At 44.1% G+C, this 144,179-nt stretch overlaps 2 protein-coding genes across 2 annotated transcripts; both read left to right on the top strand.

Moving 5' to 3' along the window:
* Positions 1-26,939: 26,939 nt before the first annotated feature.
* On the top strand, positions 26,940-72,473 carry LOC132781310 (transcription elongation factor SPT5). The gene is made up of 29 exons (XM_067461068.1): positions 26,940-27,084; positions 31,826-31,925; positions 34,571-34,730; positions 34,830-34,895; positions 40,992-41,061; positions 42,421-42,489; positions 43,351-43,416; positions 45,320-45,350; positions 45,495-45,563; positions 47,165-47,416; positions 47,652-47,741; positions 48,951-49,021; positions 50,311-50,416; positions 52,141-52,234; positions 52,592-52,728; positions 54,900-55,055; positions 57,176-57,322; positions 58,703-58,849; positions 59,501-59,626; positions 62,324-62,408; positions 62,522-62,626; positions 63,235-63,337; positions 63,615-63,742; positions 64,996-65,101; positions 65,196-65,354; positions 65,659-65,827; positions 69,019-69,222; positions 69,610-69,705; positions 72,008-72,473. Exons 2-29 carry the CDS (start codon positions 31,845-31,847, stop codon positions 72,149-72,151), a joined length of 3,237 nt encoding a protein of 1,078 aa, XP_067317169.1. The 5' UTR covers positions 26,940-27,084; positions 31,826-31,844; the 3' UTR covers positions 72,152-72,473.
* A 5,359-nt stretch (positions 72,474-77,832) lies between these two features.
* On the top strand, positions 77,833-127,751 carry LOC132781285 (mitochondrial import inner membrane translocase subunit TIM50). Its single transcript, XM_067461067.1, has 11 exons — positions 77,833-78,068; positions 81,842-81,989; positions 84,391-84,422; positions 99,657-99,678; positions 108,430-108,488; positions 111,146-111,265; positions 113,249-113,353; positions 115,044-115,142; positions 123,214-123,370; positions 123,571-123,677; positions 127,205-127,751. The coding sequence occupies exons 1-11, from the start codon at positions 77,868-77,870 to the stop codon at positions 127,304-127,306; spliced, it is 1,152 nt and encodes a 383-aa protein (XP_067317168.1). The 5' UTR covers positions 77,833-77,867; the 3' UTR covers positions 127,307-127,751.
* Positions 127,752-144,179: the final 16,428 nt, after the last annotated feature.

Here is a 144,179-nt window from a genome sequence, read left to right as displayed (position 1 = left end):
GGTTGTTGTAGGTTTTTTCGGGCTATATGGCCATGTTCTAGAGGCATTCTCTCCTGAAGTTTCGCCTGCATCTATGGCAAGCATCCTCAGAGGTAGTGAGGTCTGTTGGAAACTAGGAAAATTGGTTTATATTTCTGTGGAATGATGTCCAGGGTGGGACAAAGAACTCTTGTCTGTTGGAGCTAGATGTGAATGTTTCAACTGACCACCTTGATTAGCATTTGATGGCCTGGCAGTGCCTGGGGCAACCTTTTGTTGAGAGTGATTAGATGTCCCAGATTGTTTCCTCTCTGCTGTTTTGCTGTTGTAATTTTAGAGTTTTTTTAAAATACTGGTAGCCAGATTTTGTTCATTTTCATGGTTTCCTCCTTTCTGTTGAAATTGTCCACATGCTTGTGGATTTCAATGGCTTCTCTGTGTAGTCTGACATGGTGAGGGATTCTCTCACCTCTGCAGGAGTCTATCGTATAGGGTATTAAAAAAACTCTAAAATTACAACAGCAAAACAACAGAGGGGAAACAATCAGGGACAGCTAATCACCTCTCAACAAAAGATTGCCCCAGGCACTGCCAGCCCATCAAATGCTAATCAAGGTGGTCAGTTGTAATATTCACACCTAGCTCCAACAGACAAGGGTTCTTTGTCCCTCCCTGGTCATTCCACAGATATATAAACCCATTTCTCTAGTTCCAACAGACCTCACTACCTCTGAGGATGCTTGCCATAGATGCAGGCGAAACGTCAGGAGAGAATGCCTCTAGAACATGGCCATATAGCCCAAAAAAACCTAAAACAACCCAAATAAATATTCTGTTTTTATCTCTTGGTTGAAACTCCAAATAACTGAGGAAACAGGCCATCACATAGGGCTGTGAAAACGGGGTAGAAGTAACTTGGGGGAGCGAGGAAGCATTATAATTTTTATTATTATAATATTGTATATTATATTTCAATTCTGCTTTTATCTCTTGGCTACTAGTATTTAAAAAACTCTAAAATTACAACAGCAAAACAACAGAGAGGAAACAATCAGGGACAGCTAATCACCTCTCAACAAAAGATTGCCCCAGGCACTGCCAGCCCATCAAATGCTAATCAAGGTGGTCAGTTGAAACATTCACACCTAGCTCCAGCAGACAAGAGTCCTTTGTCCCACCCTGGTCATTCCACAGATATAGAAACCCATTTTCCTACTTCCAACAGACCTCACTACCTCTGAGGATGCTTGCCATAGATGCAGGTGAAACGTCAGGAGAGAATGCCTCTAGACCATGGCCATATAGCCCGAAAAAACCTACAACAACCCACAACACATATAGAGAGACATTCAGAGGCTATTTAACATTCTAGCTTTTTTGATGAGGGTATTCTGGCCACCAGGGGAGCTGTCACTTCACGGTCCATTTGTGACACTCATGAAGTACTTCCTCATTCTTTGCATGCTTGCTGGAGATTTTTATGGTGTCGTAAATTTAGTAAAATTAGCCTCTCCACATAAGCGGTACCTAAATTTCCTACTTGACAGATGCAACTGTCTTTCGAGTTGCAAAGGTTGACAACAAGCTACACAAATTGGTCAGAAGCTCACTCCAACCCGGGCTGTTAATTGATCTGTTAACACAGTTTTGAATTCTACTCCTTTACTACTTGTCCGCAGGAAAATAACTCTGTGGTCATTTCACAAGCAAGGACTTTGGCTTAAGAGGAGAAGGAGGCCAAGGAAAGGAGAGAGAGAAAAGGAACTTTAATATCAGGGAGGGAGGAGATCAAGCTCGAGAAAGCTTATCTTGTCTGTACAAGTTAAGACTATTTTTTATCTGGAAAGAAAACAAGCATCGGTTTTGTATTACGGATGTCGCTCCTTGCACCAACGCTGTGCTAGATGGGTATATATCATTTTTCTTGTATGTTTGGGAAGTTGGAAGAAGGAAGGCAAAAATGAATTTATTTATCGTGTCATCAGCAACCAGACTTTTGTATTACATTTTAAACAAAAACAAACAAACAGACAGACAAAACACAAAGTTTGCAAGCTTGGTAGTTGATTAAATGTCCTTTGACCAGTATCTGGCTACTTGGAGTGCCTCTGGTGTTACTATAAGAAGGTCCTCCCTTGTGCATGTGGCAGGGCTCAGGGTGCATTGCAGCAGGTGGTCAGTGGTTTGCTCCTCTCCACACTCGCATGTTGTGGACTCCACTTTGTGGCCCCATTTCTTGAGGTTGGCTCTGCATCTCGTGGTGCCAGAGCGCAGCCTGTTCAGCGCCTTCCAAGTCGCCCCGTCCTCTGCGTGCCCAGGGGGGAGTCTCTCATTTGGTGTCAGCCATTGATTGAGGTTCTGGGGTTGAGCCTGCCACTTTTGGACTCTTGCTTGCTGAAGTGTTCCAGCGAGTGTCTCTGTAGATCTTAGAAAACTATTTCTTGATTTAAGTCTTTGACGTGCTGGCTGATACCCAAACAAGGGATGAGCTGGAGATGTCTCTGCCTTGGTCCTTTCACTATTGGCTGCTACTTCCCAGCGGATGTCAGGTGGTGCGATACCGGCTAGACAGTGTAATTTCTCCAGTGGTGTTGGGCGCAGAAACCCTGTGGCATGTCTCATTCAGAGCCACATCCATCTCACATGAGTATGCTTACATGGAAGAAGAAACTTTGATCTTGTAGATTAACTGATCAAAGTCGTGAAATGTGTTCCACACTGGGCATGCATACTCAGCAGCAGAGTAGCATAGCGCAAGGGCAGATGTCTTCACTGTGTCTGGTTGTGATCCCCAGGTTGTGCCAGTCAGCTTTCGTATGATATTGTTTCTAGCACCCACTTTTTGCTTGATGTTCAGGCAGTGCTTCTTGTAGGTCAGAGCACGGTCCAGAGTGACTCCCAGGGAAGTGGGTGCGCTGCAATGCTCCAGTGGGATTCCTTCCCAGGTGATCCTCAGAGCTCGGGATGCTTGTCTGTTTTTGAGATGAAAGGCACATGTCTGTGTTCTAGATGGATTAGGGATCAGCTGGTTTTCCCTGTAATAGGCGGTAAGGGCACCTAGAGCTTTGGAGAGCTTCTGTTCAAACATCTCAAAGCTCCCTGTGTGAGCGGTAATGGCATGATCATCAGCATAGATTAAGCTCTCTGTCCCTTCTGGCAGTCTGGTCATTTGTGTAGATGTTGAACATGGGTGGAGCAAGCACGCTCCCCTGAGGCAGGCCGTTCTTCTGTTTCCGCCATCTGCTTCTCTGGCCCTGGGACTCAACAAAAAAGCTCCTGTTTTGTAGCAGGTTTCCTATGAGGCAGGTGAGGTGGTCGTCCTTTGTGATACTATACATTTTTCTCAGGAGGAGGCGGTGGCTGACATATAAGTGGCTTATGATTAATAGTTGAAACCATTGAAAATCCCACTTTGCTTGAGAAAACAGGCCGTTACCTCCTATCCCGAATGGAATTCTCCATTTCCCTTTTAACACCTGCCAAAACAAACCGTGTTGATGTGTGAACCTTCATGGGAGATCTGGCTTAGAATGGAAAGCAGATGACTGATAGAAAAGTGCATCTTTACTATAACAAGACATCCATTTTAATGTGTTGCGTCGTTTTCCTTGCGTCGGAGGAACATTCCGAGCCCTGCGCCAAACTATAAATCCCAGGATTGCATAGGACAGCGTCATGGGAGGTAAAGTGGTACCAAATCTGTGCAGACTATCCAAGGTGCGTCTGTATAATTAATGTTGTTAAAGTGGGGTCAAAACAGCATGAATTTTGCAACTTAAGAGGTGTCTTGAGTCTTTTAGGATGCGTCTACACAGGCATGGGCCAACTTGGCCCCTCCAGGTGTTTTGGACTCCAACTCCCACCATTCCTAACAGCCTCAGGCCCTTTCCTTTCCCCCCTCAGCTGTAAGATCCATGCAGATCCAAGTCAGGAGGCCTTTTGCCATTGACAGATCGTGATTTTGTCGATGTTTATTGTTTCCAAATGCCGGCTGAGATCTTTTGGCACGGCACCCAGTGTGCCCATTATGACCACTGGGACCACCTGGACTGGTTGATGCCAGAGCCATTGCCGTTCGATTTTGGGGTCCTGATAACGGCTGAGCTTTTCCACATTCCGGAGTTTCGGAATGCGGTGTTATCTCTACGCAGATGATGTCCAAATCTGACACTCCTTCCCACCTGTCACCAAGGAGGCTGTCCAAACCTTGGCCGCTGTGTCGGACTGGATGATGAGAGCTAACAAATTGAAACTGAATCCAGACAAGACAGAGGTCCTACTGGTCAGTCGTAAGGCCAAACAGGGCATAGGGTCACAGCCTGTGTTGGATGGGGTCACACTCCCCTTGAAGACGCAGGTTCGCAGCTTGGGAGTGATCCTGGACTCATCGCTGGTCTCGGCGGTGGCCGGGAGAGTTTTGCACAATTAAAACTTGTGTGCCAGCTGCGCCCGTACCTTGGGAAGTCGGATCTGAACACGGTGGTCCACGCTCTTGTTACATCCCGAATAGACTAATAATAATAATATTCATTTATTTGATCAGTCATATGACCATTTCAAAATAGAACACGAGTACCCAAATAGACTACTGCAACGCACTCTACGTGGAGTTGCCCTTGAAGACTGTTCGGAAACTTCAGTTAGTCCAACGGGCGACAGATAGATTAATCACCGGAGCGTCATACAGGGACATAGGTAGATAAAGGTAAAGGTAGTCCCCTGACATTAAGTCCAGTCATGTCTGACTCTGGGGTGTGGTGCTCATCTCCATTTCTAAGCCGAAGAGCCAGCGTTGTCCGTAGACACCTCCAAGGTCATGTGGCTGGCATGACTGCATGGAGCGCCGTTACCTTCCCACCGGAGCGGTACCTATTGATCTACTCACATTTGCATGTTTTCAAACTGCTAGGTTGGCAGAAGCTAGGGCTGACAGCAGAAGCTCACGCCGCTCCCCGGAATCGAACCTGCGACCTTTCGATCAACAAGCTCAGCAGCTCAGTGCTTTAACCCACTGCGCCACCAGGAGCTCCACAGGGAGCATACCACCCCTATTTTATGTCAGCTCCACTGGCTGCCGATCCAGTTCCGAGCACAATTCAAAGTGCTGGTTTTGACCTATAAAACCCTATACGGCTCTGACCCAGCGTACCTGTCTGAATGTATCTCCTTCTATGTCCCACCTCGGAGCTTAAGATCTTCTGGGGAGGCCCTGCTCTCAGCCCCGCCTCTATCACAAGTGAGGCTGGTGGGGACGAGGGACAGGGCCTTCCCGGTGGTGGCCCCTCGCCTGTGGAACTCACTCCCCGGGGAAATTAGGTCATCAACAACCCTCCTCTCCTTCAGAAGGAAGCTGAAAACATGGATATGGGACCAGGCTTTTGGGTAATCTGGCAGACTGACAAGGTAATGACGACCAGAATTTGGAAAGGACTATGGTAATGCTGAATGGATTTTATGGATTTTAGAACTCGGTGAACATTGGCCACTTATACAAACTGGGCTTATACAACATTATACAAACATTATACAAACTGGGCTTTTGTTTGGTTCATCTCTGCCTTTGTTAAGGCAGAGCCCTGGCATTGTGACAGGTGGGGGCAATGGGCCTGAACAGTGAGTGCAACCACACTTAAAGTCATAGAATCCTAGAATCCTAGAGTGGGAAGAGACCTCATGGGCCATCCAGTCCAACCCCATTCCGCCAAGAAGCAGGAATATTGCATTCAAATCACCCCTGACAGATGGCCATCCAGCCTCTGCTTAAAAGCTTCCAAAGAAGGAGCCTCCACCACACTCCGGGGCAGAGAGTTCCACTGCTGAACGGCTCTCACAGGCAGGAAGTTCTTCCTCATGTTCAGATGGAATCTCCTCTCTTGTAGTTTGAAGCCATTGCTTCGTGTCCTAGTCTCCAGGGAAGCAAAAAACAAGCTTGCTCCCTCCTCTCTGTGGCTTCCTCTCACATACATGGCTATCATATCTCCTCTCAGCCTTCTCTTCTTCAGGCTAAACATACCCAGCTCCTTAAGCCGCTCCTCATAGGGCTTGTTCTCCAGACCATTGATCATTTTAGTCGCCCTCCTCTGGACACATTCCAGCTTGTCAATATCTCTCTTGAATTGTGGTGCCCAGAATTGGACACAATATTCCAGGTGTGGTCTAACCAAAGCGGAATAGAGCATGGGGAGCATGACTTCCCTAGATCTAGACACTATGCTCCTCTTGATGCAGGCCAAAATCCCGTTTGCTTTTTTTGCCACCACATCACATTGTTGGCTCACGTTTAACTTGCTGTTCACGAGGACTCCAAGATCTTTTTCACATGTCCTGCTCTTGAGCCAGGCATCGTCCCCCATTCTGTATCTTTGCATTTCGTTTTTCCTGCCAAAGTGGAGTATCTTGCATTTGTTCCTGTTGAACTTCATTTTGTTAGTTTTGGCCATTCATCTCTCTAATCTGTCAAGATCATTTTAAATCCTGCTCCTGTCCTATGGAGTATTGGCTATCCCTCCCAATTTGGTGTCGTCTGCAAACGTCTGCAAAATATCACAGCAAACGAGATCTATATGCTGGATTTCGTATCACAAAATCACAAGTCGAACACTTCCCACGCGTCTAGGACTGTGTGATGTAATTTCGAATGATGCGTGCAGATCCAAGTCAGGTGGCCTTTTGCAGTTGACAGATCATGATTTCGTTGATGTTGTTATTATTATTATTATTATTATTATTATTATTATTATTAATACCCTGCTTTATCTCTCCCAAAGGATACTCAAATCAGTTTAACATAAAAGTATCAGCATACAATTCAAAATATGCAGATATACAAACATTAAAACAGGACTTAATATAAACAGTCGATGCACCCTCAGTCTGTAAAACAATATTTGCAGCCAATTAGGGGCTAGATTCCAGTCCACTGAGCATGCCTTTGCTTTGGGTAAGAATGCTCAATTGATATTAATTCATAATGAGGCCAATTTTTAAAAAACAGACACAAAATCTTCTTTTTTCCCCCCAATGGGAAGGACAGGAAAGCCTTCCTTCCTTCTGTACGCCTTGACAAAGGGGAGTGATGTCAAGTGGTGCTTAAGAGAGCTCCACATCTGTCGCCAGATGTTCCTCTGGCTGCTCTCCAAGCACGTTCGTCGTCAAACTGAAAGCCATTCAGAGCAAAAGTTACACAAAAGCCTTAAGGAGCCGTCTCCGGAGGTTTGCTCCCAGTTTGGAGTCTAAATTAAAGGTAACATCAGGACGAAGGAGTCCAAAGCGGACGGAACGAAGGCGTCGAGAGCATCTTCCTCTCCTTTCCGTAAGAGGCTGATTCCAAAGAGGAGGAATATGTATTGTCGAAGGCTTTCATGGCTGGAATCACTGGTTTGTTGTAGGCTTTTCGGGCTATATGGCCATGGTCTAGAGGCATTCTCTCCTGACATTTCGCCTGCATCTATGGCAAGCATCCTCAGAGGTAGTGAGGTCTGTTGGAACTAGGAAAAGGGGTTTATATATCTGTGGAATGACCAGGGTGGGACAAAGGACTCTTGTCTGCTGGAGCTAGGTGTGAATGTTTCCACTGACCACCTTGATTAGCATATAATGGCCTGACAGTGCCTGGGGCAAACTTTTGTTGAGAGGTAATTAGAAGGAATTTGGTTTGGTGTCACATCTAGGACACTCCAGGTGCCTTGAGACTAGTTAGAAACCGGTTCAACAATCAATGTGGTGCTTCCCAAAGCACTTCCATTTTTTGGCACATGGAAACCTGGATCATATCATTTCCAAAATTCCTTGGATGGGTGTGTGATGCTCAACCCATTTCAGGAAAAGATGAGCAAGAGGAAGGAGAGTTTAGGAAAGTGTAAGAATCAGAGCAGTATCGTTAGGAGTTATAATCATGGGATTTTGAACAAAGCTTAGAAAGTTGTAAGATTTTTGGGTGTGATCGCTGGCTATTGTCTTGCAAACTTTTGCAAACTCTTTTGGAACAGAATATGTGGTTCGGTTGGTTGATCAGCAAGGACAACGGTCTTTTGCCTCCTTTACTTTTCTTTTCCTGGCCATTTCTACTTATTTTAGGGATTTCCCGGCGCATCTAACCATGTGGCTACACATGCAGTGCTTCGCCAGCGATGCCCAACAGCGGAGAAAACCTGCGTCCTTCCAAGGGCTTCTGCAATCTCCTCTTAGCCGTCTCACTCCTGGGCATCTCGGCCACCAGCTGGACACAACGTTGTCCCACAGAGTCCATCACTCTTCTGAGAATCATCATGCAACGCCTGGTAAGTGCGCATGGCAAAGGAGATATTGTTGGAATGGAGGGGAGTCAACAGAGTGATGCGGCAGCTAAAAAGGCCAATGTGATTCTAGGCTGCATCAATAGGAATACAGAGTCCAGATCAAGGGAAGTAATAGTCCTGGTATTTTTTTGCTTTGGTCAGACTTCAACTAAAATAATATTGTGAATTTGCAGTGTGATGCTGCAGCTAAAAAGGCCAATGTGATTCTAGGCTTGTATTGTCGAAGGCTTTCATGGCTGGAATCATTGGGTTGTTGTAGGTTTTTTGGGGCTATATGGCCATGGTCTAGAGGCATTTTCTCCTGACGTTTCGCCTGCATCTCTGGCAAGCATTCTCAGAGGTAGTGAGGTCTGTTGGAAGTAGGAAAATGGGTTTATATATCTGTGGAATGACCAGGGTGGGACAAAGGACTCTTGTCTGCTGGAGCTAGGTGTGAAACAATTAGGCACATAAAATCACCTCTCAACAAAAGATTCCCCCCAGGCACTTCCAAGCCATTAAATGCTAATCAAGGTGGTGAGTTGAAACATTCACACCTAGCTCCAGCAGGCAAAAATCCTTTGTCCCACCCTGGTCACTCCATAGATATATAAACCCATTAATGAGGGTTTATTTACTTGATAGCGTAGCTTATGGCTAATAATACTGCTTTGGTCTTCAGTGCAGGGCGACTTAACCCTCATTAATAACAAGTTTATTGGAACGTAGAAGAAGTATGATGGATTCAATGTTACTTAACTCTGAGAGGCACAAATCTGCATAGGTTACATTTATAACGTGTCTTGAATAACTCTGAACAGGTTTCAAACAGTTTCTTTAAAAAGATATTTCTTTTAGGCTTGGGCAATCCATGGTTCTAAATGGTTCTAAAGTACTTACAAAACTAAAGTTCTGGTGGTGAAAATTTCAGAACTCTAACAAAACTCTCAAAATTTCATAATAAATGGCAGTTCCTAATTGGTTCTGTCATTAAAATCACCAATAATGAAATAATAATTAAATTTTGAAAGTTTTGTTAGAGTTCTGAAATTTTCACCACCAGAACTTTAGTTTTGTAAGATTTTTAGAACCATTTAGAACCATGGATTGCCCAAGCCTAGTTTCTTTCTTTTACAGATTGGTTCAGGCACACGCTTTTTCTGTGCCTGGAGCAAACTTTTGTTGAGAGGTAATTAGATAATTACCTAATTAGATAATTAGATAATTGTAGAGAAGTTTGCTCCAGGCACTGTCAGCCCATTGTATGCTAATCAAGGTGGTCAGTTGAAACATTCACACCTAGCTCCAGCAGACAAGAGTCCTTTGTCTCACCCTGGTCTTTCCACAGATATATGACCCCTTTTTCCTAGTTCCAACAGACCTCAAAACCTCTGAGGATGCTTGCCATAGATGCAGGTGAAATGTCAGGAGAGAATGCCTCTAGAACATGGCCATATAACCCGAAAAAACCTACAACAACCCAGACAAGGGTTGTTTCTCCCACTCTGGACAGATTATTATTCTATTTTCAAAAGAGTTATGGCAAAGCATACATATTTCTAAAAAACAATGATTTTTGCGATACAAGACATGATAGAATCAGCGGAAGAAAGAAGATTGGGGCGGCGGATTTGTGCTTTCCTGTTTGCCTTGACTCCCTTCCCTTCCAGAATCCCTTATGGGGCGCCCGCTGGGGTTTAGAAACACGCACTTGGCTTCTTATGTCTGTTTTTGGCACAATTAACGCCGTGTTGGAGTTGGCACGAGGAAAGTCAAACCTGTCGCCAGATCCTCCTAATTCAGATAAATTCGCCCAGAGGGACGTTTTGTATCTCAGACTCATTGGCTCAAGTCAAATTCCCAGAAAAGTTTTCAAGCATCATGCTACACCGCAGACGTAATGCAGTTTGACACCACTTTTAACTGTATAATGAGATCGTGGGAGTTGTAGTTTGGTAAGACACCAGGAAGGCTTTCCTTGGAAGGCCTAAAGTGTGTTTGTATGGACTCAAATGTAGACTTGTCTCAAGTAATCCCTTTACTCCTCTTGCCGAGTTTCCAACAGACCTCACAACCTCTGAGGATGCTTGCCATAGATGTGGGTGAAACATCAGGAGAGAATGCTTCTGGAACATGGCAATACAGCTCGGAATACTGTTGTCGAAGACTTTCATGGCCTGAATCACGGGGTTACTGTGAGTTTTCCAGGCTGTATGGCCATGTTCCGGAAGCATTCTCTCCTGACATTTCGCCCACATCTATGACAGGCATCCTCGGAGGTTGTGAAGTCTGTAGGAAACTCGGCAAGTGGAGTTTATATATTTGTGGAATAATGTCCAGGATGGGAGAAAGAACTCTTGTCTGTTGGAGGCAAATGTTGCAGTTGGCCACCTTGATTAGACCTGAATGGCCTTGCAGCTTCAATGCCTGGCTGCTTTCTGCCTGGAGTTTATATATCTGTGGAATAATGTCCAGTGTGGGAGAAAGAACACTTGTCTGTTGGAGGCAAGTGTTAATATTGCAATTGGCTACCTTAGCACTGAATGGCCTTGCAGCTTCAATGCCTGGCTGCTTTCTGCCTCTGGGAAAGCTTTGCTGGGAGGTGGGAGTTGGCCCTCATTGTTTCTGTCTGGAATCCCACAGATATATAAACTCCACTTGCCTAGTTTCCAACAGACCTCACTACCTCTGAGGATGCCTGTCACAGATGTGGGCGAAATGTCAGGAGAGAATGCTTCCGGAACATGGCCATACGGCTCGGAATACTCACATCTATGCCAGACATCCTCGGAGGTTGTGAAGTCTGTTGGAAACTCGGCAAGTGGAGTTTATATTTCTGTGGAAGAATGTCCAGGGTGGGAGAAAGAACTCTTGTCTGTTGGAGGCAAGTGTTAATGTTGCAATTGGCTACCTTGATTAGCACTGAATGGCCTTGCAGCTTCAATGCCTGGCTGCTTTCTGCCTCTGGGAATGCTTTGCTGGGAGGTGGGAGTTGGCCCTGATTGTTTCTGTCTGGAATCCCACAGATATATAAACCCCACTTGCCTAGTTTCCAACAGACCTCACAACCTCCGAGGATGCCTGCCATAGATGTGGGTGAAACGTCAGGAGAGAAAGCTTCTGGAATATGGCCATACAGCTCGGAATACTCACATCTATGACAGGCATCCTCGGAGGTTGTGAAGTCTGTTGGAAACTTGGCAAGTGGAGTTTATATATCTGTGGAAGAATGTCCAGGGTGGGAGAAAGAACACTTGTCTGTTGGAGGCAAGTGTTAATGTTGCAATTGGCCACCTTGATTAGCACTGAATGGCCTTGCAGCTTCAATGCCTGGCTGCTTTCTGCCTGGGGGAATCCGTTGCTGGGAGGTGGGAGTTGGCCATGATTGTTTCTGTCTGGAATCCCACAGATATATGGGATTCCGGGATTGTGGCGCAGCTGGCTGAATGTCAGCTGCATTAATATCACTCTGACCAAAAGGTCATGAGTTCGAAGCCAGCCCGGGTTGGAGTGGGTGTCCAACCAATTGTGTAGCCTGTTGTCGACCTTTGCAACCCGCAAGACAGTTGCATCTGTCAAGTAGGAAAATTAGGTACCACCTTAAAGTGTGGGGAGGCTAAATTAACTGATTTATGAGGCCATAAAGAAGACCCCAGCAAAGCATTCCAGCGGGGAAGCATGCGGGGAATGCGGAAGTGCTTCATCAGCGTCACAGATGGACGATGAAAGCGACAGCTCCCCTGGCGGCCAGAAAAAGTTAAATAGCCTCTGTGTATGTCTGTATATGTTTGTATGTCAAAAACTGGCATTGAATGTTTGCCATATATGTGTACACTGTAATCCGCCCTGAGTCCCCTGCGGGGTGAGAAGAAGGGCGGAATATAAAAGCTGCAAATAAAATAAATAAATAAATAAATAATTTGCATTGGCCCAAGGTTCCTTGTTTTGGGCCATAAATACTCTGGGATAATACTAATATTTTGGTATCTCCTTCCAGGGCAATTCCATTGGTGACGTGATGCTCTACTACACCCCACAAAATATCAACGTATGTATCACCTACAGCAATTATGCCCAGCGAGAAGGTCTGTTGGCAACAATATGCTTCTAAAATCGTCTCTTCAAGCTATGTTGGACTATAACTCCCAACGCTTGTGCAACGGGAACTTGTATCACAGTATCACAATTTGCAACTAGGGCTGCATCTATAAAGCAGTTTGACACGGCTTTAATTGCCATGGCTCCAAGCTTTGGCATCCTGGGATTTGTAGTTCAGCACTCTTTGGCAAAAAAAGGGCTAAAGACCTTGTAAAACCACAGCTTCCAGGATTCCTGAGCATAACCGGAGCTCAAGCAAGCAGGACTCTCAAGCAACTGGCAGTAGAGTCCAAGTTCTCAAAGCTGTTATTGAATACTTCTACCCTCACCCATAATAAAAAATTATTTATTATTTATATATTTGCAGCTTTTCTATTCCGCCCTTCTCACCCCACAGGGAACTCAAGGCGGATTACAGTGTACACATATATGGCAAACATTCAATGCCAATTTTGACATACAAACATATACAGACATACACAGAGGCTATTTAACTTTTTCTGGCTGCCAGGGGAGCTGTCGCTTTCATCGTCCATCTGTGACGCTGATGAAGCACTTCCGCATTCCCCGCTTGCTTCCCCGCTGGAATGCTTTGCTGAAGTCTTTTTATGACCTCGCAAATTAATTAAATTGGTCTCCTCACACATAGGTGGTACCTTATTTTCCTACTTGACAGATGCAACTGTCTTTCGGGTTGCAAAGGTCGACAACAGGCTACACACAATTGGTTGGAAACCCACTCCAACCCGGGCTGGCTTCGAACTCATGACCTTTTGGTCAGAGTGATCTTAATGCAGCTGACACTCAGCCAGCTGCGCCACAATCCCAAAAGGGATTCATAGTTAGGAATTTATAGTTTTCCAAGGGCAAGCCAGAAAGACACAAGTGGCATCCTATTGAAATTACCTGGATCCTGTTTCCTCCAAAAATTGCAAGCATAAAGGTTAAAGCCTGTACTGGATGGCGTTACACTCTCCTTAAAGGTGCAGGTTCGCAGTTTGGGACTCCTCCTGGACTCATCGCTGAACATGGAAACCCAGGTGTCGGCACTGACCAGGGGGATGTTCGCACAACTAAGACTTGTGCGTCAACTGCGCCTGTACCTTGGGAAGTCTGATTTGGCCACGGTAGTCCACACTCTTGTTGCTTCCCCTTTAGACTACTGCAACATGCTCTATGTTGGGTTGCCTTCAAAGACTGTTTGGAAGCTGCATCGTTACATGTAGCCCACCCATTGTTATTGTGATTGTGCTTATTGTAATTTTATATTTTTATGTATTCACACATTTTATGTAATTGTCGAAGGCATTGACATGTTGTTGTTTAGTGTTTGCATTTTCGGTTTGTGTCTTCGGTTTTACTCTATTGTAATTTGTTGTTTGGGCTTGGACTCATGTAATTGGATATTGACAAGCTGGAATGTGTCCAGAGGAGGGCGACTAAAATGATCAAGGGTCTGGAGAACAATCCCTATGAGGAGCGGCTTAAGGAGCTGGGCATGTTTAGCCTGAAGAAGAGAAGGCTGAGAGGAGATATGATAGCCATGTATAAATATGTGAGAGGAAGCCACAGGGAGGAGGGAGCAGGTTTGTTTTCTGCTTCTCTGGAGACTAGGACGCAATGGAACGATGGCTTCAAACTACAAGAGAGGAGATTCTATCTGAACATTAGGAAGAACTTCCTGACTGTGAGAGCCGTTCAGCAGTGGAACTCTCTGCCCCGGAGTGTGGTGGAGGCTCCTTCTTTGGAGGCTTTTAAACAGAGGCTGGATGGCCATCTGTCAGGGGTGATTTGAATGCAATATTCCTGCTTCTTGGCAGAATGGGGGTGGACTGGATGGCCCAGGAGGTCTCTTCCAACTCTAGGATTCTAGGATTCTATAAGCCGCTCCGAGTCCCCATCGGGGAGATGGTGGCGGGGTATAAAGAAAGATTATTATTATTATTATTATTATTATTATTATTATTATTATTATATATTAAAAGTCCAACACGTAGCAGCCATGATGTTAACTGGGGCATCACACCAAGAGCATACAACACCCCTCCTCCCCGTTGCGGCAACTTCATTGGCTGCCTATTAGCTACCAAGTACAATTCAAAGTGCTTACCTGTCCAAACGTATCTCCCTCTATGAACCAGTCCAACTTACCTATCCAAACATATCTCCCTCTATGAACCAGTCCAACTTACCTGTCCAAACGTATCTCCCTCTACAAACCAGTCCAACTTACCTGTCCAAACGTATCTCCCTCTACGAACCAGTCCAACTTACCTGTCCAAACGTATCTCCCTCTACGAACCAGTCCAACTTACCTGTCCAAACGTTTCTCCCTCTACGAACCAGTCCAACTTACCTGTCCAAACGTATCTCCCTCTACGAACCAGTCCAACTTACCTGTCCAAACGTATCTCCCTCTACAAACCAGTCCAACTTACCTGTCCAAACGTATCTCCCTCTACGAACCAGTCCAACTTACCTGTCCAAACGTATCTCCCTCTACAAACCAGTCCAACTTACCTGTCCAAACGTATCTCCCTCTACGAACCAGTCCAACTTACCTGTCCAAACGTATCTCCCTCTACAAACCAGTCCAACTTACCTGTCCAAACGTATCTCCCTCTACGAACCAGTCCAACTTACCTGTCCAAACGTATCTCCCTCTACAAACCAGTCCAACTTACCTGTCCAAACGTATCTCCCTCTATGAACCAGTCCAACTTACCTGTCCAAATGTATCTCCCTCTATGAACCAGTCCAACTTACCTGTCCAAACGTATCTCCCTCTACGAACCAGTCCAACTTACCTGTCCAAACGTATCTCCCTCTATGAACCAGTCCAACTTACCTGTCCAAACGTATCTCCCTCTATGAACCAGTCCAACTTACCTATCCAAACGTATCTCCATAAACCAGTCCAACTTACCTGTCCAAACGTATCTCCCTCTATGAACCAGAAGGTAGACTAAGATCTTCCCAGGAGGTCCTGCTCTCGACCTCACCAGCCTCACAGTTGTGGCTTGTGGGGATGATGGACAGGGCCTTCTCTGTGATGGTCCCACGGCTGTGGAACTCTTTCCCTAGTGAGATCAGGTCTGCCCACTCCCTCCTGACCTTTAGAAGTCAGCTAAAGACCTGGCTGTGGAACCAAGCATTCGGCCCAACATAGGAATATTTAAAGTTAAAGTAAAAGTTGAAAGTGCAATGACCCAGAACTGTTTACGGACAATGGCTATGTCTCTGAAAATAAATAAATAAGCAAACAAACATGTGCTATGCGAAACAGTTTGAGTTTGAATAGTCACTATTCAAAAAATCCCTTTTTAATATTAGGGTTGGAGGTAGCAGTGTTCTTTAACAGCTTTGAGAATTTTTGAGAGTTCTGGATGCTCTTGAGTTCTTGTTGACAAGAGAGCTGACTGCATTTCCCTTTTCCTTCAATCCCATAACAGGTCTGCTATGCTGAAAACCTGGGCTGCTTCGCCGAGGAATTGGAAGTGGTCCAGGAGGAGGAGGAAGACCATGCGGAGATCCTGTCCCGGCTCCTTTTGCGCCTGCGTCAGATGAAGCTGAAATGGCAACGGGAGAATGGGACCAAGCCCTCCACCAATGGGACCAACCCTCCCGACGCTTGCCCGCCTTGCCATTCCCATCCCGAAAAGCCCGTGAAGGAGTTCTTGCAGAAACTCCAGCTGTTGTTTCAGGAACAATGCAGGAATGTGGACCAACAGAGGAGAACCTATGACCTGTTCGCGGTGCCGTGAAGAGGTGGCCTGCCGGGCGTTGCAAAAGCCCTTTCTTCCTTGACTTCTTCTACGACAAAGGGACCCTTATGTCCCGCTCAGGTTGGAAATGCAAAGCCTGGGATGCCAGAAGGTGCCCTTTGCAAGATGGGCACCCTATTCCTGCACAGAGATCTACAGGGATTGGGCATAAACTAGCCACGGGCTACATACAAATGTATAGAAATGGCCAGCAAACTGGCACAGGTCTTGGAGTACAGATGATGGGCCATTTTGGATTGGAATACTACTGATTTTTTTGCATCATGATGATGGGTCTTTGCTCAGATTTCCTCAACTTGAATGGAATGTGGGCAAATGTCTCCTTGGCCTGACCAAATCCATCCATCCATCCTCTTAGCAACAACTAATTTGACGGCTCAGTAAGTACCATTCCTTTTTATCCCAATGCTTACTGTTGATATAGCAACATGGGAGAGCTACATTTATTTTGGGTTGCTGTGAGTTTTCTGGGCTGTATGGCCATGTTTCAGAAGCATTTTCTCCTGACATTTCACCCACATCTATGGTAGGCATCCTCAGAGGGTATGAGGGCTGTTGGAAACTTGGCAAGGGGGGATTATATACCTGGAATGATGTCCAGGGTGGGAGAAAGAATTCTTGTCTGTTGGAGGCAAGTGTGAATGTTGCAATTGGCCACCTTGATTAGCATTGAATGGCCTTGCAGCTTCAAAGCCTGGCTGGTTTTGAGGCTTATATATCTGTGGAATGATGTCCAGGGTTGGAGAAAGAACTCTTGTCTGTTGGAGGCAAATGTGAATGTTGCAATTGGCCACCTTGATTAGCATTGAATGGCCTTGCAGCTTCAAAGCCTGGCTGGTTTTGAGGCTTATATATCTTTGGAATGATATCCTGGGTGGAGAAAGAACTCTTGTCTGTTGGAGGCAAGTGTGAATGTTGCCATTGGCCACCTTGATGAGCACTGAATGGCCTTGCAGCTTCAAAGCCTGGCTGCTTCATGCCTGGGGGAATCCTTTGCTGGGAGGTGGGAGTTGGCCCTGATTGTTTCTGTCTGGAATTCCACAGATATATACACCCACTTGAAGGCTATTCAGTCCTAATCAAGCTGGCCAATGGCAACAATCACACTTGCTTCCAACAGACAAGAGTTCTTTCTCCCACCCAGGCTATCATTCCACAGATAAACCTCAAAACCAGCCAGGCTTTGAAGCTGCAAGGCCATTCAATGCTAATCAAGGTGGCCAATGGCAACAATCACACTTGCCTCCAACAGACGAGTGTTCTTTCTCCCACCCTGGACATCATTCCACAGATATATAAACCCCACTTTCCTAGTTTCCAACAGAAATCACAACCTCTGAGGATGCCTGCCACAGGTGTGGGTGAAATGCCAGGAGAGAATGCTGCTGGAACATGGCCATACAGCCCAAAAAGCTCACAGCAACCCAGTGATTCCGGCCATGAAAGCCTTCTACAATACATATATTTTTATTTATTTTTATTTTGTTAATTTATATCCAAAAGCAAAAAAATGAAGCATAATCCCTTAGCAATGGTCAAACAAGAGTCCATGGTAAACAGTTGAAAAAAAGGCCCAAATCCCAGACACAGGAAGCCAGAAGTGTGCTGCGAAAAGCCAAGGAAAATCTCCAGAAGTTAACATGGGAAGAGCAATGTTGGACTTCTTGTCAACTACAAGATTAAATACACTTTGTGAACATGAAAGCATTGCGTTGACCTTGGGCACCTTTGGCTTCTCGCTTGCTGGCCAAGTGAGTGCTTCTCCGAAGCCTTAATTGCAAACGAGCTTGTCTGCTCATTAATTCATTATCTGCAAGGCTATGTAATCTGGGTCAAGATGGGATGGATCCTCCACCTGGCCGTGTGGAATTTCACTCTCGCTATCAGTCTCTCTAAGTGCAGGAACATTCCTTTCCCTGGGGAACTGACTTGTTGTTTCTCCTTCAGCAGCCACACTATCAGCCCCATATGAAACAAGTACGGGAATCTGTAACCCATCAGCCTCCTTGTCATCCTGCAGGAAATCAGGCTCAGCTTCAGACTCAGACTCAGAGTCAAGCTGAGTCACAACAATAGATATGATTCACACACAGAGAGATATTTATCATAGATTTGAAAGGAACCCTTAAAGAAGGACAATGATATGTTGTATGTTCCAGGGTGGGCAACATATCATTGTCCTGACAAAGAAACAGCAAGAAATACTGTTTACCCACAAGCATAAAGAAATTACGTATATTAAAAACCAACACTTTCTCATTACTTTATTTTCCAGATCAACAGACTGGGCCACAGCAACGCATGGCTGGGGACAGCTAGTATTTCTGTAAAAGACATGTTAAAATACACTAAACAGAGATTATTTATTTATTATTTATTTCAAATATTTGTACTAAATAACAGGAGCCTCCGGTAGCGCAGTGGGTTAAACCCCTGTGCCGCCAGGACTGAAGACCGACAGGTCACAGGTTCGAATCCGGGGAGAGGCAGATGAGCTCCCTCTATCAGCTCCAGCTCCTCATGCAGGGACATGAGAGAAGCCTCCCACAAGGATGATAGAAACATCAAATCATCCGGGCGTCTCCTGGGTTGTCCTTGCAGATGGCCAATTCTGTCACACCAGAAGCGACTTGAGAAACCAACAAAACAAATTAAATAATAAATAATTAAACAAAGAACACAGCTTTCAAGCTCGTGCTTGAAAGTAGCAGAATGTGGTTGGACTGGATGTCCCTATTGGGGGGGGGGGGGTCCCTTCTTCTATGATTTATCTGGTGTTGTTTCCTTAGCATGGCATATCATTTGCACTGTCCAAATTGTGGAAAGCCAGCCTTCTTTTATTATGATTATATATTTACAGGAAACACCCCCTAAGTGACCGGTATCTTTGCATAGATCCATAGAGTTGGAAGAGACCTCATGGGCCATCTCATCATCAGACCAGATTGGATCTCCAGCTAAATGGCCAGGATTTGACATCGCCACCAAAACAGAAGGAAAAACAGGTGAATTGACATTTATTTCTGGAGTTTACAAATCCATATTTATTATTATTTATTTATTTAAAACGTTTATATTCCACCCTTCTCACCCCAAAGGGGACTCAGAGCGGAGCACAACATATACATGGCAAGGCCTGGATACAATACATAAACATTAAAAACATTTATCGAAATATTAAAATACACCATTTAAAAGATGGCCCTGTCATCTTTCCCATTGCCGCTTCATTGCCCTGTCCCGAAAGCTTGGTCCCACAGCCAAGTTTTTACCATCCTTCTAAAGGACAGGAGGGAAGGGACCGACCTGATCTCACCAGGAAGGGAGTTCCATAACCAGGGAGCAATCACCGAGAAGGCCCTGTCTCTCGTCCCCGCCAATTGCACCTGTGACAATGGTGGGATGGAAAGCAGGGCTTTCCCGGAGGATCTGAATCTCCGTGATGGTTCATAGGGAGAGATGTGTTCAGACAGGTAATTTGGGCCCGGGGCCGTTTAGCGCTTTCTAGGCCACAGCCAGTACTTTGAATTGTGCCCGGGAGCAAACAGGCAGCCAGTGGAGCTGGCGTAACATGGGAGTTGTATGCTCCCTGTATGCCACCCCAGTTATTAACCTGGCTGCCTCTCGTTGGACTATTTGAAGCTTCCGAGCAGTCTTCAAAGGCAGCCCCACGTAGAGTGCGTTGCAGTAGTCTATTCTAGATGTAACGAGAGCGTGGATCACCATGGCCAAGTTTGACTTCCCAAGGTACGGGCGCAGCAAGTTTTAATTGTGCGAATGCTCCCCTGGTCACCGCTGCAACCTGCGGTTCCAGGCTCAGTGATGAGTCCAGGAGAACTCCCAAGCTGTGAACCTGTGCCTCTTGGAGTCCTCATGGACAACAAGTTAAACATGAGCCAACAATGTGATGTGGTGGCAAAAAAAGCCAATGGGATTTTGGCCTGCATCAATAGGAGCCTAGTGCTTAGATCTAGGGAAGTCATGCTCCCCATGCTCTATTCCGCTTTGGTTAGACCACACCTGGATTATAGTGTCCAATTCTGGGCACCACAATTCAAGGGAGATATTGACAAGCTGGAATGTGTCCAGAGGAGGGTGACTCAAATGATCAAGGGTCTGGAGAACAAGTCCTATGAGGAGCGGCTTAAGGAGCTGGGCATGTTTAGACTGAAGAAGAGAAGGCTGAGAGGAGATATAGCCATGTGTAAATATGTGAGAGGAAGCCACAGGGTGGAGGGAGCAAGCTTGTTTTCTGCTTCCCTGGAGACTAGGACGCAAGGGAACAATGGCTTCAAACGACAAGAGAGGAGATTCCATCTGAACACGAGGAAGAACTTCCTGAGTGTGAGAGCTGTTCAGCAGTGGAACTCTCTGCCCCGGAGTGTGGTGGAGGCTCCTTCTTTGGAAGCTTTTAAACAGAGGCTGGATGGCCATCTGTCAGGGGTGCTTTGAATGCAATATTCCTGCTTCTTGGCAGAATGGGGTTGTACTGGATGGCCCAGGAGGTCTCTTCCAACTCTTTGATTCTGTGATTCTAAGGGGAGTGTGACCCCATCCAGCACAGGTTGCGACCCTATACCCAGTTCGGCCTTGCGACTGACCAGGAGGACCTCTGTCTTGTCTGGATTCAACTTCAATTTGCTCGCCCTCATCCAGACCATCACAGCAGCCAAGCACTGGTTCAGGACTTGGACAGCCTCCTTAGCATCTGGTGGAAATGAGTGATAGAGTTGGACGTCATCTGCGTACAGATGGCATCGAACTCCATCGAACTCAATAGCTTTGAGAGTGGGTGTATGTTGCCAGTGAGATCTTTTCTGTCATTTTCTGTCATTCCTTGGTTGCAATTTCCCAATTCCTAATTTGTTTCTGTTTGTATCGTACGGCTTGCAGAGCTGAGAGCATTCGCTTTCCATCCCCAGAGACAGCAAACTGAATTCCAAACATTTCCTTAATGGTTTTGCACAACAATGCTAGGTTTATGTTTCCTAATGGAGGCAGAATTTATCCAAGGCAGCATTGCAGTTTGCTCCCATATGGATGGCCAGATGTGCCTTCCTAAAAGCTACGGCTCTCAGCCATCCTTTAGGGATGAAAGGATTCCCTCTGGAGTTTACATAATGTTTAATACAAACTTCTCCTTAGAAAACCTAGAAAAATGAAGTCCTTTAGGGAGGGCAGATTTAAAGATGGCCACCTGCATTATCTATTGCAAGGGTGTAATGAAAAGTAATTTCAACAGAAAGGAGGAAACCATGAAAATGAACAAAATCTGGCTACCAGTATTAAAAAACTCTAAAATTACAACAGCAAAACAGCAGAGAGGAAACAACCAGGCACATCTTAACACCTCTCAACAGGAGATTTTCCCAGGCTCAGGCAGGCCTTCAAATGCTAATGAAGGTGGTCAGCTGAAACATTCACACCTAGCTCTAGCAGAGAAGAGCTCTTGGCCCCACCCCAGTCATTCCACAGATATATAAACCCATTGTCCTATTTCCAACAGACCTCACTACCTCTGAGGATGCTTGCCATAGATGCAGGCGAAACGTCAGGAGAAATACCTCTAGAACATGGCCATATAGCTTGAAAAAACCCACAAGAGCCTAGTGATTCCAGCCATGAAAGCCTTCGACAATACATTAATGCCTCCACCTTTGTAACTCCTCAACAGGCGGCAGTACTGGTATGCAGAAGGTACTGGCTTGTTCAGTAGACTCTCCTCTACAGTTCCATTTTGGCGGGAAGCCTTAGCATTGAACGGTTGTGTTGTTAAAGTGCGAAGTATGGAACCCTGCGCAGACTGTCGGTCAATGTGACTCAAGCAACGTGCAGGCATTGATTCATCGGAGAATGCAAGCTGTTTATGGTGATTGTTTTGACCCATTTAAGGTGGAATCAGGTGTCAATCAGGGATGTGTTATTGCCCCAATTTTATTTTCCATCTTCATTGCTATACTTCATGTTGTTGATGGGAGGCTTCCCACCAGAGTGGAAATTATCTATCAGACAGATGGCAAGCTATTTAACTCTCAACACAAGGTGCTTGTCTATAAAGCTATTGTCCTCCCAACCCTGCTTTACGCCTGCGAGACGTGGACTGTCTACAGACGTCACATGCAACTCCTGGAACGATTCCATCAGAGCTGCCTCCAGAAAATCCTGCAAATCTCTTGGGAAGACAGGCAGACAAATATCAGCGTGCTGGAAGAAGCAAAGACCACCAGCATTGAAGCGATGGTCCTCTGCCATCAGCTCTGCTGGACTGGCCATGTTGTCTGGATGCCTGACCACTTTCTCCCAAAGCAGTTGCTCTACTCCAAACTGAAGAATGGAAAATGGAATGTTGCCGGGCAGGAAAAGAGATTGAAAGATGGGCTCAAAGCCAACCTTGAAAACTCTGGCATAGACACTGAGAACTGGGAAGCCCTGGCCCTTGAGCGCTCCAGCTGGAGGTCAGCTGTGACCAGGAGTGCTGCAGAATTTGAAGAGGCCAATAATAATAAATAGAGTAAAATAATAATAATAATAGTAATAATAATAATAATAATAGAGTAAAATAATAAATGTAATAAAAACAATAGAGTAAAATAATAAATGTAATAACAACAATAAAGTAAAACAATAACAACAACAACAACAACAACAACGTAAAATAATAAATAACCTTGATTTGAGTATAAGCTGGGGGAGACTTTTTCAGCCTAAAAAAAGAACTGAAAAACTAGGCATATACTTGAGTATATACAGTAATTCTACATTGTGTTGCTAAAATAATCAGTCCAGGGTCTTTTACACTTTTCAGTGCTATTTCTGTATGATTACAATTATTATAAGAAATGCCATTCTTGCTTGTAACTGTCCGTATTTCTCTTTCATGTTTCTCCAGGTGAAAACAGATCCAGCAGGCTGGGGAAAAAGAAAATCTATATGTATATAAATCCTTTAGGCTGCTCATTCTTGATTCCCAGTATCTATCCCATAATGACAACGTGAAAATTACTTTATTTACGTATTGCCTTTGGTGAGAGTGACATTGTAAACAACAGAAAACAAGGAGGGTCGGTGGAGTCTAAAAATCTCGAGATTGCAGGAAACCATCACAACAATATCAGGATGTGGGAAGAGATGCGTGATCTGGAGACACAAAGAGGAAACCCAATATAATATACATATCTGGGTTGAATGACTGGAGCTCATCTACATGTTGAATTTAATGCAGTTTTGTTCTGCTTCCAATGCCATGGAACTCCTTGGAGTTGTAGCTTTACACGGCCTTCAGCCTTCTCTACTTAAGCTACAAATCCCAGGATGACGTATCATTGAGCTGTGGCGGTAAAAGTGGCGTCAAACTGCGTTAATCCAACAGTGCAGATGTAAACCTGAGCTTTGGACTGCTTCCTGCCTCTCACCTTAACTGACCTCACAAGATTGTTGTAAGAATAAAATGGAAAGGAATTGATTTGTCTCCTAGAGTTCTTTTTTGGGGGGGACGGGGAGGCTTATCCTACAACTCCCACGATCCCAAAGTATCAGGACAACCACACATTCAGAGACTGATCAATGTTACTGTTTTGGACTGCAATGCCCACAGTCCCCATAAAGTCTAACTATGCACGGCATTGACCTAGTTTGCATCTTCTTTATAGTTCTTTCTTTCCTCCATTTCCCTTATATACTTTCTCCTTTCTTTCCTTCCTTCCTTTCTTTCCTTCTTCACTTGCTTTCTCTCATCGACCCTACCCTTTCTTTCTTTCTTTCTTTCTTTCTTTCTTTCTTTCTTTCCTCTTCCCTTCTTTATCTCTCTTCCCACTCTTCCGTCACCCTTTCTTCCCTTCCTTCACTTCAGTTTCCCCCTTCCCTTTCTCTTCCTTCCTCTTCCCTTCTTTTATCTCCTTTCCCTCTTAATTGATCCCTTCTTTCTTTCCTTTCTCTTCCCTTCCTTTTCCTCATACTTTCCTCCTTTTCTTTCTCTTCCTTCCTTAATTTTCCCTTTATCTCCTTTCCGTTCCTTCCTTCTTCCCTTTTCCTTCCTTCCTCATCCCTTATCCCTTCCTTCATCCTTTCTTTCTTCCATTCTTCCCTTCCTTCCTTCCTCTTCCCTTCTTTTATCTCCTTTCCCTCTTAATTGATCCCTTCTTTCTTCCCTTCCTTTTCCGTATACTTTCCCCCTTTCCTTTCTCTTCTTTTATCTCCTTTCCTTCTTAATTGATCCGTTCTTTTTCCCCTTTCTCTTCCCCTTTTCTCATACTTCCCCTTTCTTTTCTCTGCCTTCCTTTTCCCCACTTTATCTCCTTACCCTTCCTCCTTCCCTTTTCTTTCCTTCCCCTCATACTTTCTCCCTTTCCTTTCCTTCCTCTTCCCCTATCTCATTCCCTTCCTTCATCCCTTCTCTCTTCCATTCTTCCTTCCTCTTGTACTTTCCCCCCTTTCCTTCCTCTTCCCTTCTTTTATCTCCTTTCCCTCTTAATTGATCCCTTCTTTTCCCCCTTTCTCTTCCCCCCTTTTTCTCATACTTCCCCTTTCCTTTCTCTGCCTTCCCTTTCCTTTCCTTCCTCTTCCTTTATCTGATTCCCTTCCTTCATCCCTTCAGATTCCATCTGAACATGAGGAAGAACTTCCTGACTGTGAGAGCTGTTCAGCAGTGGAACTCTCTGCCCCGGAGTGTGGTGGAGGCTTCTTTTTTGGAAGCTTTTAAACAGACGCTGGATGGCCATCTGTCAGGGGTGATTTGAATGCAATATTCCTGCTTCTTGGCAGAATGGGGTTGGACTGGATGGCCCAGGAGGTCTCTTCCAACTCTTTGATTCTATGATTCTTCCTTCATCCCTTCTTCCTTCCAGTTGTACTTTCCCCCCTTTCCTTTGTCGTCCTTCCTCTTCTTTTATCTCCTTTCCCTCCTAATTGAAACCTTCTTTTTCCCCTTTTTCTTCCCCCCTTTTTCTCATACTTCTCCTTTCCTTTCTCTGCCTTTCTTTTTACCTTCTTAATCTCCTTACCCTCTCTCCTTCCCTTGGAAACCTTCTTTTTCCCCTTTTTCTTCCCCCCTTTTTCTCATACTTTCTCCCTTTCCTTTCCTTCCTCTTCCCTTATCTCCTTCCCTTCCTTCATCCTGTCTTTCTTCCATTCTTCCTTCCCCTTGTACTTTCCCCCTTTCTTTTCTCTTCCTCTTTCCTTCTTTTATCTCCTTTCTCTCTCTTCTTTCTTCCCTTTCTCTTTCCCCCTTTTCCTCATACTTTCTCTCTTTCCTTTCTCTTCCTTTTCCTTTCTTTATCTCATTTCCCTCACCCTTCCCTTTCCTTTCTTCCCCTCATACTTCCCTCTTTCCTTCCTCTTCCCTCACCACCTTCCCTTCCTTTATCCCTTTCTTCTATTCTTCCCTTCCTTCCCCTCAAACTTTCCCCTTACCTTTCTCTTCATTCTCCTTCTCTTTTTCTCTCTCATTTCCCTCTTAATTGACCCCTTCTTTCTTCCTTTCCTTATCCTCACACTTTCGTTTTTGGACCACAACTCCCAAAATTCCCAAATAACACAGCCACATTCAGGCAGTGATCAAAAGTTCCTTTTTTGGACAATTCCTATGGTCCCTAATTAACAGGACAACCACGTTCAGAGCCTGATTTCGAAAAAATAAATCCCTTTTGGACTACAACTCCCAAAATCCCCAAGTAATAAGACAGCCACATTCATTCACTGATCAAAGTTTCTTTTTTGGACTGCAATGCCCATGGTCCCCAATTAGCAGAGCAATCATATTTAGACACTGATCAAAAAGTTCCTTTTTTGGACTACAAATCCCAAAACTCCCAAATAACAAGACAGCCACATTCAGAGCTTGATCAAAAAAGTTCTCTTTTTTTTGGACTGCAAGGAGCAGTGTAGTCACATTCAGAGCCTGATGAAAAGTTCCTTTTTTGGACTACAACTCCCAAAATCCCCAACTGCAAAGCCAGCCACATCCAGGCACTGATCAAAAGTTCCTTTTTTGGACTGTGCAATGCCCATGGTTCCCAATTAGCAGAGCAATCATATTTAGACACTGATCAAAAAGTTCCTCTTTTGGACTACAACTCCCAAAATCCCCAAGTAATAAGACAGCCACATCCAGACACTGATCAAAAGTTCCTTTTCTGGACTGCAATACCCATGGTTCCCAATTAGCAGAGCAATCATATTTAGACACTGATCAAAAAGTTCATTTTTTGGACTACAACTCCCAAAATCCCCAAGTAATAAGGCAGCCATATTCAGAGCTTGATCAAAAAGTTCCTTTTTTGGACTACAACTCCCAAAATCAGCACACCACTTCCACTGGTTGGGGATTCTGGGAGTTGTAGTTAGATACTGATCAAAAAGTTCCTTTTTTGGACTACAACCCCCAAAATCCCCACTCAGCACACCACTTCCACTGGTTGGGGATTCTGGGAGTTGTAGTTAGATACTGATCAAAAAGTTCCTTTTTTGGACTACAACCCCCAAAATCCCCACTCAGCACACCACTTCCACTGGTTGGGAATTCTGGGAGTTGTAGTTAGATACTGATCAAAAAGTTCCTTTTTTGGACTACAACTCCCAAAAACCCCACTCAGCACACCACTTCCACTGGTTGGGGATTCTGGGAGTTGTAGTCCTTGAAGAGTCAGAACTTGGGCCTTTCATCATCCCAAACCGATCAATCCGAGCAGGGCTGACGTCTCGTCTGACGTCAGAGATCCAAATCCCACTTCCTTCTCGGCTTCCGTAGCGCCGCGTCACGCGATGAGGAGAGTTGTCCAATCCTAGCTCCTTCCGGCTCGCACTTCTCGCGAGAGCGGGCGGGATTTGACCCTTCCTGAGGCGAGGAAGGAGGGATTTGTGTCTGTGTGGTGTTTTCGCCGAGTTGAAAGGCCGGGACCGGGAACAGAGGCGTTGCTTGCAGGCGGAAGGAGGAGGAGGAGGAGAAGGAGGTCGGTTGGTTTCCCCTTCAGGCCTTGTAGGCCTCCAAGCCTCGCTGGAACCTCGGGAAGGCTTTGGGGCCTAGCTAGGCTCCGTTGCGTCCTAGCCAGGCCTTCCGTATTTGGAGTTAGCATCAAGGCGATGGCGGGGCTGTGTATTATCCATTGATTTGGGGCCTTGGGTTCCTTTTGAGGCGGGGGTGGAAGTCATGAGGGTTTTCCTTGAGGCTGTGACTCGTAGAAATGTAACGATACAGAATGGGGGACAATGCTCGTGGACAACAAGTGAAACATGAGCCAACAATGTGATGTGGCGGCAAAAAAAGCCAATGGGATTTTGGCCTGCATCAATAGGAGCCTAGTGTCTAGATATAGGGAAGTAATGCTCCCCATGCTCTATTCCACTTTGGTTAGACCACACCTGGAATATTGTGTCCAATTCTGGGCACCACAATTCAAGAGAGATATTGACAAGCTGGAATGTGTCCAGAAGAGGGCGACTAAAATGATCAAGGGTCTGGAGAACAAGCCCTATGAGGAGCGGTTTAAGGAGCTGGGCATGTTTAGCCTGAAGAAGAGAAGGCTGAGAGGAGACATGATGAGAGCCGTGTATAAATATGTGAGAGGAAGCCACAGGGAGGAGGAGGGAGCAAGCTTGTTTTCTGCTTCCCTGGAGACTCAGATGCAGTGGAAGAATGGCTTCAAACTACAAGAGAGGAGATTCCATCTGAACATGAGGAAGAACTTCCTGACTGTGAGAGCCGTTCAGCAGTGGAACTCTCTGCCCCGGAGTGTGGTGGAGGCTCCTTCTTTGGAAGCTTTTAAACAGAGGCTGGATGGCCATCTGTCAGGGGTGTTTTGAATGCAATATTCTTGCTTCTTGGCAGAATGGGGTTGGACTGGATGGCCCATGAGGTCTCTTCCAACTCTTTGATTCTATGATTCTATGAACGCAGGCATGGGCCAACCTGAGACCTCCAGGTGTTTTTAAACTTCAACTCCCACAATTCCTAACACAATTTATTTACAATATTTACTTTTCTCAGCCCTCAGGCGACTCAAAGCAGTGAACAATATCGATACAAAACACCAGGAGACAAGTATAGAGCAATTAAAAACAATTGTAACATAAATCATTAAACATCCATATAACAATCATTAGCGCCTCAACAGTAAAATTAGAATCCAGTCTCATCATCCATTATTCCATATTCCTATGTTCAATTACACTGCTTAGTCAAATGCTTGTTCGAACAGCCAGGTCTTCACTTTCCTCCGAAACGCCAGCAGGGAGTGGGCTGATCTGATATCTGCAGGCAGGGCATTCCACAGCCGAGGGGCCACCACTGAGAAGACCCTGTCTCTCGTCCCCGCCAAGCGTGCCTGTGATGCAGGCAGGACAGAGAGCAGGACCTCCCCACATAATCTTAGTGTCTTATTCGGTTCATAGGAGGAGATGCATTCGGAGAGGTAAGTAGGGCCAGAACCGTTTAGGGCTTTATAGGCTAACACAAGCACTTGTAATTGTGCCCGGTAGCAAAACTGGCAGCCAGTGGAGCTGGCGCAACAGAGGAGTAGTATGCTCCCTGAGTGCCGCTCCCGTTAGCAACCTGACCATTTGAAGCTTCCGAGCAGTCTTCAAAGGCAACCCCACGTAGAGAGCGTTGCAGTAGTCTATACGGGATGTAACCAGAGCGTGGACTACCGTGGCAAAGTCAGACTTCCCAAGTTACAGGCGCAGCTGGCGCACAAGTTTTAACTGTGTGAATGCTCCCGTGGTCACCGCTGAAACCTGGGGTTCCAGGCTCAGCAACGAGTCCAAGATCACACCCAAGCTGTGAACCTGCGTCTTCAGGAGGAGTGGGTTGTTGTAGGTTTTTTCGGGCTACATAGCCATGTTCTAGAGGCATGCTCCCCTGACGTTTCGCCTGCATCTTTGGCAAGCATCCTCAGAGGTAGTGAGGTCTGTTGAAACTAGGAAAAAGGGGTTTATATATCCATGGAATGACCAGGGTGGGACAAAGAACTGTTGTCTGTTGGAGCTAGGTGTGAATGTTTCAACTGACTACCTTGATTAGCATTTGAGCCCTGCTCACGCTCCCACCTGTATCGCAAGCGCGATCGGTGGGGACGAGAGAGAGGGCCTTTTCGGTGGTGGCCCCTCAACTCTGGAACTCACTCCCTAAGGTCATCAGGCATGCCCCAACTTTAGCAGTCTTTAAGAGGAGCTTGAAGACATAGTTGTTCCAGTGTGCCTTCCCAGAATAATGATCCCATAGCACTTTGTCCTCCAAAGCACTTTATATTGTTTTTAGGTCTGCTCGTATGTTCCCACAAACCGCCACATCATTTTTGCCCATGTCCAGCATTATTTTTTAATCTTTTAAATTTTAATTACATTTGGCCTACCCATAGATTTTAAAGTGTGTTGTCCTATTGATAATGCTTATGTTACTGTTTTATTTTTTTTGTTGTTTTTAAAATGCTTGTATTGTTATTGTTATTATTTGTATTGTTTTATTTTGGGCTCGGCCTCATGTAAGCTGCACCGAGTCCCCTGGGGAAACAGTAGCAGGGTATAAATAAAGTATTATTATTATTATTGTTGTTGAGAGGTGATTAGATGTCCTTGTTTGTTTCCGCTCTGTTGTTTTGCTGTTGTAATTTTAGAGTTTTTTAAATACTGGTAGCCAGATTTTGTTCATTTTCATGGTTTCCTCCTTTCTGTTGAAGTTGTCCACATGCTTGTGGATTTCAATGGCTTCTCTGTGTAGTCTGACATGGTGGTTGTTGGTGTGGTCCATCATTTCTGTCTTCTCAAATAGTATGCTGTGTCCAGGTTGGTTCATCAGGTGCTCTGCTATGGCTAACTTCTCTGGTTGAAGTAGTCTGCGGTGTCTTTCATGTTCCTTGATTCATGTTTGGGCAATGCTGCTGCGTTTGGTGGTCCCTATGTAGACTTGTCCACAGCTGCATGGTACACGGTAGACTCCTGCAGACGTGAGAGGATCCCTCTTGTCCTTTGCTGAACGTAGCATTTGTTGGATTTTCTTGGTGGGTCTGTAGATAGTTTGTGTTTCCTCATCAGCTTCCCTGTGTGGTCAGTGGTTCCCTTGATGTATGGCAAGAACACTTTTCCTCTAGGTGGATCTTTGTCTTGACTCTCGTGGCTTGTTCTTGATCTTGCAGCTCTTCTGATGCCTGAGGTGGAGTCTCCACTGTCCTGTAGAGCCCAGTTGAGGTGGTTCAGTTCATCTTGGAGGAGGTGGGGTTCCGAGATTCTTTTTGCACGGTCTGCCAAGGCTTTCATGGTGCTTCTTTTTAGACTTGGGTGATGCTTGGAGTTTTTATGTAGATATCTGTGTGTGTGGGTTTTCTGTAAATGGTATGAACCATTTGTTGATCTGGTTTACATGATTCCGGCCATGAAAGCCTTCGGCAACACCAACCACAATTGCCCTTGCCTGGTGTTACAGCTTCCAGGGAGTTTTCAGAGGCCCTTTTCCCCTTCCAGGCCAACCATAGAATCATAGGATAATAGAGTTGGAAGAGACCTCTAAAGGCTGTCGAGTCCAGCCCCCTTCTGCCATGCAGGAAAAGCACCATCAAAGTATCCCTGGCAATAATAATAATAATACTTTATTTATTTATTTTATTTACGGCATTTATATGCTGCCCTTCTCACCCCGAAGGGGCTCAGAGCAGCATACAAGTAATATATGCCCCTGCCCTGCGTTGCTGTGGCCCAGTCTGGTGATCTGGAAAATAAAGTAATGGTTTCTAATATATGTAATTCCTTTATGCTTGTGGATAAACAGTATTTTTTGTTGTTTCTATGTCAGTGTTGATGTGGAGATTGATTGGTTTGCCTACTCTGGAACATGCGACATATAATAGTCCTTCCTTAGGGGTCCCTTTCAAATCGATGAAACTATGTCTGTGTGTGTATGTGTATGTGAATCATATATATCTATCTATATCTATGGCTGGATGGCTCTTTGTCAGGAGGGCTTTCATTACATTTTCTTGCCCTGGTGAAGGGAGTTGGACTGGATGACCTTAAGTATGGGGGTTCTGTGTGGGAGGTTTGCCCCAATTCTGTTGTTGGTGGGGTTCAGCATGTTCTTTGATTGTAGGTGAACTATAAATCCCAGAAACTACAACTGCCAAATGTCAGGGTCTATTTCCCCCCAAACTCCACCAGTATTCACATTTGGGCAAATTGAGGACCCATGCGAAGATTGTTACAGATCCTTCATTGTTTGAGTCCAAAGTGCTCTCTGGATGTAGGTGAACTACAACTCCCAAACTCATGGTCAATGCCCGCTAGACCCTTCCAGTATTTTCTGTTGGTCATGGGAGTTCTGTGTCCCAAGATTGGTTCAATTCCATCATTGGTGGAGTTCAGAATTCTCTTTGATTTTAGGTGTACTATAAATCCCAGCAACTACAACTCCCAAATGACACATTCAATTTCTTGAGTGAAGGACATACATTGGGTTGTTAGGTATCTTGTGTCCAAATTTGGTGTCAATTTGTCCAATAGTTTTTGAGTTCTGTTAATCCCACAAACAAACATTACGTTTCTATTTATATAGATACTATACTATACCATTATGCTTTAATATTATTAGTAATTGACATAAGAATGGAGAGGGTGAAGTCCTGTACCATTATTCCAAATTTATACTGAGCTGTTTAAATAATATTTGTCTTTTTTATTTTAAAAAGACTTTATTTCCTTCTCAAACAGATAGAGGAATATTGCCAAAATGTCTGACAGTGAGGACAGCAACTTCTCTGAAGATGAGAGCGAACATAGCAGTGAACCCGAAGAGGTAGAGGAGAATGAGGTGAGGCTTATTGTTATTAATTGTTATTATTATTTGTATGCTCTTTTTTCTCTTAACAGAGACTCAAAGTGGTGAACAGTGCGAAAAGCAATTACCGTATATACTTGAATATAAGCTGAGACCCCTAATTTTACCATAAAAATACTGGGAAAATGTATTGACTTGAGTATAAGCCGAGGGTGGGAAATGCAGCAGCTACTGGTCACTTTCAAAATAAACATAGATACCAATACAATTACATTAATTGAGGCATCAGCAGATTAAATGTTTTTTAATATTTACATAGAATTGTAATATAAGATAAGACTGTCCAACTCTGATTAAACCATTATTCTCACCTTCTTCAATGTAAATGTTCTTCCAGTTATAGAGTAAAATAATAAATGCAATAATAATAGAGTAAAACAAATGTAAAAGTGTAATAATAACAACAATAAAATAAATAATAATAATAAAGTAAAATGATAAATTTAGTAATAATGAATAGAGTAAAATAATAAATATAATAATAGTAGTAGTAATAATAATAATAATAACAACAACAACAGAATAAAATAATAAATAACCTTGACTCAAGTATAAGCCGAGGGGGACTTTTTCAGCCTAAAAAAGGGCTGAAAAACTAGGCTTATACTCGAGTATATACAGTAAGTATAAAACCTAAACATAAAGTGTGGATGTATAGAAAGCAAAATAACTTGCCAATCTACAACTCCCAAGATGCCGTATCATTGAGCCCAAGCAGTTACAGTGGTGTCAAATTGCATTAATGTTGTATTGTAGATGCAGCCAAAGGCTCACAACAATGGTGATTTTAAACCAAACACTATCTAACAATTAATTGATAAAATCATTAAAAACAGTGGATTATTGGTAAGTTATTCATAAATGTTTATTGGTAAGTTATTCATAAATGTTCTCCTTAAAAAAAAAGACTATCAAATAAAGAAAATTAAGTTACCGTATATACTAGAGTATAAGCCAACCCGAATATAAGCTGAGGCATCTAATTTTACCACAAAAAGCTGTGAAAACGTATTGATTCGAGTATAAGCCGAGGGTGGGAAATTCGGCAACTACTGGTAAATTTCAAAATAAAAATAGATACCAATAAAATTAGATTAATTGAGGCATCAGTAGGTTCAATGTTTTTGAAAATTTACATAAAACTGTAATTTAAGAGAAGACTGCCCAACTCTGATTAAACCATTATTCTAACCTTCTTCAATGTAAATGTGTTTATGTATTTTTCAGATAATAATAGAGTAAAATAATAAATGTAATAATAATAATAGAGTAAAATAATGGAAATGTAATTATAACAGTAATAATAGAGTAAAATAATAAATGCAATATTATTTATTTATTTGCCATATAACGCCCTTCCTATAGATATCAGATCGGCCCCATCCCTATTGGCGTTTCGGAGGAAAGTGAAGACCTGGCTGTTCGAACAAGCATTAGATTAAGCAGTGTAATGAATATAGGAACACGGATTAACGGATGATGAGATTAGATTCTGATTTTACTGATGAGACGCTAATGATTGTTATATTGATGTTTTAATTGTTGATGATGCTATTGTTTTAACTGTCCCATAATCGTTTTATAATGTTTTGCATTGAATTTTGCTGTTGTTAACCGTTTTGAGTTGCCTGGGGGCTGAGAAAAGCGGTATATAAATGAAATAAATAAATAAATAAATATTCCCCACCTTTCTCTACCCCAGCAGAGGGACTCAAGGCAGCTTACACAATGCCTCAAAACAACACATTCACATAGAAATAGTTTAAAATGCATTCTAAGTTAAAAACACGCCATCCAGAGTTCAAGGTCTAAGGCCATTCCAAGGTCAGATTGCACATAATTCTATATTCGGTATACTGCATTACCCTTATTTTCGAAAGCCTGCTCCCAAAGCCAGGTTTTGACTTTCTTCCTGAAGGCTAGTAGGGAGTGGGCTGATCTGATGTCTCTAGAGAAGGAGTTCCACAACCAAGGGGCCACTACTGAGAAGGCCCTGTCTCTCGTCCCCATTATTTATTATTATTATGACAACAATAATAAAGTAAGATAATAAATATAATTAAATCATAAAATAATAGTAACAGAGGAAAATGTAAATGTAATAATAACAACAATAATAATAGAGTAAAATTATTTATTTATTCTATTTGTATCCTGCCTTTCTCTACCCTGAAGGGGACTCAAGGCATCTTTACATATAGCAAGTATTCTATGCCTTTGAACAACAAACATTATTAAAATATACTTAAGTTAAAAAAATTAAAATTAAATGCATATTAAAACATAGAGAACATTGCATTGACTATTAAAATTAATGTAAACATAATAATAGAGTAAAATAATAAATGTAATAAAAGCAATAATAATAATAACAGAAAAATAATAAATAACTTTGACTCGAGTATAAGCCAAGAGGGGCATTTTCAGCCTAAAAAAGAGCTAAAAACTTGGCTTATATGGTAATCTTCTGAAAATGAAAATTGACTGAACTGTATGACAATGAAGCCCACCTCCCCAAAGAATTTTTTAAAATTCCATGTTCATTTATGAAAGCAAACCGGAGATACAGAGAGTGAGGTTTTTCCAAAGGCAGACAGTGTCTTTTAATAAACATGCAGGCAGAAGAAGAGCGCGCCAGTGCCGTCGGCAGCGAAAAGGAAGAAGTAGAGGAAGAGGAGGAGGAGGAAGAAGAAGAAGAATATGATGAAGAGGAGGAAGAAGATGATGACCGGCCTGCAAAGAAGCCGAGACATGGAGGCTTTATTTTGGATGAAGCTGGTAAAAAGCCCCACTTTCACCCAGCCATCCATTTTTCTCTGTCTCGTTGGGACTGGACGTTGCTTACCATGTAGGGGATTCCCTTTCTCTTTTCTCCAGATGTGGATGATGAGTATGAAGATGAAGATCAGTGGGAAGATGGCGCTGAGGACATTCTGGAGAAAGGTAAGGCAAGCTCTTCTTGTCCAACACTCTGGATGTAACGGGATGCAGGACAAGGCAAGCATTAAAGTCCCACAGAATTCTTCAGCAAAGATCCTCCTATTGATGAGGTAGACATTTTCTGGTTGGTTTTGAGTCCTCAAGTATTTGTTTTCTCCATCAAAGTTAGAGATAGCATCTCCTTTGAAGAACTTTCTATATTCAGGATAGTTCTCTCATTCCAGGTTGAAAATCAGGAAATCACTTGTCTCTTGAAGTCTATAAACTTAGGGTTGCTCTGAGTTTTCTGGGCTGCATGGCCATGTTCAAGAAGTATTCTCTCCTGTCGTTTTGCCCACATCTGTGGCAGGTATCCTTAGAGGTTGAGAGGTCTGTTGGAAACTAGGCAAGTGGAGGTTATATATCTGTGGAATTTATTTATTTTGTATCAAAAGCATTGCATAAATTAGTATAAAACTGATAAAAATAGAAGGTGTGCAGGCGGCTAAATATCTTTTGACCAACAACGGGCGACAGCAAGGCATTGTCTGTAGCCTCCAACAATTCCTCCTCTGTACATGAGGCAGGGCACAATGGACAAGCATACAGATGCAGAGTTGTCTGTTCTGCTCCACAATCACTTTCCCTTGATTTGAGTCTAGTGGGAGGAGGCTGGTAGACATATAGTGGGTGGCTTTCGCAGTGTTCAACCTTATTTCTCTCACATTTAGCAGCAACTTCCCATCGCACATCGGGGGGGGGGGGGGGGGTGCCAGCTAGCTTGTAGAGCAGTGGTTCTCAGCTTTCCTAATGCCACGACCCCTTAATACACTTCCTCGTGTTATAGTGACCCCCAACCATAACTGTCATTTTGCTGCTGTTCTGAATAGTAATGTAAATATCTAGTATGCAGGAAGTATTTCCATTCACTGGACCAAACTGGGCACAAATACCTGATACGCCCAAATTTGAATACTGGTGGGATTGGGGGGGATTGATTTTGTCCTGTGGGAGTTGTAGTTGCTGGGATTTATAGTTCAGCTACAATCAAAGAGCATTCTGAACTCCACCAATGATGGAATTGAACCAAACTTGGCACACAGAACTCCCACGACCAGGAGAAAATACTGGAAGGGTTTGGTGGACATTGACCTTGAGTTTTGGAGTTGTAGTTCACCTATATCCAGAGAGCACTGTGGAAAACAATGATGGATCTGGACACGACTGGGCTTCATGTCAGGGGAAAACCTTTACCTACCCTACCTAAATAAATTGGTTCATCGGGTGCTTTGCTGTGGCTGACTTCTCTGGTTGAATTAGTCTGCAGTGCCTTCATGTTCCTTTATTCGTTTTTGGGCAATGCTGTGTTTGCCAGCTAACACCTCCAAACAAAGGATCCCCCCAGGCAGCAATCAGCCTGGCTTTGAAGCTGCAAGGCCATTAAATGCTAATCAAAGTAACTAATTGCAACATTCACATCTGCCTCAAGCAGACAAGAATTCTTTCTTGCACCCTGGACATTATTCCACAGATATATAAATCTCACTTGCCCAGTTTCCAACAGATCTCGCAACCTCTGAGGATGCCTGCCATAGATGTGGGCAAAACGTCAGGAGAGAATGCTTCTGGAACATGGACTGAAAGCCTGGAAAATTCACAGCAACTCATGAAAGCCTTCAACAACTGTATAAATGTAGTTTTTTAAAAAATGAAAGAAATTAGAGAAATTTCAGGTTAAACTTTTCAATCACATTTTTTTCTAATAAGAAGTGTGGATTGGGACAATTTTCTGAAATCATGGATGGATAAGGGCGCTATTGGAGCAGTCAGAGAGGAAAAGAAAGGGAGGGAACAGCTTATGACCAGCTGGCCCACCTGTTGCTAGGACAGTCCTCCCTCCCTCCTGGCCTGGTGGCTTCTCCTTTTTAAGTTTTTGTGCATTTCATTCGCTTTTGCTTGGTTTGTGCCACATCTTAATTTTGTTCCTTCCGCTTTTCTGTTCCCCATTCACCCCCACCCTGTGGTTGGTTTTGATGGTATTATTTGGCTCATACTGTCCGCCCTCCCACCACCACTTCTTCATGAGCAGAAGAGATTGAAGGTAAGACAGGTTTTGGTTTTTCTCCTCTCCATTCCAGCTCCTTTCCTCTTCACCGGCTTCACTTTTTCTCTGCTTTCTTTCACCTGAGGGGGTGGGTTGTCTCTTTGGATAGGGGTCTGGCAGGGAATGAAAGGTGGTGCGGTACTCAACAACTCTGCTTGGTTGCCTCAAGTATTTGGAAAATGATCTGTGAAGGTTGTTGCTATTAGCAGCACTCTTAGATTTCGTTGAGTTAGTGATCTGTCAAGCCAGTGCCCTTCTGATGAGTCGGGGGGTGTCAGACTCATTTCCATCAAGGACCACATCCACCTTATGGTTGCTTTCAAAGGTGCATTGAATCCATGGACAGAGAATAATAATAATAATAATAATAATAATAATAATAATAATAATAATTTGTACCCTGCCACCATCTCCCCAATGGGGACTCGGTGCGGCTTACATGAGGCGAAGCCCAAACACAAATTACATCAGCGTAAAACCGAAAACGCAACCCAAAAACGCAGACAGCAAACAATAACTTCATAATTACATAAAACATGTGAAAATATAACGGTATGAAATTACAGTAAACACAGTCACAGGGACAATGGGCAGGCTACATGTAAAAAAACTGATTAAAATTAATTAAATCTCGAGTGAGATAAAGAAGAAGCCATTTTTTTTGCGGAGGAGGGCTCATTATAGCAGAGGTTGTGGAATCAATCTTTCCTACTAGGACAACTATTATTTTCTTACATCATGGTTGGTTCTCTTTGGTTTTTACCAAGTTTTTTGAAAAATGGCACTCATAAATTTTTTGAAAAGGAGAAAAAATTATGTCATATCCTTTTGGCAAAAATGAATCTCCATGAACATCTGGAGACCACCTTTTGAAAACCACTAGTCAAGGAAAGGCATGACCTTGTTGGAAGTCAAACCTTGGAAAAAGTGATTTTCACAAACATTCATGTAATGGCACACAGGTAACTTGGCTGTTAAACTGATAAACCATGTCTTTGAACTGGCAGGGACAAAGACATGCCACTGCACAAAAAAACCAAACAAACATATACTGTATATACTCAAGTATAAGCCTAGATTTTCAGCTCTTTTTTAATGCTGAAAAAGTCCCCCTCGGCTTATACTCAAGTCAAGGTTATTTATTATTTTACTCTGTTGTTATTATTATTATTATTATTACATTTATAATTTTACTCTATTAGTATTATTACATTTATTATTGTACTTTATTATTGTTATTACATTAATTATTTACATTAATTATTTTACTCTATTATAACTCTTATTACTACATTTCCATTATTTTAATCAATAATAATAATAATAAATATAATAATTTGTTTTGTTAATAAATTATTACATTCATCTTATTCTCTTTATTATTATTGCAAGGATACGTAAGCACATTTACATTGAAGAAGATTAAAATAATGGTTTCATCAGTTGGACAGTCTTATCTTACCGTATATACTCGAGTATAAGCCGACCCGAATATAAGCCGAGGCACCTAATTTTACCACAAAAAATTGAGAAAACAGATTTACTCGAGTATAAGCTGAGGGTGGGAAATACAACAGCTACTGGTAAACTGCAAAATAAAAATAGATACCAATCAAATTACATTAATTGAGGAATCAGTATGTTATATATTTTTGAATATTTGCAAAAATGGTAATTTAAGATAAGACTGTCCAATTCTGATTAAATGATTGTTTACCTTCTTCAATGTAAATGTGCTTACGTATCCTTCCAATAATAATAAAGAGAGTAACATAATAAATGTAATAACAACAACAATAATAAAAAGAGTAAAATAATGAATATAGCAATAACAATTATACAGTAAAATAATAAATGTATAATAATAGAGTAAAATGATAAATGTAATAATAATAAATAGAATAAAATAATAAATGAAACGATAATAATAATAATAACGGAGTAAAATAATAAATAACCTTGACTCGAGTATAAGCTGAGGGGGACATTTTCATCCTAAAAAGGGGCTGAAAAACTAGACTTATACTTGAGTATATACAGTAAATTGCAGTTTATCCAAAAACATTGAACCTACCGATGCCTCAATTAATGTAATTTTATTGGTATCGATTTTCATTTTGACATTGACCAGTACCTGCTGCATTTCCCACCCTCAGCTTATACTTGAGTCAATATGTTTTCCTAGTTTTTGGGGGTAAAATTAGATGCCTCGGCTTATATTCGGGTCGGCTTATACTCGAGTATATACGGTACTTATCTAACAGAGTTGTAAAATATTTCTTTAAAGTTGAAGTTGAAATTGCAGTTGCCCAAAAACATATACTCTCCCTTGAGACCTCTTAGTTTAGAGGAACATAATATGACATGGAGGGCCAGATTTTCCCTGCAGGCCTTGGGTTTGACTCATGAGTGATAAAAGGAGTGAGAACTTCATGGCTCATCATCAAAACCATTCAACAGTCCAATCCATGGAGTCTTTTTCCTAGGGGAAAAAAACCAAAAGGCAGTTGGAAGAAAAATTCCTGATGAAAAAGGCAAGCAAGATGGAGGGAAATCCCACTTTATCTCTTTATCTGAAGTCCACTGTAGTATACACTGCACAGAGATGGTGCAGAACAGGCTGTGACCGCAAGTAACTTGCTCAAGCTTGCTTGCTTACTTACTTAATTGCTTAGGTGATCCCTCGATGTCTAAGTAGGATGGTCCTCCAGGGTCAATGTGCAGTGTGTGGTGGGTCCGTAGGCGCCTGTGGAGCCCTATTCTTGATCTGCATCTTCTCCCGCAGTGGGGGCATTGGTTTCTAGGTGGAAGGCGGTCTCGGTCGGGGTTGGCTTGACGCGCCTTCCTTTTGGCACGTTTCTATCTTTCACCCTCCATTCGTGCCTCTTCAAATTCTGCAGCACTGCTGGTCACAGCTTACCTCCAGCTGGAGTGCTCAAGGGCCAGGGCTTCCCAGTTCTCTGTGTCTATGCCATTGTTTTTAAAGTTGGCTTTGAGCCCATCTTTCAATCTCTTTTCCTGTCCATCAACATTCCGTTTTCCCGTTCTTGAGTTCGGAGTAGATCAACTGCTTTGAGAGTATAAATGTATAAATATGTGAGAGGAAGCCACAGGGAGGAGGGATCAAGCTTGTTTTCTGCTTCCTTGGAGACTAGGACGCAGAACAATGGCTTCAAACTACAAGAGAGGAGATTCCATCTGAACACGAGGAAGAACTTCCTGACCGTGAGAACTGTTCAGCAGCGGAACTCTCTGCCCCGGAGTGTGGTGGAGGCTCCTCCTTTGGAAGCTTTTAAACAGAGGCTGGATGGCCTTCTGTCAGGGGTGATTTGAATGCAACATTCCTGCTTCTTGGCAGGGGGTTGGACTTGATGGTCCATGAGGTCTCTTCCAACTCTTTGATTCTATGATTTTATGACGGTGGTCAGGCATCTGGACAACGTGGCTGGTCCAGCGGAGTTGATGGCGGAGGACCATTGCTTCAGTGCTGATGGTCTTTGCGTCTTCCAGAATGCAACAGTTGTCCACTTTTCTTTCCAAGAGATTTGCAAAAATTTCCGAAGGCAGTGCTGACGGAATCGTTCCAGGAGTTGCATGTGACATCTGTAGACAGTCCACGTTTCGCAGGTGTAGAGCAGGGTTGGGAGGACAATAGCTTTGTAACAAGCCCCTTGGTATCTCTATGGATGTCCCAGTCCTCAAACACTCTCTGCTTCATTCGGAAAAAAGCTGCTCTCGCAGATCTTAGGCGGTGCTCGAGCACTTGCTCAAGCACAGCAAGGGCAACAAGACTCTCTCTTTTCCTCCTCTCTCTCTCGTTCCCTTCTTTTCTCTGATCTTTACTGTCAAATGAAATAGAATCAATCAGAGAGCGAGTGGGTTTCCCAGGTTGCAAACGCTTTAGGTCCAGAAGCTGTTTGCAGTTCTGAACCTTCTCACTCTGCTCATTGACCCACCTTACCCGCCAGCTCTGCCCCTGTCTCCCCCATGTTGCCAACCTCTGTCTCTTCTCCTAGCCTCCAATATTGACAATGTGGTTCTGGACGAGGATCGCTCTGGAGCACGGAGACTACAGAACCTGTGGAGGTAAGGAGTTAAAACTCTTCGACATTGCTAGGTTCTTGTGGGTTTTTTCGGGCTATAGAGCCATGTTCTAGAGGCATTTCTCCTGACGTTTCGCCTGCATCTATGGCAAGCATCCTCAGAGGTAGTGAGGTCTGTTGGAATTAGGACAAGAACCTAGTGATTCCAGCCATGAAAGCCTTTGACAATATATTCGACATTGCGTTCTGGTAGCGCGATGTCACTAAATCCAAGATTTATTTTTATTGGGAATGTCAAATAAACAAAATAATTAAATGACAAAGTATTGCATTACAACATAATATTGCATATGGAGCACCCGGTGGCACAGTGGGTTAAACCCTTGTGCCGGCAGGACTGAAGACCGACAGGTTGCAGGTTCGAATCTGGGGAGAGCGCAGATGAGTTCCCTCTATCAGCTCCAGCTCCTCATGCAGGGACATGAGAGAAGCCTCCCACAAGGATGGCAAAACGTCAAAACATCCGGGCGTCCCCTGGACAATGTCCTTGCAGACGGCCAATTCTCTCACAGCAGAAGCGACTTGCAGTTTCTCAAGTCGCTCCTGACACAACAAAAAATAATAATTGTATGCACAATTTTTTGAAGGTGGACCTCCCAACAATAGATAAATGTATGGTTAAATTCTTTAAAATTGCAGAAATGGACAAAGAAAAAGCAAAAAAACCCCAAAAACAAACTTGTATCAAGGACTGAGAGCTATTTCTAAACTTTGTAAAAAAAGAAGAGAAAAGTAAAAGTTTTTTTATCGAAGGCTGCATAATTTAACTAGTTGAAATCTGTGTAGGGAATTTATCAGGCCAGAAGGAAGAATAGAAAAACAATATAATAGGAAGGAAGAATGGAATTCTGTATGAATGTTTCCAACCCAAGGGATGGAAAGTCACTAAATTGGGATGGGTGGAAGGAGGGAAGGGCATAACCAAATATGAATATTGTATATACGTTAGGAAATATTGTATTAGTTCATTGTAATAGTTCATTAGAGCCTATTTTTTTGTGTGAGTGACAGTTTTTGCAATGAAAATTAAAGATGGGTCAGTTTGCAGGTTCTTGGATGCTGGGGAGTGGTGTGAGCTTCTGCTGTCAGCCCCAACTTCTGCCATCCTAGTGTTCTCCCAAAAGACCATACTGGGGAACCAAGTTTCCTAAGCCATTTTGTAGCTCCTCGTGATGCTTGCAATTAATATTTACACAGCATATCAAATATTGAAAACTCTTCAATTCTTAGAATGCTGCGGGAGAATGACCAATATTATATCTAAATATTCTGACCTAGCAAATACCATTTACGATCTTACTGCTGCTGTTTCCTTCATCTCGTGACCTTCCAATTTTCACAGGGACCAGCGTGAAGAGGAACTGGGCGAGTATTACATGAAGAAGTACGCCAAATCCTCAGTGGGCGAAACGTGAGTTTGCAAAGTCTTTTTTGTGGTTATTTTCTTAAATGTCCCGACAGTCAGCTTTCCAGCCTTGTTCTCCATCACAGACTGCTTAGACCAGCGGTTCTCAACCTGGGGGTTGCGACCCCCAGGGGGGTCGTTGGGCCATTTTCAGGGGGTCGCGAAGCTGCCTTGCTTAACCCTGCCCCTGCTAAAATGGCTGGCGACCCTTGCCGTTTGGGCAAGGGAGGGCTGCCCACACCCCGCGCCTTTCCCAGTTCAGAAGGGCACGGGGGGGGGGGGGGGAGGCAGAGGGCTGCACTCACGGCTTTGCCATGAGCATAGCCTTTCTGCCTGCCCCCCGCGCCTTTCCGAGTTCTGTGTGCCAAGTTTGGTCAAATTCTATCATTGGTGGAGTTCAAAATGCTCTTTGATTGTAAGTGAACTATAAATCCCAGCAACTACAACTCCCAAATGACATAATCAATTCTCCCTCTAACCCCACCAGTGTTCAAATTTGGGTATATTGGGTAAGGTAAGATAAAGGTTTTCCCCTGACATTAAGTCCAGTCATGTCCAATTGTGGGAGTTGGTGCTCAATTTCTAGGCCAAAGAGCCGGTGTTGTCCATAGACGCCTCCAAGGTCATGTGGCTGACATGACAGCATGGAGTGCTGTTGTTGGGTATTTGTGCCACATTTCGTCCAGTGAATGAAAATACATCCTGCATTTCAGATATTTACATTATGATTCATAACAGTAACACAATTACAATTAGGAAGTAGCAATAATAATAATTTTATAGTTGGGGTCACCACAGTGTGAGGGGTCGCGGCATTAGGAAGGTTGAGAACCACTGGCTTAGACCATTTTCTTTGTGTTTCTGCAGTGTTTACGGTGGCTCCGACGAACTCTCTGATGACATCACACAACAGCAGTTGCTGCCTGGAGTGAAGTAAGAGCCTTGCATTTTCAGGGGTTTGTTTTTGCCAGAAGATAAATGTTTGTGGAGATATAGGGCAGGGAGCCTCAAACTAAGGCCCAGGGGCTGGATACAGCCCTTCAAGGTCATTTACCTGGCCCTCACTCAGGGTCAACCTAAGTCTGAAACAACTTGAAAGCACACAACAACAACAATCTAATGTCATCAGCCAAAAGCAGGCCCACATTTCCCACTGAAATACTAATAAGTTTATATTTGTTAAAACTGTTGTTCATTTTAATTATTGTATTGTTTTTAAGTGTTTTTTTGCACTACAAATAAGATATGTGCAGTGTGCATTGGAATTCATTCATGTTTGTTTTTTTTCAAATTGTAATCCAGTCCTCAAACAGTTTAAGGAACTGTAACCTGGCCCTCCTTAAAAAGTTTGAGGACCCCTGATATAGGGGTGTTACATGCAGCTAAGTATTTTCACCTTTCAAAGGTCTGGCTGAGGCATGTCAGAGGACAGCCAAAATGGTGTGGCCAGGCAACAAGAGGCAAGAGTTATGAATAATGAAGAACACAAAGAAAAGTATCCTTTTAAGCAGGGATACCCTGGGAGTGATGTACTGGATTTAGTATCCTCCCTCTCACTAAGTTAACTGAATGTAGGCTACATCTATCATATATACTTTGAGTATAAGCTGACCCGAATATTAGCCAAAGCACCCAATTTTACCACAAAATACTGGGAAACAGTATTGACTCAATTATAAGCCGAGGATGGGAAATGCAACAGCTATGGGTAAATTTCAAAATATAAATAGATATCAAAACATTACATTAATTGAGGCTTCTGTAGGTTAAATGTTTTTGAATATTTACATAAAAATGTAATTTACAATAAGACTGTCCCAACTCTGATTAAATCATTATTCTCTCCAATAATAATAAAAAGAATAAAATAATAAATGTAGCACAAATAATAATAATAGAGTAAAATAATGGAAATGTAATAATAACAGTAATAATAGAGAAAAATAATAAATGTGATAGTAATAATAATAGAGTAATAAATGTAATAAAATAATAATAACCAAGTAAAATAAATGTAATAATAATAATAATAATAAATAGAGAAATATAAATGTAATAAAATAATAATAGAGTGAAATGTACATGTAATAATAATAATAGAGTAAAATAATAAATGTAATAATAATAATAACCAAGTAAAATAATAAATAACCTTGACTCGAGTATTTCTTTTTATTTAAAACATTAATACCCCATCCTTCTCCACCTCTGCAGAGGTTGATGCCAAACATAAAATAAAATACATAGTAAATACATCCACAAAATTAAAGTAATTCTAAATATACATTAAGAATCTGCTCGCCAGATTAAAATCACCAGAATTAAAATCGTCATCCAAAGCAGTCCAAGTCTGGCCCAATAAATCTTGTCTTTCCCAGTAAACTAACTATTCTGTGAACACCTGATCCCATAACCAGGATTTAAGCTTCTTCCGGAAGGTCAGGAGGGAGGGGACAGATCTAACCTCATTGGGGAGGGAGTTCCACAGACAAGGGGCCACCATGGAGAAGACCCTGGCTCTTGTCCCCACCAAACGTGACTGCAGTGGCGGTGGGACTGGGAGCAGGACCTCCCTGGGTGATCTTAAAGTCCTAGACTGTTTGTAGGGGAGATACATTTGGAAAGGTAAATAAGTATAAGCAGAGGGGTCTTTTTCAGCCTTTAAAAAGGGGCTGAAAACTTGCCTTATACTTGAGTACATACGGTACATGCTCACTTTGAACTCCGTTTGTAGCAGTTCAGTTTAGCTGAGAATGAAAGGAAAATGAGTGGAACAGTCAACACCTGTTTGGGCATTGTACACTATTCCTATAACATCTCGTCTTTCTCCACACAGGGATCCCAATCTGTGGACTGTGAAATGTAAGGTAAGGCCCACCTTAACTCCACAGAGCCTGAATTTCTGTTAGGCATTACATTTACAAGACTGCTTCAGCCTAATAGTTTTCTATTGTGTGTCACCTTTCATTCCAATGTTGCTTTTGTGTGTTTTCTCCTCTCCCTGCCTCCAGATTGGAGAAGAGCGGGCCACAGCCATTGCCCTGATGAGGAAGTTCATCGCCTACCAGTTCACCGACACAGTAAGTGCAGGAGAAGGATCAAGTCCTTGGTGTATCTGTGAGGTTGAGGTTGGGTGAAATGCAGGAGTCCCAGATTGTTGTGTTGTATCTATAGCCTCCTAGGTTCTACAAGTCCTTGTTTGGCTTAGTGGCACCAAACCCTTCCCATTCTGTGAATCCTTTGGCACACACAATTGTCTTAGAAGGGAAACCAAGGACTAGCCTCAGTTTGCTATTTGCTTTCAAGTTAACTCCTAAGTTGTGGTGACCCTGTCCTTGGGTTTTCTTGGCCAAGATATCATCAGAAGAGGCATAATGATGATGATGATAAATTATTGTTGTTATTATTATTATTATTATTATTATTATTATTATTATTCTGCTCTATCTCCCCAAGGGGACTCAGGGTGGATTATAGAATCTATGTATGGCAAACATTCATTGCCGTTATACAATTAACAAGGAATGCAATACATAAACAGAAGTAAAGGCTTTTGCTATTTTTTTCCATTTCCAGTATATGGAGGCTGTGCTCAACTCCAGACACGGACTGGGGCGGGGGGGGGGGGGGGTGCTATCGCTCCATCCTCCATGCTGAGGAGCTTTGTCGTCCTTAGACATCCTCCCAATTGAATTGCCAGCCTATCCTTGTGAGCGCCTTTTTATTACCTTCCCACTTAAAGCCTTACCTATGTTTTTGAGCTACTAGGTAAGTAGGGAGCTGGGGCTGATGGCGGGTGCTCACCCCGACCCTGGCTTGAACTGGTGACCTTTTGATTGTCTAAGCCTGGCCTCTTATCATTGCTGCCTTCACAGGCTGAAAGATTGTGATTTGCCTAAGGTCACCCAATGAGTTTCCATGGCTGAGTAGGAAATTGAACCTTGGTATTTCAGAATCTTGGTCCAATACCTATCTTGGTCCAATACCTATTATTATTATTATTATTATTATTATTATTATATTGATTTATATCCCACCTTTCTTCCCCGGACTCAAGCCGGATCGTAATAGTATGACACAACCTAAAGAGTTTAAATGCAAAACATGAAAAAAATAATATGGATAGATATAAATACAATTAATGCAATTCAAATTACATTTAAACCTCACCCCCCCCCAAATCCCAGACACAACTGATACATTTTTATAATGATGTGTTTTTTTTAATTTATTTTATTGTATGTATTTTATGTCGATATGTTTTGTCTCTTGTAATCTTTCTTGAACTGTTAAGAGAGACGGTTAACTATTATTATTATTTTTTAATGTCATTTTGATAATGATGTTGTTGTCTGTTGTATATGCTTTGATTTTATTGCTGTAATAAGTTGTCTGGGCTTGGCCCCATGTAAGCTGCTCCGAGTCCCCATTGGGGAGATGGTGGCGGGGTATAAATAAAGATTATTATTATTATTATTATTATTATTATTATTATTATTATTATTATTATGTACATCACACTTACTTGTCTCCTTGCACAGCCCTGGAACCAGTCCCACCACAGATACAGACAGTCAACTGTATACATTATATTTTGCCATTTTTGAGTTTTGTAGTGCCTTACTTTGGGAGTAACTGGTGTGCAATTAATAGTGACCAGCCAAACTCTCCTTGCCTGCAGCCTTTGCAGATCAAATCAGTGGTGGCTCCTGAACATGTGAAGGGCTACATCTATGTGGAGGCGTACAAGCAGACGCACGTCAAGCAGGCTATCGAAGGGGTGGGCAACCTCCGGATGGGCTACTGGAACCAGCAGATGGTGCCGATCAAGGAGATGACGGATGTCCTGAAGGTGGTGAAGGAGGTGACCAACCTGAAGCCCAAATCCTGGGTCCGGCTCAAGAGGGGCATCTACAAGGATGACATCGCTCAGGTGCGTTCAAGCATTTGCTTTCGGGATTGCGGAGCACCCAAACCTTGCTATGGAATTTGGGGAGTGGGTGGAACCTCTGAGTTACCAAGGAATTCTTTGATCGTCTACAGAAATGGAAGGCTATGTTGAATTGGATAGAGGTTGAAAGATGTCTGTCTGCAAGGGATGGATTTTAGGATTTGCTGTAATCCTGACACCTCCCTGATGCTCTTTGATTCCCTCTCCTTTCCCTTAGGTGGATTATGTGGAGCCAAGTCAGAACCAGATCTCTCTGAAGATGATTCCACGCATCGATTTTGACCGCATCAAAGCCCGCATGAGCCTGGTTAGTTGGCAAGCTTGACTAAAAGACAGTGTTTCTTTTGTAATGGTTTTGTTGGCGCCTTTATTTTACCTCTATGGCTTTTCTGGTTGGTTGCCTCAAACTGGACAGTTTCAGAAAGGAAAAGCTGCTTCATCTGACTCTTCGGTTTGTTTAGGTTTTATAGCAGCTGTTTGCACAGTGCAGCTTCCAGCTGACTCTGCTTTGTAGTATTTTAGAGACTGATGCATTCCCTAAATCCTCTCTTAAATAATCTGTCCCTGGCAAGGTGAGATATTTCTGGAAGCCATAGAACAGGGGCCCTCAAACTAAGGCCTGGGGCTGGATATGGCCCTCCAAGGTCATTTACCCGGCCCTCGCTCATGGTCAACCTAAGTCTGAAATGACTTGAAAGCACACAACAACAACAACAATCCTATCGTATCAGCCAAAAGCAGGCCCGCACATCCCATTGAAATACTAATAAATTTATGTCTGTTAAAATTGTTCTTCATTTTAATTATTGTATTGTTTTAAGTGTTTTTTGCACTGCAAACAAGATATGTGCAGTGTGCATAGGAATTCATTCATGTTTTTTTTTTCAAATTATAATCCGGCCCTCCAACAGTTTGAGGGACTGTGACCTGGCCCTCTGTTTAAAAAGTTTGAGAACCCTTGGTTTATGGCATTGAGTGTTTGCCATGTATGTGTACGTTGTAATCCACCCTGAGTCCCCTGCGGGGTGAGAAGGGTGGAATATAAATACTGTAAATAAATAAATACTCTCTATGCTGACTAGGTGGTAAACACTAAGCTATAGTATGTACTGCTATAAATATCTATAAGGTATGTACAAGGCTATGAGGTATGTACGTGCTTTAGGATACCTGTTTTCGATTGCCAAGCCAAATCCCAGACTATTTCTGGCCCTTTCTCTCAAAGCTCTGCCCCAGAAAGAGTGGAGGGGAAACCTTTCCAACAAGCTCTTGAGGCAGCAGGGCTAAACCATCAGAGCCAGGCCTCTGCGGGGATTTTAAGCTTCACCCCTACAACTCGGCACAAATGGAACAGTCCAGCCAAAGAGAGGCCAAAACAAGGAAATGAACAGAGGAGGGACAATATCTTAGGCCAAAACATCACACCTCCAAAGAAGGAGCCTCCACTATGACGAAGATGCAGCAGGGCTCCTGGCTCCGTTGCCCACTATGCTTCATCTTCCCTTTTTCGTTGCAGAAAGACTGGTTTGCCAAACGGAAGAAGTTCAAACGTCCCCCTCAGAGGCTCTTTGATGCTGAAAAGATCCGGTGAGAGTCCAATAGTGAGATTGTGTTTTGCTGTATTACAAAGATTTGCATTCCTCATGTATACGTTTTATGTTGGGAGACATCCTGGGCAAATCTGCAAACTTTTTTATACCTCCATTCTTCTTTCAGATTTTTCTCTGTGTTGAAAGCTGCAGTTTTATATGTTGCACTGGGAGCAAGTTGTCCAGATACCATTACAGTTTGGCTTGATCTTAGTAAAAAATATTATTTGCTCTTGAATTAGAAGCTGAACAGCCACTTTATGTGTATGTCCCTGGCATTCTTGTACCTTGGAGCTAATTTTTGTTTTGCTGTGATTTTCTGTTGCTTTTGTATTTTTTCTCATTATGCTTTGATCATAATAAAGTGAATTGCTTGAGGAATTGTGGCAACAGGTTCTGCGCAGTAGGGAAACTGTTGCAAGATGGCTTTATCCAACTCAAACATGGCTTGAATTTGCTCCTGAACCTTCAAGATCTCACCTTCTTTGACATGAGACAGCAGGTCTCCCAGGGCCCTTCCGCACAGCCATATAACCCAGAATATCAAGGCAGAAAATACTACAATATCTACTTAGAACTGGGTTATATGAATTCCACACTACCATATATTCCAGTTCAAAGCAAATCATGTGGGATTTTGTTCAGCTATGTGGAAAGGGCCCCAGACCTCTGCTTCCTGTAACGAGAAAGACTGGGTTGTAGGTTTTTCCAGGCTATATGGCCATGTTCTAGAGGCATTCTCTCCTGATGTTTCACCTGCATCTATGGCAAGCATCCTCAGAGATAGTGAGGTCTGTTGGAACTAGGAAAAAGGGTTTATATATCTGTGAAATGACCAGGGTGGGACAAAGAACTCTTGTCTCCTGGAGCTATGTGTGAATGTTTCAATTGACCACCTTGATTAGCATTTGGTGGCCTGGCAGTGCCTGGGGCAATCTTTTGTTGAGAGGTGATTAAATTAGCATTTGATGGCACTGCCTGGCCATCAAATGGTAATCAAGGTGGTCAGTTGAAACATTCACACTTCGTTCCAGCAGACAAGAGTCCTTTGTCCCACCCTGGTCATTCCACAGATATATAAACCCTTTTTCCTAATTCCAACAGACCTCACTACCTCTGAGGATGCTTGCCATAAATGCAGGCGAAACGTCAGGAGAGAATGCCTCTAGAACATGGCCATATAGCCCGAAAAAACCTACAACAACCCAGTGATTCCAGCCATGAAAGCCTTGACAATACAGTAAGAAAGACCTTCTTGCTCAGGTGTTCCTCTTGTTTGCGTTCCAGGTCTTTGGGTGGCGATGTGGCCTCCGATGGGGACTTCCTCATCTTTGAAGGCAACCGTTACAGCCGGAAAGGGTTCCTCTTCAAGAGCTTTGCCATGTCTGCAGTGGTAAGGATCGGAAAACCTGCGGGTTTGGTTTGAGGAGAAGAACATTGTTGCTGTTGTGGAAAACACCGCAAATATTAGATTTTATTTATCGTGTCAAAAGCAAATTGAGGGTGCAGTTGCAATGTATTTAAAAACACAAACAAAGTTAAAAACTTGGCATGATGCTAAATGTCCTTTGACCAGAAGCTGCCCACTTGGATTGCCTCTGGTTATGGCTGTAAGAAGGTCCTCCCTTGTGCATGTGACAGGGCTCAAACTGCGTTGTAGTAGGTGGTCTGTGGTTTGCTCTTCTCCACACTCGCATGGCGTGAACTCCACTTTGTGGCCCCATTTCTTAAGGTTGGCTCTGCTTCTTCTGGTGCCAGAGTGGTCTGTTAATCACCTTCCAAGTTGCCCCATCTTCTGTGTGCCCAGGAGGGAGTTTAGTCTCAACCACTGATTGAGGTTCTGGGTTTGAGCCTGCCACTTTGGGACTCTCGCTTGCTGAGGTGTTCCTGCAACTACCTCTGTAGATCTTAGGAAGCTATTTTTTGATTTAAGGCATTGGCATTCGGACTGATATCCGAACAGTGGATGCGCTGGAGATGTCACAGCCTTGGTCCTTTCACTATTGGCTGCTGCTTCCCGGCGGATATTAGGTGATGCAATACCTGTCAAACAGTGTAATTTCTCCAGTGGTGTAGGGCGCAGACACCCCATGATAATGTGGCATGTCTCATTAAGAGCCACATCCACTGTTTTAGCATGGTGAGATATGTTCCACACTGGGCATGTGACCAGAAATGACCAGAGGCTCTCTGAGTGTTTTGGACTTCAACTCCCACAATTCCTAACAGCTGATAGATCTCTGTAGATCTTAGGAAGCTTTTTTGATTTAAGACGTTGTCATACTGGCTGATAACCAAACAGTGGTTGCGCCAGAGATGTCACAGCCTTGGTCCTTTCATTGTTGGGTGCTACTTCTGAGCGGATGTCAGGTGATTTAATACCGGTATAATATAATTAACAGTATAATTTCTCCAGTGGTTTAGGGTGTAGGCATCCTGGGACAATGCGGCATGTTTTAATGTGGTAAGATGTATTCCACACTGGGCATGCATACTCAGCAGCAAAGTAGCAAAGCACCAGGGCAGATGCCTTCACTGTGTCTGGTTGTGATCCCCAGGTTGAGCCAATCAGCTTTCATATGATATTATTTCTAGCACCCACTTTTTGCTTGATTGTCAAGCAGTGCTTCTTGTAAGTCAGAGCACAGTCCAAGGTAACTCCCGAATATTTGGGCGTGATGCAATGCTCCAGTGGGATTCCTTCCCGGGTCATCCTCAGAGCTCGAGATGCTTGTCTGTTCTTAAGATGGAAAGCACACGTCTGCAGTTTAGATGTATTAGGAATCAGCTGGTTTTCCCTGTAGTAGACAGCAAGAGCACCTAAAGCTTCAGAGAGCTTCTGTTCAACCATTTCAAAGCTCTCTGCTTGGGCAGTGATGGCAGTGATGGATCAGCATAGGTGAAACTTTCTGTTCCTTCTGGCAGTGACTGGTCATTTGTGTAAATGTTAAACATTGATGGAGCAACCATGCTCCCCTGAGGCAGGCAAATATTAGATGCCTGGTCTACAGAAGGAAAGACACGCTTGGCATTGTGCTCGTTCAGTAACTGAGAGCATCTTCCAACTGCCACATGGATGTATTTTTGTTTTGTTTCGCTTTGTTTTCTGCTCATCAGATCACGGAAGGAGTGAAGCCCACTCTGTCTGAGCTGGAAAAATTTGAGGACCAACCAGAAGGCATTGACTTGGAGGTGGTGACCGAAAGCACAGGTAGAGAGCTGGGGATGGTGGCAATATGGGTAGAGAGCTGGGGATGGTGGCACTCATATGGTACTGGCTTTGCTTGTTTGATTTTCTTGGCACTGAATGTTTGCCGTGTACTGTGATCCGCCCTGAGTCCCCTTCGGGGTGAGAAGGGCGGAATATAAATAAAGTGTTGTTCTTGTTTTGTTGTTGTTATTATTATTATTATTATTATTCTGATACAAAAGCACAGTATGTCACAGCAAATGAGATACATATGATGGATTTTGTGTTGGTGTTCTTGTTGTTAATTAAGGCCATTTAAAATCTGTTTTAAGCAGATTAAACACCATTCATGCTGGGCTTCTCTTGTGTCTGCTTTAGGAAAGGAACGGGAACACAACTTCCAGCCCGGTGACAACGTGGAGGTGTGCGAAGGGGAGTTGATCAACCTGCAGGGCAAGATCCTGAGTGTGGATGGGAACAAAATCACCATCATGCCAAAGCATGAAGACCTCAAGGTATGGTTTTGGGGGCTACCTGGGTCTCAGGACAACATTGTGCCTTCCTTTCTTATCCTGTCCTGTCGTATCCTTTATGTTTCCTCTTGAAAGATATCCCAGTGTTGAGGGGAAACTGTGGGCTGCCATGTAGAGGGAGATTTTCCCCTTCTATTTCTGCCACTCTACCAACAATAGTCCAGTCATAGAATCCTAGAGTTGGAAGAGACCCTAAAGGACCATCCAGGGCCCAAAATAGGGCCCTGTTCTGCCATTCAGGAAGACACTATCCGATCCCTCTGGACAGATGGCCATCCAGCCTCCGTTTAAGGACTTCTGTAGAGTCATAGAGTTGAATTGTAAATGTGCTTATGTTTCCATCCAGTAATAATAAACAGAGTAAAATACTAAATGTAATAATAACAACAATAATGATAAAGTAATGGAAATCTAACAGTAATTGTGTGGGTACGGCTGTACCAGGAGCTCCAACTTCTTTTCCTTTCTATTGAGTGTTAGCATGTATTCCAAAGTTCCATGCATTTTGCAATAAGGTGGCTTCCCTTGGTTTGCAATCATAGGGCCAATGACCCATCAGTTATCATTATGTTCTTTAGTTCCGCCCCTTTTTCTGGGTTAAGGAGGGAAAAAGGGGACCTCTAGTTCAGTTCACACAGAGAAGCCTTTCGTACAGGACGTGAATCAGTTCCACCTGTAGAAAGCTTCGTCTTTTACAGCTTTGCTGGGGAGATCCAGTCCCACAGCTCTACAGAGAACTACAGCATAGCCTTTGTTGGGGAATTTAGTTCCACAACTCTACAGCCAACTCTTAGTTGGAGAAATACAGCTCCACAGTTTTACAGCCAGCATTCGCTGGGAATTGAAAGCCTTCTTTCCGCTTGGAATTCTACTAAAGGACTCTGTATGGTAAAGACCACTCGCAGCAGCCATAACGCAATTTGGACCGGGTGTAGGGGCACACGCCACCAGAACTTAAGTCAGATTGCCCAGGGAGAGGTGAAGGATTTCCCTTGTATAAGGAAGGAACAGTTTATGAAGAAAGTTGCCTGTCCCTTGTGGACAAGATTTAAGCAAGCCACCAGTTGATTCAAAGCCTTGAAGTATTTCTTTGATTTATTGAAGATTTAAGCAACAATAAAAACTTTTTTGAACTTTCTAAGTTTTTAAAAGAACTTTGTGTGGGGAAATCTGAAAGGCCTCTCAGCCGAGGCACCCCTGGCGTCCCGTTGGGCATTCAGAAAACACGTCCTGTCTACAGACTCTTTCACAGGCCCAGCGCGTGACAGCACAGTAATAATAGAGTAAAATAACATCATTATTGTTGTTATTACATTTATTATTTTACTCTCTTTATTATTATTGGAAGGATATGTAGCCTCATTTAGATTGAAGTGTATTAGAATAATGTTTTTTTTATTTGACTATAGTTTTAATCTATAAGAAAAAACATTTGTGAAACAAAGTAATTGGTTTTAAAAGCCATAATCGTCTTTTTTTTAAAAAATGCTTAATATTAAAGAAGATTTCAAGGCACTACATGTAGAAAGTGAAATTAATTGCAATAATAACATTCTAAAATCTCAACAAAAAAGAGTAAAATTGAGAAGCATCAAATTAAAACAATACATCTATGTAACACAGTCAAAAAGCTTTTAAACTCAGTCTGCAGAAATGTCATTTACAAGTATGGAAGACTAGTAGGGAGAGGACAGGACAATTTTATGAATTTTTATGATATACCAGTTATAAAATCTATAGGCAAAAGTATGATAATAATATTCTAATAAAAGTATTAAAATAATAGTTTAATCAGAGTTGGAGAGTCTTATCTTATATTACAGTTTATGTAAATAATCAAAAACATTTAACCTATTGATGCCTCAATTAATGTAATTTTATTAGTGTCTATATTTATTTTGAAATTGACCAGTAGCTGCTGCATTTCCCACCCTCGGCTTAGACTCAAGTGAATATGTTTTCCCAGTTTTTTGTGGTAAAATTAGGTGCCTTAACTTATATCCGGGTCAGCTTATACTCGAGGATATACGGTACCCAGGATATAGTCCTACTCCAGGTGGGACCTGGCCAAAACAGAAGAGAGTGGGGCTGTGACTTCCCTTGATCTGGGTACTAGATTCCTCTTGATAAACATGGCGGGCCTTTCTCTCCAGGACATGTTGGAGTTCCCGGCCCAGGAATTGCGCAAATACTTCCGGATGGGGGACCACGTGAAGGTGATCGCGGGGCGCTTTGAAGGCGACACGGGACTCATTGTGCGCGTGGAGGAAAACTTCGTCATTCTCTTCTCTGACCTCACGATGCATGAGGTGAGTGCGAGGGATGAGAAGGGACTCGAATGGCATGACCTAATAGTGGTCCTTTTATGTGGAATCATTCAGGCACTTGATGTGGAGCGAGGAGCAGAAAAGCTGTCATGTTTTGCCATTCTGGTCAAAGAGTAAACATTTTCCTGTGGAGCAGTACTGTTTTGCAATGATTGCTGCAGAAACTTAATAAATAATAATAATAAACTTTATTTATACCCCGCCACCATCTCCCTGATAGGGACTCGGAACGGCTTACATGAGGCCAAGCCCAAACAATAATTACATAAATTAAAACCGAAAAACACAAATAATAAACAACAACAATGTAATTACATAATTACTTCAGAGTTTGGGACAGTTTGAGTCTTGTGTTGAACCAAGGCCTTGATCTCTTTTTTACCCTATTATTGTGTTCCTTCTGTCTTAAGATCTACTCCCATTCCAACTCTGTTGAGACAGGCTCAGACTCATGATTTATGATCTGGAAGCTCTAACCCAAGCATGGGCCACCTTGGGCCCTCCAGATGTTTTGGACTTCAACTCCCACAATTCCTAACAGCCGGTAGGCTGTTAGGAATTGTGGGAGTTGAAGTCCAAAACACCTGGAGGGCCCAAGGTGGCCCATGCCTGGACTATAGATTCTGATACCCTTGGATGTCTCCCATCCTTTGTTTATTTATTTATTTACGAGGTTTATATGCTGCCCTTCTCACCCCAAAGGGGACTCAGAGCAGCTTACAGGTATATATTACATACACTATATTATATTATTAGCATAGTACAATATCAGCATTAAACATTGCTATATTGTACCATACCACTATATTGCAATATTATTAGTAATATTACATGTAATATAAATATATAATTATAATGTCATATTATTATTTTGCATTACATTATAATATTATAAATATTATATGTACATACAATATATTATATTATATTATTAGAATAGCACAGGAGACAAGGTGGAACTGTCCCCTGGCTCCCCCTCTCTTCACTCTGGCCCAGAGCGACGTTGGTGCTTGGGGGAGGGGTCTCCAGCTGATGGCATATCCAGGAGACAATAGGGTTTTGTTTATTTATGACATTTATATGCCACCCTTCTCACCCTGAAGGGGACTCAGAGCGGCTTACAAGGTATATATGCATACAATATATTATTAGCATAGTACAATATTTCTATACTGTACTATATTATTATACTGCAATATTATTAGTAATATTACATGTACTATAAATATATAATTATAATATATTATTATTATTATTATTAGTAGTAGTAGTAGTATTATATTGCATTACGTTTATTTATTCATCGTGTCAGGAGCAACCAGACAGTTGTATTACATTTTTTAACAAACAAACAAACAGAACACAAAGTTTGCAAGCTTGGTAGTTGATTAGATGTCCTTTGACCAGTATCTGCCCCCTTGGAGTGCCTCTGGTGTTGCCGCAAGGAGGTCCTCCCTTGTGCATGTGGCAGGGCTCAGGTTGCATTGCAGCAGGTGGTCAGTGGTTTGCTCTTCTCCAGACCGCATGTCGTGGATTCCACTTTGTGGCCCCATTTCTCAAGGTTGGCTCTGCATCTCGTGGTGAGAGAGTGCAGTCTGTTCAGCGCCTTCCAAGTCGCCCAGTCTTCTGTGTGCCCAGTGGGGAGTCTCTCATTTGGTCTCAGCCATTGGTTGAGGTTCTGGGTTTGAGCCTGCCACTTTTAGACTCTCGCTTGCTGAGGTGTTCCAGCGAGTGTCTCTGTAGATCTTAGAAAACTATTTCTTGATTTAAGTCGTTGACGTGCTGGCTGATACCCAAACAGAGGATGAGCTGGAGATGTCCCTTGTTTGGGTATCAGCCAGCACGTCAACGCCTTATATGTATATACAATATATATTATATTATGTTATATTATATTATATTATTAGAATAGCACAGGAGACAAGGTGGAAGTGTCCCCTGCCCCCCCCCCTTCACTCCGCCCAGAACGGCAGTTGGTGCTGGGGGGAGGGGTCCTCAACTGATGGCATATGCAGGAGACAAGATGGTTTATATTGTTGATGTTCCTGATCCGAATCCAAAAGTGCTTTCTCAGTCTCAGTTGCCATCTTTCCCTCCTGCAGCTCAAAGTCCTGCCCCGGGACCTTCAGCTCTGCTCAGAGACGGCTTCCGGTGTGGACGCAGGCGGGCAGCATGAGTGGGGGGAGCTGGTGCAGCTGGACCACCAGACTGTCGGCATCATCGTCCGGCTAGAACGGGAGACCTTCCAGGTTAGTGCCACTGCCTTTTGCTGTTTGGCTGGAAGATTTGGGCATCTCAGAGTCCCCCTCTTGCACTCTGCCACCTTGGTTGTGGATGCCTTTCATCTCCTGCAGTAAAGGCAAAATAAAGGCAAAATAATAGAGAGGAACCTTTTTGGGCTTCCTCTCTCACAAATACACTTTTTATTCCTGTCTCACCCAGGGTTTTTAACTTTTTAACATTTTATCTCATACATATGGCCCGCCCTTTGTATTTGATTTTACTATCCTATTTTATACTGTTCATTTTATTTGTTATTTTATATATTTTGTTATGATGTATTTTTCTGTTTTTGTGTCTAATTATGTTGTATTATTTTTGGGCTTGGCCTCATGTTAGCCGCCCTTGGGGAGATGGTGGTGGATTATAAATAAAATTATTATTATTATTATTATTATTATTACTACTACTACTACTAGCTGTCCCCTGCCACGCGTTGCTGTGGCCCACATGGGGGTTCTTTGTGGGAGGTTTGGCCCAATTCTATCGTTGGTTAGGTTCAGAATACTCTGCGATTTTAGGTAAACTATAAATCGCAGCAACTACAATTCCCAAATGTCAAGATTCTATTTTGCCCAAACTCCAGCAGTGTTCACATTTGGGCATATTGAGTATTCATGTAGAGTTTGGTCCAGATCCATCATTGTTTGAGTCCACAGTGATCTCTGAATGTAGGTGAACTACAACTCCAAAACCAAAGGACACTGCCCACCAAACCCTTCCAGTATTTTCTGTTGGTCATGGGAGAACTGTGCGCCAAGTTTGGTTCCATCATTGGTGGGGCTCAGAATATTCCTTGATTGTAGGTGAACTATAAATCCTAGCAACTACAACTTCCAAATGACAAAATCAATTTTTTGAGTGAAGGACATACATTGGGTTGTTAAGTTTCTTGTGTCCAAATTTGGTGTCAATTCGTCCAGTGGTTTTTGAGTTATGTTAAGCCCACAAACTAACATTACATTTTTATTTATATAGATTATTATTATTATACAGCCTCTCTACTTAGTTATCAGTAGAATGTCCTTATCTTGCCATAAACAAGCAGTTTCCTTGGCACTCCAAATAGCTTCAGCGTCAGGATGCTGCATAACCACTCCCAGCAACAGTCAAAGGTTCCTTCAGCTGAAACAAGCCATCAAGCTAAGCCAAACACAAAGCTTGAAGCTTGCAAACCTAGTGCCTTGTTATATGCTGAAGCAGATAACACATCCAATTAACCTGTGACAGCTGTAACAGGAAAGGTTCTGATCCTCCCTGTTGCTTAGGAAAAAAAAACTATTGCAAACCTCTAGTAGCAATAGTTTCCTCCTCCCTTCCCTGATTGAGCTACTTCCTCTTGCCTGCAGGTCCTCAACATGTACGGCAAAGTGGTGACGGTCAGGCACCAAGCTGTGAACCGGAAGAAAGACAACCGATTCGCCGTGGCCTCGGACTCCGAGCAGAACAACATCCACGTGAAGGACATCGTGAAAGTCATTGACGGGCCGCACTCGGTGAGGGGCTGGGTCTCTGAGAATATACTGAGTTTGCGCACAAGTTGAAGTTTCATTGAGAGATTGCGTGACAAAGATAGAAATGCTCTCCTGCTGAGCTGCCTTTTAAAAATACCTCATATATGTCATTTGCCCTGTGGAGGAGCTACCAAACTGTCCTAAACTGCAGATCCTTGGGATGAAATGCACTCACAAAGTAGTTTGGAAACAGATTCCTTTACTCCTGATCATTACAGAATGGAAAGAAAGCTATTTCTGATCTTTGCACGCAAGAGCATTGTAAATATCCATAGGCAAATCCCCTTTCACAAACCCCTTTACTACTCTGTTTCCAAGCTCTATTACCTAGCTATCACCCTTTTGCATCTGGGCATCCCCTGGGCAACGTCCTTGCAGATGGCCAGTTCTCTCACACCAGAAGTGACTTGCAGTTTCTCAAGTCGCTCCTCACACGACCAAAAAAACCTCAACAAAAACCCCTTTTGCTAGCCCATTACTATTGGCATTGTTTGTTATCATTTTCCAGCCCTTTATTCTCGACCTTCAATACCAATAGATGGCTCTGGCTTAAGGCCCTGCTGTCAGTTTGAAGTTTCAAAGGGGTTCATGACAACATCTGACTTTCTTTCTGCTTCTTCCTGGTCTTTCCAGGGCCGAGAGGGGGAGATCCGGCATCTCTTCAAAGGCTTCGCCTTCCTCCATTGCAAGAAGCTGGTGGAAAACGGGGGCATGTTTGTGTGCAACGCGCGCCATTTGGTCCTGGCTGGAGGCTCAAAGGTAAGGAGGGATCTGCCTTCCCTTTGATCATTAAGAAGAGTCATAAAAATGGGTTATTGAGACAGAGTGCTTTATTCAGAGGCAGGTGAAGGAGTCCATTAAGGCTTTCAAGGAAATAATGTCATGCAATAGTACATTCCAAGATTAATATAGTGGTTTTATCTTATTTTATTTTGTTATTTAATATTTTTTATGGGGCCCTCAGTGGCACAGTGGGTTAAAGCGCTGAGCTGCTCAACTTGTTGACCGAAAGGTCGCAGGTTCAATTCTGGGGAGCGGCATGAGCTTCCGCTGTCGGCCCTAGCTTCTGCCAACCTAGCAGTTCGAAAACATGCAAATGTGAGTAGATCAATAGGTACCGCTCCGGCGGGAAGGTAACGGCACTCCATGCAGTCATGCCGGTCACATGACCTTGGAGGTGTCTATGGACAACGCCAGCTCTTCAGCTTAGAAATGGAGATGAGCACCACACCTCAGAGTCATACATCACTGGACTTAAGGTCAGGGGACAACCTTTACCTAATATTTCTTTTATTTAAGTGATATTTGTCTTTACTGTTCTAATGCACAAATCCTGTGTAAAATCATACTACATATTGTTGACATAAATATTGAAATCTGAAATATATACAGGAAGTCTTTACTCCAGATGTGTAATGGGAAGTTGCTGCTAAATGTGAGAGAAATAAGGTTGAACCCTGTGAAAGCCACTCACTACATGGCTACCAGCCTCCTCCCAATAGACTGAAATCAAGGAAAAGCTTTATGAGAACTACTACTCCTCTTGGCATCCCTCCAGCAACAGCAAGGGTATCCCTCTGGGCAGCCAAACCAGGGAATCCCAACTGGATGCCCCCCCCCCTGCCTCATGGGGGTCTTCCTCCAGGGGCAAACCAAGAATGGGCAACCTGGAAGTCCCCGAATAGACTCAGAAGCGGAGTGGGCAGATCCAAAGGCAACCTGGCAAAATGGCATTACCTAAAAGAATTCCATACCTTGTGTGACTGTGGAGCAGAACAGACAACTCCACATCTGTATGCTTGTCCATTGTGCCCTGCCTCGTGTACAGAGGAGGAATTGTTGGAGGCATATGTGTGTATTCTGTAAGCTGCTCTGAGTCCCCTTCGTGGTGAGAAGAATGAGGTATCTATATAAATAAAAATGTAATGTTCGTTTGTGGGATTAACATAACTCAAAACCCACTTGACGAATCGACACCAAATTTGGACACTACACACCTAACACACCAACAAGGGACTATTACTCATAAAATCCTGCAAAAAAGCAGTGGAAAGGACCAAAAAACCCCAAAAAGCTAAATGACAATACAGAAAAAAGGAAGGAAGGGGAGAAAGAAAGAAGGAAGGAAGGAAGAAGCATGGAAGCAAAGAGCGAAGGAAGGAAGGAAAGAGGTAGAGAAGAGAGAAAGAAGAGAAAGAGGAAAAGAAAAGGGGGAAGAAAAGAAAGGGGTAGAGAAGGAAAGAAGAAAGGAAAGGGGGAGCTAAGGAAGAAGGGAAAGAGGTAGAGAAGGAAGAAAGGAGAAAAGAAAAAGTAAAGGGGGAGGATAGAGAAGGAAGGTTGGAGAGAAGGAAAGAAAAAAGGAAAGGGGGAGCGAAGGAAGAAGGGAAAGAGGTAGAGAAGGAAGAAAGAAGAGAAAGAGGAAAAGAAAAGGGGAAGGAAAGAAATGGGTAGAGAAGGAAGGAAGGAGAGAGGGAAAGAAAAAAGGAAAGGGGGAGCGAAGGAAGAAGGGAAAGAGGTAGAGAAGGAAGGAAGAGAAAGAGGGAGGGAAGGAAGGAAAGACAGAAGGAAGGATGGAAGCAAACATCAAAGGAAGGAAGGAAAGAGGTAGAGAAGGAAGAAAGAGAAAGAGGAAAAGAAAAGGGGTAGAGAAGGAAAAAAGGAGAGAAGGAAAGAAAAAAAGGAAAGAGGGATCAAAAGAAGAAGGGAAAGAGGTAGAGAAAGGAAAAGAAAAGGGGAAGAAAAGGGGTAGAAAAGGAAGGAAGGAGAGAAGGAAAGAAAAAAGGAAAGGGGGAGTGAAGGAAGAAGGGAAAGAGGTAGAGAAGGAAGAAAGAGAAAGAGAGAGGGAAGGAAGGAAAGACAGAAGGAAGGATGGAAGCAAACAGAGAAGGAAGGAAAGAGGTAGAGAAGGAAGAAAGGAGAGAAAGAGGAAAAGAAAAGGGATAGAGAAGGAAAAAAGGAGAGAAGGAAAGGGAAAAAAAGGAAAGAGGAATCAAAGGAAGAAGGGAAAGAGGTAGAGAAGGAAGAAAGAGAAAGAGGGAGGGAAGGAAGGAAAGACAAGGAAGGATGGAAGCAAACAGAGAAGGAAGGAAGGAAAGAGGTAGAAAAGAAAGGAAGGAGAGAAAGAGGAAAAGAAAAGGGGAAAGAAAAGAAGGGTAGAGAAGGAAGGAAGGAGAGAAGGAAAGAAAAAAGGAAAGGGATCAAAGGAAGAAGGAAAAGAGATAGAGAAGGAAGAAAGGAGAGAAAGAGAAGGAAAAGAAAAGAGGAGGAAGGAAAAAGGTAGAAAGGAGAGAAGGAAAGAAGAAAAGGGAAGGAAAGAGGGAGCGAAGGAAGGAGGAAAAGGAGAGAAAGAGGGAGGGAAGATTGGCCATAGCAGGTACAGCTAGTAAATAATAAATACATACATAAATAATTTTTGCAAGGTTTCTAAGTCTCTCGTTCTTTTTCCCTCTCCCGCAGCCTCGGGATGTCACCAATTTCACCATTGGCGGCTTTGCCCCCATGAGTCCCCGCATCAACAGTCCCATGCACCCCAGTGCTGGAGGTGAGTCAGCGAGGAACAAATGTGAGGTGGCAACGAACTGCATGCACCATAGTGCAAGGGGATGACACCTTCCCAGGGCTTCGCTCAAGCGTACTTGTCCTTCTCTTCCTCAGGGCAACCTGGCGGCTTTGGGGGTGGCGGCATGAGCCGAGGACGTGGCCGCAGGGACAATGACCTCATTGGGCAGACCGTGCGGATCTCCCAAGGGCCCTACAAAGGTAAGCCGCCCCCATTTGAGACAGGTATCAACGTTCCCTGAATGGTCTAGAGCAGTGGTTCTCAACTTTTCTAACACCATGACCCATAATATGCTTCCTTGTGTTGTGGTGACCCCCAACCATAAAATTATTTTCGGCCTTGCGCGAAGGGCCCTCGTCTGCTTCGCGCCCTTGCCAGTCGGCAGGAGTGCGAGGGAGGCCTCGCGCAAGGTGGAGGAGCTGACTTAGAAAGCCTGGCTGTTTCCCTGGCAAAGGGGCTGGCAGCCATTTTGAGGAGGCGGAGGGGGCGGGGCCAACCAAGGCACCTTTGCGACCCCCAGAAAATGGCCCAGCTGGTTGAGAACCGCTGGTCTAGAGTCAGACATGCACAAACTTTGGCCCTCCAGGTGTTTTGGACTTCAACTCCCACAATTCCTAACAGCCTACTGGCTGTTAGGAATTGTGGGAGTTGAAGTCCAGAACACCCAGAGGGCCAAAGTTTGTCCAGGCTTGGCCTTGACTTTCCTGCTCCCTGAACCACAACCAACATGGCTGGAAACCCTCTTAAGTTCCATTGGGACCCTTTAGAGACTCCAGATGATTGAACTGAACTCAGGTCTCTCTTCCAGGCTACATTGGGGTGGTCAAAGATGCCACGGAATCCACTGCCCGTGTGGAGCTTCACTCCACCTGCCAGACCATCTCCGTTGACCGGCAGCGTCTCACCACAGTGTAAGAGCTGATGGGAATGATACAACGGGGGGACAGGATTACAGATAGAGACAAGTGCATTATATACTTCTGTGCTGACCCTAGGATGCCCTTCAATGCCATTAGAAGTGCAGATAACTGATGCTCAGGAGCTGGGTCTCCACTTTGCTTGGAGACATCTCGTGATGGGTCATTATGCGGGAGTGTTTGTATACATCATCTCTCTGGAAAAGAGAGAGATGGGAATATGCTCTCATGACTATTGTAACTTGCACTTCATCTCCCCTGCCTTTGATAGTGGTTCGCGGAGACCAGGCGGCATGACTTCCGCTCACAGCCGGACCCCGATGTATGGTTCCCAGACCCCGATGTACGGCTCAGGGTCTCGCACTCCCATGTATGGCTCCCAGACTCCTCTCCATGACGGTGAGTGATAGAATCCTACCAGCTGTTAGGAATTGTGGGAGTCGAAGACCAAAACAACTCAAATTTGTCCATTTGTTTATTTGTTTACAACATTTATATACCTCCCTTCTCACCCCGAAGGGGACTTACAGCGGCTTACAAGTAATATGTAAATCCAATATATTATATTACCAGCTGTGGCCACCACGTGTTGCTGTGGCCAACCTTCCCTCCCTCTTTCTCTCCTCCTTTCTTTCTCTCCTTCCTTTCCTCCCTCTTTCCTTCCTTCCCTTTTTTCTTTCATTTTCTCTTTCCTTCCTTCTTCCTCCCTCTTTCTCTCCTTTCTTTCTTTCTTTCTTTCTTTCTTTCTCTCCTTTCTTCCTTCTCCACCTCTTTCCTTCCTTCCTCCTTTTTCTTTTCCTCCCTCTTTCTCTCCTTCCTTCGCTCCCTCTTTCTTTCCTTACTTCCCTTTTTTCTTTCTTTCTTTCTTTCTTTCTTTCTTTCTCTCCTTCCTCTTCTATCTCTTTCCTTCCTTCCCCCTTTTTCTTTTCCTATTTCTTCCTCTCTTTCCTTTCCTTCCTTTGCTTCCACTCTTCCTTCTCTCTTTCCTTCTTTCTTGCCCCCCCTCTTTCTCTCCTTTCTTTCTTTCTTTCTTTCTTTCTCTCCTTTCTTCCTTCTCCACCTCTTTCCTTCCTTCCCCCTTTTTCTTTTCCTCCCTCTTTCTCTCCTTCCTTCCTCTTCTCTTTCCTTCTTTCCCCCCTTTTTTCTATTTCTTTCTCTCCTTCCTTTCTTCTCTCTTGCCTTTTTTCTTTCTTTCCCTCCCTCTTTCTCTTCTTGTTTCTTTCTTTCTCCCCTCCCTTCCCTCCCTCTTCCTTTCCTTTTTTCTGCATTGTCATTTAGCTTTTCGTCATTTAGCTTTTTGGGGTTTTTAAATCCCTTCTGCTGTTTTTTTTGGGGGGGGGGGGGTTACACTCGGTCTGTTAGGAGTCTAGTGTCCAAATTTGGTGTCAATTTGTCCAGTGTTTTTTGTGTTACGTTAATCCCACAAACGAACTTTGCATTTTTATTTATATAGATTATTATGTTATATTATATTATTAGCACAGGAGACAAGATGGAACTGTCCTCCTAGTCTCTCTCTTCACTCTGGACCCAGAGCAGCAATTGGTGCTGGGGAAGGGGCTCCCAACTGATGACGCAGGAGACAAGATGGAACTGTCTTCCTAGTCCTGTCTGTCTTAAAGCATCCCATTGTGTTTTTGCATCTCTTTCAGGCAACCGGACCCCCCATTACGGCTCCCAGACCCCGTTACACGACGGCAGCCGGACCCCGGCACAGAGCGGGGCTTGGGACCCCAACAATCCCAACACGCCTTCGAGGTTGGTGCTGCTTGGCAGAGGAAGAGGGAGGAAAGCAAGGCCGCTGTGAAAGGGCCAAGCTGACTGATTTCTTTGTCCTCGTTGCCTCCTTCAGGGCGGAGGAAGAGTTCGACTACGGCTTCGACGACGAACCCACCCCTTCACCACAGGGCTATGGAGGGACCCCCAACCCACAGACCCCGGGCTATCCGGACCCTTCCTCCCCACAGGTCAACCCTCCCTACAACCCTCAGACCCCTGGCACCCCGGCCATGTGAGTATACGTCTGTTTTCAGAGTGACTTTCAGAGAATGAAGTCCAGGCATGGGCCAACTTGGGGTGTTTTGGACTTCAACTCCCACAATTCCTGGCCTCAGGACCCTTCCTTTTCCCCCTCAGCCGCTTAAGCGGCTGAGGGGGAAAAGGAAGGGTCCTGAGGCCAGGAATTGTGGGAGTTGAAGTCCAAAACACCTCAAGTTGGCCCGTGCCTGGAACACAAAATCTCAGAAGAGCAAAATGTATTAACTTTGAGGAAAACATGGCAGTCCTTGAGTTTCCCTCCTTCTCTTTTGCGGCAGGTATAACACGGACCAGTTTTCTCCATACGCCGTCCCTTCCCCTCAAGGCTCCTACCAGCCGAGTCCCAGCCCTCAGAGCTTCCATCAAGTGGCGCCGAGTCCCGTGGGCTACCAGAACACCCATTCGCCAGCCAGTTACCATCCGACGCCGTCGCCAATGGCATACCAGGTAATGTAGTAGAGTTTTGCTTCTGAAAAAAACAAAGTACTTAAAACAAATCTCAGGTCGTGTAAAAGCTTTAGGAGGAGCTGATGGTCAATGCTTCCCTGCTAGAAATATATATAAATAAAAATGTAATGTTCGTTTGTGGGATCAACGTAACTCAAAAACCACTGGACGAATTGATACCAAATTTGGTACCTCTCAGGCCAACGAGTGACCATCACTCAAGAAAACACTGAAAAACACAGCAAAAGAGACTTAAAAAGCCAATAAAATAAAATATACATTACAATGCATGCACAAAACCACATATTGTATATGCTCGAGTATAAGCCTAGTTTTTCAGTCCTTTTTTTAAGGGTGAAAAAGTCTCCCCCGGCTTATACTCGAGTCAATATTATTTATTATTTTACTTTGTTGTTGTTATGATTATTATTACATTTATTATTTTATTGATGTTGTTATTATTACATTTATTATTTTACTCTATTATTGTTATTGTTGTATTTATTTTTTCCTGTATTGTTATTATTACATTTATTATTTTACTCCATTATTGTTATTGTTACATTTATTATTTTACTGTATTGTTATTATTACATTTATTATTTTACTCCATTATTGTTATTTTACTCTATTTATTATTATTGGAGGACATGTAAGCATATTTACATTGAAGAAGGTTAGAATAATGTAGGGGTTCCCAAAATTTTTAAACCGGGGGCCAGTTCACTGTCCCTCAGACCGTTGAAGGGCCGGACTATAGTTTTTTTAAAAAAAAAATCAATTAAACCATTCCTCTGCACCTTGCACATATCTTATTTTGCTGTGTGTAAAGGCCCTTAGAATGGGTTCTTTCTAGCCCTCTTTAGGCAGTGATTCCAGGAGCAGAGAATGGGAAATCTTCCTATTTCTAGTCTGAACAAAATCTGGCTACCAGTATTTAAAAAAACTCTAAAATTATAACTGTAAATAAAGAACAACACTGAAACACAGGGGAACTCCAGACAAGAAACAATCAGGGCCGGCTAATCACCTCTCAACAAAGGATTCTCTCTAAAAACTGTCAGGCTATGAAATGGTAATCAAGGTGGCCAATTGAAACATTCATACCTACCTCCAACAGACAAGAGTTCTTTCTCCCACCCTGGATCTTCCACAATTTTCCTAGTTAAAGGTTTTCCTCTGACATGAAGTCCAGTCGTGTCTGACTCTGGGGTGTGGTGCTCATCTACATTTATAAGTTGAAGAGCCGGCGTTGTCCGTAGACACCTCCAAGGTCATGTGGCCGGCATGACTGCATGGAGCGCCGGGGCAGTCTCCCTTGGCTGGCTCACGCTGCCCATCGGAGCAAGGAGCAGCTGCCCTTGGCTGCCTCACGTTGCCCATCAGGCCCGATGGGCAGCATGAGCCTGCCAAGGGAAGAGCAGCACCACGCGGACTACTTGTGCATAAAGCACCTCGTGCTTTACGCGTGAGTAGGCCACGCGGAGCGGCTGCCCTTGGCTGGCTCACGCTGCCCATCGGGCCTGACGGATAGCGCGAGCCAGCCAAGGGCAGCTGCTCCACACACTGTGTGTGTGGTGGGGGGGCGCTCCTCCGCGGGCCAGATAAGTGCCCTTGGTGGGCCGGAAGTGGCTCGTGGGCCGTAGTTTGAGGACCCCTGGAATAATGGTTCACTCAGAGTTGGACATTGAACCTACTGATGCCTAAATTAATATACTGTATATACTCCAGTGATGAATGCAAAGCTGGGGTGAAAATTGCTGGAAGAAACATTAATAACCTCAGATATGCAGATGACACCACTCTGATGGCCGAAAGCGAGGAGGAGCTGAGGAGCCTTCTAATCAAGGTGAAAGAAGAAAGCGCAAAAGCCGGGTTGCAGCTAAACGTCAAAAAAACCAAGATTATGGCAACAAGAATGATTGACAACTGGAAAATAGAGGGAGAAACCGTGGAGGCCGTGACAGACTTTGTATTTCTAGGTGCAAAGATGAGTGCAGATGCAGACTGTGGCCAGGAAATCAGAAGACGCTTCCTTCTTGGGAGGAGAGCAATGTCCAGTCTCGATAAAATAGTAAAGAGTAGAGACATCAGACTGGCAACAAAGATCCGCCTAGTCAAAGCCATGGTATTCCCTGTAGTCACCTACGGATGTGAGAGCTGGACCTTAGGGAAGGCTGAGCCAAGGAAGAGAGATGCTTTTGAGCTGTGGTGTTGGAGGAAAGTGCTGAGAGTGCCTTGGACTGCGAGAAGATCCAACCAGTCCATCCTCCAGGAAATAAAGCCCGACTTCTCACTGGAGGGAAAGATACTAGAGACAAAGTTGAAGTACTTTGGCCACATCATGAGGAGACAGGAAAGCCTAGAGAAGGGAATGATGCTGGGGAAAGTGGAAGGCAAAAGGAAGAGGGGCCGACCAAGGGCAAGATGGATGGATGGCATCCTTGAAGTGACTGGACTGACCTTGAGGGAGCTGGGGGTGGTGACGGCCGACAGGGAGCTCTGGCGTAGGCTGGTCCATGAGGTCACAAAGAGTCGGAGACGACTGAACGAATGAACATATACTCCAGTATAAACCAACTCGAATAAAAGCCGAGGCACCTAATTTTACCAAAAAACCCTGGGAAAACGGATTGACTCGAGTATAAGCCAAGGGTGGGAAATTCAGCAGCTGCTGGTAAATTCCAAAATAAAAATAGAAACCACAGTGACACTCATCCAAATACCAATAAAGACCAAACTTGGCACAGAGAGCCCCCTTGGCCAAATCAACATTCTGGTGAGGTTTGGGGAAGAAGAGACTATTGATGATGGGACTTGCAGTACTATCACTCACTTTCTGAGACCGCTGCGACCCTCATCCAATGACTGATCAAGACCAAACTTGGCACACAGAGCCCCCATCCTGGTGCAGTTTGGAGGAGGATGGACCACAGATGATGGGACTCACAGTACCTTCACTAACTTCCTGAGACAACTGCGAGCCATATAAATAACTGATAAAGACCAACCTTGATACACAATTCCTTTCTCAAATAACCCGGGCAGTGCCGGGTCCCCAAGCTAGTAATACATAAACATGAATTGCATGAAAAACTTTTGCTTCAAAAAGGGGCTCCACTGCTAAAAAAAGTTGGAGACCCCCCTGATTTCAACTAACTCTCCCCCATGATTTCCTCCTCCCTCTCCAGGCGAGTCCCAGCCCTAGCCCCGTGGGCTACAGCCCCATGACCCCGGGGGCTCCTTCTCCGGGAGGCTACAACCCACACACTCCGGGCTCCGGGATCGAGCAGAGCTCCAGCGACTGGGTCACCACCGACATCCAGGTCAAAGTGCGCGACACTTACCTGGACAGCCAAGTCGTGGGGCAGACGGGCGTCATCCGCAGCGTGACGGTAAGTGGATGAAAATACATCCTGCAGATCACATGTTTACATGACGATCCATAACAGGAGCAAAATGACAGTTCTGAAGTAGCAACGAAAATAATGTTATGGTTGGGGGTCACCACCACATGAGAAACTGGGTTGCGGCATTAGGAAGGTTGGGAAACACTGCTCTCTGTAGACAAGTGTTGATGCTTCTTCGCTTCCAACAAAGAGGACTTTCCAGTGCTCTCTTCTGTTAAATGGAAAGAGAGTTTACCAGCTAGGCTGTCAACTTTCAAAGAGAGAAGCATGCAAATGCTTCCAGGATTTATGCCTTTAGGTCTTGTTGAGCCTGATCTCTCGTCACCTTGGTTGTTTCCTCCCTGTCTGCCCCTTCCTTCTTTCTCCTTCCAGGGTGGGATCTGCTCAGTCTACCTGAAGGACAGCGAGAAGGTGGTCAGCATTTCCAGCGAGCATCTGGAGCCAGTTACACCCACCAAGAACAATAAGGTAGGATGAAGGGAATGGGAAGGAGAGGTCTCTCTTCCATCTTGATTCATGGAAAATCACACCCAATCCTCACCCGATGTTGGAAGTCTAAGGATCTGAAACCCCAAACCCTTCTGCTCCCAAGCATTTTGGGGAAGGCACACTCATAATTATTATTTTTATTTTTATTGACTGGACTTAATGTCAGGGGACTACCTTTACCTTTTTATCCCGCTTTCCTCTCTTAAAGGGAACTCTCAGCAGCTATTCAGTATGATGTAGATGAAGATGGTGGGAGCATATCCCACTGAGGTGCCCCATTTCTACGTGTACAACTACTATTTGCTTCTCTGTATTATTGTTATTGTTGTGTTGTGCACACAACAACAAGATTACATAGCAAACAAAAATACTATGCTGGCTTTTGTATTCTATCCTATGTTGGACATTTCCCAAGTTGTTGTTATAGTTATATCCTACTTTATTCTCTTAAAGGGAGAGTTCTGTAATTTATTATGTATTTATTTGCTGCATTTGTATACTGCCTTTCTCAGCCAATTGGCAACTCAAAGCGGTTTCCAGCAAATCAGTATACATAAAACATAATATAGATAAAAAACATTAAACAGTATAAGACATCACAAAAGTAATGTAATGAGAGCATACCCACACTGAGGGGCCCCATTTTTACCTAATCAGCTACTATTTGTTTCTGTCATTATTATTATTATTATTATTATTATTATTATTATTATTATTATTATTATTATTTGATACACAACAAGATGAGTCCACAGCAGACAAGATCACTCTGCTGGCTGTTGTATTGGATCACATGTTGGACACTTCCCAGGGGTCTGGGACTGTGTGATGTATTGGCAAATAATGCGTGTAGATCCGAGTTGGGTGGCCTTTTGCAGCTGACAGGTGGAGATTTTGTCAGCGCCAATTGTTTTCAAGTGCAGGCCAGGGTCTCGAGGCACTGCACCCAGTGTGCCGATCACCACTGGGACCACCTCTACTGGCTTGTGCCAGTCTTTGTAGTTCTATCATTAAATCCTCGTATCACGTCGGCTTTTCCAGTTGCTTCTTGTTAATTCTGCTGTTGCTTAGGATCGCAACATTGATGATCCATACTTTGTTTTTTAATATGATTGTGAAGTCAGGAGTCTTGTGCTCCAAAACTCTGTCCGTCTGAATTCTGTCCCAGAGTAGTTTGACGTGTTCATTTGGTGTATTATTATTATTATTATTATTATTATTATTAATTATTATTATCATTATTACAATGAAATAGTATGATAATCGTAATACTATCCTGCTTCAATGAGATTCAAAGTAGCTTAATAAATAATAATAATAATAATAATAATAATACAATGAAATAGTATAATAATCGTAATACTATCCTGCTTCAGTGAGATTCAAAGTATCTACTCAACCTATATATTATCATGTAGCTGAAGATAGAGCATCTTGCACTGGTCTCTATATTATTGATTGATTGATTGATTGATTGATTATTATATCTCACTTCTCTTTGGTGTCTCATTTTGTTTTCCTGTTAAGCTATTTGGACCTTGTTGCTGCTGCTGCTGTTGTTGTTGTTTTTATATTCCACTTTCAAAGGAGATTCAAAGCAGCTATTCTTTATATTATTAGTATGTAGCTGAAGGCAGTAAGAGTATATTTTATATTATTATTATTATTATATCCTACTATCTTCTCTTAAAGAAGACTCAAAGCAGCTACTCAATCTTCATGTTATTATTGTGTAGCTGAAGATAGAGTATCTGTTTTTTCCTTTTGTTGTTGTTGTTGTTATATTCCTCTGAAAGGAGACTCAAAGCAGCTAGTCAACCTTTTTATTATTATGTAGCTGAAGACAGTGAGATCATGTTGTTGTTGTTGTTGTTGTTGTTGTTGTTGTTGTTGTTGTTGTTGTTGTATTCCACTTTCTTAAAGGAGACTCAGAGCTACTCAACCTGTATATTATTATGTAGCTGAAGACAGCATCTCCCCACAGTGGTGCCCTGTGTTTTCCTTTTGTTGTTGTTGTTGTTGTTGTTGTATTCCACTTTCTTAAAGGAGACTCAGAGCTACTCAACCTGTATATTATTATGTAGCTGAAGACAGAGCATCTCCCCACCAAGGTGCCTCATTTCTCCCTGTTCAGCTGCTATTTGCTTCTCTTTCTCCGCTTTTTCCAGTTCAGTTTGTACTTGTGCCTCTTCCTCATTGGTGTTATTCACCCAAAGTTAGAACAGGATGGCTGGGATCTTGGTACGGCTCACCTGACAGGACGCTTCACCTTATTTTGCAGGTCAAAGTCATCTTGGGCGAGGACCGGGAAGCCACCGGCGTCCTCTTGAGCATCGACGGCGAGGACGGCATCGTCCGCATGGACTTGGACGAGCAGCTCAAGATCCTCAACTTGCGTTTCCTGGGCAAGCTTTTGGAGGCCTAGATGGAGGGGGAGTCGTGCGAGAGACAGAGAGCGGGTGGCTCTTTTCCTTCTTAGCGTAGCGTCTGCAGCCGTCTATGGCGCAGCCTTGTACAGAATGGCTCTTCTTTCCCTGTGGTGGGTGTGTGTTCTGTCGCCGCGTGTTTCCTCGGCCCAACAAGAGGCCTTGCCTTTTAGAGGCGAGAACTTTTCCGTGTGTGCATACAGTGACTTCCGCTGAACACGGCCCTTCCATCCCTTCGGATGGGATTCCATGCCCTCTGCAGCACCAGCGCCGTCCAGCATGTAGCTTCTTTTAATAAAACCATCCGACGCGCCCAACAAACAGGCACTGATGTGTTCTCTTCAGCAGACCGTTGAGTGAATTGAGAAATGTTCTGCACAGCTGGGATGAGCATAGAGTTGGAAGGGACCCTCAAGGGTCATCTAGTCCAACTCCCTTCCACCATTAAGGAAGACACAATCAAAGCCCTCTTTTTTTTTGTCGTGTCAGTAGCGACTTGAGAAACTGCAAGTCGCTTCTGGTGTGAGAGAATTGGTCGTCTGCAAGGACGTTGCCCAGGGGACACCCAGATGTTTTGATGTTTTATCATCCTTGTGGGAGGCTTCTCTCATGTCCCCGCACGAGGAGCTGGAACTGATAGAGGGAGCTCATCCACGCTCTCCCCAGATTCGAACCTGTGACCTGTCGGCCTTCAGTCCTGCCAGCACAGGGGTTTAATCCACTGCACCACCGAGGACTCCAAAGCCCTCCTGACAGATGGCCATCCAGCCTCTGCTTAAAAAACTTCAAGAGAAAGAGACTCCACATTTTGGGAAAAATGTCATTAATAACCTTTTTGAAAACGAAAAATGATGTCATACCCGTTTGGCAAATGTGAATCTCCATGAATATGTGAGGACCACCTTTTGAAAACTACGAGTCAAGGAAAGGCATGACCTTGTTAGAAGTCAGCCCTTTGCAAAAGTGATGTTCACAAGCATTCATGTAATGGCACACAGGTTAAACTGTTAAACTGATAAACCATGTCACGGAACTGCCAGGGACAAAGACATCCCACTCCACAAATTAACATATATTTGGCTAGTAGGATTAAAATGTTTCTTTGAAGTTGAAATTGCAGTTGTCCAAAACATATGCTCTCCCTTGAAACCTCTTAGTTTAAAATATACACTCAGAGGACTCCCAAGGGTTATTCAGACCAACCCCCTTGCTAGGCAGAAGGACACAATCCAAGCCCTCCTGACTGATGGCCATCTGTGTAAAAGTGTCATGAATGACTTTTCAGTGACTTTAAAGCATCGTTTCTTTTTATTTCAATTTCCAGTGTGAGAGGGTATATCGGATTATATAAAAACATTTAGACATAGAATGACATTGGACATACAGATTCTATGCAACTACATTGGATTCACAATTACATGGCTAACAAACAAAAAGGGGAATTACATTTTCACTCAACATTTATTTATTTATTATTCAAACTTATATGTTGCCACTCCCCTGGGGCTTGGAATGGCTTACAAGAACAGGCTAAAATCGAACACAATTTTAAAACAATTTAAAACAGCAATATCAAAGATAAAGGCCTGTCGAAACAGATATGTCTTACATGCCCTGCGGAAAGCTGATCGGTCCCGCAAGGCACGGACTTCGGGTGGCAGAGTATTCCAGAGTGATGGTGCCACTGCTGAGTAGGCTCTGCGTCTGGTTGCTGTTAGACGCAAGGTCTTGACACTGTGAATTTCCAATAGATCTTGGTCCTCAGAACAGAGAGATCTCTGGGGTTGGTAGGGGGTGAGGCGGTCCCTCGGATACATCGGCCCCAGATCATGCAAGGCCTTAAAGGTGAGTACCATCCCTTTGAAAGTGATCTGGTGCTCAATTGGTAACCAATGCAGCTGCAGTAAGATTGGAGTTATGTGGCATCTCATCGGAATTCCCGCAAGAAGCCAAGCAGCTGCATTTTGTACCAACTTGAGCTTCCGGATCACCGACAGAGGAAGGCCAATGTAGAGGGCGTTACAGTAGTCCAGTCTTGAGATGACCGTGGCCTGGATCACCGTAGCAATGTCGTCCCTGGACAAGGAGGGGCCAGCCGTCTAGCCTGCCGCAGGTGAAAAAAGGCGGAGGCCCATTTCGGAACGCTTTCCATCTTGTCCATCTCCTCCTTGAATTGCCTTGCTCAGTCTTAATCTAAACAAGGTTTAACCAAAACAGAACGGAGTGGGACAATGGCTTTCCTCAATGTAGACACTACGCTCCTATTCATGCAGCCTATAATTGCATGGGCTGTTTCCGCTGCCGCATCACAAGCTCATGTTCATGGGGTTTAGATCCCTTTCGTGTTGGCTGATTTATTACAAAGCCTACCGCTGTTAGGAATTGTGGATGTAGAAGTCCAGAACACCTGGAGGGCCCAAGTTTGATTGACACGCTGCAAAGGAGGAGGCAGGAAAAACCATGAAGGATGAAATAAATTGAGAGGGATTGGCAGACTATGTTGTCGAAGGCTTTCATGGCTGGAATCACAGGGTTGCTGTGAGTTTTCTGGGCTGTTTGACCATGTCCCAGAAGCATTCTGTCCTGACATTTCACCCACATCTATGGCAGGCATCCTCAGAGGTATGAGGTCTATTGGAAGCTAGGCAAGTGAGGTTTATATATCTGTGGAATGATGTCCCTATGCGGTCTGTAGTTCCCTTGATGTCAGACAGTAAATAAAGCGGAACACCTAGAAAACAGGAAATTCCAGACAGGAAACGATCACGACCAACAAACACCTCCCAACAAAGGATTCCACCAGGCAGTAAGCAGCCAGGCTTTGAAGCTGCAAGGCCATTCAATGGTAATCAAGGTGGCCAATGGCAACATTCACACCTGCCTCCAACAGACAAAAGAGTTATTTCTCCCATCCTTGGACATCATTCCACAGATATGTTGTTGTTGTTGTTCATTCGTTCAGTCGTCTCCAACTCTTCGTGACCTCATGGACCAGCCCACGCCAGAGCTCCCTGTCGGCCGTCACCACCCCCAGCTCCTTCAAGGTCAGTCCTGTCACTTCAAGGATGCCATCCATCCATCTTGCCCTTGGTCGGCCCCTCTTCCTTTTTCCTTCTACTTTCCCCAGCATCATTCCCTTCTCCAGGCTTTGCTGTCTCCTCATGATGTGGCCAAAGGATTTCAACTTTGTCTCTAGTCTCCTTCCCTCCAGTGAGCAGTCGGGCTTTATTTCCTGGAGGATGGACTGGTTGGATCTTCTCGCAGTCCAAGGCACTCTCAGCACTTTCCTCCAACACCACAGCTCAAAAGCATCTCTCTTCCTTGGCTCAGCCTTCCCTAAGGTCCAGCTCTCACATCCGTAGGTGACTACAGGGAAGACCATGGCTTTGACTAGGCAATGGATCTTGGTTGCCAGTCTGACATCTCTACTCTTTACTATTTTATCGAGACTGGACATTGCTCTCCTCCCAAGAAGGAAGCGTCTTCTGATTTCCTGGCTACAGTCTGCATCTGCACTCATCTTTGCACCTAGAAATACAAAGTTTGTCACGGCCTTCACGTTTTCTCCCTCTATTTTCCAGTTGTCAATCATTCTTGTTGCCATAATCTTGGTTTTTTTGATGTTTAGCTGCAACTCGGCTTTTGCGCTTTCTTCTTTCACCTTGATTAGAAGGCTCCTCAGCTCCTCCTCGCTTTCGGCCATCAGAGTGGTGTCATCTGCATATCTGAGGTTGTTAATGTTTCTTCCAGCAATTTTCACCCCAGCCTTGCATTCATCCAGCCCTGCACATCCTCGCATGATGTGTTCTGCATACAAGTTAAATAGGTTGGGTGAGAGGATGCAGCCTTGCCGGACGCCTTTCCCAACCTTGAACCCGTCTCCTGTTCCGTGGTCAGTTCTGACTGTTGCTCCTTGGTCCTTGTACAGATTCCTCAGGAGAGAGGGAAGGGGGCTTGGGATGCCCATCCCACCAAGAACTTGCCACCATTTATGATGATCCACACAGTCAAAGGCTTTAGAAGAGTCAATGAAGCAGAAGTAGATGTTTTTCTGAAACTCCCTGCCTTTCTCCATTCTCCAGCATCTGGATATTGGCAATCTGGTCTCTCGTTCCTCTGCCTTTTCTAAACCCAGCGTATCCATCTGGCCACTCTCTCTTCATGTCTTGCTGGAGTCTTCCTTGCAGGATCTTGAGCATTCCCTTCCTGGCCTGAGACATAAGGGCCACTGTACGGAAGTTGGAGCAGGCTTTCGCATTTCCCTTTTTTGGTATGGGGATATAAGTTGATTTTTTCCAGTCTGATGGCCATTCTTGTGTTTTCCATATTTGCTGGCAAATGGCATGCATCACCTTGACAGCATCATCTTTTAAGATTTTAAACAGTTCAGCTGGGATCCCGTCGTCTCCTGCTGCCTTGTTGTTAGCAATGCTTCTTAACGCCCATTCCACCTCACTCCTCAGGATGCCTGGTTCTAATTCATTCACCACACCGTCAAAGCTATCCTCGATATTATTATCCTTCCTATACAGATCTTCTGTATAGTCTCACCACCTTCCACAGATATATAAACCCAATTTTCCTAGTTTCCAACAGACTTCACAAACTCTGCGAATGCCTGCCATAAATCACCTCTCAACAAAAGTTTGCTCCAGGCACTGCCAGGCCATTATATGCTAATCAAGGTGGTCAGCTGAAACATTCACACCTAGCTCCAACAGACAAGAGTTCTTTCTCCCACCCTGGTGATTCCACAGATATATAAACCCATTTTCCTAGTTTGCAACAGACCTCACAATCTCTGCAAATGCCTGCCATAAATCACCTCTCAACAAAAGATTGCTCCAGGCACTGTCAGGCTATTATATGCTAATCAAGGTGATCAGTTGAAACATTCACACCTAGCTCCAACAGACAAGAGTCCTTTGCCCCACTCTGATCATTCCACAGATATATAAACCCATTTTCCTAGTTTCCAACAGACCTCACAATCTCTGAGGATGCTTGCCATAGATGTGGGTGAAATGTCAGGAGAGAATGCTTCTGGGACATAGTGAGACAGCCCGGAAAACTCACAGCAACCCTGTGATTCCAGCCATGAAAGCCTTCGATAACAGGAAGCACTCCAAGTGGCCAGATACTGGTCAAAGGACATTTAACCAACTACCAAACCCACAAGTTTTGTATTTTTCTATTTGTTTGCTTTGTTCTGTTAGAAATGTAATATAATGGACTGGTTGCTCTGACACGACAAATAAGTAGGATGCCTGCCATAGATGGGGGAGAAACGTCAGGAGAGAATGCTTCTGGAAAACACGTGCTTTGCCCCCTTCACCTTGACAGCCATCCTTTTTTCCCTTGCGAGGTCAATCATAGGCTTGTCTGGTCACACCCCCTTGCTTTTCAGCCAATAACTTGCCTCGCTTTGGATTTGTGTGTTATCCCATTGGTTGGGACGTTTGGGGGTGTGGTTACAGTCTGCCTCACACCGCGCCGAGGAAATTAAACCAGCAGCCAATCACATCACTCTAGCAGCTCCTTACCGGATTGGCTGTAAACTAACGAGTGGGCGGGGAAACCGATGGAGAAGCGGATTGGCTAAAACCGAGGTCGAGAAGTCAGAGTGGTCCAATTAGAGAAGAGAGCTAGGATTGCTCCCCTCCGATTGGGTAAGCTCGGCGCATGCGCCTTACCGGGTGAGTGAGGGGAAGCAAGATGGCGGCGGTGGTGGCGGCGCTGCTGCTGAGGGGAGGCCTGAGGGCCGTGGAAGGAGGCCGGAGCGCGGTGGTGGGATGCTGCCGGCGCCGGGCGTGGAGGCGCCGAGGACGGGCCTTCACCACGGGGGCTGCGCCGCCTCCGGTTTCTCCTCCGGTGGCCGGGACCGGGCTGACCGAGGCCCTCCTGAGGCAGCAGCAGGTGAGGAGGAGGAGGCTCCCAGCTTCCTATGAGTAAAGAAAACAAGGGGTTGATAATACATATAGGACTGCCACCCTTCTCAGCCCCACACACTCCTCAAACTCAGGCCTCAACCTGGGATCGACTGCCACTCCCATCAGCCTCAGCTACTCTTGTTTATTTATATCAGGCATGGCCAAACTTGGGCCCTCCAGGTGTTTTGGACTTCCACAATTCCTATTATTATTGTTGTTCATTCATTCAGTCGTCTCCGACTCTTCGTGACCTCACGGACCAGCCCACGCCAGAGCTCCCTGTCGGCCGTCACCACCCCCAGCTCCTTCAAGGTCAGTCCAGTCACTTCAAGGATGCCGTCCATCCATCTTGCCCTTGGTCGGCCCCTCTTCCTCTTACCTTCCACTTTCCCCAGCATCATTCCCTTCTCTAGGCTTTGCTGTCTCCTCATGATGTGGCCAAAGTACTTCAGCTTTGTCTCTAGTCTCCTTCCCTCCAGTGAGCAGCCGGGCTTTATTTCCTGGAGGATGGACTGGTTGGATCTTCTCGCAGTCCAAGGCACTCTCAGCACTTTCCTCCAACACCACAGCTCAAAAGCATCTCTCTTCCTTGGCTCAGCCTTCCCTAATTTTATTTATTTATTTATTTATTTACAGTTATATTCCGCCCTTCTCACCCCGGAGGGGACTCAGGACGGATTACAGTCAACACATATATGGCAAACATTCAATGCCAGTTTGACAAACAACGTTTAACCAAGGCTATTTAACTTTTTTCTGGCCACCAGGGGAGCTGCTGCTTTTCATCGTCCATCAGCGACACCGATGAAGTTCTTCCGCATTCCACATTCCCCGGAGTCTTTTTTCTTTATGGCCTCATAAATTAGTTAAATTTAGCCTCCCACACAAGGTGGTACCTTATTTTCCTACTTGACAGATGCAACTGTCTTTCGGGTTGCAAAGGTCAACAACGGGCTACACAATGGCTGGACACCCACTCCAGCCCGAGCTGGCTTCGAACTCATGACCTTTTGGTCAGAGTGATCTTAATGCAGCTGACACTCAGCCAGCTGCGCCACAATCCCGGCGGTCCAGCTCTCACATCCGTAGGTGACTACAGGGAATACCATGGATTTGACTATGCGGATCTTTGTTGCCAGTCTGATGTCTCTGCTCTTCACTATTTTATCGAGATTGGACATTGCTCTCCTCCCAAGAAGGAAGCGTCTTCTGATTTCTTGGCCACAGTCTGCGTCTGCAGTCATCTTTGCGCCTAGAAATACAAAGTCTGTCTCTTCCTCCACATTTTCTCCCTCTATTTCCCAGTTGTCAATCATTCTTGTTGCCATAATCTTGGTTATTTTATGCTTAGCTGCAATCCAGCTTTTGCCCTTTCTTCTTTCACTTCGAGTCTCTCCATACAGAGACTCAAAGTGGCTCACAATCAAAAACATTACAACTTCAGATACTCATCAGTGAAACGGTTTATCATTATCTATTACATATTATCAGTAGAAATTATATTTCATATATTAGTATTACTGTATGACAATATAATTATTATTATATTGTATTATGATTGGTATAATAATAATAAGCTTTAGGTTCTTGTGGGTTTTTTCGGGCTATATGGCCATGTTCTAGAGGCATTTTTCCTGACGTTTCGCCTGCATCCATGGCAAGCATCCTCAGAGGTAGTGAGGTGGTTGCTTGCCATAGATGCAGGCGAAACGTCAGGAAAAATAGATGCAGGCGAAACATCAGGAAAAAAAACTACCTCTGAGGATGCTTGCCATAGATGCAGGCGAAACGTCAGGAAAAATGCCTCTAGAACATGGCCATATAGCCCGAAAAAACCCACAAGAACCTAGTGATTCCAGCCATGAAAGCCTTCGACAATACAATAATAAGCTTTATTTGTATCCCATGTCATCTCCCCTCTGGGGACTTGAGACAGCTTACAACGTGGAGGCAGTCTCACAATAAAACCAATACAATACAATTAAAGCCTAACAATATGCAAATATTAACATGGAATTAGACATAATAATAATGATACAACTTTATTTGTATCCCACTACCATCTCCCCAAGGAACTCGGTGCGGCTTACATGAGGCCGAGCCCACAATACAACATGGACAGTATAAGGAAAATAAACAATTAAAACCCAATTAAATAGCTAAAATCATGGTACCCCTAACTTGCTCTCAAAAACGTCTTTCTCTAAAAGCCTGCCTGGAGAAAAAGGTTCATTCCCAGACTCTTTCCAATATGTGACCTTATAATAGGCTGTACTACCACTCCCATCAACCACATACCCCTTCCAGCCTGAGGCCCTTGATGAGCAGTACTACCACTCCCATCGTTCCAATGCTTTCCAACATGGCGCTCTATGGTGGTCTGTATTATCACTCTCAGCTCCAGACTTTTTCCAATAGAAATACTAAAAGACTTTGAAGGGCTGCTATGAAAGAACGAGATAAATCCTTAAGTGTAAAAATATGTCAACAAATACTAAAGTCAGAATCATCCCAGCTTAGAGTATTACATCTCCTTTGAGATGCGGTGCTAGAGGAGGTGTGGCAGAGGTGCAGTAGACTGCTAATGTAAGAGCTCCAGGTGGCAAAGTGGGTTAAACCGCTGAGCTGCTGAACTTGCTAACTGAAAGGTTTCAGGTTCAAATCCAGAGAGCGGCGTGAGCTCCTGCTGTTAGCGCCATCTTCTGCCAACCTTTAGTTCGAAAACATGCAAAATGTGAGTAGATCAATAGGCACCACTCCAGCGGGAAGGCCGCTCCATGCAGTCATGCTGGATACATGACCTCGGAGGTGTCTATGGACAATGCTAGCTCTTCGGCTTAGGAATGGAGATGAGCACCAGTCAGACACAACTAGATTTGATGTCAAGGGGAAACCTTTACCTTACTTTACTTACTTACTTAGGCGATCTCTCGTTGGCTGAGTAGGATAGTCTTCCAGGCTCAGAATTCTTGTGAATCTGTAGGTAACTGTGGAGCCCTATTCTTGATCTGCGTCTTCTTCCACAGTGAGGGCATTGGTTTCCAGGTGGAAGGCGGTCCCGGTCGGGGTTGGCTTGACGCACCTTCCTCTTGGCACATTTTTCTCTTTCACCCTCCATTCATGCCTCTTCAAATTCTGCAGCACTGCTGGTCACAGCTGACTTCCAGCTGGTTCGCTCAAAGGCCAGGGCTTCCCAGTTCTCAGTGTCTATGCCACAGTTTTTAAGGTTGGCTTTGAGCCCAAGACCTTTGCCTAGACTGCTAGTATTACTACTTTTGTATTATTCTTATATTTATTTAATACCCACTTGACTGAGATGCAAAGGGACTAATAAATAGACAGATAAATGGCTCCAAGAGCAAATCTAGCTCTCCTTAGATGCCAAGATGACGAAACTATGGCTGTTGCATTCTGGGACTTATTGTGAGAAGACACAGACTTAACAAAGAAGACAGTCATACTCAATAAAGTAGAAGGCAACAGGAATACTGGAAGATTGCATTAACAGAGGGATTAAATCATCACTGCTAAATTTGCAAGAACTAAGCAGGGTATAATGTCATTACACTGCCAAACTAATGCACTTTGGGACCACTTGAACTTGCTCAGTGCTCGACACTAGGAATCCCGGAAATTGCAGCTTTGCAAGGTTTTGAGCCTTCTCTGCCAAAAAGGGCTGGGGCCTCACCAAACTACAATTCCGTAGCAGATTCTGAAAAGTGATGGTTTCCTTCATCATCCCTTCCTGTCTCTCTCTAGTCAACTGAAGGTGGAGACAAGAAGAGCTCCGATGAACAGAAAGAGAAGCAGAAGCAGAAGGAAAACACGGCCTATGCAAAGAAAATGGTGCTCAGGATAGCGGGCCTGATGGGAGCTGGCAGCGGGGTAGCCATCATCTACATCTTCGGTAAGTTTTCTTCCATACAGAGAGTAAATACAAATTCAGTTGAGCATGAGGCTCATCAACCTCTAGGCATGGCAGAGGCCTTCTCATTACACTATGCAACAAAATTATATTCCTGGTTTGAAAGTGTTGTTTCCTGTTTAATTGTGAGGTCCTTACTTTGAAAGTAGGTGTTCTGCTTCAGAAACTTCATTTTTGTGGCTACCACAAACTAGGTTGAATTGGCTGAGACTCTGTGACCACAACAGAGAGGAAACTATCAGGGACAGCTAATCACCTCTCAACAAAAGATTGCCCCAGGCACTGCCAGGCCGTCAAATGCTAATCAAGGTGGTCAGTTGAAACATTCACACCTAGCTCCAGCAGACAAGACTTCTTTGTCCCACCTTGGTCATTCCACAGATATATAAACCCATTTTCCTAGTTCCAACAGACCTCACTACCTCTGAGGATGCTTGCCATAGAAGCAAGCGAAGCGTCAGGAGAGAATGCCTCTAGAAGAGGGGTCCTCAAATATTTTAAACAGAGGGCAAGGTCACAGTCCCTCAAACTGTTGAAGGGCCGGATTATAATTTGAAAAAAATGAATGAATTCCTATGCACACTGCACATACCTTATTTGTAGTGCTTAAACTTAAAAACAATACAATAATTAAAATGTAGAACAATTTTAACAAATATAAACTCATTTGTATTTCAATGGGAACTGTGGGCCTGCTTTTGGCTGATGAGATAGGGTTGTTGTTGTTATTATTGTGTGATTTCAAGTCATTTCAGATTTAGGTTGACCCTGAGCGAGGGCCGGGTAAATGACTTTGGAGGGCTGCATCCGGTCCCCGCGCCTTAGTTTGAGGACCCCTGATTTACAGTATTTATATTTCGCCCTTTTCACCCCACAGGGGACTCAGGGTGGCTCACAATGCACACGTACATGGCAGACATTCAATGCTATTAGACATTCAACATATATAGATAGACACAAAGAGGCTATTTAACTTTCCAGCTTCATGAGGGTATGCTTTGAATTCCAGCCACTGGGGGAGCTGTTGCTTCACCATCCACTTGTGACTCCGATGGAGTACTTCCTCATTCTTTTGCACGCTGCTGGGGAGTTTTATGGCATCGTAAATTAGTTAAATTAGCCTCCCTGCATAAGCAGTACCTAGATTCCCTACTTGACAAATGCAACTGCATTTTGGGTTGCAAAGGTCGACAGCAAGCTAGACAAATGATCGGGAGCTTACTTCGTCCCGGCTGGCTTCTAAATCATGACCTTTGGGTCAGGAGTGATTTTAATGCAGCTGAATCCCAACCAGCTGTGCCACAATCCAGTCTATTCCTGATTTGAAAGTGGTATTTCCTTTTTAATGGTCAGGTCCTTACTTTGAAAGTAGGTGTTCTGCTTCAGAAACTTCATTTTTGTGGCTAGCACAAACTAGGTTGAATTGGCTGAGACTCTGTGAAAAGCTAAAGCAAAATGTGTGGCAGGATGTCTCACAAAAACAAAGTTTTTGCAGTTTAATAAACTTTTCCCATGATTGAACCAATTAGGACATGACATTTAAAACCCAGGAACAAAAATTGTGTTACATAGTGTTATCTACAACTAGCCGTCCCCTACCACGCGTTGCTGTGGCCCAGTCTGTGTATATGTGGTTTATGTGTGTATATGTGTGTGTATACATATTTGTGTATATGTGTATATATGTGGTTTTGTGCATGCATTGTAATGATTTTTTTATTTCTTTTGGCTTTTAAAGTCTCTTCTGTTGTGTTTTTATGAGTGATGGTCACTCGTTGGCCTGACAGGTGTATTGTGTCCAAATTTGTTGTCAATTCTCCCCGTGGTTTTTGAGTTATGTTAATCCCAAAACAAACATTATATTTTTATTTATATAGATTAGCCCTTCATGTTTGCATATGTTAGAGGTTCAGGATCCCTATAAAAGTAAAAATAAATAAATCCTAGAATTGGAAGAGACGCCGAGGGACTTCCAGTCCAAAAAGCCCCTCCAACAGATGGCCATCCATTTATCTTTTTTACCTGAGAGATCACCTCTTTAGGAATCTCTAGGCCTCCAGTGCAACTCTATTATCACAGAGTTGTGCCAGAGGACTTACAGATTGGGTAGTTGTAGGTTTTTTCGGGCTATATGGCCGTGTTCTAGAGGCTATCTCTCCTGACGTTTTGCCTGCATCTATGGCAAGCATCCTCAGAGGTAGTGAGGTTCCCAGGGAAATATTTAATCAAATCCATAACAGTTAAACCTGGATATGTGGACTACAGCTATCTTGGTACATCCATAATTTAGTAGAATTACTTTTGTTTCCATGCTATGTATGGATATCTGCAAAAGTCGTGGTTGCACAATATTACAAAATATCTCTCCTATTTTTTGTGGCAGGTAGTAATTCAGTGGATGAGCATGGTGCCAAGGTAAGAGACTACCTTCAGATTTTTGGTTTTTACAATGTCTGCCACCAGGGGTCACTGTGTGCTCGAAGTTGCTTAGTTGTTGATTAATCACTGCCATAGACTTCTCCATCTCTGTGGGCAAACTGAATTGTTGTTGTTTTTATTTTTATTTGTATCCCATTTTTCCCACAACTGGGACCCTATTTGTTTATTATTTATTTATTTAAAACATTTATATTCCGCCCTTCTCACCCGGAATTGATTGAGACTCTATTTATTTATTTATTTATTGTGTCAGGAGCAACCAGACATTTGTATTACATTTTTTAACAAAACAAACAAACAGACAAAACACAAAGTTTGCAAGCTTGGTAGTTGATTAGATGTCCTTTGACCAGTATCTGGCCACTAGGAGTGCCTCTGGTATTGCTGCAAGGAGGTCCTCCATTGTGCATGTGGCAGGGCTCAGGGTGCATTGCAGCAGGTGGTTAGTGGTTTGCTCTTCTCCACACTCACATATTGTGGATTCCACTTTGTGGCCCCATTTCTTGAGGTTGGCTCTGCATCTCGTGGTGCCAGAGCGCAGTCTGTTCAGCGCCTTCCAAGTCGCCCAGTCTTCTGTGTGCCCAGGGGGGAGTCTCTCATTTGGTATCAGTCATTGGTTGAGGTTCTGGGTTTGAGCCTGCCACTTTTGGACTCTTGCTTGCTGGGGTGTTCTAGCGAGTGTCTCTGTAGATCTTAGAAAACTATTGAGACTCTATGAGATATCCATGGAGCAACTCACAGTCTATTATAAGGTTTACAAACCTACAAATATTAAAATGGAATCAAACATTACAATTATTTAAACAAGTAAAGCTGTTAAGAAGAATTCCTAACACGATGCAGCTCAACATGGTAAACTCGTCAACTCATTCACTAGTAAAACCTCATTGGAAATAGAAACTATGAAGTATTATTGGCAGTTAACATCACAACATGTGTATAGGATGAAAGTATTGTATATATATTTGTGTGTGTGGAATTTGTTTACAAATGCAGCTCAACATGGTAAACTCGTCAACCCGTTCACTAGAAAACCTCATTGGAAATAGAAACTATGAAGTATTATTGGCAGTTAACATCACAGCATGTATATAGGATGAAAGTAATGTGTATATATGTGGAATTTGTTTACAAAAAGTAACAAATCTCTCCCCAAAAAGAAAATAAGAATGAGTTAGAAGTGTCAGTACATTGTTATCTAGGAGTAAAATGTTATGTACTGATCAATAAGCTCAACAAATATCCCACTTATACAGAAAATAGCAAGTAATAGAATTCAGCGTATAATTGTATAAACTTGTTATACTGTTCAATTTCACAGTAATCGCAAACAATATTATACGAGTTTTTGTACAGTCACTCTGAAACCCTGAATTCTATTATTTGCTATTTTCTGTATAAGTGGGATATTTATTGAGCTTCCTATTATTATAACTAATCTATTATTTGCTATTTTCTGTATAAGTGGGATATTTATTGAGATTATTATTAATATATTATTATTTGCTATTTTCTGTATAAGTGGGATATTTATTGAGCTTACTATTATTATTATTATTTACTATTTTCTGTATAAGTGGGATATTTATTGAGATTATTATTATTAGATTATTATTTGCTATTTTCTGTATAAGTGGGATATTTATTGAGCCTACTATTATTATTATTATTAGCTATTTTCTGTATAAGTGGTATATTTATTGAGCTTACTAATTCAGGAACCCATTCATATTATAATGTACTGATCAATATCAACATGTATCCAATCATTTCAGTACAGTGGAGGGTTGAAGTTGGCCCATACCTTCACTTCACTTTATTTCTTAATTAGTCGCTCTCCACCAAGGTGCTCCGAGCGACTTACAATTTAAAATAGCATTTACACAATATAAAAACATTCAACATAAAAACATTCAACAGTGACTATTTGGCAAATTAGATCTGATCACTTTACTTAAATGCACAACCAAACAGCCAAGTCTGGAGCGCCTTTACAAAAGGTCACAACTCCGACATTGCTCTAATATATGAAGGCAATGAGTTCCACAGCATTGGAGAATAGGTTGGAAAAGCTCTACGCCTTGTATCTTCCTGGTGTACCTCCCTAGGGCCTGGTATGTAGAGGAGATTTTCCTGGGTGTATCGAGGTGGCTACTGATGGAGAAAAGGAATGAGGCGTTCCCTAAGATATAAAGGTCCTTGGCCATTTTGAGCTCTAAATGTCATGATCAGTATCTTGTAAGAGATCCGATGTTCTATTGATAGCCAATGCAGTTGTTGCAGAATCGGTGTGATATGGGATCTTATAGATGATCCCGCTATCAGCCTGGCCACTGCATTTTGGACCATCTGAATCTTCTGGGTCGTTGACTTCGGAAGGCCAGCATATAAGGCGTTGCAATAGTCCAACCTCGTGGTGACTGTTGTGTGGATTACCGTTGCCAATGCTTCTACCGAAAGGTAGGATGCCAATTTCCTTGCCTGGCAAAGATGAAAAAATCATAGAATCATAGAATCAAAGAGTTGGAAGAGACCTCATGGGCCATCCAGTCCAACCCCCTGCCAAGAAGCAGGAATATTGCATTCAAATCACCCCTGACAGATGGCCATCCAGCCTCTGCTTAAAAGCTTCCAAAGAAGGAGCCTGCTTACTTATGGCAGTGATCTGGGCCTCCATTGTCAGCAATGGGTCCAACACAACCCCAAGGATTGTAACAGTGGCAGACGGAACCAGAGCTCCAGAGGCTCCAGATTCTCTCCTTGCCCCAGTTCTAGTTCAAATAAATAATGGTGGTAAAATAAGGTTGCAGAGTAGGTGTAGTTTTGAGCCAACTGCCTTCCCCCTTTTCCTTTCCTTCCACTAAATTTATCAGAGAGCACAGGCCCCATTTTTTCCAAATCTGTATATTGCCGTTTCCTGTTCCGCAGTGACTCAGCCGTGGGACTCAGGCTGGAGCTGGGTTCCCACAGGGGTTTTGTGGCCCTTATTACAGCCGGCGCATGTTGCCAGGGATGTGTGAATGGGCCTGGCTTGGGGGGGGGGGGGGGTTGACTACCTGTCCGCCTTTGAGGAGCTGGGCTTCTCTGCATATTCCATTGTGGGGGCTTTTATTTCTTCCTTCTCACCCTCTTCCATGTGGCTTTAATTGGTTGATGGCAGACCTCACACCGCAGTCCATTTGGGGGACCATTATGGGTCTCCTTTGGCGACTCTTTCGTTCTTGCATCCCCATCTTGGGCCTGTTTTGCCATATCAAACATATTGATTGAATGAATTTATACTTTGCCTTTCTCCCCATCTAATGGGGCTCAGAGTGGCTTATTAAAATTTAAAAGAAGATCCAGTTAAAGTATACATATATTTGAGCAGCAATGAAAGAAACAGTATGGAGTCAGTAAAACATCAAGGGAGGCATTCAAATCCTATATTTGAGCCAGAGTTGAAAACAAATTTTCTAATTTCTGGTCAGTGACCAATAAAGGAAATAATATGGAATAAGTTAAGCATTATTTATGTATGTATTTATTTACAACATTTTGGCCACATCATGAGAAGAAAGGAAAGCTTAGAGAAGAGTATGATGCTGGGGAAAATGGAAGGAAAAAGGAAGAGGGGCCAACCAAGGGCAAGGTGGATGGATGGCATCCTTGAAGTGACTGGATTGACCTTGAAGGAGCTGGGGGTGGTGACGGCCGACAGGGAGCTCTGGCGTGGGCTGGTCCATGAGGTCACGAAGAGTCAGAAACAACTGAATCCAGTCAATCCAGTCACTTCAAGGATACCATCCATCCACCTTGCCCTTAGTCGGCCCCTCTTCCTTTTTCCTTCCATTTTCCCCCAGCATCATACTCTTCTCTAAGCTTTCCTTTCTTCTCATGATGTGGCCAAAGTACTTCATCTTGGCCTCTACTATTCAATTATAATTTAACAATTATAATTTAACAATTATATTGTTAAAAATCATAATAAAATGTCAGTACCTCCCTATGTGTTGATTCTTTCTGATTATTTGGTCCAGAAAGACAGCATTGTGTCATTGATTAAAAGTTGGGCTACAGCTCAGCAGATGATGGTTTGCACCAGTCCTGAAAGGACTCTGTTTTCAGCGGACAATAGGGAAAACTCCCTCTGATGCGAGTCCTTTCCAAGAATGCAGATTAAGAGCTTTTACAACCCTTTTGATATGCAGCACAAGCCCAAAGTGCTTCTGCGGGGAAAGAGGGGTGACTCAGAAGTACCTTCTTTTTCTTCTTTCTAAAGTATCTCCGACTTCCTGATTGCCTTTCTCTAGCGTGGCCTCTTTTGATGTTGAAGGCAGAGCTGCCATTCCACACCATGATGCAAACTGCGCCTCAATTGAACCATCCTGCCATATTCCTCAGCAAAAGAGGGTACTTAGCCAGTTGCTTCCAGGTGAAGGGCCCTTTCTTCCCCCCCAAATTCTTCAATTGGTGCTAACACGCTCCTTTCATGCTCCCGCAAATTGCTCCTATTTGGGGCAGCAGGTCTGCTTATGGCTGGCACATGCCATCTGCTCTCTGTCGGAAGGGCTGACCCAAATGCCTCCTGGAAAAGTTAGAGATGACACCCTTTGAAAAAAGAAAATTCTGGTTGTAAGGAAACAAAACACATATTTTAATCTCTTTCAGTGAGGAAAAGGAGTCTTTTTTGTATATCTATGTGTGCTCACACTGAGTCAAGATTTGGCTGTAAGAGATGCTCCTTTCATTTACCATAACTCTATGCTAAAGAATCCCGGGAGCTGTAATATACATTATTTGGCAGAGAAGGGTAAAACTATTGCTCTCAGGCCCTTTCTACACTGCTTTATAAAATTCATATAATTTGCTTTGAACTAGATTATATGGCAGTGTAGACTCATATAACCCAGTTCAAAGCAGCAAATCTGGATTATCTGTTTTGATATTCTGGATTATTTGGCAGTATAGAAAGGGGTTTTTCTGGCCAAGTGGTGATTCGTAGACCAGTGCTAAAGCCACTGCCCAACATTTGTCTCTCGGTTTGTAGTTTAGAGAAAGATATTTTGCAATACTCAGCCAGAAAGCACTTAATTTTGAAGCTTCAGGAGTTCATAGGCTATGGCTTTCCTCAATAAATTGGAATAATATGCACCCAAGCGCTAGAGATGGTAATAATATTAATATTAGTATAGTAATAGTAATATTAATAATAGTAATAAAATTTGAAGAAAACAGCACTCTTTAACTTGATGCCTTCCAAAAGTCTTGGGCGAATGCCCCCTTGATCCCCAAGTCACATGGCTAGTGACCAATGGTCATGTAACTGGGGATGATGGGAGATGAAAGGTTCCTAGCAGTAAATAGAAGGTAAAAATGTCATTTATTCCGGAAGTTGAACCTCAGCACTCTAGAGCTACTGAAGGCACTGTCTTCCAAGGAAATGATACTGATCTCTCAGATTGGCTTACCCAAGGCATGGTCAAACTTGGGTCCTCCAGGTGTTTTGGACTTCAACTCACACAATTCCTGGCCTCGGGCCTCTTCCTTTAAGCGGCTGAGGGGGTAAAGGAAGGAGTCCGAGGCCAGGAATAGTGGGAGTTGAAGTCCAAAACACCTGGATGGCCCAAGTTTGACCACGCCTGGAATGCCCTTTGCTGCAATAATAGTAATAATAATAATAATAATAATAATAATAATAATAGAATATAATATTCCTATAATAATGCCACCCTGAGTCGCCTTCGGGCTGATATGGGCAGGATAGAAATAGTGTAAATAATAATAATAATAATAATAATAATAATAATAATAATAATAATAATAAATATTCCTATAATGATGTCGCCCTGAGTCGCCTTCAGGCTGATATGAGCAGGATAGAAATAGTGTAAATATTAATAATAGAATATAATATTCCTATAATCCGCCCTGGGTCGCCGTTGGGCTGATATGGGTGGGATAGAAATAGTGTAAATAATAATAATAGAATATAATATTCCTATAATAATGCCGCCCTGAGTCGCTTTCGGGATGATATAGGCGGGATAGAAATAGTGTAAATAATAATAATAATAATAATAGAATATAATATTCCTATAATAATGCCGCCCTGAGACGCCTTCGGGCTGATATGGGCAGGATAGAAATAGTGTAAATAATAATAATAATAGAATAGAATATTCCTATAATAATGCCGCCCTGAGTCGCCTTTGGGCTGATATGGGCGGGATAGAAATAGTGTAAATAATAATAATAATAATAATAATAATAATAATAATAATAGAATAGAATATTCCTATAATAATGCCGCCCTAAGTCGCCTTTGGGCTGATATGGGCAGCATAGAAATAGTGTAAATAATAATAATAATAATAATAATAATAATAGAATATAATATTCCTATTATAATGCCGCCCTGAGTCGCTTTCGGGATGATATGGGTGGGATAGAAATAGTGTAAATAAATAATAGGAATGGTGGGAGTTGGAGGTCCAAAACATCTGGAGGGCCAAAGTTTGCCCATGCTTGGCTTACCCTGTTTCACATCTGGATGTGCTGTATATTTTCTGAGAAGAAATTAAAAGGGAAGGGATAAGCTTCAGAGATGGAAAAAACTATATCGTTAAATTCCCTTCCCATCTATGCTTCTTGAGGCAGGAGAATGCAGACAGGCTAAGAGCAATGGAGAGCTCAATGGCCAGTCATAGGTCTCTTTGGGAGCACAGATTTCCCCATCTGGAATCTGCCGAAGAGCAATTGGCGCATGCCCGTGCTTTGAAGTGCTTTCCCAAAGGTATTCCTCTGTCTGCCCCCTTTACCTGCTGTTCCCAAACCACCATAAAACCCCTTTGGTTTTGTTAATGACCCTTTCCAGGCCGCCTGTCACACACATGCGAATGGCCATAGCAGAGCAGATGGGTCTGGGCCGCTGGGTTTGGCACACTTCGCAGCTCTCTGCAAGTCGCATGGCATCACTTGGGAGCCACCCCGTTGCCCTGCTGCCTTGTCTGGCTGCCTTTAGGCCCAAGCGGCTGTAAAACTGGGGGGCCCTCTTTGATCTCTTTTGCCTTGTTCCACTATTCTTTTGGTTCTTTCTCTTGGGAAGCGTGGACTTGCAAAAGGGGGTTGTTTGTGTCTTGATCTTTCCTTTTTTATTACAAATTTCCTTTGTCACTTTTCCAAGTTTGCATTGATCTCCCAGCTTCTGATTTTAAACACTTGGGAGCGTGTGATAGGAAACCAGAAAGGGAGGTTTCAATGGGAAGATGGGTTGTTGTTTTCTTAAAAGGCTTTGGGGTTCTAGCTGGAGAAGAGAGAATAATAATAATAATAATAATAATACGGTAACAGCAACAACTTCCTGTCTTTTGGGGTTTGGGACTCAAGTATACAAAAGGGAAAGCAAACGTTGTTAAAAATTGGAAGCATACAATGATTTAAAAATATGATTCAGTTAAAGTACACATATATTCAGTCAGTTGAGCAGCAATGAAAGAAACAGTATGGAGTAAGTAAAACATCAAGGGAGGCATTCAAATCCTTTATTATTATTATTATTATTATTATTATTATTAATTTTTGAAACACAACAAGATGAGTCCACAGCAGACACTCTGCTGGCTGTTGTATTGGATCACACGTCGGACATTTCCCAAGTGTCTAGGACTGGATAATTATTATTATTATTATTATTATTATTATTATTATTATTATTTGAAACACAACAAGATGAGTCCACAGCAGACACTCTGCTGGCTGTTGAATTGGATGGTCATTAAGTTTATTTGGAATTAATATTATGTTATAATTGTTCTGCTTCCTCTGCGTCGGTGTTTCTCAACCTGGGGGTCGCGAGGGGGTGTCAGAGGGGTCGCCAAAGACTATCAGAAAACATAGTGTTTTCTGTTGGTCATGTGGGTTCTGTGTGGAAAATTTGGTCCAGTTCTATCAGTGGGGTTCAGAATGCTATTTCATTGTGGGTGAACTATAAATCCCAACAACTACAACTCCCAAATGGCAAAGTCTATTTTCTCCAAACTCTACCAATGTTCACATTTGGGCATATTGAGTATTTGTGCCAAGTTTAATCCAGATCCATCATTTCTTGATACCACAGTGTTCTCTCGATGTAGGTGAACTACAACTCCAAAAACTCAAGGTCAATGTCCACCAGACCTTCCCAGTATTTTCTCTTGGTCATGGGAATTCTGTGTGCCAAGTTTGATTCAATTCGATCATTGGTGGAATTCAGAATGCTCTTTGATTGTAGGTGAACTATAAATCCCAGCAACTCCAGTATTACCAAATGACAAAATCAATCACCCCCCTCCCCAACCCCACCAGTATTCTGTTTGGTTGTGTATTTAAGTAATCAGATCTAATTTGCCAAATAGTCACTGTTGAATGTTTTTATATTGTGAAATACTATTTTAAATTGTAAGTTGCTCGGAGTATCTTGGTGGAGAGCGACTAATTAAGAAATAAAGTGAAGTATTCAGATTTGGGCGTATCAGGTATTTGTGCCAAATTTGGTCCAGTGACTGAAAATACATCTTGCATTTCAGATATTTACATTACGATTCATAACAGTAGCAAAATGACAGTAATGAAGTAGCAATGAAGATAACGTTATGGTTGAGGGTCACCACAACATGAGGACCTGTACTAAGGGGTCACGGCATTAGGAAGGTTAAGAAACACTGCTCTACGTCTTCTTTTTCCTTTAAGATTGAATGTCTTCAGCAGATGAGATCTATTCTCATCAGTTTTAAGTAGTCTTTTCCAAGGTCCCAGTTGGTTTCTTTCTTAGGTAAGCCTTGGTTAGATGAAAGCCCATAGGTAAGTCTGTCCATGTTCATAATCTTTAGCACTTTGGTTAGCCAGTCTTCCTTTTTCAGTATTTCTTTTTGTCTCCAGTTCCCGGTGCACACTATTCTGGCAGCAGTGACCAAGAAATTAAACAAAATCTCTTTACTCTTGTCTTTTTCTATATCTAAATATTTCTTTAGATGTTTTTGGATGGGGTCCTTAAACAGTTTGGTCTTGGTGGTATGGTATTTGATTTGTTCCAGTGTCTCCAAAGATTAGTTTGCTAGATATAGGTCTTGCGGTCTCGGTATGCTTTTATTTTTGTGGATGTTTAAGGGGTTTTTCTGAATCTTCCCCTAAAGATGGCGGCATTGAGCTTCAAAACTTGACAGCTTTGGGATGTGGGGACAAAGCTTTAGTTAAGGGGGCCTCTGGAGAACGGACAGTACTGCCAAGATTGTCAAAAGTGGTTACTGTTTTTCCTTTGTCAGCTCCCTGTCTGAAGATATTTTGGTAAGAGAAAAACATCATCTTTGCCTTTCTCTGAGGCTGAGAGAGCATGACTTGCTGCACCTCTGTATAATACCCCAAACATATTGCATACAATCAGCCAAGATGGTTTTTGAAACTCCTGTCTTCCCATTCAAACAGAGTTTGTTCCCTATTTATACAGAACCATTTGTCAGATTATCAGGTTGTCTTTTTTCCAGAATCCTGCCATCTCCTCGGCAGCAAATCAGGCCAGTTGTGGTGAACACACCATCCTGAAAGAGGCTGTGCCTGTTCACAGCCAAATGTCCCCTATCCTGCATGCTGCATATTGGGAATTGTTTTTTTCTGGGCAAGCACCTTATAGGGCATGCTGAACACTTCATATAGGACATCAAGGTCCCAAATAATCCTAAGAGTTCTTGCCAGAGTCGCGCAGGAAGATAAGTACCATCCTGTCAGCCTCACGTCGACAAATGCATAATAATAATAATAAAGATAGTGGTCAAAGGACATTTAATCAACTACCAAGCTTGCAAACTTTGTGTTTTGTCTGTTTGTTTTGTTAAAAATGTAATACAACTGTCTGGTTGCTCCTGATATGATAAATAAATAAAATAAATAAATAGCAGTAGAACTCTCTGACCCGGAGTATGGTGGAGGCTCCTTCTTTGGAGGCTTTCAAGCAGAGGCTGGATGACCATCTGTCAGGAGTGTTTTCGATGTGATTTTCCTGTTTCTTGGCAGAATGGGGTTCGACTGGATGGCCCACCAGGTCTCTTCCAACTTTATGATTGTATGCATGCCTTAAGAGCTCCTGAAAATGTCCTAGTTTTAAGACGGTTGAGTTAAGTTAAAGGAATCCTCAGCCTTCATTTCATTTCATGCACAGGGTCCATTGAGCCTCTTGGAATTGAAACCAACATATAAATTTGCCATCTAACACCCATCCCAACCCATTAATTCCCTTGGAGATGCTGCCTGCCTTCTTCCGAGGGTTGGCTTGCTTAACAAGTGCCAGGATGCACTCCCGTATTTTCATGCCCAATTGAGCTAACTCGGTAGCCGTGGCTGTGTTTGGTTAAAGCGGAGGAGGGCTTTGTGGCTGGGAGGGTGTCTCGGGAAGACATCTGACAGCTGCCCCTGTCTGCCTCCGATTGTCAGCACCTCTGCCGTTCCATTCCCTGCCAAGCCAATTTTCCGCTGCCCTGAACAAAGGGGGCTCTGCGGATTAGGCCTGGGATTAATCTTGCTGTGTCTTAAAAAGTCTTTTCGCGGCTTCCCACTCGTTTTTTTTTACATAATCCCAAACTCTGGCGAAAGGGGTAAAAACAAAGCCGTGATTCAGAAAGTATCTCTGGAACAGAATTCTGCCTTTGCTCTGCTCCGGAGAGTTTGATTGGTTTGCTTTGTGAAATAGCCACAGATCTTGGGCTCCATTCAAGAACTTTGTTGTTTTGCCCTAGGCTGTTACCACATTTTGTGTAATTTTGTGGGATTGGTTCAAGTTGCTGGGTGTGTTTGACCAGTGACTTTGGCAGAGGGCAAGGCTCTCTCTCTGCGTTTGGGGCCAACAGCTGCCTTATTCTTGCACCTGTGACTGCAAACAATGCAACTCTTAACTCCCTGTGTGTGTACACTCAAGCAGATAGGAAGGCTGGCTTTAAAAAAATGTTTTAAGACCCATTGTTGCTTTGTGCAGAGATTTCTGTGGCTCAAACAGCTGGTCCTTTGCTTGGCGGAGTTGAAAGAGATCCCCTCTTAGTGACTTCCCTTTGGACCATTAAAGGGCGCAGGTCCCTGGTTCGGACACAGCCAAGTTTCAGCAATCACACTTTGCAGCAGAGTTTTAACAAGCTGGCCTCCGAATATGTTCACAAGTCAAAAGCATTACTTATCCAAGTGTCCGGATGCAACTAATGCATTTTAATTATCTTATTTTTCACTCCTCTCACCACACTTTAAATCACAAATTTTGTATTTCACCTTAAGAACAGACAAACATCCCGAGCTCTGAGGATTACCTGGGAAGGAATCCCACTGGAGCATTGCAACACACCCAAATACCTGGGAGTCACTCTAGACCATTCTCTGACCTACAAGAAGCACTGCCTGAACATCAAGCAAAAAGTGGGTGCTAGAAACAATATCATACGTAAGCTGACTGGCACAACCTGGGGATCACAACCAGATACAGTGAAGACGTCTGCCTTTGCGCTATGCTACTCTGCTGCTGAGTATGCATGCCCAGTGTGGAACACATCTCACTACACTAAAACAGTGGATGTGGCTCTTAATGAGACATGCCGCATTATCACAGGGTGTCTGCGCCCTACACCACTGGAGAAATTACACTGTTTAGCCGGTATCGCACCACCTGACATCCGCCGGGAAGTAGCAGCCAATAGTGAAAGGACCAAGGCAGAGACATCTCCAGCCCATCCCTTGTTTGGGTATTAGCCGGCACGTCAACGACTTAAATTAAGAAATAGTTTTCTTAGGTCTACAGAGACACTCGCTGGAACACCTCAGCAAGCAAGAGTTCAAAAGTGGCAGGCTCAAACCCAGCAACTCAATCCGTGGGTGATACTAGATGAGAGACTCCCCCCTGGGCACACACAAGACTGGGCGACTTGGAAGGCGCCGAACAGACTGCGCTCTGGCACCACGAGATGCAGAGCCAATCTTAAGAAATGGGGCCACAAAGTGGAATCCACGACATGCGAGTATGGAAAAGAGCCAACCACTGACCACCTGCTGCAATGCAACCGGAGCCCTGCCACATACACGATGGAGGACCTTCTTGCGGCAACACCAGAAGCGCTCCAAGTGGCCAGATACTGCTCAAAGGACATTTAATCAGCTACCAAGTTTGCAAAATGTGTGTGTTTTTTTAATCTGTTTGTTTGCTTTGTTCTCTTAGAAATGTGGTACAGTGTTCTGGTAGCGGATGACACGATAAATAAATAACCACACTTTAAAGCAGGCATGGGCAAACTTTGGCCCTCCAGGTGTTTGGAGTTCAACTCCCACAATTGGGGGGAAAACAAAGTGATGAAGATGACTATGAGGCATGTCATTTTGCTTCCTTATGTGTTGACTTCTTTTTCCTTCCTTTACAAGAGTTATGTTGGGGTTTTTGTTGTTGTTGGGATGCTTTTCTTTGCCACAATATCTAGAAGTCTCTCCCCAAGGACATCAGACAAGCCCCAACGTTGGCAATCTTTAGGAAGAGCCTGAAGACCTGGCCGTTCCAGTGTGTCTTTCCAGATTAGGAAACTCCTGGCATCATGTCCCAAATGCACTTCGTTAGAGACTAGGATTGTCTGCATATTGCACCTACCTCCAAAAAACCTCTACATACCTCCTGCCAAGTTCAGCACTTTTAAATTTTGTCCATTACATTTGGCCCGGCCTTTTAGATTTTAAATGCATCATGTGTCATTGTTTTAGTGTTTTATTGTCTTTGCTTGATGTTTTATTATTTGCTTATGAGTTTTACAGTTATATTTGTATGTTGTTGTTTGTTGCGCCCTTGGCCTTTGTAAGCCGCATCGAGTCCTTCGGGAGATTTTGCGGCGTATAAATAAAGTTGATAATAATAATAATAATAATAATAATAATAATAATAATAATACCTGGAAGCATGCCGGTGAACCAAAAGCACTCATTGTTAGTGTATGAAACCGGTTCCATCTCTGTGAGCTTGTGAACAGTGGTCCAAAGGGCTCCTTTGGCGCCCTACAGCATCTGAATATGTGGGTCCAAATGACTAGGGTGGCAGTGTTGACAGAGCCATGCTGAGTGGAGGTGACTGGCTGCATAGCGGCGCACCTCTGCCTGTTGATGCAAGGCTCTTCAAGGTGTGAGAGCCATTTGGCGTCAGAGCTCGGTTATTTATGCAAGTGCAGAACAAGTCCAAAGAAAAGGGTGAAGCGGGAGGAGAAGCAAGGTTCAGGCCGCCTCGCCAGAAAACCAGGTAGTTAAGCAGCATCAGTGTACTCCTTTAGGTAACCAGTCATGCCCAGGCCCTGGCATTGGGTTATACCCTTGGTTATATCCTGCTCCTTCATACCCTTCAAGGCTCTTGTTTTACCAACTGTTTGTTTCCATATACTGCATTCACTGCAGGGAAGGGCACAAAAACTCTGTAAAAATGGGGGGAAAAAAATTGCCATTTTTTAAAACCCGAAAACACTTTTCTAAGGATTTTCTAGATCAGGGATGCGCAAACTTTTTAAACAGAGAGCCAGGTCACAGTCCCTCTAACTTTTGGAGGGCTGGATTATAATTTGAAAAAAACATGAATGAATTCCTATGCACACTGCACAGATCTTATTTGGAGTGCAAAAAAAACCCACTTAAAAACAATACAATAATTAAAATGAAGAACAATTTTAACAAATATAAACTTATTAGTATTTCAGTGGGAAGTGTGGGCCTGGTTTTGGCTGACGAGATAGGATTGTTGTAGTTGTAGTGGTAGTTGCTGTGTGTTTTCAAGTTGTTTCAGACTTAGGTTGACCCTGAGCGAGGGCCGGGTAAATGACCTTGGAGGGCCGTATCTGGCCCCCGGGCCATAGTTTGGGGACCCCTGTAGATCATAGCATGAGTCTTCCAACAGAAGGTGATTTTATAGACTTGGATATTCTTTGAGAGAGAACATTTCCACCTAAACGTTAGGAAGAACATCTTGACAGCGAGAGGTCTCTGACAGTGGAATATGCTGCCTCCATGTCTCCTGGAGTATCCTTCTCTGGAGGTTTTTCAGCAGAGTCTGGCTTGCCATCTGCTAGGAGGGCTTGGATGGTGTATTTCATCCTGGCAGAAGGGGGTTGGATTAGATAGCCCTTAGGGTCTCCTCCAGTTCTAGGATTCTAAAGCAAATCTGCACGTAATCGAATCTGCAAATGTGGAAGGACGGCTGCATTGCCTTCTAAATCCCCTTTTGATCGATTAGCACAACGTGGTGAGATTTAGTAAGCTAGTGAACTCCAGTAGCAACAAATGGGGTTTTTTTTAAAGGTGGAGAGCTGGTTTAAACAGCAAAGGTCCCTATATTGCTTTTTATAAACCTGTTTCCTCTCTGATGGTTTTCTGTGTCGACATGCTCAATGTGCCCTGGCATTCCGATGCCGAAACCCAGGTCTCCTGCCCAATGCATATTCCTGAGTGCGTCTTCATTGCACCGAGGTGTTATTCCGTTCTGCTGAGTCAGTGTCTGCGTCTCCGTCGCATCCTGGCCTTTTAAAAGACCAGGTTCCTGCCTCTGGCCTGGGCTGCTCTGGGGCTAAATACAGCCCAACAATATCCCTCCTTCTCCATATGCACCGCACTTCCTTCCTGTTGTCCGGTCTGACCCTGTCTGTCTTCTCCTGACCCGTTTTAGTTTCCAGGAGAAGGCTGTCTGTCCGCAACCGCCACCCATAACCGTCTCCCAGACTCCTCTGTCAACAGGATGGGCGCCAACCCACTAGAGCAGCTGGGCTCCTGCTTGGCAGACTTGAAGGGTGATCAGAGGTACCTGGGAAAGGTCTCAATAATGGTCTTCCCGGATCAGGTCCTAAACCCAGCATTCCCACATCACATTGTAGTCTCCAATCTTCCACTCAGACGTTCCCATAATCCAGCTTTTCCCATGGCAAGGCCTTCCAGATATAAATGGCAAACATAACTCCTTAGGACCACCAGAAGGCAAAACAGTGAACATTTTTCCATTCCTATCCATGCTTGATCAGAAGAAATTGACCTTTCAGTCAAGGATGGACAACTTCCAAGGGTTTGGGGGCCAAAGTCTCAAAACACGTGGTCCCAGGTCTAAAAACACAGCAACAGATGATTGGGTTACTTCCAGCTTCTCTCTTCTGCCTTGTAACTTGAAGTAGATTCATTTTTATAACTGGGATTTTCTCTCTCTCCTTCTCTTTGCAGATCCCTGATGAATTTGATAATGGTAAGTAGAAATCTTTTGCCTCTTCAAAGTTGCTTGTGATGGAATGGAGTTGGCAGACTCGGCTGAGGTGGACAGTTCTGAGTAGTTAGAGTTCAGTTGTGATTAAGTTGAGAAGCAAGTTGAAGAGATACCTTTTCCTATACAAAAGTACTACATTTGTTTAAAAACAACACAGTGTTTATACTTAATGAACTTTTTCAGCCCTTGTATTCCAAACTTGTTTTTAAGATAGATTTGTGCTACAAATGTCTTTAATGCTTTTAAATCCACATTGTTGCTGCTGTTATTCTTTTTGACCTCATGGACCAGTCCATGCCAGAGCTCCCTGTCCAGGGGCCAGTCAAGCCAGTCACTTCAAGGATCCCATCCATCCATTTTGCCCTTGGTTGGCACCTCTTACTTTTTCCTTCCTTTTCCCCCAGCATCATTGTCTTCTCCATGATGTGGTCAAAGTACTTCATCTCTGCCCCTAATATCCTTCCCTCTAATGAGCAGTGGGGCTTTATTTCCTGAAGTATGGACTGGTTGGATCATCTTGCAGTCCAGGACATGGGAATGTGGGATGGAGTGGGGGAATCCCGCCTAATCATATCTCTAGTCTAGCTACTTATTGAGGTCTGGAAACTTGATGACAGATGAGACTTGTGCAGTTCAGAGATGAAACCCAACACTTTTCTTATCATGGTGCTGGGTATAGTTGGCCCTCCATCTCAAGGGATTCTGTATCCATCCATGACTTGAACTTAAGGTGAACCTCTCACAGGATTTTCCTTGCAAGACAAGCCAAGAACCCTGGTTTCCAGTGTCCAGCGTTCAGACCATTACATCCCACTGGCTCCCTATATGGTCATAAGGTAAAGGTAAAGGTTTTCCCCTGACATTAAGTCCAGTCGTGTCCGACTCTGGGGGTCTTCTCCTGACATTAAGTCCAGTTGTGTCCGACTCTGAGGGTTTTCCCCAGACATTAAGTCCAGTCGTGTCCAACTCATCTCCATTTCTAAGCCGAAGAGCCGTCGTTATCTGTAGACACCTCCAAGTTCATATGGCCAGCATGACTGCATGGAGCGCCGTTGCCTTCCCTCTGGAGTGGTTCCTATTGATCTACTTACATTTGCATGTTTTTGAACTGCTAGGTTGGCAAAAGCTGGGGCTGATAGTGGAAGTTCACCCTGCTCCTCGGATTCGAACCTGCGACCTTTAGTTCAGCAAGTGTAGCAGCTCAGTGGTTTAACCCACTGTGTCACTGGAGGCTCCCTGGTCATGCCGGGAGCTAATTTTTCTAATATCACCCCCCCCCCCACTCACACACACAGTAAAGGTCCATTACATCATAATCTATATAAATAACAATGTAATGTTCGTTTGTGGGATTAACATAACTCAAAAACCACTGGATGAACTGACACCAAATTTGGACACAATACACCTCTCAGGCCAACGAGTGACCATCACTCATAAAAACACTGAAAAACACAACAGAAGAGACTTAAAAGGCTACAAAACAAAACAAAATACATTGCAACGCATGCACAAAAGCACATATATTCACAAACACAAATATATACATACACATATACACATAAACACCCAGAGAGGGGGAAGGAAGGAGAGGAGAGAGAAAAAGAGGGAGGGAAGGAGAGAAGGAAATAAAAAAGTGAAAGAAGGAAAGAATGAGAGGGTAGGATGGAACTAAAGAGCAAAAGAAGGGAGTAAAGACACAGGCAGAGAAGAAAGAAAGAAGAAGGGAAAGAAGGAAAGAAAAAAAGGTAGAGAAGGAGAGAAGGGAATAAAAAAAGTGAAAGAAGAAAGGAATGAGAGAGGGAAGGATGGAACCTAAGGGCAAAGGAAGGGAGGAAAGACACAGGTAGAGAAAAAAGAAAGAATGGAAAGAAGGAAAGAAAGGTAGAGAAGGAAGGAGAGAAGGAAAGAAAGTGAAAGAAGGAAAGAATGAGTGGGACGGATGGAACCAAAGAGCCAAAGAAGGGAGGAAAGACACAGGTAGAGAAGGAAGAAAGAAGAAGGGAAAGAAGGAGAGAAGGAAAGAAAGAAAGGTAGAGAAGGAAGGAGAGAAGGAAATAAAAAAGTGAAAGAAGGAAGGAATGAGAGAGGGAAGGAAGGAACCTAAGAGCAAAGGAAGGGAGGAAAGACACAGGTAGAGAAGGAAGAAAGAAGAAGGGAAAGAAAAAGTGAGAAGGAGAGAAAGAGGGAGGGAAGATTGGCCACAGCAATGCGTGGCGGGTACAGCTAGTGTACTATATAATATTAAAATCTACGTATCTGAAAAACAGTCAGAAAAGTAGGATTTCATAATCCAGCAGGACAGTAATCATTAGAGTTTCCTGGTTTATATTATGTGGGAATTAGGTGTCGCTTAATACATTTTTAATACATTTTTTACTTTTCATACCCAAGTGATTTCATAGGTAGAAACTTGGGACTTTAATCTTGAATTTGGGCCAAGGTAACTTAAAGTACCTCTGTATTTAACCAGCTGAGGAATTGGTAAAGAGAGTTGAGCAAGAAATAGGTGGGCTCCTTGATGCATTAAACTGGAGACTTCCTTACCCAACCACCTCTTTACAAGCGGCTAAAAAAATTAAAATCCCAAGAAGCAAAGTTTCCAGGAATAACTAGAATCGCTTGTCGTTTCTAACAGAAGAAGGGAAGGGCTTGGCTTTCTTCAGTGGCTTGAGAGCAGATGTATCAGCATAAACAGAAGGTCAGGCGGGACATGGTTTGTGGTGATGATGGGGGAGTTAAACAATGCTCCTCCAAATGCCTGTTCCTGGGTATCGCTCGAGGCGAAATGCAGCGGGCAGCAATGAATGGAGAGCCCCAGAGCCTTCAGGACTCCTTTGGTGTCCTTTGGGAGAATTATTATTATGCCATAGGCATCCCAGATGTCCTCCTCAGCTATTCTGTTTTTCACAATGACGAAGACACGGCAGGCGGGGAAGCAGATTTCGAGGCACTGCGTTGTCAGGCCCTAAAGGCATCTTTGCATTGCCTTTCATTTATTGTTGGTATGCCTTTGTTTGCGTGGGCAAACTTTGGCCCTATCGGCTGTTCGGAATTGTGGGAGTTGAAGTCCAAAACATCCAGAGAGCCTCTGGTTGTTTCTGGTCACATGCCCAGTGTGGAACACATCTCAGCATGCGAAAACAGTGGATGTGGCTCTTAATAACACATGCCACATTATCATGCGGTGTCTGCGTCCTATACCACTGGAGAAATTACACTCTTTAGCCCAGGGATCCTCAAACTAAGGCCCAAGGGCCGGATATGGCCCTCCAAGGTCATTTACCCGGCCCTCGCTCGGGGTCAGCCTAAGTTTGAAATGACTTGAAAGCACACAACAACAACACAATCCTATCTTATCAGCCAAAAGCACGCCCACATTTCCCATTGAAATACTAATAAGTTTATATTTATTAAATTATTATTCATTTTAATTATTGTTTTTAAGTGTTTTTTGCACTACCAAGGCCCCATCCTTCCCCTCTTTTTGTAAGAGTTTGAGGACCCCTGGTTTAGCCGGTATTGCACCACCTGGAAGGCCTCACCTATCTTTGCGATTGCATCTCTATCTATGAACCGGCACAAACTCTAAGATCCTCCGGGGAGGCCCTCCTTTCATTCCCACCGCCGTCACAAGTATGCTTGGTGGGGACGAGAGAGAGGGCCTTCTCAGTGGTGGCCCCCACCTCTGGAACAGCCTTCCAAGGGAAATAAGACAGGTCCCATCCCTCCCCTCTTTTCGTAAAAGTTTGAAGTCTTGGTGGTTTCAGCAAATCTTCGAGAGTGACCAGTGTTAGCTCAGCCCAGACACTGTCCGGACACAACCTGTTACTGTTATTTTTTATTTTGTTTTGATCATGTTGTGACTCTGTATGTTTTAATGTTGTTTGGAAACCGCCCTGAGTCCCCCCGGGGAGATAGAGCAGTATTTATTTATTTATTTGTAGTATTTGTATACCGCTTTTCTCACCCCGGAGGGGACTCAAAGCAGTTTCCACATAGGTAATGGCAAAATTCAGTGCCAGCACAAACAATTACAACTATACAATTACAGTTAGACATAAATCAAATTATAATACATCCATAAACAGTAGAACAATAATTAAAACAGTAAAACAGTCTCATCCATATATAAATAAAGTTTTTATTATTACTATTATTATTATTAATAATAATAATAATAATAGGACCAAGGAAGTGACATCTCCCACTCATCCCCTGTTTGGATATCAGCCAGCACACCAATACCTTAAATCAAGAAATAGTTTTCTAAGATCTACAGAGATACTTGCAGGAACACCTCAGCAAGCAAGAGTCCAAAAGTGGCAGGCTAAAAATCCAGAACCTCCGAATGAAATACTCCTTCCTGGGCACACAGAAGACTGGATGACTTGGAAGGCGTTGGACAGACTGTGCTCTGGGACCATGAGATGCAGAGCCAACCTTAAGAAGTGGAGTCCACAACATGCGAAGGTGGAGAAGAGCAAACTACAGACCACCTACTGCAATGCAGCCTGAGCCCTGCCACATGCACAATGGAGGACCTTCTTAAAGCAACTCCAGAGGCAATCCAAGTGGCCAGCTACTACTCAAAGGACGCTTAATATAATGCCAAGTTTTTAGACTTTGTGCTTTTAAAATGCATTACAACTGTACTCTCGGTTTGCTACTGATACGATAAATAAATACCTAGAGAGCCCAAGTTTCCCCTGCCTGAAAGTTCTCTGTTTGGACTGAACCTGACAGTCCAGGTTCACACCTTGCAATTGATTTAAAAGGCCTTGCAGTTGATTTTGAGAAACCAAAAAAGTACTTGAAAGCTTCCAGAAGCAGCAGAAAGGAAAATACTTATTTTTATAATTGAATTGACATCAGAAACAAAGGAATAGGGTGGCTGTGAGATGCCTACGTGCCCAAAGGCCCAAATAGGACAGTTTAGGGTGCTTTTGAGAAGCAAGTTCCCCACTTAGTGGAGGTTTTCTAAGAATATATATAAGAAATCAAGGAAAAGAAGATTTAGGGAGGTGGGAGAAGGGGGAGAAGTTTGCCTTTTGAGCTGTTCAGCCAGCTTGGCATATGCTCTCTGCGGCTTAAAAGGCCTTCTCCAGGAACAGCCCCATTGTTGCCCACAATAGATCCACTCCCTCTCCCCCCTCTGCTCCCATTCAGGCTTCTTTAACCCTCTCCCCCTCCCTTTAAGCACACGTTTACAAGTCTGGTTAAACAGCTCTGCAATTGGGGATACCAAAACTATTCTTCTCCCTTCCCCTTCTTTATCCTCTGCATGCACATTTGACTTTTCTGCTTGCATCAGGCGATGGCCTTTGCTTCATCTTCTCCCATTCACTGGAAGATATTGAGGTTACATTTTCTAATGCCAGACTTAATGGCAGTCTGGAAGCAGCCACTTGGCACGTGTGGTTTTTTATTTATTTAGAAGAATGTTTTATGTGCGGTCCTTATAAAAAATAATCGAAGTCTTTCCAGAATGGCAGAATGGAGCGAAAACAACCAGTCAGTTTCAGAACTGTAAAACCAGTTCGAATAACAGTGGCAGAACCAGCACAACAAATGAATGTGAGCTGCATTACAAAATACCTTTCAAAAAAGGCAACAATGGGCAGTTTCAAAAAGAACACAAAACAATGGCTTGGAAGTGCCTGGGGGGAATCTTTTGTTGAGTGTGATTTTATGTGCCTGTTTGTTTCCCCTCTGTTGTTTTGCTGTTGTAATTTTTGAGTTTTTTAATACTGGTAGTTGTGTCACAACCACCATGTCAGACTACATAGAGAAGCCATTGGGCAATTTCAACAGAAAGGAAGAAACCATGAAAATGAACAAAATCTGGCTACCAGTATTAAAAAACTCAAAAATTACAACAGCAAAACAACAGAGGGGAAACAAACCAGCACATAAAATCACTATCAACAAAAGATTCCCCCCGGGCACTTCCAAGCCATTGAATGCTAATCAAGGTGATCAGCTGAAACATTCACAGCTAGCTCCAGCAGACAAGAGTCCTTTGTCTCACCCTGGTCATTCCACAGATATATAAACCTATTTTTCCTACTTCCAACAGACCTCACTACCTCTGAGGATGCTTGCCATAGATGCAGGCGAAACGTCGGGAGAAAAATTGCCTCCAGAACATGGCCATATAGCCCGGAAAAACCTACAACAACCCAATAATAATAATAATAATAATAATAATAATAATATACACAAGACAATGTATAAAACACAATAATGGTCGATTGTAAATTTTAAATCCCATCAACGGTGCAAATTTGTCTTTTGTAACTTGTGAAATCGACCCTACACCAAGCCATTTCCCTCCCCACTCAACAGCATAGTGTCATTCCAAGTTTTTTTCTAACACAAAATTACAGTTAAAATGATGTAATTGATATTGACTGCCTTCTGTGTGCATTTTTTAGATGGAGAGATAGATAGATAGATAGATAGATAGATAGATAGATAGATAGATAGATAGATATGTTTTCCCCATGAATTCCACCATATAAGCCTGGGCTGCGGCATTGACACCTGAAGCCGTTTCCCGGAGGGCCTGCCAAACCAGCCTTTGGGCCCCAGCTGCTGGGCTGGGATTATCATAAGAATGGCTCCCAAATTACGCCCCATTCAGGGGGCCTGCCTTTGATTGATTAACTTACAGTTTCTGTTTGAATAACCCTGGCCGCTCCGTCAAATCTCGGAGGGATAGTTAACCCAGCCGCTCACACGCTCTTTCTTCTTCGCCAGCCTGACCCCTGCTGCAGGGAAGGCCTGTCATTGGAGAAGCCATTAGTATTCTTTAGGGAAGAAGGGGCTCGAGCCCTGCATATGTTCAAGCTGCATCAGGTGGCTTTTGTATTATTATAGCTATTTCTGCAAAGGAGGGGGTTGAACCACTAGCCTCGGAGCAGGGAGCAATTAATAGGCATCTTCGTAGACGTCAGACTTGGATTATTACTGAACAGCTGCACCGAATTGTGGCTCCCTTGCTTCTGATAACCTTTGTCACCAAGAAGGGATTATTTTCCCTACCAATGGAATTATGATTGGCATGGTTGTTGTTGTTTATTTCTGTTCTGCTTTACCTCTCTATACACAAACATTAAAATAGAACAGCGCACTGAAACCATTAAAAAGCTATTCACATACTTAAAACAGAATGGTTGGACACCGAGGGATATACTGAAAGTTTCACTTAAATTAAGCCTTTGTATCCACAGATTCAGAGCCCCCAGTGATGCAGTGGGGTAAACTGCTGAGCTTGCTGATCAAAATGTCAGCAGTTTGAATCCGGGGATCAGGGTGAACTCCCACTGTTAGCACCAGCTTCTGCCAACCTAGCAGTTGGAGAAATTGCACTGCTTAGCTGGTATTGCACCACCTGACATCCGCCAGGAAGTAGCAGCCAATAGTGAAAGGACCAAGGCAGAGACATCTCCAGCTCATCCCCTGTTTGGGTATCAGCCAGCACGTCAACGACTTAAATCTAAAAATAGTTTTCTTAGATCTACAGAGACACTCGCTGGAACACCTCAGCAAGCAAGAGTCCAAAAGTGGCAGGCCCAAACCCAGCACCTCAATCCATGGGTGATACCAAATGAGAGACTCCTCCCTGGGCACACAGAAGACTGGGCGACTTGGAATGTGCTGAACAGACTGCGCCCTGGCACCACGAGATGCAGAGCCAACCTCAAGAAATGGGGCCACAAAGTGGAATCCATGGCATGCGAGTGCAGAGAAGAACAATCCACTGACCACCTGCTGCAATGCACCCTGAGCCCTGCCACAGGCACAATGGAGGACCTTCTTGCGGCAACACCAGAGGCACTCCAAGTGGCCAGATACTGGTCAAAGGACATTTAACCAACTACCAAGTTTGCAAAATCCGTGGTTTTTTTTTTTAATCTGTCTGTTTGTTTTTTCTGTTAGAAATGTAATACAATGGTATGGTTGCTGATGACACAATAAATAAATAAATAAATAGTTTGAAAACATGCAACTGTGTGTAGATCAATAGGTACCAATCTGACGGGAAGGTAACGGTGCTCCTTGCACTCATGCTGGCCACATGACCTAGGAGGCATCTACGGACAACACCGGTTCTTCGGATTAGAAATGGAGATGAGCACCACTTCCTAGAGTCGGACACACCTATACTTAATGTCAAGAGGAAACCTTTACCTTTACTATCCATAGATTCAACCATAGCTTCCACTTAAGATACCCTCCATATATCCTTCTGTATCTACTGACTCTGCATCCAAGGATTCAACTATCCACAACTTGAAAAAAATTATAAAAATCCCAAAAGTAAACCTTTGCTATTTCATATGGAGGATACCATTTTACCATTGTCCGTAATGAGACTTGAGTATTAATGACTTAATGGGACTTGAGCATCCCAGATTGCATTTCCACAGAAAAATATTGAATGTCTCACTCTTTCCAACCTTAAATACTGGAAGTTTTGCCTCTTGATTTTGAGGGAACTGAAACTATTCTGTAAACATCACATTTCTAAGTTGGAAGCCATCAGAGTTAGAACACGTTTGAAATTGGTTTTAAAATCTGGCACATAAACAGGACTGGTCCTGGGCATTCTTGAACACATGTAGTATTTCTCCTTGGCAAAAGCATTCCTTAGACTTAGAGGAGTTTGTGCATATCTGTGTATGGTATGTACCATCCGTTTGTTTCTTTTTCCCAATTTCCTTTCAGACCCTGTGGTGATTCAGCAGCTCCGGAGGTCATACAAATACTTCAAGGATTACCGACAGGTAAGTAGTCGTGTTCCTTTATCGTTGCCTATCGATTTAGGGCAACCCCATGAATTTCATAGAGTTTTCTTAGGCAGGTGATACTCAGCGGTGGCTTTGCCAGTTGCTTCCTCTGAAATAGAGCCTGTGGCACCTGGGATGTGTTCTTGGCCATCTCCCATCCAAGAGCAATGTTTCCGTTTCGTTTCCCATATTTAGCACCCCCCCCCAAATTCCAAAAACGAAAATATTGACCCGAAAGTGATTTCCTTATGGGACAATGTTGTCACTTGAGACAGACGATATAAAATAGCTGTAACCCTAGCATATGTGCAATTTGAGTCCACAATATGACCCCTGGGTCCTGGATTTCACATGGATATGCATAACCACAAATAATAGCGAAGGACCACTGACCAAAGAATGACATAGAGTTGCATTGGAAGGCCTAGAAAATGTCCAGAGAGGGTATATACGAGGATTGAATGAAAAGTAATGCCTTCATCTTCGTAACTCCTCAACAGATGGCAGTACTGGTATGCGGTAGGTACTGGCTTGTTCAGTAGACTCTCCTCTGCAGTTCAACTTTGGCGGGAAGCCTTAGCATAGAACGGTTGTGTTGTTAAAGTGTGAAGTATGGAGCCCTGCGCAGGCAGACAGTCAATGTGACTTAAGCAATGTGCAGTCACTGAATTCTTGACAGCAGAAGGTGTCACCCCAAAGGAGATTCCTCAGAGAATGCAAGCTGTTGATGGCGATTGTGTTGATGTGAGTACTGTGCATCGTTGGGCGAGTAAGTTTAAAGATGTTGAGGTGGGAACATCTGACTTGCGTGACAAACAAAGATTTGGACGTCCGGTGATAGCAACCACCAAGTTTCACAAGCAAAAGGTTGACAGATTGATTCAGGACAATTGTCTTATCACTCGGAGAGAAATTTCAAGCATAATCGGCATTTCACAAGAATGTGTTCCGGGGGTTCCCCCGGTGGAACCCCCGGTGGCGCAGTGGGTTAAACCCCTGTGATGGCAGGACTGAAGACTGACAGGTCGCAGGTTCGAATCCAGGGAGAGGCGGATGAGCTCCCTCTATCAACTCCAGCTCCTCATGCGGGGACATGAGAGAAGCCTCCCACAAGGATGATAAAAACATCAAATCATCCGGGCATCCCCTGGGCAACGTCCTTGCAGACGGCCAATTCTCTCACACCAGAAGCGACTTACAGTTTCTCAAGTCACTCCTCACACGACAAAAAAACAAAACAAAACCAAGAATGTGTGGGTCACATTATTTCTTTGCTTGGCTATCAGAAGATCTGTGCACGATGGATACCCAGGATGAGAGAACTGTGAGACACTGGTTGTGGAAACAGTGTGTCAGCTTCTTCTGCGACAGCTTCAGAAAACTTGTTCATCATTGGCAGAAATGTATCCAATTGTCTGATGATTGTGTGGAAAAGTGAATAGTGGTAGTTAAAGATCACATTCTAAGGATTATTTCTGAGTTTGATTTATTAAAATATTCCCATCCACACCCAAGTAACGAAGGTGGAGGCATTACTTTTCAATCAACCCTCTTATTTGTCAGATAAGAATAAATGATATCACAGATACCAGTCCTATGGATACAGGGGTAATGCTATGGTTACTTAAGTTTCGGAGTGTTTAATGACTTGGCACCAGAATGAACCATAGCAAAGAAGGCTTCCTTTCTCTTCTCCCCAGTCAGTCACAACAGCTTGGTTGGTTGTTTAAAAGGGTATCGTAGAAAGAAATGTATAGCTGAGTTTCATGTGTTGCTAATGCCAGTCCCAAACTGATGAAGTAAAAAAAACCCTGTCCTTTAAAAGAAGATCAATCTTCCGGGAGCATAGTACGCATGTGCAAGCGAGGGAGAACATGCGAGGCTGGAGGGAGGTTCACGTCAACGAGTCCCTTCAAGGCATGGAGATTCTGTGTAGGAAGTTTGGCCCCATTCTATCATTGGTGGGGTTCAGAATGCTATTGGGTTGAAGGTGAACTATAAATCCCAGCAACAACAACTCCCAAATGGCAAGGTCTATTTTCCCCAAATTCTACCAGTGTTCGCATTTGGGCATATTGAGTATTTGTGTCAGGTTTGGTCCAGATCCATCATTGTTTGAGTCCATAGTGCTCTCTGGATATAGGTGAACTACAACTCCAAAACTCAAGGTTAATGGCCACCAAACCCTTCTCGTATTTTCGGTTGGTGTGCCAACCGAAGTTTGGTTCAATTTCATCGTTGGTGGAGTTCAGAATGCTCTTTGATTGTAGCTTAACTATAAATTCCAGCAACTACAACTCCCAAAATGACAAAATCAATCCCTCCCCCCAATCCCACTAGTATTAAAATTTAGGCATATTGGGTATTTGTGCCAAATTTAGTCCAGGGAATAAAAATACATCCTGCATATCGGGTATTTCCATTCCGATTCATAACAGTAGTAAAATTACAGTTATGAAGTGGCAACAAAATAATTTTATGATTGGGGGTCACCCCAACATGAGGAACTGGATTAAAGGGTCGCAGCATTAAGAAGGTTGAGAAACACTGCTCTAAAGCTAATCTCTGAGCCAAGCTAAGTCACTTTGCCAGGGACCTGTTACTCATTCTTGCTTTTGATTAATGCAAGTTCTCTGCTGACTTTTCCTTTCCAGATGATCATTGAGCCCACCAGCCCCAAGCTGCTCCCAGACCCCCTGAAGGAACCCTATTATCAGCCCCCTTACACCTTAGTCATCGAACTCACCGATGTCCTCCTACACCCAGAATGGTCGGTGCGTAGCCATTTTGATGTTTTTCAGAAAGTGTTATTAGATTTTTACGGCTTAGATCTACCAAAGACTGTCCCTGCCCTTAATGAGCCTGTGTTTGATCTTATAATCTGTTTTGGAGGCTTTTCTCTAAGTTCCACCACTTTCACTGTCCCATCTGTTGAAGACATGAGCATTAGGGTCTTTTTGATGGAACTCTATTGAAATAAAAGTGGGTTATAAAGGAGGAGGAGGAGGAGGAGGAGATGGAGAAGTAACTGTCTTCCAAGAGAGGCTCAATTCACTCCTCTGGAAGTGAGAATCCAAGGAAGGGAGTAACATCAAGTCTTCATGGTTCCCTCGTATTTGTCCTCCATGATTTCTGCAAAGAGTCTTCTATCCTTATGTTGTGTCAGTAATGTTTGAGATGCTTGTCTGTTCTTAAGGTGAAAAGCACATGTCTGTGTATTAGATGGATTAGGAATCAGTAAGAGCAACTAAAGCTTCAGAGAGCTTTTGTTCAACCATTTCAAAGCTTCCTGTGTGGGTGGTGATGGTATTATCATCAACATAGATGAAACTCCCTGTCCCTTCTGGCAGTGGCTGATCATTTGTGTAAATGTAAAACATTGATGGAGCAAGTGCGCTTCCCCGAGGCTGGCCATTCTTCTGTTTCCACTATCTGCTTCTCTGGCCCTGGAACTCAACAAAAAAGCTCCTGTTTTGTAGCAGATTTCCTATGAAGCAGCTAAGGCGGTAGTCCTTTGTGACATTATAATTTTTCCTCAGGAACAGACAAGCATCTCGAGCTCTGAGGAACACCTAGGAAGGAATCCCACTGGACCATTGTAGCACATCCAAATACCTGGGAGTCATTTTGGACTGTGCTCTGACTTACAAGAAGCACTGCTTGAATATCAAGCAAAAAGTGGGCGCTAGAAATAATATCATATGAAAGCTGACTAGCATGACCAGGGAATCACAACCAGACACAGTGAAAACATCTGACCTTGCGCTTTGCTACTCTGCTGCTGAATACGCGTGCCCAGTGTGGAACACATTTCACCATGTAAAAACAGTGGATGTGGCTCTTAATGAGACATGCTGCATTATCACAGGGTGTCTGCGCCCTACACCACTGGAGAAATTACACTGTTTGGCTGGTATTGCATCACCTGACATCCACTGGGAAGCAGCAGCCTGTAATGAAAGGACCAAGGCAGTGACATCTCTGGCCCATCCTCTGTTCGGATATCAGCCAGTATGCCAATGCCTTAAATCAAGAAATAGCTTCCTAAGATCTACAGAGATACTTGCTGGAACACCTCAGCAAGCAAGAGTCCAAAAGTGGCAGGCTCAAACCCAGAACCTCATTCTATGACTGAGAGCAGATGAGAGGCTCCCTCCTGGGCACACAGAAGTCTGGGCAACTTGGTAGGCGCTGAACAGACTGCATTCTGGCACCACCAGATGCAGAGCCAATCTGCAATGTGGAGCTCACAACATGCAAGTGTGGAGAGGAGCAAACCACAGACCACCTATTGCAATGCAGCCTGAACCCAGCCACAGGCACAATGGAGGACCTTCTCACACCAAGTGCCCAGCTTCTGATCAAAGGACATGTAGCATAATGCCAAATTTTTAACTTTGTTTTTGTTTTTAAATACATTACAACTGTACCTGCAATTCCCTTCTGACACGATAAGCCAAGTATGTAAGGTTTCCTGCACTTTTCCCTTTCTTTCTCTATTACTGGCTTGGTTTTAAAGGAGTTGCTGCTGATGCTCCACTTTTTCCACTGCCTTAGATACACCTTCCAAAGTTATAAGGCATTCCTTCTCCTGTCTGTTATTTTCCTACCCTCTTTTCTCCTTCTCGCTGGCTTTTGGACTTCCCATTCCTGAAGCACTGCTGTTAACGCACCACTGTTGCATTGGTTTGTACTTGTCCCCTCTGTGTTGCCTTTTCTCTCCTGGCTCTTCTCATTTTTCCCCGTTCTGTCCTCAGCTTGTGACCGGCTGGCGCTTCAAGAAGAGGCCGGGCATCGACAACCTCTTCCAGCAGTTGGCCCCTCTCTACGAGATCGTCATCTTCACTTCCGAGACTGGAATGGTGAGTGTCCCTCAGAGATGTTCCTAAGCCAGACATGGGCAAACTTTGGCCCTCCAGGTGTTTTGGACTTCAACTTCCACAATTCCTAACAGCCGGTAGGCTGTTAGGAATTGTGGAAGTTGAAGTCCAAAACACCTGGAGGGCCAAAGTTTGCCCATGTCTGGCTGAAGAATGCAGGGTGAGTTGGCCTGCTTCAAGCTCCTTCTTCCCCACTCTCCTTCCTCACGCTTGAGTGGCAGAAGGGAGTGTGCCGGGGCTCATTTGAATGTCTATGGGGTGCCTTTCAGCCCATTGAATCGGGGTTGTTCCCGTGCTAATTGAGTGGGCCTGTATTGGGAGAGAAAACAACAAGCACACGGTCAGGAGATGCTCAGTCTGAGTGGGCAGAAGGCAAGGAGGAATCTGCAGGAGTCCTTCTCTGCCTTCCTTGTTGCTCCTTGGCCCTTAGAAGGCCTTTCAGCCAGATCCCATGTAGCAGTGGCCTTTATGTTGTGGCCCGTGGCTCTAGGACAGTGGTTCTCAACCTTCCTAATGCCGCGACCCCTTAATACAGCGCCTCATGTTGTGGTGACCCCCAAACATAAAATAATTATCGTTGCTACTTCCTAACAGTAATTGTGTTACTGTTATGAATCATAATGAAAATATCTGAAATGCGAGATGAATTTTCATTCACTAGACCAAATTTGGCATAAATACCCAATAACGGAGCTCCGTGCAGTCATGTCGGCCTTGAAGGTGTCTATGGACAACACCAGCTCTTCGGCCTAGAAATTGAGCACCAACCCCAAGTCTTGGACATAACTGGACTTAATGACAGGGGAAAACCTTACCTTACCCAATATGCCAAATTTCAATACTGTTGGGGTTGTAATTTGGGAGTTGTAGTTACGGGGATTTATAGTTCACCTACAATCAAAGAGCATTGTGAACCCCACCAATGATCGAATTGAACAAAACTTGGCGTACAGAACTCCCATGACCGTCTGTTGTTCTGTAGTCTGTTCTTACTGTTGCTATTTGGTTGTTATACGGATTCCTCAGGAGACAGGCAAGGTGACTTGGGATCCCCATACATATTTATTTATTTATTATGACATTTATATGCCGCCCTTCTCACCCCAAAGGGGACTCAGAGCGGTTATATGTAATATGTAAATACAATACATTATACAATTAGCATAGCGCAATATTAGTAACATACATTCCTATACTGTACTAAACCAGTATACTGTAATATTATTAGTAATATTACATGTAATAAGAAATATATAATTATTATATTGTATTATTATTAGTATTTATTATGATCCGCACAGTCAAAAGCTTTAGAATAGTCAATAAAACAGAAATTGATCAACAACAACAACAACTTTTGTTTATAATCCATCCTATCTCCCCAAGGGGACTCAACATCAAATCATGTTAGCAATGCAGTAAACTGCAGCCAGTCAGTGAACTGAAACACTCTTATGACTGGCCAGCCTTTTGTCAAAAGCTAAAGAGAGATGAAGCTTCTTCCTTTGGTTTTTGACAAACAGACTGGCTGGTCATGAGAGAGCTGCACGTTACAAACTGCCAGGTGAACAACCAAATGGGATTGTGCGTCAATGGAATTGCAGTATTTGCCCATGTTCTGGCATCATATGGGCCTGTCAGATAATTCTGTTTACTTTTTTTCGTGTTCCAGACTGCCTTCCCGCTCATCGACAGCGTCGACCCTCATGGGTTCATCTCCTACCGGCTTTTCCGTGATGCCACCCGCTACATGGATGGGCACCACGTGAAGGTATCGCTTGCGAAATTCTCGAACCTTTATTTTCTGTAAAGAATTACTTTTTTTTCCTCTGGGAACTCAACTGCCACTTGAGCTCAGGCCCTGGCTTATATATGTTAAACAGGAAGCATCCACTCCCTCCCAGAGAGCTTCAAACAACAGGGAACAGTGAGTCACTAATTGATGCCCTGCAACTGTCAATCACTGCTGGCTAAAAAATGTAGCCTCACCTCTCGATCGAAACAAACAGAGCAGCTAATCTTGTAAAATTTGTGTGTTTTTTATCTGTTTGTTTGTTTTGTTCTGTTAGAAATGTAATACAATGTTCTGGTTGCGGATGACACGATAAATACATAAATAAAATAAGCTAATCTTAAACACTCACTCAGCTTCCTAATGCACTCTAAGACAAGGCTTACCTGAAACAGAGGGAACAAGATGGCTTCTTGCTTCCTCAACTTCTGTGGGAACTCAACTGCCACTTGAGCTCAGGCCCTAGCTTATATAGGTTAAACAACCACTCCCTCCCAGAGAGCTTCAAAAAACAGGGAACAATGAGTCACTAATTTGATGCCCTGTAACTGTCAATCACTGCTTGCTAAAGAATTTAGCCTCGGCTCTCAAACACTCAGAGCAGCTAATTTTAAACACTCACTCAGCTTCCTAATGCACTCTAAGACAAGGCTTACCTGAATCAGAGGGAACAAGAAGGCTTCTTGCTTCCTCAACTTCTGTGGAAACTCAACTGCCACTTGAGCTCAGGCCCTGGCTTATATAGGTTAAACAACCACTCCCTCCCGGAGAGCTTCAAACAACAGGGAACAGTGAGTCACTAATTGATACCCTGCAACTGTCAATCACTGTTGGCTCAAAAATTTAGCCTCGCCTCTCAAACGAAACAAACACTCAGAGCAGCTAATTTTAAACACTCACTCAGCTTCCTAATGCACTCTAAGACAAGGCTTACCTGAAGAAGAGGGAACAAGATGGCTTCTTGCTTCCTCAACTTTTGTGGGAACTCAACTGCCACTTGAGCTCAGGCCCTGGCTTATATTTTACTACCTCATTGTATATGAACGGACTTTAGCATCAAACAATTTGCGTGTCCATGGGGATCCCGGAACCAAACCCCACCGGATCCAAACTGTCAGGGTTAGATTCTGATGAAGGTTTCTTTCAAGGTAACTTTTGTCTGGAAAAGATGGCCCTAAAACAGGCATGGGCAAACTTCAGCCCTCCAGGTGTTTTGGACTTCAACTCCCACAATTCCTAACAGCCTACCAGCTGTTAGGAATTGTGGGAGTTGGAGTCCAAAACACCTGGAGGGCTGAGGTTTGCCCACGCCGACCCTAAAAACACCCTGAGGATTTGATTGAGTGGATATTCCTTCGCCTGCTTTTGGTCATAGCTCTGACCCATCTCCAGAGCTGCATGGAAGGCCCAAAGACAGGACCGAGATGCCAGATGCTCCCTCATGCTCCGCAATGCAAGTCCTGTGGGTCTGCCCTCCCACAATAGAGGGGTGATGGCTTTGCTTGGCTTTGCAGCGTGTCTGCCTTCTGTTGGTCCTCCCCCTCCCCTTTTTTTCCTCCCATCTGCTGCCCCAGAGCCAGCGGGGTGCCCCTTTCTCTCTCCGTGACGTGTGCTTACTTACCATCCTCCTGATTGTTGCCTTTTCTTTTCTTTCGTCTCCCTTAAGCCGGGGTGGCGGAGTGTCCCCCTCCGTCCTGCTGTTCCTCAGATGGCTGGACAGGGAAAAAAACAAGGGACGTGTTTCACTCGTTGAGTTAAAGGAGAAAGTAGGATAGGAAGAGAGGGGAAAGTGTTGGATAACATTATGTATGTCCTGGATTATAAGTGTCATTTCCGAATTGGGACTATCATAAAAACATAGGGGAAGTTTATTAAACTTTAACAACATTGCTGTGAGTTTTCCGGGTTTTCTGGCCATGTTCCAGAAGCATTCTCTCCTGATGTTTTGCCTACATCTATGGCAGGAATCCTCAGAGGTTTTGAGTTCTGTTATTTATTTAATTATCATGTCATCAGCAACCATACCATTGTATTACATTTCTAACAGAACAAAACAAACACAGAGATTTAAAAAAACCCACAGATTTTGCAAGCTTGGTAGTTGATTAAATGTCCTTTGAGCATTTGTCCCCTTGGAGTGCCTCTGGTGTCCCCTTGGAGTGCCTCTGGTGTCCCCTATCTGTCCCCTTGGAGTGCCTCTGGTGTTGCCCTAAGAAGGTCCTCCCTTGTGCATGTGGCAGGGCTCAGGTTGCATTGCAGCAGGTGGTCATGGTTTGCTCTTCTCCACACTCGCATGTCGTGGATTCCACTTTGTGGCCCCATTTCTGAAGGTTGGCTCTGCATCTCGTGGTGCCAGAGCGCAGTTTGTTCAGTGCCTTCCAAGTCGCCCCATCTTCTGTGTGCCCAGGGGGGAGTCTCTCATTTGGAATCAGCCATTGGTTGAGGTTCTGGGTTTGAGCCTGCCACTTTTGGACTCTCACTTGCTGAGGTGTTCCAGCGAGTGTCTCTGTAGATCTTAGAAAACTATGTCTGGATTTAAGTCGTTGATGTGCTGTCTGATACCCAAACAGGGAATGAGCTGGAGATGTCTCTGCCTTGGTCCTTTCACTATTGGCTGCTACTTCCCGGCGGATGTCAGGTGGTGTGATACCGGCTAGACAGTGTAATTTCTCCAGTGGTGTAGGGCACAGACACCCCGTGATAATGCGGAATGTCTCATTAAGAGCCACATCCACTGTTTGAGCGTGGTGAGATGTGTTCCACACTGGGCATGCATACTCAGCAGCGGAGTAGCACAGCGCAAGGGCAGATGTCTTCACTGTATCTGGTTGTGAACCCCAGGTTGTGCCAGTCAGCTTTCCTATGATATTGTTTCTAGCACCCACGTTTTGCTTGATGTTCAGGCAGTGCTTCTTGTAGGTAAGAGCACGGTCCAGAGTGACTCCCAGGGATGTGGGTGCGCTGCAATGCTCCAGTGGGATTCCTTTCCAGGTGATCTTCAGAGCTCGGGATGCTTGTCTGTTCTTGAGATGAAAGGCACATGTCTGTGTTTTAGATGGGTTGGGGATCAGCTGGTTTTCCCTGTAATAGGCAGTAAGAGCACCTAGAGCTTCGGAAAGCTTCTGTTCTACCCCGCTAACATCTCCCGAAGGACTCGGTGCGGCTTACAAGAGGCCGAAGCCCAACACATCAATAAAACAACAGCATAACAAATACAACAATAAATAAACTCATAAAACAAGCAATAAACATTAGAACAATAGCAATAAACATTAGACAATAACACCATGGCACATTTAAAACTAAGGCCAGTCCAAATGTAATGATTAAAATTTTAAAATGCTGAACATGACAGGTGAGATGGATAGGTTTTTAGGAGATAATTTATTATTTGCTTTTTATTTATTTGCTTTATTTCTATACCGCGTTTCTCAACCTATAATAGGTGACTCAATGCGGTTTACACAATATTAATTATCACAACAATAACAATTAAAACACAGCATATCCAATAGCACACACACAACCATTCATACAATGCCTCGATCGCAAACAAGATCCAGTCTCATATCCTTATGCCGTTCCTATGTTCAGTTTACCGTCATTCTGTGTACCATTGCGCTGATTAGCCAAACGCTTGCTCAAAAAGCCAGGTTTTGAGCTTCTTCCTAAATGCCAGCAACGAAGGGACCTGTCTGATGTCGTTTGGTAGGGCATTCCATAACCGAGGGGCCACCACCGAGAAGGCCCTGTCTCTCGTTCCCGCCAGCCGTGCCTGTGACGCAGGCGGAACCGAGAGCAGGGCCTCCCCGGACGATCTTAATGTCCGTGTCGGTTCATAGGAGGAGATGCGTTCGGAGAGGTAGGTGGGGCCGGAACCGTTTAGGGCTTTGTAGGCTAATGCCAGCACCTTGAATTGTGCCCGGTAGGGAATTGGCAGCCAGTGGAGCTGGCTCAACAGAGGAGTGGTATGCTCCCTGAGAGCTGCTCCTGTTAGCAACCTGGCTGCCGAGCGCTGGACCATCTGGAGCTTCCGGGCAGTCTTCAAGGGCAGCCCCACGTAGAGCGCGTTGCAGTAATCTATGCGGGATGTGACCAGAGCGTGGACTACCGTGGCCAAGTCCGACTTCCCGAGGTACGGGCGCAGCTGGCGCACGAGCCGAAGCTGTGCAAATGCTCCCCTGGCCACCGCTGAGACCTGAGGCTCCAGGCTCAGCGATGAATCCAGGGTTACACCCAAGCTGCGAACCTGCGTCTTCAGGGGGAGTGTAACCCCGTCTAACACAGGCTGTAACCCTATGCCCCGTTCGGCCTTTCGACTGACCAGGAGTGCCTCTGTCTTGTCTGGATTCAACTTCAATTTGTTCACCCTCATCCAGTCCGACACAGCAGCCAAGCACCGGTTCAGGACCTGAACAGCCTCCTTAGAAGTAGGTGGAAAGGAGTGACAGAGTTGGACATCATCTGCGTACAGATAACACCGCACCCCGAAACTCCGGATGATCTCTCCCAACGGCTTCATGTAGATGTTAAACAACATGGGGGACAGTATTGAACCCTGCGGGACCCCACAAGACAATGGTTGTGAGGACGAGCAGCTGTCCCCCATCAACACCTTCTGGGTACGACCCTCTAGGAAGGACCTGAGCCACTGTAAAACAGTGCCACCAAGGCCCATTCCCGCGAGGCGTCCCAGAAGGATACCGTGGTCGACGGTATCGAAGGCCGCTGAGAGATCCAGCAGGACCAACAGGGACACACTCCCCCTGTCGAGCTCCCTGCGGAGATCATCCACTAAGGCGACCAGGGCTGTCTCGGTACCATGTCCCGGCCTAAAGCCAGACTGTGCCGGATCCAGATAATCCGTGTCTACCAAGAATACCTGGAGTTGTGAGGCCACCACACGTTCCAGGACTTTGCTCAAAAAGGGAAGATTGGAAACAGGCCGATAGTTGACGAATTGAGTGGGGTCTAGTGATGGTTTTTTCAACAGCGGTTTTATTACAGCTTGTTTTAAGCTGGCTGGAATATTGCCTTCCCGAAGGGAGGCATTAACCACCACCTCCACCCACTCGGCCAATCCCCCTCTGGCCTCCTTTAGAAGCCAGGATGGGCAGGGGTCTAGGATGCATGTGGTAGCTCTCATTCCTCCAAGTATCTTGTCCACATCCTCGGGTTTCACCAATTGAAATGAATCCATCAAAATCGGACAAGCAGATGCTCGTGTTACATCCTCAGAGACTGCCGTTAACGTGGTATCCAGGCCAGAGCGGATCAAAGCGACTTTGTCCGCAAAGAACCGAGCAAATGCTTCACAGCGGGCCGTCGAGTTGTCAGGGTTCCCATCCGGAATGGTGGGGTTCAATAGCCCTCTGACAACTCGAAACAACTCCGCCGGACGGTTCTTTGCGGACGCAATATTGGCCGCAAAGAAAGCTTTCTTTGCCGCCTTTATTGCCACGGCATATGCGGTGTGCGGCATATGCGGTGTGCCGCCTTTATTGCCACGGCATATGCGGAGATAAGTGCGGTGTGCAGACAATCTTAATCCCTAGTAAAGTGCATTTGGGACATGATGCTAGGAGTTTCCTATTCTGGGAAGGCACACTGGAACAGCCACGTCTTCAAGTTCTTCCTAACGACTGCCAATGTTGGGGCTTGTCTGATGTCCTTGGGAAGAGAGCTCCAGAGTTGGGGGGCCACCACGGAGAAGGCCCTGTCCCTCGTCCCCACCAATCGCGCTTGCGACGCAGGTGAGATCGTGAGCAGGGCCTCCCCAGATGATCGGAGAGATCGTGTGGGTTTATATACGGAGATGCGGTCATGCAGGTAGGCGGGTCCCAAACCGTTTAGAACTTTGTAGGTAAGCACCTGCACCTTGAATTGGGACCAGAAGATGAACGGCAGCCAATGGAGCTCCTTAAAACAGGAGTGTTTATTTATTTATTTATTTATTTGATGCATTTATTAACCGCCATTCTCAGCCCTTTAGGGCGACTCATGGCGGTGTACAACACATATAAAAAGGCAATTTACAAAGAGGCAATTACAACAACATATTAACAATACAACAATTACAAAATTACACTAAAAATCCGCTTCGTCTCATAGTGGAATCATAACCAATCTCATATTCCTTGTTCCTTTCCAGTCGTCTTTACCACATTTTTATAGCACTTAATTAAATGCCTTCTCGAACAGCCATGTCTTAAGGCTTTTTCGGAAGGACATAAGGGAGGGCGCCTGTCTGATGTCTGCAGGGAGAGTGTTCCACAGCCGGGGGGCCACCACCGAGAAGGCCCTCTCCCTCGTCCCCGCCAGACGTGCCTGTGAGGCAGGCGGGATCGAGAGAAGGGCCTCCCCAGACGATCTCAAGGTCCTCGTGGGCTCGTAGGCCAAGATGCGGTCTGAAAGGTATTTTGGGCCGGAGCCGTTTAGGGCTTTGTAGGCCAAAACCAGCACCTTAAATTGGGTCCGGTAGCAAATCGGCAGCCAGTGGAGCTGGGACAACAAGGGCGTTGTGTGCTCCCTGCCTCCCGCTCCAGTTAGTAACATGGCTGCCGCGCGCTGAGCCAGCTGAAGCTTCCGGGCCGTCTTCAAGGGCAGCCCCACGTAGTGTTGATCTCTCTCTGTAAGGATTAGCATTGAATGGCCTTCAAAGCCAGAGTGAAGACAGAGGGGAGCGGAAGACAGTTCCATCTTGTCTTTACTAATAATATAGTATAGTATATTGCATATACATACAATATTTACAATATTATAATGTAATACAATATAATACTAGTAATAATACAATATTATAATGTAATACAATATAATACTAGTAATAATAATACAATATTATAATTATATATTTACATTACATGTAATATTACTAATAATATTGCAATATAATGGTATAGTGCAATATCATAATATATAATACTGATATTGTACTATGCTAATAATACAATATATAAAAATGTAATGTTCGTTTGTGGGATTAACAGAACTCAAAAACCACTGGACGAATTGGCACCAAATTTGGACACAAGACACCTAACGACCCAGTGTATGTCCTTCACTCCAAAAAATTGATTTTGTCGTTGGAGAGTTGTAATTGCTGGGATTTATAGTTCACCTACAATCAAAGAGCATTCTGAACTCCACCAACGATGGAATTGAACCAAATTTGGCACACAGTTCTCCCATGACCAACAGAAAATACTAGAAGGGCTTGGTGGGCAGTGTACTTTGGTTTTGGTTTTGGAGTTGTAGTTCACCTACATCCAGAGATCACTGTGGAATCAAACCTTGATGGATCTGGACCAAACTCTACATGAATACTCAATATGCCCAAATGTGAACACTGGTGGAGTTTGGGGAAAATAGAATCTTGACATTTGGGAGTTGAACTTGCTGGGATTTATAGTTCACCTACAATCACAAGAGCATTCTGAATCCCACCAATGATTGAATTGGGCCAAACCTCCCACACAGAATCCCCATGTGGGCCACAGCAACGCGTGGAAGGGGACGGCTAGTAATATAATATATTGTATGAAAATATATATTGTAAGCCACTCTGAGTCCCTTTCGGGATGAGAAGGGCGGCATATAAATGCCGTAAATAAATAAATGAAGCCTGACTGGTTGTTGCCTGGGGAGTCCCTTTGTTGGGAGATGTTGGCTGCTCCTGATCAATTATTGTCTGGAATTCCCCTGGTTTTGAGTGCTCCTCTTTATCTACTGTCCTAATTTTAGAGATTTTTTAAAATATTGGTGGCCAGAAAGGAAACTCCTTCTTTGGAGGTTTTTAATCAGAGACTGGATGGCCATTTGTCAGGAAGGCTTTACTTGTGCTTTTCTTGCATGGCAGAACATGGTTGGACTGGATGGCCCTTGTGGTCTCTTCCCTCTCTATGAGTCTAAGTGCAGAAGTATTGGACTTCAATAGGACATCTCCAGTGTATATGTTTCTGCTTCTCTCAGCATGTGAAAAACCATCTTGAAGGCCAGTTTGAATTGTTCCCCTTCTATTTCTTTGTCGTCATCATTGTCCTTCTCCTAGGATATCTCCTGCCTGAACAGAGACCCATCCAAGGTGGTGGTGGTGGACTGCAAGAAGGAGGCCTTCCGCCTGCAGCCCTACAACGGCATGGCGCTGAAGAAATGGGATGGGAACTCAGATGACCGGACCCTCTTCGACCTCTCTGCCTTTCTGAAGAGTAAGAGGGAAAGGGGGCGTCTGAGGGGAGGCTGGTGGGGAAGCGTTTCAGTACTTCAGTCCAAAGAAGGTGGTTTATAGTTTCTGCAGAAATACAATCCAGCTGCCCCATTTCTTCTTCTTTGCTTCTGCCTTTTTTATGCTGAGAGAGATGTTTGAGCTTCGAGGCGACGCTGCTGCAACTGTTTTCTTTGCCTACAGCTATTGCCTTGAGTGGAGTGGAAGACGTCCGGTCGGTGCTGGAGAATTACTCCTTGGAGGACGATCCCTTGGAGGCCTTCAAGCGCAGGCAGACCCAGCTGGAGCAGGTGAGAGCAAGCCTTGCTGGTTGTATTACTTCTGGATTGAATTATGTTCTCTAGCAATCTCTAGAGCAGGCCTGGGCAAACTTGGGCACTCCAGGTGTTTTGGACTGCAACTCTAGTTATTAATTATTATTAGGACTTCCACTACATAGATGGAGCTGGAAGATGCACCATTGTTGTTGTTGTTGTTGTTATTATTTAGCTGGAATTTAAAGATGAATTATTATTATTATTATTATTATTATTATTATTATTATTGGGTTACTGTGAGTTTTTCGGGCTGTCTGGCCATGTTCCAGAAGCAGTATCTCCTGACATTTTGCCCACATCTATGGCAGCCACCCTCAGAGGTTGTGATGTCTGGGACCACCTTTACTTTTATTTATTTATTTATTTATTTATATATATATATATTTACTTGTTGTTCATTCGTTCAGTCGTCTCCGACTCTTCGTGACCTCATGGACCAGCCCACGCCAGAGCTCCCTGTCGGCCGTTACCACCCCCAGCTCCCTCAAGGTCAGTCCAGTCACTTCAAGGATGCCATCCATCCATCTTGCCCTTGGTCGGCCCCTCTTCCTTTTGCCTTCCACTTTCCCCAGCATAATTGTCTTCTCTAGGCTTTCCTGTCTCCTCATGATGTGGCCAAAGTACTTCAACTTTGTCTCTAGTATCTTTCCCTCCAGTGAGCAGTCGGGCTTTATTTCCTGGAGGATGGACTGGTTGGATCTTCTCGCAGTCCAAGGCACTCTCAGCACTTTCCTCCAACACCACAGCTCAAAAGCATCGATCTTCCTTCGCTCAGCCTTCCCTAAGGTCCAGCTCTCACATCCGTAGGTGACTACAGGGAATACCATGGCTTTGACTAGGCGGATCTTTGTTGCCAGTCTGATGTCTCTACTCTTCACTATTTTGTCGAGACTGGACATTGCTCTCCTCCCAAGAAGTAAGCGTCTTCTGATTTCCTGGCTACAGTCTGCATCTGCAGTAATCTTTGCACCTAGAAATATGAAGTCTGTCACGGCCTCCACGGTTTCTCCCTCTATTTTCCAGTTGTCAATCATTCTTGTTGCCATAATCTTGGTTTTTTTGACGTTTAGCTGCAACCCGGCTTTTGCGCTTTCTTCTTTCACCTTGATTAGAAGGCTCCTCAGCTCCTCCTCGCTTTCGGCCATCAGAGTGGTGTCATCTGCATATCTGAGGTTGTTAATGTTTCTTCCAGCCATTTTCACCCCAGCCTTGCATTCATCCAGCCCCGCACATCGCATGATGTGTTCTGCATACAAGTTAAAAAGGTTGGGTGAGAGGATGCAGCCTTGCCGTACGCCTTTCCCAATCTTGAACCAGTCTGTTGTTCCGTGGTCAGTTCTGACTGTTGCTACTTGGTCCTTGTACAGATTCCTCAGGAGAGAGACAAGGGGGCTTGGGATGCCCATCCCACTAAGAACTTGCCACAATTTATTATGATCCACACAGTCAAAGGCTTTAGAATAGTCAATGAAGCAGAAATAGATGTCTTTCTGAAACTCCCTGCCTTTCTCCATTATCCAGCGGATATTGGCAATCTGGTCTCTTGTTCCTCTGCCTTTTCTAAACCCAGCTTGAACGTCTGGCAACTCTCGCTCCATGTATTGCTGGAGTCTTCCTTGCAGGATCTTGAGCATTACCTTACTGGCATGAGAAATAAGGGCCACTGTACGGAAGTTTGAGCAGTCTTTCGCATTTCCCTTTTTTGGTATGGGGATATAAGTTGATTTTTTCCAGTCTGATGGCCATTCTTGTGTTTTCCATATTTGCTGGCATATGGCATGCATCACCTTGACAGCATCATCTTTTAAGATTTTAAACAGTTCAGCTGGGATCCCGTCGTCTCCTGCTGCCTTGTTGTTAGCAATGCTTCTTAAGGCCCATTCAACCTCACTCCTCAGGATGTCTGGTTCTAATTCATTCACCACACCGTCATAACTATCCTCAATATTATTATCCTTCCTATACAGATCTTCTGTATAGTCTCGCCACCTTCTCTTGATCTCTTCAGCTTCTGTTAGGTCCCTGCCATCTTTGTTTTTTATCATACCAATTTTTGCCTGAAATTTACCTCCAATGTTTCTAATTTTCTGGAAGAGGTCTCTTGTCCTTCCTATTCTGTTGTCTTCCTCCACTTCCATGCATTGCTTATTTAAAAATAGTTCCTTATCTCTTCTGGCTAACCTCTGGAATTGCGCATTTAACTGGGCATATCTCCCCTTATCCCTGTTTCCTTTTGCTTTCCTCCTTTCTTGGGCTACTTCCAGTGTCTCAGCAGACAACCATTTTGCCTTCTTGGTTTTCTTTTTCTTTGGGACGTACTTTGTTGCCGCCTCCTGAACAATGTCGTGGACTTCTGTCCATAGTTCTTCTGGGACTCTGTTTACTAAATCTAGTCCTTCAAATCTGTTCTTCACTTCCACTGTATATTCGCTAGGAATGTTAGTGAGATCATATCTAACTGGTCTGTGTATTTTCCCTGATCTCTTTAGTTTTATTCTAAATTGGGCAATAAGAAGTTCATGATCTGAGCTACAGTCAGCCCCAGGTCTTGTTTTCACCGACTGGATGGATGTCCGCCACCTTTGGCTGCAAAGGATGTAGTCAATCTGATTTCGGTGTTGACCATCTGGTGAGGTCCATGTATAAAGCCGTCTTTTAGGTTGTTGGAAGAGAGTATTCGTTATACACAGCGAGTTTTCCTGGCAAAATTCTATCAGCCTGCATCCCGCTTCATTTTGTTCTCCCAGACCATGCTTGCCTGTGATCCCTGTTGTCATTTGACTTCCCACCTTGGCATTCCAGTCTCCTGTAATGAAAATAATGTCTCTTTTTGGTGTATTATCCAGTAGGTCCTGCAGATCCTCATAGAACTGATCTACTTCTGCTTCTTCAGCAGCTGTGGTTGGGGCATATATTTGGATCACTGTAATGTTGAAAGGCTTTCCTTGCACTCGAATTGAGATCATTCTGTCATTTTTTGGGTTATATATTTACTAGAACTCCCAAATGTCAAGGCATATTTCCCCCAAGCTCTATCTATGTTTGTAGTTGAGCATATGGAATATTCGTGCCAAGTTTGGTCCAGATCCATCATTGTTTGAGTCCACAGTGCTCTCTGGATGTAGGTGAACTACAACTCCCAAACTCAAGGTCAATGCCCACCAAAACCCTTCTAGTTTTTTCTGTTGGTCAGGGGAGTCCTGTGTGTCACCTTTGGTTCAATTCCATCATTGGTGGAGTTCAGAATGCTCTTTGATTGTAGGTGAACTATAAATCCCAAGAACTACAACTCCCAAATGACAAAATCACAAAAATTTGAGTGAAGGACATACATTGGACGGTTAGGTGTCTTTTGTCCAAATTTGGTGTCAATTCCCCCAGTGGTTTTTGAGTTCTGATGGTATCACAAACGAACATTACAATTTTATTTATATAGATTTTGTGTTGAATTTTCAACCAGCTGTGCCAGTGCCCTTAAGTTTTTGTGCCTTTTCTTACAGGAAGAGCAGCAGCGCCTTTCCGACCTCACTCAGCACAAGAAGCAGCAGCAGTTTCTGGGCTCCTTGGCAAGCCGGCTGTGGCCACGCTCCAAACAGCAGTGACGCTGGTGCTGTGCATGGGCCACCGATAGACTTCTTGGCTGCCCCAGTGCCCTCTGGGGAAGGCATGGACTTTGGCCCAAAGATGGCTCAAGAAGTGGCCTCTCCTCTTTCCTTCTAGCAATATTCTGCCCCAGTTTTAGATGGCTACATGCATCAACGAGCCTTTTCCTGGGGAAAGACTCCTCCAAAGGAGAACATCTTGTGGCCCATGGAGCTGCTTCTTTTGCCCATACTCGAGGAAGCATGCTTCAGCATCACAGCCCAGGAAAGGGAAAATTGGGGGTCGGGCGAGAATGGGGAGAGAAGTTGCTCCTAGTTAACTTCCGGGTCAGTCGTTGATAGACGTATCATGTTCCGCGCAGAAGGCTGGGCCGCACGGTTCTCCTGCTGGGATGAATGGGAATGATTGTTGGGTGTGTACTCTTCAAATAAACGGTCATCTTTATAGTGGTGGCATTAATTCCTGTTTCCCCACAAAGTGGGGCTGGTAAAAGGACACAATCGGGGCTGTGTTAACTCCAGCAAGTCCATCTTTGTAGATCTTTAAACTCTAATAATAAAGTTGCATTTTGTAGAGGAAATAAGAGTTTCCAAGACAGCCTCCAAATAAGAAAGAAGTTCTGGGTCCCACCTTGAGGACACTGTGCAGAAAAGTTGACTCTTCTCTTCATCCCAAGCTCAGAACTGGACGTGAACAGGAAAGATAGTTGGCTGGTGTGTACTTACTTACTTAGGCGATCCCTCATTATCCGAAGATGATTGTCTTCCAATATTTTTGTGGGTCCGTGTGTGGCTGTGGAGCCGTATTCTTGCTCTGCATCTTCTTTCGCAGTGAGGGCATCAGTTTCCAGGTGGAAGGCAGTCTCGGTCGGGGTTGGCTTGATGCACCTTCCTCTTGGCACACTTCTCTCTTTCACCCTCCATTCGTGCCTCTTCAAATTCTGCAGCACTGCTGGTCACAGCTGACCTCCAGCTGGAGTGCTCAAGGGCCAGGGCTTCCCAGTTCTCAGTGTCTATGCCACAGTTTCTAAGGTTGGCTTTGAGCCCATCTTCAAATCTCTTTTCCTGCCCTCCAACATTCTGTTTTCCGTTCTTGAGTAGAGCAACTGCTTTGGGAGACGGTGGTCGGGCATCCAGACAGCGTGGCTGGTCCAGCAGAGTTGATGGCGGAGGACCATCGCTTCAATGCTGGTGGTCTTTGCTTCTTCCAGCACGCTGACGTTTGTCTGTCTGTCTTCCCAAGAGATTTGCGGGATTTTCTGGAGGCAGCGCTGATGGAATCATTCCAGGAGTTGCATGTGACGTCTGTAGACAGTCCACATCTCACAGGCATATAGCAGGGTTGGGAGAACAATAGCTCTATAAACAAACACCTTGGTAACCCTAAGTAAGTAAGTAAATACCTGATTCAACTTAAATGAGAGCATTAGTTTGGCCAAAATGTCTGAAAAATGCACTGCTGCCAAGGAAGACTGCTTGGCTGATTTTCGTCCTTTCTGTATGCCCGACGCATAGAACATCCCGATTCTTGCTTCCAAATTAGCACAGCCTGGTGGGTCATTGGTGACCTTTTCCTTTGCGGCCTCCTCTCTCTCTCTCTCTCTCTCTTTCATTCCTCCCCCTGAGAAAAATGTATAATATCACAAAGGAGGACCACCTCACCCGTCTCATAGGAAACCTGCTACAAAACAGGAGCTTTTTTGTTGAGTTCCAGGGCCAGAGAAGCAGATGGCGGAAACAGAAGAACGGCCTGCCTCAGGGGAGCGTGCTTTCTCCATCCATGTTCAACATCTACACAAATGACCAGCCACTGCCAGAAGGGACAGAGAGTTTCATCTATGCTGATGATCGTGCCATCACCGCTCAAGCAGGGAGCTTTGAGATGGTAGAACAGAAGCTTTCCGAAGCTCTAGGTGCTCTTACTGCCTATTACAGGGAAAACCAGCTGATCCCCAACCCATCTAAAACACAGACATGCGCCTTTCACCTTAAGAACAGACAAGCATCCCGAGCTCTGAAGATCACCTGGGAAGGAATCCTACGGGAGCATTGCAGCATACCCACATACCTGGGAGTCACTCTGGACTGTGCTCTGACCTACAAGAAGCACTGCCTGAACATCAAGCAAAAGGTGGGTGCTAGAAACAATATTGTACGAAAGCTGACTGGCACAACCTGGGGATCACAACCAGGTACAGTGAAGATATCTGCCCTTGCGCTATGCTACTCTGCTGCTGAGTATGCCTGCCCAGTGTGGAACACATCTCACCACACTAAAACAGTGGATGTGGCTCTTAATGAGGCATGCCACATTATCACGGGGTGCCTGTGCCCTACACCACTGGAGAAATTACACTGCTTAGCCGGTATCGCACCACCTGACATCCGCCGGGAAGTAGCAGCCAATAGTGAAAGGACCAAGGCAGAGACATCTCCAGCTCATCCCCTGTTTGGGTCTCAGCCAGCACGTCAACGACTTAAATCTAGACATAGTTTTCTAAGATCTACAGAGACACTCGCTGGAACACCTCAGCAAGCGAGAGTCCAAAAGTGGCAGGCTCAAACCCAGAACCTCAATCAATGGCTGATACCAAATGAGAGACTCCCCCCTGGGCACACAGAAGACTGGGCGACTTGGAAGGCGCTGAACAGACTGCGCTCTGGCACCACAAGATGCAGAGCCAACCTTCAGAAATGGGGCCACAAAGTGGAATCCATGACATGCGAGTGTGGAGAGGAGCAAACCACTGACCACCTGCTGCAATGCACCCTGAGCCCTGCCACATGCACAAGGGAGGACCTTCTTGCAGCAACACCAGAGTCACTCCAAGGGGCCAGAGACTGGTCAAGGGACATTTAATCAACTACCAAACTCACAAATGTTGTATTTTGTCTGTTTGCTTTGTTCTGTTAGAAATGTAATATAACTGACTAGTTGCCCTGACACGACAAATAAATAAATTCCTCCCCCCTTCAAGACATCCAGAGTGCACTCCTTGCTGCAGTTTGGTCTTCCTTCCTTCCTTCCCTGATTCTTCTTAGCATGTCATGTTGATTGCAAGAGGGAGAGATTTCCGGACAGGAACAAAACCCAGATCTTTCCCACACTTTCCTCCCTCCTTTAAAAAAAAAGCATTTCCGGGCTGTCTTAAGCCAAACATGGAGAGGAATAAACAATGGGTAATGAGGGGAGGGTTGATAGTGGAAGCTGAACACCCGCGTGTTTGGAACATAAACAGGACGTGAACATGGAAGGACGTTGTTGTTGTTGTCGGCATCCCCTCCTGGATGGTTTTTCAAAGCTGATAACTCCCTTTCTTTGCTGCCAATAAGAACAAGGAGGGAATGTATTGTCAAAGACTTCCATGTCTGGAATAACTGGGCTGTTGTAGGTTTTTCGGGCTATATGGCCATGTTCTAGAAGCATTCCCTCCTGACGTTTTGCCTGCATCTATGGCAGGCATCCTCAGAGGTTATGAGGTCTGACCTCACAACCTCTGACTATGGTGATGAAAGGAAGGAGGAAGGAAAGCGAGAAGGAAAGAAAGATGAAAGGGAAGGATGGAAAGAGAAAGGGAGAGAGGGAAGAAGGGAAGAAATTGAGGAAAGGAAAGAGGAGGGATGAAAGAGTGGAAGGGAAGGATGAAAGGAAGGAAGGAGGAAGGGAAAAAAGAAGGAAGGAAGAGAAGGATGGAAGGAAGGAAGGGATGATAAAGGAAAGAGAAGGAAAGATGGATGGACAGAAGGAAGGAAGGGGAACAAAGGAGAAGGAGGAAGGAAGGAAGGGCAAAATGGTGGAAGGGAAGGATGAAAAGAGGGGAGGAGGGAGGTAAGGAGCAAGGAGAGAAGAAAGGAAATGGAAGGAAGGAAGGGGCAGGAAGAAGAGGGAGGAAAGAGGGAAGGAAGGGCAAAATGGTGGAAGGGAAGGATGAAAAGAGAAAGAGGGGAGGGAGGTAAGGAGCAAGGAAAGAGAAGGAAGAAAAGACGGAAGGGAAGGGAGAAAAAAAGGGAGGAAGGAGGAGGGAGGGAGGAAGAAAAGGAAGAGAAGAATGGAAGAAAGGAAGGAGGGAGGGAAGGGGAGGGAACAAGGGAAGGAAGGAAGGAAGGAAGGAAGGAAGGAAGGAGGGAGGGAAGAAGGAAGGAAAAAGTAGGAAGGAAGCGTAGGATGGAAGAAAGGAAGGAGGGAGGGAAGGGACGGAAAGGAAGGTAGGAAGGAGGGAGGGAGGGAAGGAGGAAGGAAAAAGAAGGAAGGAAGAAAAGGAAGAGAAGGAAGGAGGGAGGGAGGGAAGGAAGGAAGGTAGGAAGAAAGAAGGAAGGAGGGAGGGAGGGAAGGAGGAAGGAAAAAGAGAAGGAAGGAAGAAAAGAATAGAAGGATGGAAAGAAAGAAGGAGGGAAGGGAAGGAAATAAGGGAAGGAAGTAAGGAGGGAGGGAAGGAGGAAGGAAAAAGAGAAGGAAGGAAGAAAAGAAGAGAAGGATGGAAGGAAGGAGGGAGGGGAGGGAAGGGAAGGAAGGTAGGAAGAAGGAGGGAGGGAGAGAAGGAGGAAGGAAAAAGAGCAGGAAGGAAGAAAAGGAAGAGAAAGATGGAAGGAAGGAGGGAGGGAAGGGAAGGAAAGAAGGGAAGGGAAGGAAGGTAGGAAGAAGGAGGGAGGGAGAGAAGGAGGTAGGAAAAAGAGCAGGAAGGAAGAAAAGGAAGAGAAGGATGGAAGGAAGGAGGGAGGGAAGGGAAGGGAAGGAAGGATAGGATGGTGAGAGAGAGGAGGGCCTGGGTTTGCCCATACCTGGTCTGGGAAAACTAATGAGCAAGATGGTTTGCACCTCAAAGGGGGCCTTTATGGCTATGTAACTATGTGGAATTGCATGGTTAGAAACTCTCTGGAGGTTATCGAAAGGCATCAACGTGAGAGCAAAGTCTGGAGTCTCACCTTGCAATGCGCCCGAGCATGATCACGAGCCTTAAGTCTGCTAATCTCTATTGCATGGCTGCTTTCTCACACAAGACTTCCTCGGACACAAATAAATAAATAAGGGCCAGTGTTGCCAAGGTCTTGTCTCATTGCTTCCTGTTTGGTGTGTATAATGGAGCCGTTTCCTGGACCTTTTGACATGACCTCACTCTCAGGCTGCTATTCTGTATCCCCCCCCCCCCCCAAAAAAAAAAATTCCCTACTCTCTAAACGAGTAAGAAAGAGGCACTTGGAGCAAGTTGAGAAAAGTCTGAGAACAAAATATTCCCGGGGCCTTTGTTAAGGAGTCGCAAATCTCTCCGCTCCAGAAAACCCCATGGCAGGCATGGGCAAACTTGGGCCCCCCAGGTGTTTGCCCATGCCTGCCACACATCACCTCTGGATCCATGGCCCTCATCATGTCTCCTCTCAAGAGGAAAAGCTTAGTTCCCCCAAGAGCCTCTCATTGGTTGACTTGCATCCGTCCTTGGTTGCATTGTTTCGTAACACAATTGTTTATTTGTTTATAACCATTCTATTTTAATGTGAGTTTTAAATTGTAATCTGTATTGTTGAAGAGAGGAAAGAGGAGGAGGAGAACAGGAAGAAGAGGAAAAGGAGGAAAGGAAGAGGAAGAAGAAGATTAAAGAGCGGGAGAAACAGAAAGATAAGAAGGAGATGATGGAGGAGGAGATAGGGAAGAAGAGGAGGAGGAGGAGGAGGAGGAGGAGGAGGAGGAGGAGGAAGGGGAAAGAGAGGAAAATGGGGAGGGAGAAGTAGGGAAAGGAAAAGAGAAGAAGGAGATGGGGAAGAAGAAGAAGAGGAGGAGGAGGAGGAAGAAGAAGAAGGGGAAAGAGGAAAATGGGGAGGGAGAAGTAGGGAAAGGAAAAGAGAAGAAGGAGATGGGAAAAAAGAAGAAGAAGAAGAAGAGGAGGAGGAGGAGGAGGAGGAGGAAAAAATGGGGAGGGAGAAGTGGGGAAAGAAGGAGAAGAAGGAAAATGATGATGATGAGGAGGCGGAGATGGGGAAATGATGAAGGAGGAGGAGGAGGAGGAGATGGGCAAGAAGGAGGAGGAGGAGATGTGGAAGGAGAAGTGAGGGAAGGAGAAGAGGGAAAGGGAAAAGAGAAGAAGGAGATAACAAGAAGTAGTAGGAGGAGATGGGGAAGAAGAAGAAGAAGGGGAAAGAAGAAGATGGGGAAGGAGAAGTAGGGAAAAGAGAAGAGAAGAAGTAGTTTTCAGAGAAAGAGATGGGGAAGAAGAAGAGGAGGAGGAGGAGGAAGAAGAAGAAGAAAGAAAATGGGATGATGGAGAAGAAGATGGGAAAGAAGAAGAATGGAAAAGAGAAGAAGATGGTGAGGGAGAAGTGGGGAAAGAAGAAGGAGAAGAAGGAAAATGATTATGATGATGGGGAGATGATGATGAAGGAGGAGGAGGAGGAGAGGAGATGGGGAAGAAAAAGAAGGATGAGGAGACGATGTGGAGGGAGAAGTGGGAGAAGGAGAAAGGGAAAAGAGAAGGAGATGACAAGAAGGAGTAGGAGGAGATGGGAAAGAAGAAGAAAGAGAAGAAGACGGGGAGGGAGAAGTGGGGAAAGGAGAAGAAGGAAAAAGATGATGGAGGAGGAGGAGATGGGGAAGAAGTAGAAAGACAAAGAGAAGAAGATGAGGAGGGGGAAGTGGGGAAAGGAGAAGGGGAAAGAGGAAAGAGAAGAAGGAGATGACAAGGAAATATGGGGAATAAGAAGTAGGAGAAGAAGATGGAGAGGGAGTGGGGGGTAAGGAGAAGAAGGAAAAAGAGAAGGAGATGATGAAGAAGGAGGAGGAGGAAATATGGGGAAGAAGAAGAAGAGGAAGGGGAAAGGGAAGAAGAAAGAGAAAAAGAAAGAGGAGACGGAGGAGAGGATGTAGTAGTAGTATTATTCCAAAGCATGTCAGGATTTTCTAGAAGCCTTCTTATTTTCTTCTCCAGCTTAGAAAGATGTTCTCTTAACAGCATGGTTTATCCTCCAAATTTGAAATAACCGTTCTAGCAGCTCCTGCTTCTTTCTTTGGGACTGTTTTCCCGTAATTTACAGCTCTCCCTTCCTCCTGCTGTTTTCTCTGAAATGAGCAAACACCAAGGGGAGAGGAAGCCACAAGACACGCACAACTGTGAAAACATTCCGGAGTGTGGAGGCATGGCACCTGAGCATGTGCCGAGTCCTTCGCTCAGCCTGCAAACGTGTGGGTTTAGGAGGAAGGCGGCTTTTGGCTTGGAAAGAGGCACATGGAAAGAAATAATAATAATACGTGAGATCCGGTTGCATCTCATCTTGGATGCTAAGTAGGGACATTGGAATAACAGTTTTTGAGACTGTATTTCAGATGACAAAAATGACAGCTGACACTTCCTTGCTTAAGAAAGCACTTTGAGACCCATGAGGATGCCATAAGCAAGGCAGGTGACTTGGAAGCGCATGGACAAACAAGCGGAAATGTGAGATCTGGTGTTTACATGGTCATGGATGCGATGGCTGGATTTGATGCTCTCAACACTCTTTTAAGAGATGTGCAAAGGAAAACATTTGCCTTTTCAGAGTGACAATGGTCTGTTGTTTGCGCAGCATGATGGAAGGTATGTGATGAATGGAAGGAAAACTAAAACACAGACATGTGCTTTCCACCTTAAGAACAGGCAAGCATCCCGAGCTCTGAGGATGACCTGGGAAGGCATCCCACTGGAGCATTGCAGCGCACCCAAATACCCAAATATCATGGGACTTTAAGCCTCTAGTTGATGCACAGAATGGAATATGTCTGCCTATGCTGGTTGCTTCTGTGCCTTTCATCTCAAGAACAGAGAAGCATCCCGAGCTCTGAAGATCACCTGGGAAGGAATCCCACTGGAGCATTGCAGCGCACCCAAATACCTGGGAGTCACCCTGGACCGTGCTCTGACCTACAAGAAGCACTGCCTGAACATCAAGCAAAAAGTGGGTGCTAGAAACAATATCGTACAAAAGCTGACTGGCACAACCTGGGGATCACAACCAGATACAGTGAAGACATCTGCCCTTGCGCTATGCTACTCTGCTGCTGAGTATGCATGCCCAGTGTGGAACACATCTTACCATGCTAAAACAGTGGATGTGGCTCTTAATGAGACATGCTGCATTATCACAGGGTGTCTGCGCCCCACACCACTGGAGAAATTACACAGCTTAGCCGGTATTGCACCACCTGACATCCGCCGGGAAGTAGCAGCCAATAGTGAAAGGACCAAGGCAGAGACATCTCCAGCTCATACCCTGTTTGGGTATCAGCCAGCACGTCAATGACTTAAATCTATAAATAGTTTTCTAAGATCTATAGAGACGCTCGCTGGAACACCTCAGCAAGCGAGAGTCCAAAAGTGGCAGGCTCAAACCCAGAACTTCAATCAATGGCTGATACCAAATGAGAGACTCCCCCCTGGGCACACAGAAGACTGGGCGACTTGGAAGGCGCTGAACAGACTACGCTCTGGCACCACAAGATGCAGAGCCAACCTTCAGAAATGGGGCCACAACGTGGAATCCACAACATGCGAGTGTGGAGAAGAGCAAACCACTGACCACCTGCTGCAATGCAACCTGAGCCCTGCCACATGCACCAGGGAGGACCTCCTTGCAGCAACACCAGGAGGCACTTCAAGTGGCCAGATACTGGTCAAAAGACATTTAATCAACCACCAAGCTTGCAAACTCTGTTTTTGTTTGTTTGTTAAAAATTTGTTTAAAAATGTAATACAAATGTCTGGTTGCTACTGACTCGATAAATAAAATAAATAACGCAGGAGAGAGAAGCAGAAGGATTCAGGGGAGGGAAGATTTACTGGGAAGGAGGGAAGGAGGAAAGGAGATAGGTGTATTCATGTTCCAGCAGAAGTTTTCAAGAGATGGGTTGCTGTGAACCTTACAACCGCAGAGGATGCCTGCCACAGATGTGGGAAAAACATCAGGAGAGGGTGCTTCTGGAACATAGCCATACAGCCCAGAAAAATCACAGCAAACCAGTGATTCTGACCATGAAAGCCTTTTGGAGTTGCAGTCCAAAACATCTGGAGGGACCAAGTTTGCCCATGCCTTCAACAACATATTCAATAGATGGGTTGTTGTAGGGTTTTTTGGGCTATATGGCCATGTTCTAGAGGCATTCTCTCCTGACTGGGTTGTTGTAGGTTTTTTCGGGCTATATAGCCATGGTCTAGAGGCATTCTCTCCTGACGTTTCGCCTGCATCTATGGCAAGCATCCTCAGAGGTAGTGAGGTCTGTTGAAACTAGGAAAGTGGGTTTATGTATCTGTGGAATGACCAGGGTGGGACAAAGAACTCTTGTCTGTTGGAGCTAGGTGTGAATGTTTCAACTGACCACCTTGATTAGCATATAATGACTTGACAGTGCCTGGAGCAAACTTTTGTTGAGAGGTGATTAGATGCCCTTGTTTGTTTCCTCTCTGTTGTTGTGCTGTTGTAATTTTAGAGTTTTTTAATACTGGTAGCCAGATTTTGTTCATTTTCATGGTTTCCTCCTTTTTGTTGAAATTGTCCACATGCTTGTGGATTTCAATGGCTTCTCTGTGTAGCCTGACATGGTGGTTGTGAGCCATTGAAATGCACAAGCAAGTGGACAATTTCAACAAAAAGGAGGAAACCATGAAAATGAACAAAATCTGGCTACCAGTACTAAAAAACATCTCGAACTTCTTGTACCTTGGTCCAATCCTCCTCTTCTGTGGGAGCAGTAAGTATCTCCCGGATCTTCTTCCTTTGTCGCTCCTCATCCGACTCCTGCTCCTGAGTAAACCTCTTAGTTCCCCTTGCTGTATCTCCTTCCTCCTCTTCACTCATCTCACTTTCAGAAAACCCCTCAAAGTAACCTTCATCAGTGGGTGACATAAGTATCTCCCGGATCCTCTTCCTCTGTTGCTCCTCATCTAACTCCTGAGCACAACTTTCCACTCTTTTACCCCTTGTACTACCAGTTGTAATGTTGCAAAGAGACTCTACTACAACAAGCGGCTTAAAGATCTGGGCATGTTTAGCCTGAAGAAGAGAAGGCTGAGAGGTGACATGATAGCCATGTATAAATATGTGTGAGGAAGTCATCGGGAGGGGGGAGCAAGCTTGTTTTCTGCTGCCCTGGAGACTAGGACGCAATGGAGCGATGGCTTCAAGCTACGAGAAAGGAGATTCCAAGGAAGGCATGGATGGCATACTTGAAAGCCAGCCTTGCCCATAGAAATATAGCAGCTTATTATAGGAGGGATTATATCAAGAGAGATCCTTTCAGGAGGTCAGAAAAGTACAGCTTTTATTTCCAGCTGGGACCCTGGAGTGGAGCTGCATCCAAAAGCATCCAGAGCAAATGATATAGGCGTTGACTATGGCTTTTATACCTTCCAATTGCAGGCAAACAAAGAACATGCTTCTACATACATTGACGTCATTCTCTACGTCACTTTAGCATCACAGAAATATCAAATTCTATCTTCCAACATACAAAAGGCATGTCTCTATGTATTTCTTTGTAGGAGCAGCGTGCAGCTTACATTCATCAACCAAGGGGCCTACTTTGACCTGTCATGAGGCTCCTTACTTTTTACTTATCTCTGTTGCTACTAGGACAGGCTTATCTCTCTCCTGGAATGTTTCCCCACCTGCCCGTGCCTTGGACACAGATCTCCTTCAGCATTATTTCTAATACAGAGAAAACTTGATTTTTCTATACATTTCATTGCTTGTAAAGTACATACAATTTATACATAAATATCTATTTTTCCAATATCTCCTCATCAACAACATAGATGTTCTCCTTCTGTGCTTAATGGGCATTGCCGCGCCAGGATGCTATTCCTCATTGCCTAAAAAGAGGGCCATTTGCAACTATAATTCCTTAAAATATTGACATGGGAACAGCCGTTTGGCATTCGTTTCCTAATTGTATCTCTGCATTTATTTGTTGCCAAAGGGTTTGATGGGATGAAAGCTTTCTCTTCCTGTTCTTCCTCTCAAAAGACCGAATGGCCCTGCTCTCTCTCTCTCTCTCCTGCCTCCTTGGGGCCTGTGCCAATGTTTTGACATCCTCTGCTCTTTTAATGCAGCCATAATGTTTGTTTACAGCTCGGTGTGGCAAAGCAAGCGAGGAGATGCCTGGTATTTTTGAATGCCTCCCTTGAAGAAAGGGAGAATTTGGCTGCTTTCCCAAGTTGCCTGCTTTTTGTGGGGGTATTTTCATGCATTTCCAAAGGTTTGCTAGGGCTTTCTGCATGTCACAGTGCTTGTATTCGTCCCAAGTTTGGTCTACATCCATCATTGCTTGAGTCCACAGTGCTCTCTGGACTTAGGTGAACTGCAACTCCAAAACTCAAGGTCAATGCCCACCAAACCCTTCCAGGATTTTCTCTTGGTCATGGGAGTTCTATGTGCCAAGTTTGATTCAGTTCCATCGTTGGTGGAGTTCAGAATGCTTTCTGGTTGTAGGTGAACCTATAAATCTCAACAACTACAACTCCCAAATGTCATGGTCTATTTTCCCCAAACTCCACCAGTGTTCACATTTGGGCATATTGAGTATTCGTGCCAAGTTTGGTCCAGATCTATCATTGTTTGAGTCCACAGTGCTCTCTGGACATAGGTGAACTACAACTCCAAAACTCAAAGTCAGTGCCCACCAAACCCTTGCAGTATTTTCTGTTGGTCATGGGAGTTCTATGTGACAAGTTTGATTCAATTCCATCGTTGGTGGAGTTCAGAATGCTCTTTGATTGTAGGAGAACTATAAATCTCCTACAATCAAATGTCAAGGTCTATTTTCCCCAAACTCCACCAGTGTTCACATTTGGGCATATTGAGTATTCGTGCCAAGTTTCGTCCAGATCTATCATTGTTTGAGTCCACAGTGCTCTCTGGATGTAGGTGAACTACAACTCCAAAACTAAAGGTCAATGGCCACCAAACCCTTCCTGTATTTTTGTTGGTCATGGGAGTTCTGTGTGCCAACTTTGATTCAATTCCATTGTTGGTGGAGTTCAGAATACTCTTTGATTGTAGGTGAACTATAAATCCTAGCAACTACAACTCCCAAATGACAAAACCAATTTTTTTTAGTGATGGTCACTCTTTGGGTTAGGGTTAGGGTTAGAGTTCTATGTGCTGTGGAATGACCAGGGTGGGACAAAGGACTCTTGTCTGCTGGAGCTAGGTGTGAATGTTTCAACTGACCACCTTGATTAGCATTTGATGGCCTGGCAGTGCCTGGAGCAAACTTTTGTTGAGGGGGGATTAGATGTCCTTGTTTGTTTGTCAGCCAGAGAAGTCAGCTATAGCAGAGCACCTGATGAACCAACCTGGACACAGCATTTTATTTGAGAACACAGAAATGCTGGACAACTCTCACAACCACCATGTCAGACTACACAGAGAAGCTATTGAAATCCACAAGCATGTGGACAATTTCAACAGAAAGGAGGAAATCATGAAAATGAACAAAATCTGGCTACCAGTATTAAAAAAAACCCCTCAAATTTATAACAGCACAACAACGGAGAGGAAACAAACAAGGACATCTAATCACCTCTCAACAAACGTTTCCTCCAGGCACAGTCAGCCCATTATATGCTAATGAAGGTGGTCAGTTGAAACATTCACACCTAGCTCCAGGAGACAAGAGTCCTTTGTCCCACCCTGGTCATTCCACAGATATATAAACCCATTTTCCTAGTTCCAACAGACCTCGCTACCTCTGAGGATGCTTGCCATAGATGCAGGCGAAATGTCAGGAGATAATCCCTCTAGAACATGGTCATATAGCCTGAAAAAAACCCTACAACAACCCAATTAAAATAATGTTATGGTTGTGGGTCACCACAACACGAGGAACTGTATTAAGGGGTTGTGGCATTAGGAAGGGTAAGAACCACTGCATTAACATTTCCTTAGCTCTCTCCAACCAGAGACCTAATCTCATATCATGGGACAACAGTAGCAAAATGACAGTTGTGAAGTAGCAACAAAAATAATGTTATGGTTGTGGGTCACCACAACATGAGGAACTGTATTAAGGGGTCACGGCATTAGGAAGGTTGAGAGCCACTGCATTAACGTTTCCTTAGCTCTCTCTGACCAGAGACCTAATCTCATATCACGGGACAACAGTAGCAAAATGACAGTTCTGAAGTAGCAACGAAAATAATGTTATGGTTGTGGGTCACCACAACACGAGGAACTGTATTAAGGGATTGTGGCATTAGGAAGGGTAGGAACTAGGCCTGGGTAACAACGGAAACATTTGTTTCTAAACTCGCTTCGTTTTTAGGGGTCCATCGCGTTTCGATTTTTTAAAGAATTCTGAAATTTTGCTTTACAAATTTCGAAATTTACGAAATTTTGTAAAATTACGAATCGATTCGTTAATGGCGGACGTGATTGCGCAATATGCTAAAAAAACCTCCAAATGGGACAGGGGAAACTTCTGAAGCTCCCTTCTCCCTCTGTTGTTGACTGTTGGTGTTGTAAAACAAACAACAACTATAAAACTTGCACCAGACGTGCAAAATAATTACAAAATAATTATGAAATAATTTCAAAATAAATACGAAATAATAACGAAATAATTACAAAATAAATTGAAAAAATTGTTTCGAATCTAATTTACTCCTCACACTATTCCTGCATGGCTCAATATTGGATCGTAAGCTAATTTAAATACGAATTAATAACGAATTACGAAATTAACGAATGAAACCGCCCAAGCCTAGTAAGAACCACTGCATTAATGTGTCCTTAGCTCTCTCCAACCAGAGACCTAATCTCATATCACGGGACAACAGTAGCAAAATGACAGTTCTGAAGTAGCAACGAAAATAATGTTATGGTTGTGGGTCACCACAACACGAGGAACTGTATTAAGGGGTTGTGGCATTAGGAAGGGTAAGAACCACTGCATTAACGTTTCCTTAGCTCTCTCCAACTAGAGTCCTAATCTCATATCATGGGACAACAGTCGCAAAATGACATTTCTGAAGTAGCAACGAAAATAATGTTATGGTTGTGGGTCACCACAACAGGAGGAACTGTCTTAAGGGGTTGCAGCTTTAGGAAGGTTAAGAAACCCTGCTCTGGAAAGAAGAGGGCAAACCATGTGATTTGGCAAAGGCCAGAATGTCCTTCCTCATTTGTGAACCCGCACAGCAGGCCCTTAATGACTTTCCCAGACCGTGCGCGCTTCTCCTCTTCTCCGCCCCAATGCCTCAATGCATTTGCCAGACCAAAGTGTCAGAGGCAACAGGGAAGGTGATACCATTGACATGCGCTTGGGAGGTGTGAAATGCCCCTCCAGAGAAGGGCAGCTGAAGGGGAGGCACGCTCTTTCACACCTGGACACATGGTGGCAAGGAAAGGAGGGGGCAGGGGGGGACACCCTGAATGTGGAGGCCTTGCAACAACCCCAAAAAGCGAAAAGAAAGCAGGCAGGAATCAGCCCTGCGCAAAGGAGAGCTTGGAGCCCTCTTCAGCAGATTGGAGGAGAGCCAATGTGGTCCCAATCTTCAAGAAGGGAAAAAAGGATGACCCAAACAATGACCAATGTCTGATCAGCCTCACGTCGATACCAGGCAAGATTCTGGAAAAGATTGTTAAGGAAGCGGTCTGCAAACACTTAGAAACAAATGCGGTCATCGCTCATAGTCAACATGGATTTATGAAAAACAAGTCATGCCAGACTCATCTGATGTCTTTTTTCGATAGAGTTACAAGCTGGGTAGATGCGGGGAATGCCGTGGATGGAGCGTGTCTGGATTTCAGGAAGGCCTGGATTTCAGGAAGGCCCCCCATGACCTTCTGGCAAGGAAACTAGTCCAAAGTGGGCGAGGCAAAACTACGGTGAGGTGGATCTGGAATTGGTTAAATGGACGAACCCAGAGGGTGATTCTCTCCAATGCTTCCTCTTCATCCTGGAAAGAAGTGACAAGTGGAGTGCCACAAGCAAGGTTCAGTACTGGGCCCGGTCCTGTTCAACATCTTCATTCATGACTTAGATGAAGGGCTAGAAGGCAGATGACACCAAATTGGGAGGGAGAGCCTATACTCCAGAGGACAGGATCAGAATTCAAAACAATCTTGACAGATTAGAGAGATGAATGGCCAAAACTAACAAAATGAAGTTCAACGGGAACAAATGCAAGATACTCCACTTTGGCAAGAAAAACGAAATGCAAAGATACAGAATGGGGGACGATGAGGCCTGGCTTGAGAGCAGTACGTGTGAAAAAGATCTTGGAGTCCTCGTGGACAACAAGTTAAACATGAGCCAGGAATGTGATGTGGCGGCAAAAAAAGCCAATGGGATTTTGGCCTGCATCAATAGGAGCATAGTGTCTAGATCTAGGGAAGTCATGCTACCCCTCTATTCTGCTTTGGTTAGACCACACCTGGAATATTGTGTCCAATTCTGGGCACCACAATTCAAGAGAGATATTGACTCTAAGCTGTAATGTGTCCAGAGGAGGGCGACTCAAATGATCAAGGGTCTGAAGAACAAGCCCTATGAGGAGCGGCTTAAGGAGCTGGCACGCTTAGCCTGAAGAAGAGAAGGCTGAGAGGAGATACGATAGCCATGTATAAATATGTGAGAGGAAGCCACAGGGAGGAGGAGGGAGCAAGCTTGTTTTCTGCTTCCTTGGAGACAAGGACGCAATGGAACAATGGCTTCAAACTACAAGAGAGGAGATTCCATCTGAACATGAGGAAGAACTTCCTGACTGTGAGAGCCATTCAGCAGTGGAACTCTCTGCCCCGGAGTGTGGTGGAGGCTCCTTCTTTGGAAGCTTTGAAACAGAGGCTGGATGGCCATCTGTCAGGGGTGATTTGAATGCAATATTCCTGCTTCTTGGCAGAATGGGGTTGGACTGGATGGCCCAGGAGGTCTCTTCCAACTCTTTGATTCTATGATTCTATGATTCAAGCAAGTCACAGCTAGGCATGAAAAGCTCCCTAAGGCATTTCCCAAGCTGGGAGAAAGCAAACCCTCACTGGGGGGAAAAGTTAGACTCGCTATCATGAGCAATCATAGAATTCTAGTATTTGAAGGGACCCCATCCAGTCCAAACCTTCCCGACAGATGGCCATCCAGCCTCTGCTTAAAAACCTCAAAGAAGGAGACTCTACTGAACTCCCATGTAGTTATATTCCACTAGAGCAGTAGTTCTCAACCTTCCTAATGCCGCGACCCCTTAATACAGTTCCTTATGTTGTGGTGACCCCTAACCATAAAATTATTTTCGTTGCTACTTCAGAATTGCCATTTTGCTACTGTTATGAATTGTGATTAGGAATTAGGAATTCCCTTCCCAATTGCCCTGAGCAAGGGGCGGGACCAAAACTTAACAATGATGGACAGCTGACTTGCCCTATGGCTGCAACCAAAAGAAGCCACCTATCTGCAGAGTCCCTGAAACTTAGGACTGCAATCAAACATTTAATGCAAAGCAAACAAAATTGGAGCTCCTGGTACAGCTGTACCAGAACAATGGTTTATCACCAAACGCGCAACAGAAGAGCCAGACTCAGAGATTGTGAGCGCCATTCAGCAGTGGAACTCTCTCTTTACCTTGGAGTGTGATGAAGGCTCCTTCTTTGGAGGCTTTTAAGCAGAGGCTGGATGGCCAACTGTTGGGGGTGCTTTGAATGCGATTTGTCCTACTGCTTGGCAGAAAGGGATTAGACTGGGTGGCCCACAAAGTCTCCTCCAATTCTATGATTCAATGATTCTATGACTTTGGGGACTTTACAAAGTCAGAGTTCAGATCCATATTTGGCAACTTTTTATTTATTTATCGTGTCAGGGGCAACCAGACCATTGTATTACATTTCTAACAGAACAAAACAAACAAACAAACAAACATACAGAACA

This window comes from Anolis sagrei, chromosome X (genome assembly GCF_037176765.1).
Source record: "Anolis sagrei isolate rAnoSag1 chromosome X, rAnoSag1.mat, whole genome shotgun sequence".
Lineage (NCBI taxonomy): Eukaryota > Metazoa > Chordata > Lepidosauria > Squamata > Dactyloidae > Anolis > Anolis sagrei.
This window is presented reverse-complemented; position numbering and strand designations above follow the sequence as displayed.

Excerpts from the sequence above, each read along its gene's own strand:
- LOC132781310 (XM_067461068.1), top strand. The coding sequence starts at position 31,845 with ATGTCTGACAGTGAGGACAGCAACTTCTCTGAAGATGAGAGCGAACAT. Across the intron at positions 49,022-50,310 it reads TTTGATGCTGAAAAGATCCG|GTCTTTGGGTGGCGATGTGG; the intron begins GTGAGAGTCCAA and ends TTTGCGTTCCAG. Across the intron at positions 65,828-69,018 it reads CGTCGCCAATGGCATACCAG|GCGAGTCCCAGCCCTAGCCC; the intron begins GTAATGTAGTAG and ends CTCCCTCTCCAG.
- LOC132781285 (XM_067461067.1), top strand. The coding sequence starts at position 77,868 with ATGGCGGCGGTGGTGGCGGCGCTGCTGCTGAGGGGAGGCCTGAGGGCC. Across the intron at positions 84,423-99,656 it reads TGGATGAGCATGGTGCCAAG|ATCCCTGATGAATTTGATAA; the intron begins GTAAGAGACTAC and ends TTCTCTTTGCAG. Across the intron at positions 108,489-111,145 it reads ACTTCAAGGATTACCGACAG|ATGATCATTGAGCCCACCAG; the intron begins GTAAGTAGTCGT and ends TTTCCTTTCCAG.